Below are 144,179 nucleotides of genomic sequence, written 5' to 3' on the forward strand. Positions count from 1 at the left end.
TCTTGAATGTTCTTATTGTTCTGAGAAGCTATAAAAGCCTGGTCTACAAGAGTGTGTGTGCACATGCTCACACAGACAACTATAGATGCCCCTTCTCAAGTTTTTCTCAGGGTCTTTCCCAGTCCCCAGGTGCCCTGTAAATCAGGACAGGCCAACAATGCATGCCTTCACTATGCTCTCTGCATCCTCACCTTCTCCCTCAAGCCCACCCAGTCTTTGAAAAGAGTCTAAGTTTCCACCCTGGGGATCTCCACAGGGCTCAGTTTCCCTAGAGCGGCTGTGTGTACCCAGCTTCCTTTATGAGGGGTCACCCCTTCATCTCCTATCTCCTGCACTTCACTAAATTTACCCACTGTCAGGTCAGTAAAATAAGAGCTAAGTGCTTGATTGGCTTTCAGCCTCATTTGGAAGACAAGAGGTTGTTGAAACCAGATCTGAGCATTTTGATTATCAGTCTCCATCACCTGTACACATTTACAGCCAATGGAGGTTTTTCTGTGGATCTGTTTACACGGGGGAGTTGCGTGTGGATTTATGGGGCAAGTGACTCTTGGGTCATTTCAAGTCTTCAGCAACTGGAGCTTTGTGGATGCTTTTAACTGCAGTTGTTGAGAAGGAAAAAAGAAAAAGAAAAAGAAAAGACACTCCTAGTTATGTGTCCAGGTGAGCTGCAGTGGCTCCAATATACATCTATTCTAAGTGACCTTTGCATTCTGAAGGGAAGACAACAAAAGACCTTTTAGCCATAGACATCTGAATGCACACAGCAGCACCACAGTCATGGAAACCTCAACTGGGCCAACAAGACCATGAGAGGGCCTGCTACTCCAGACCAGTCGAGGAAGATGGTGTTACAGGACCAAGTGTTCCCTCAGTCGAGAGGCCTGATTTGCTTCCTGCCAAACAAGCATCCCTCACAGCTCAATGTCAACCTCTCACCCTCTCTCCTTCTCCCAGAATGGTGCTGTTTATTTAGCCTTGGGTTTGTGGATCTCTGTGGCAACCCTATTTGGAAGAACAATGGCATATTGCTTACATGGCACTCCAGGGATGAAATGGTATCAGGAGGGCTGCATTAGACATACACAAGGGCTGTCAGCTACCTTCAAAGCACCTTAAAAACATTTGCTTGGCCAGAAACATGTTTAGTGGTGTTCACCACACCCCTCATCTCCCCCCCCCCCTTTTTAATGTGTATGTGTGTGGCCTGCACATATATGTATACCATATGAGTGTTGATGCCCATGGAGACCAGAAGAGGGCATCTGGTCCCCCAGATCTGGAGTTATAGACAGCTGTGAACCACATGATGTGAGTGCTGGGAACCAAACCAGGGTTTTCTGCCAAAGCAGCAAGTGCTCTCATCCACTGAGCATCTCTTCAGCCCCAGCAGTCTCTCCTTCAATTGGATGCCATTCTTGAAGCATCATCTAGTTTCAATAAATGGCTTCCTCAAAAGTCCTTGCCTACAGGCCACCTTTAGAGGCCCAGCATACCACTAGCATATCCTATCTAAAGCAGGGTCCATTGGAGTATTCTTCACAAACAACAGTGGGTGGGTGGCAAACATTGTCAGTCTCAGCAGGTCACCACTGTTCGACCATTCCATTCGGCCATCATCCACCAAAGCTGCCCTAGACATTATGTAAGTGAAAGGGTATGGCTGGGTCCCAATAATGTAGCTATGAACACTGAAACTGGAATTTTGTTTTGTTTTGTTTTGTTTTGTTTTGTTTTGTTTTGTTTTGTTTTGTTTTACAAGACAAGGTTTCTCTGCAGCTTTGGAGCCTGTCCTGGACTAGCTCTGTAAACCAGGCTGGCCTCGAACTCACAGAGATCCACCCGCCTCTGCCTCCCAAGTGCTGGCATTACAGGTGTGTGCCACCACCACCCGGCCAAAACCTGGAATTTTATATAATTTTATGTATCCCCAAATGTGTCTTTTCATTCATTTTAAAATTGTTTCTTAGCTTACAGGAAAGACAAAAGCAGGCAGGAGTTCCAATTAGGTCCAAAGACCTTATTTTCTCACTCTCTGATCTAAGCATGACCAAACAAGCTCTCCCGCTACCACATTCCCAGCCTAGTGATTTGCTGTGGGTTATATGGGTCACTGTTTTGAATTTGCCTTTCTTACTTGCAAATCTGGCTGCTCGTGGGTGATGGCAGCAATACATAAAATGTCTTCTGCATTTTGGGGTCACCCTAAAGGCAACAAGAGGCCACCAAAGGGCTGGGCTCCTGGGGAGAAGAGATCATGCCAGGAAAGAGGTTTCCTATTCCCTTCTCTACAGTGATAAAGTATGCAGGGAAACAACCTTCCCTGTAAGAAGCAGCAAGGCAAGTCATAGTGCCACATGAAGGGGCTGCCCTGAGTCTGCATGAGCCTCTAGCCCAGCTGGCCAGAAGGCTGGGGATGGTGACAGAATGCTTGTCTAGCATACAGGGACCCCTGTTTATGTGGTCCAGTTCCCAGCACCATATAAACCAGGTGTAGAATTGCACACCTGTAATGCCAGCCCTCAGGAGATAGAGGCAGAAAGATCAGAAGTTCAAAGTTACTCTTGGCTACACAGGGGTGCAGGGGCAGCCTGCGATATATGAGGCCCTGTATTTAAAAAGAAAAGAAACAAACAAATAAAAACAAGATACTCCACTTTTAGCCAGGACCCAGAAGACTTCCCTATAGAGAGGACAGCTTATGCCAGCCTCTCCAAGCCCCGCCTCACATAAGGCAGTCTATCTGCATAGCCGAGTCAACATCTGACTTGAAGAGTGTCGGGCTGCTTGATTCTTCAATGTAGAGTTTCTCTTTGTCTTAGGTTCCCCTTTGGGTTTGCAGATCACAACACAACCCCTGGAACTAGTCTTGCCCTGGAGAAACCACCAAAAGATGCAATTCCCATCTGGTCTAGCTTTTGTACCATAGTACAAAATCCATTCACCAGCTTGGTCTGTTCCATCCTCAAAATGGATAATGGGCCTTTAAAAACCTGATAGAGCTGTAGAGTTAATGCTTGTTTAAATGGTGAGCACAGCAGGTTGACTGCTGTGTAAACATCATGATTGCTTGAGATTTTGATAATTATTTTCAATGACTTAAACACAGTGACTGTTTTTGTTTGTTTCAGAAGAACCCACCTGGTAGCTCACTGGGTAAAGGCCCCAAGCCTGATGATTGAGTGTGACTCCGTAGTCTATGTAAAGATGGAAAACCAGAATTATCTCTACAAAGTTGTCCTTTGACTTTCACAAGTGTGTCATGGCATGTGCATGCCCATACAACACTAAAAAGTAATAAATACATTTTTAAAAAGAGGCATGGGAGAGAGCATCATCCTGGGCACATTCACAACCAACTAGCAGTGTGTGTGTGTGTGTGTGTGTGTGTGTGTGTGTGTGTGTGTGTGTGTATGTGTGTGTGCTTATTTTATCTTTATATTTATCTCAATACCTGCAAAGAGAAAGAGAGAACAGCTAATATTTGAGTGCCATATAACAGGGACAGTTTGGTTCATCCCACATAAAAATCTCATTTAATCTGAATTTCATTTGACATAGAGATCACTTATACCCCATTTAGAGATCAAGAAAACATTAACATTCCTTTTTATTTGGCTTGGTATTTTTAACTTTTTATTACGTGTGTGTGTGTGTGTGTGTGTGTGTGTGTGTGTGTGTGTGTACAAGTGCTACACTTGTGGAGAGGACAACTTGAAGATCAGCTTTCTCCTTTCACCATTCGGGTCCTGGGGACTGAACTTAGGTTGTCAGGCTTGGTGGCAAGGGCCTTTACCTACTAAACCATCTTGCCAACCTTTAGTTTGTTTTGTTTTGTTTTGTAGATACAGTCTCTTTCTACGTGGGGTAGGCTGGCTTCAAACTTGATATAGTCCTACCTCAGCCTCCTCCATGCTGGATCACAGCACTACACCACCATTCTAAGCTCCTCCTTTATTCTTGGTTTATCAGATGATGTGTTCTGTCTTTTTCCAAGTACATCGTGCTACAGACTGACTTGCAATGGATATAGGCAAATTTCACTAACCCCCAAGAAAGGAATTACAAGAGGACCCAGAGCCTGAACAGCCATGCCCAAAAAGTTGCTTGTCTACATAGATATTTTAAAATAAATTTCATCTCTGAACTACTCCATGGCCTGAGGCTCCACCTTGGAAATGTGTGACACTGGCTGAGTCAGAAGTGCAAAGCAGTTTTGAGGCTCCCATTCAAAACTGGCCCCAAAGCTCCAGGAAAATGGAAGCCCAAGGGGCCTATTCAGAATGACATGTGAGAAGCAGAAGGCTTCCTGTCCCTGCCCAGAACAGACTGCCAATTCCCTTGAAGGCTTCCTAGGATGAAATGTGACAGGTGATAAGCTCTGCTTTCATCTCTCAAAAACCATCCATAAATAAGTAAACAAATAACATGAAAACATGGGCTGGAGGACTCCAGTGTGCATGCAGAAGCAATGGCACATTTATCAGTCCACACAGGCTGCTCAAGGTTGCCAGGCTGTGTTTGGAAGAAAACTGGAGATTTGAGGTAGAGATGAACCAGAAAATCTCCACCCATCATCAAGTACAGGCTTCTTCCTTCATCTCTCAGCCAAGAGGGGAAGGATGGAATTGTTGACATCTTAATGTCATGTGACTTTTGCTGGGAAGACATAATCAAATGTCTACTCATCCCAGATAGGACACACCAACAGCAGACCACCAAACTGGCTCAATTAACCACAAGCTATTAGGCTTATAGGAGCATGGGTGAAGGGTTACTTACAGGAGTGTGGGTGACCCCCAAACAGCTACATCACTGAAGTCCCCCAGCATGGACAATGACTTCCCATATCTGCACAGAGTATTCCCTTCAGTTAACCTTCTATACTCTATAAGCTCCAGCATCTCCCAAGGCCATGTGCATCTGGGGCAGAACTACATACAGCGGGGAAAGAGCACAGGAAGGAGGGAGATAGGGGCTGGAAACTCAAGTGAGTGTCTCTGGGGAAGGCAAGTAGCCAAAACCACTCTGGTTAAGGTGGTAATGGCTGCTACATTCAGAGGACAAAATCAGCAACACTCAACCGTTCCATTGCATGAGAACCCACAAGACCTCCCAATTGTTGAAGCTGCTTTGTAAGTATGGAAGGAAGGCCAATTCATTTGGAAGGCAGTGCCTTTTTCTGAAAAGCCCAGGAAGGTACTATATGCTTTTGACCCATGATCTGAGTAGTACCCACCTTCTCAGCTATGAAGTCCATAGGGCACTTCATACCTGTGAGTATGAGATAATAAAAATATAGGCAACAGCAAGTGTTAACAAGGATGTGAAGAAAGTGTTAGTGGGAACACAAAAAGGGTAACTGCTTAGGAAATGAGATAACAATCCCTTAAAAGTTCAGACACTGCGTTATCCTGGGACCCAGCAATTCTGCTCCTAGGTATATACCCAAGAGAAATAAAAACACATGACCCCATTTCCACCCCACCCCACCCCCATCATTGATATGAAGAGACACCATGACCACTCATCTCTTACAGAGTAAAACATTTAATTGAGGTGATGGCTTACAGTCAGAGATTCAGTCCATTATCATCATGGCAGGAAGGATGGCAGCATGCAGACAGATGTGGTGCTGGAGGAATAGCTGAGAGTCCTATACCTTGCAGGCAATAGGAAGTCGACTGAGACACTGGGCAGTATCCTGAGCACAGGAAATCTCAAAGCCCATCCAACAATGACACGCTTTCTCTAACAAGACCATACCCACTCCAACAAAGCCACACCTCCTAATAGTGCCACTCTCTATGAGATTATGGGGGCCAATCACATTTAAACTACCCCCCCAAAAACAACCCCTATAGATAGATGCTAAAAAGTAGTGCTATTCATAAAGTCCATCAATAGATGAACAAATATATCGTGTATGCAATATACCCTCACAACACAATATAATTTGGAAATAAAGATGACATACTGATACACTGCAATAAGGATGAACCTTATGTTAAATAAATGAAACCAGACATGGAAAGCAACCTGCTGTAGGACCCAATGTATGTGAATCATCTCCTCAGAGAACAGATGAGAATTGCCAGGAAGGGAGTTGGGAGTGACTGATCATGGGTACTGGGCTTCTTTTTTGGAAACTTGGAATTAAATTTGGAGACATTCTGGTACTGAAGGTTGAATGGTATTGTGAATATACTTTACAAAAATTGCTAGTATGCATAAAGAATTCCCATGAAGAGGGGACTGTCTGCCAGAGCTAAAACTCTACAGTAATCCTTATGGTAAGACCTGTGATGAATGTCCATATAGAACCTGGGACTTGGCCAACACCACCAAGCTATACAAAACATGGAGGTCGATTCATCCCAGCTCACCTGCCAGGTCTTTTTTTCTTTCTTTTTTTTTCTTTTAATTCTGAAGAGGTTGTCAGATCTTGTTACAGATAGTTGTGAGCCACCATGTGGTTGCTGGGAATTGAACTCAGGACCTCTGGTAGAGCAGTCAGCGTTCTTAACCACTGAGCCATCTCTCCAGCCCCTGCCAGGTCTTTCTATGGCATCAGACAGGCCACAGGCTTAGTTGTTTAGGCTCTTTGGGTGACTCTTAGAGACCTGCAGCTCAGTTTCAAGTTTCTATTTACACTAGCGAAGCCCTCTGGAATGTTCTAGAAACCTTCATTAGCCAGGACAAGCTGGCAGCCCAAACCGCTGTGCTCAGAATGGGAGTTGGGTCCTTGAACCATAGCTGTGCACAGGTCTGATACTATGAAATTGTTCTCATTTTCTGAGTGTGAGAATCAAGACGATCCCCCAACATCAGATGGTGAGAAGTTCCCAGGGGAAGAGACTGAGCAGTGGATGAGACCTTTGTGCCCAGGAAATCCACAGAACTCTCCCAGAGGAGCTATCTTTGTTGCCCAACTTCCATCCTCCCCGTCCTTTAATACGTCACAATTAGCTGGACTTCGAGGTAGCCTTCTGAATGTGCCCCTCCTACCTGGTAACAACTGGGTCCATGACACACCCAAAACACCTACCATCTTTTGGTTCTTCACAGATGAACTCATTTCCTGGTTCATTGACAACCATCTACTTCTCAAAGCTTTCCTTCAGTCTGGGGTGGGGTGGAGGGTGGAGTATGTGGGTGTGGCCCTGAACTCCAGGATTCTCATCAAGCTCTGCATATATTTCTTTAGGGTGAGTTGTTTTTTAATTTCCTATCTTTTTCAGGGATTTCCTGTTTTCTTTCCCTCCATGACAAATCTCTCAAAAATAATTCTAAAACTAAAATCCTCAATAGCTGCTTTAGGATTCCTGTTGACCCAGCTCCCTAAAACAGACAAGCCTGGCAGTTCTTTCACTGGAATTGACATGGTCGAAGCCACAGTGTCCTATGAGATGTGTAAGGCTGATCTACACAGAGACGAATGAACAATAGATCCTATGCCTGGGTTTAAATACACCAGAAACAGCAGCAGGTCCATTCTGCCTGGATCAAGGGCATCCAAAAGATGGGGATGGCCAGTTAGTAGCATACCCACCCTGCACCCAGGTGACTCTTCTCACATCTTTACTTTCTCAGTGCTCTGCTGGAGATGAAACCCAGTGTGGAAAATTTGTAAAGCAAACACCCTGCCACCGAGCTACAACCCCAGCCCACACCCACATGCTTTTTTTTTTTTTTTTTTTTACTCACATTCTTTTGGTGGGGTCATTACCTTGCTCTACTAATAAGAAACTGAAGTATAGACCAAGACCAGATGCCACCTTCCTGGTGCCTAGTGAAACCCTGGCTTCAACCACAACCCAAGCCAAACAGGGACAGCAGGACATCACTGTTGAGTGACACTCAACCCCACACTACAATTCCAGTGAAGAAGCTGCTCCTAAGCAATTCCAATGGAACCTTAGAGGTCCTAGATCCACATGTGCAGACAAGTGACACTCTCTTCAGAGGTTTAGTGGCAGGAAGTAAATTCTCTCTCCATGCACCACAAGAAGGGCAGCCTACACGGTTCTAAAAATATTGTCACTGACATCTCATCTTTAAGTCACTTTTAAGGTCTCTCCAATGCTGCTTCGCTGGGAAGTATAAGGGACCCAGGAAGGAACAATGTCTCTCTCTGTTGAGGTAAGTAACCTAGCCAGGGTTGAACCAACTTCTGATTTTCCACTGATCAATTCACTGCTGTTCCCAGGCAACCCTGGTAAGTCACCTCAGTGTGTGGCCTTCCGGCTCTGCCTCTTGCGCATCCACACCACCAAGCACTCTGTCAACACCTCCGAGCACAGGAAACCATTGGGTAAGACACAGGTATTAAAAAAATAAGCTGCATGACATTTATTTTGTCTTGTTAACATTAATATCTGTAGAAACATTTTTATTGTCAGTATAAAAATTAACAGGTTTTATTAAATACTTTCTCCAATTTCAAAACACATAAAATCAGTGTAATCTGCATTCATGTCGCACAACTGTAGCAAAGTGAGTGGGTGTATCCAAAGCCAAACACAATCCTCGAATACGGAAATCAACAATAACCACTATCTTGTTGGATGTAGCTATTAAGCCAGATCTTTCAGTGAGGTCTTGTCAGAAGCAAACCCTTAAGAAGACAGAAGGAGCTCCCAAACTCTCAGCAGAGTAGCACTGGGCTTGTGATATTCTGAGAGCCGCACAGGGGATTCTGACGCTGAAGAACCCAAAAGTGTTATTAAAACTCACGGAGGAGAAGCGAGGCTAGTGTGATGGATGTGTAACTTCAGGCAGAAGGCCAGCTGCCAGACAGAACCCACCCTGCTATCACTCCAGTGGAAGTCTGTCCTCAGAGAGTGGATAAGGCATCTTGGGAGGGACGCTGGTACCATTTGTCTTGGGAAGTCTGTTACATGTTACACTGGGTGACAGAGTTTAACAGGTTTCTTGTAAGTGGGCATTGAGGTGTCTAAACATAATCATCGGACAGCAGAGTTGAAACACAGATAAATCAAACACATCATTTCCCCCCAAATTAGTCATATATCGTAAATATTTCTCTTCTCAAAGGATCCAATAACCAGTTAAGTCCACGCATAGATTAACTAGTCATCTGTGCTGCCTGCATAGAAATGCCACTTAAATTACAAAACAAAAAAACACCCTATAAATGATTAATCGTTTCGTATATTACCAATTGGTTAATAAATTAATGTGACACCATTTTCCCTGAAAGCAAAAGTATTTTCCCACCTCTGCTCGGTGAAAATTAAGAAATTCTAAGAACAGCATTTAGCAAATATCTATTTAAAAAAAGAGACCAATTTTCTAGGTGCATCAGGACATCCATTTAAAATCAATACAAAAAAATAATTCCTTGTAAATATATAATATATATTTATACATAATTTGAATATATTTACATACATCCAGCACCTATATACTGCATTTGTGCTCTGTAAGTGTGTGCTGACATATATTTTCTCCAATTATTACAAAATTAACAAGGGAAGGCAGAACATGTGTCTGCCTTGAGTCCTACTGGGGCGCAATCCAGAACACACGGCGGAGGAGAGGATGGTGTGGTGGCTTGCGGCTGTCCACTTATCAGGAAACACTCGTCCTCTCCTGGGAAGGTGACATGTTTCCAACTGTATAAATCTTTACACATGTGCCAAATATGCTTCCCATTATTTACTCCTTCTCTGATCCATATGTACAAGTGGAGGTATGTCGCCCACTCCAGAGACATAGCCTCTCTGCTCAGTGTCAGTAGGTTCCTGGTGCTGTCCCATGTGGGGACAGGAAGACACGTTCACTCATGTTTTAACACTGCCGTTTATGTGTGGATACTGAGGCAGGCAGGGTTCATAAGGCATGGGGTCTGGAGAAAACACAGAATCGTCCCCTGAAGAACAAGAACTCCTGGTGTCGGGATAACTAGGAGAATACTGTTCGAGAGGCTGAGTGAGGTCCAAGTATTCCTGCAAGAAGGGAAGAGAGACGTTTTTATTTCATCTTGGGTCAGGATAACAAGGTGAATACGGTTCGAGAGGCTGAGTGAGGTCCAAGTATTCCTGCAAGAAGGGAAGAGAAGAATCTCATTTCAAACAGAAGTTCCCGAGACATCTCTATCAGACTTGGGAAAGGACAGGGAACCCACAACCCGCTCCCCAGGCCCAGTTCACCCCCACTTCACACAGACCTCCCTGAGACCTCAACCTCATCCACCCCAGGCTGCCCCGAACTTTCTTTTATAACACGACACCAACACACCACCAGCAGGTAGAAGACAATAAAAACGCAGTGAACTGCTGGTACTGGGCAGTCAGCTCTGCTCACAGGACCCGGGTACCTACGACAGCCCTCCTCACCAGAGCTCATGGTTGGAGTTTAAGGCCCAGTGAAGTAGAAACACCACAGGACCCCTTTAAATAGCCAGGCCATGAATATGTATTTTCTGAATCACGGTCTACAGTTGTTGTTTCTAGGATCATTTAAGGGAAAGGCTTCTCCATTTGTTGCATAATTTAACAGATGTAATTCATTACTCTCAGAAGCTCTCCGAGTTAACAACATAAACAGGTTAGGGAAAAGCCTGGATACCCTCATGAATGCTAAATCCATAATGGGCTGTTAAAGGAAAATCTAGAAAAAGGGGGGTTTAGTCTTGAAAATGTGAAGTTCATAAAGTTTCTCCACTCCTCAAAGCATCCCTGGCTACTGCCAAGGTCTCTCTGGCTCAGAATTCCTCTTCCTTTAGCTCTGGGCAGGGAGAGAGCCCTGGTATATTTCTGTTTGACCCATGAACAAGGCTGCTTCTCAACATTTGTACATGGGCAGTTGAAAAATCAAATTAAGAGTCATATCTTCTGGCAACCAATGATGTGAAATGATATAAATTCATATGAAATTATATAAATTTCCCAATTTCAGAGTCCATAAAGTTTTAGTGGAAGACAGGCACTCATTTAGTTACATACAGTGGGGCTGCTTTCATGCTAGGACGGCTGAGTTTCGACAGAGACCATATGGCCTTGAAGCTGAAAATGTTTACTCTCTGGCCCTTACAGAAAGTACTGGCCAACCCTGGTTGGGAATTAGGAAAAGATTTCTCTCTGTGTCTCTGTCTGTCTCTCAATGATGTGTATCTCTCTGTCTCTCAGTGTGTGTGTGTGTGTGTGTGTGTGTGTGTGTGTGTGTGTGTGTGTGGTCTGTCTCCTTTCTTTTTTCTTTCCTTTCTTCCTCTCTGTTTTGAGACAGTCTCAGGGATGGCAGGCTGGCCACCAACCTGCTATGCAGCTGCAGATGCCCTTGAACTTCTAATCCTCCTGCATCTACCTCCCCAAACGCTGGGACCACAGGTGTACACAATCATGCTCAGTTTATGGAGTGCTGGGGGATGAACCCAGGGCTGTGTGCACACTAAGCAAATACTCTTATCAACTGAGTTACATCCCCAGCCCTGAAAGGATTTCTAAACAGGGGCCTTCCGAGTCTCACTGCCTAACAACTCTGGCACAATACGGTGGCTCTGCTCACATGCCCAGAAGCCTGCAACTCCTCTTTGACGTGGGGTTTTGCTGAGAGGGGGCAAAAGTGCAGACTACAGCACAAAATGCCCCAGCGTTATCAGCACAGAGTCCACGGAATGTTGGCGACCGTACGGTTTAAAAGACAAAAACCACTATAATTCATCACCAGGGTTGGCAAGAGAAAAAGTCGCCATCCAAGAAGGGGGATGTGTCGGTTCCAACAACATCAGCATTAACCGCACAACTAGAAACGAACACGCCCACCACATCAAAAGAGGACTTTTTGCTTACAATGATAAAAATGAAATTTTGTCCTAAACGGAACCATTTTTCTTGAGCATGTGGTAATGATTTTAAGAAGGAAAGAAACTTTGATTTTTATATCCGTTAGACAATAAGGCATTCTGCTCTCTTATTTTAGGATCTGCATATAAAGTTCAGTAGAAATGGGTCCCTCTTTAAACATAAATATATCAATACTTAACATTGAGTACAGACCTGGGACCATTATATGAAAACCTTAGTGCCCTTCCCAGTTTCTAAATGAAGTTGTAACTTTCAGATCTGATAGAGGGGGCAAAAAAAAAGAGTATCACTGGATTCCAAGCCTAGGGTTAAAGGAACTTAGGCTAGAAACAACAATTTTGGCAAGAGAAGAAAGTTGGCTTCCCCCCTCCCTGCTTAAACTGTTCCTTTCCTTTTAACTTCTGAAGGTCAGCTGTGTTCATTTAAATGCAGGCTCCCTCTTCATCCAGCCCAACCCTCAGCCAAGAGCACAAGATAAAGTTGCCACATTAAGGCTTTACATCTCTACATTCAACTGTTTTTCTTTTTTATCACTCTATTTTTTTTTAAAATCAGAAATTAACTGTAATCTTCTTCTTTTAAGTATTTGGGAGATTTTAAAACTTTTTATTGGTGTATAGACTACATCAACCTTTTTTTTTCATGAGGGAATATTGCTTGGCACATTCAGGGAATATCTCAAAATTTGTTAACAATTTCTAGCAGAGGGTTTCCCTGGACTGTGTGGGTCTATCAGCTTCTCTGCTTGTAGAATATTCTTTCTAAAACCCTAACAGTCACTCGGTATGTGTTGAAGTCAGAGACATGGCTGAATTTAAGCAGAGTAACAAAAAATGCTATCTTTGGTAGGCATAAATTGTAAGTACAAAAACTAAAACATTCTGTGTGTATTCGCATGTGTGTGAGCGTACACGCATATGGAGGCCTTGTTTTATGAGACAGTGTCTCTTGCTAGAACTTGAAGCTTGCCCAAGAGGTTAGATTAGCTGGCCATGGAGTCCCAGGGATTCACCTGTCTCTACCTCCCCAGTGCTTAAAAATCCTGTAAGTCACTCATAACAGAATTATATAACTCATACATGGTATGTGTGACACATATGTCACACAGAAAGATCCAAGCCACATGTCTTTCCAGACAGGCTCATATAGGGCAGTACCACATGGAAACATAGGATCTCACTGCCTTTTACCAAGCTGGTCAGCCCTGAGCACAAGCAGCATTCACACGAACTACCAGGACACAGAATCCAGGGCTCACGTTACATGCCAGTACCTTCCCATGCACACCAAAATACTACCACAAAACATTTCCACCTCTTCCTCTCTCTCTCTACACACACCACCACCACCAGCAGCACCACCACCAATTGCCATGAAGACAACTCAGCCGCCAGCCTCTGAGTCAGAATTCTCAAAACTCAGTTCTGAGAGAAAAAAAAAAAAAACAAAAAAAACAACCAACTATAAAGGAACACACAGTTTAACTCTGTCTGACCCCTACACACACCTACACACACACACACACACACACACACACACACACACACACACACACACACAAAAGGAAAAGAAAAAGGAAGAAAAAAAGCCACTGCTGACTCCAACAGGGGAGCTTGCATTTAACAAACAGGCATCTCCTGAGCCAAGCAGAGTCTCCAGGCTTCTTGAAGGAGGCTTTTACCTCATTGGTTGTGAGAGTTAGGATCCGATCCAAGTCTTCCACCAACTGCTTGAATGTGGGTCTCTGTGAGGGTACAGCATGCCAACAGTCCCTCATCATCATATACCTAGGAAAAAGGATTTCTCTTGTGAACTGATGTCATTAAGCACTTGATACACAGATGTGGACAGTTTTAACAGGTGGCATGGAGACATGCCCTAAATAATGAACTATAACTACATAAGCACTAACATTACAGAAACTTCTCTGCAACCAGAATGCTTTAGGGGGCGACTCTGCATCCAAAAGGGACATCTATGTGTTTTGCTACTACCTCTGCGACAGTGTGACCTACCATGATGTTGTCACACTTTTCAGCCATCTCTAGAGAATGGAAGGAGACGTGTCTGCACTCTCCTCTCCCACCTGAACTACACTTCAGAGTTTCCTTCTTTTTTTTTTTTTAAAGTCTGTTGACAAAAGTTCCTCAGTTTAAAAAATATATATATATGTATTCAGAAACCACAATTAGAAGGTTTATGCAAACTAATCTGCCACCATGGAGCTTTGAGCTAACTTCCTGATTAACTCTTGGATAGTCCAAGCTTCCCTCCTTATCTTGATTATGAGTTTCAACAGACCCTCTATGTTAGAAAAAGCAACAAGAACACAAGGCACACAATAAATGCCTTTATATAATATGCTATAAAAAGTGGCCATTCATCAGCTCTCCACTGCACACCCGAGAGTGCTCCTTGGGATTACTGCTCTGAAATCCCCATGAAGGAGCACACAATAGAAGGCAGTCTCTGGGACAATCACTTTCTTAGTTTGCCCAGAGGAGGGGGGCACCTCACTGCACAAGGCACGCGTCATTAACACAACACAATTTCACCTACAGTGTGAGGAAGGCGTTCCTAGAAACCAGCTCACATTTTCATAAGCAGAAACAGGACCCTCATGATGGCACCAGGATAAATTCTGGGTTCTCTGCTTTAAAATACGGGTAGCCAAACACACTAGTCCATTCAATCAGAGTTAGTGTGGTTAACGTAATAGCAACTTCCTTTTCCTGTGTGTGTGTGTGTGTGTGTGTGTGTGTGTGTGTGTGTGTGTGTGTGTGTGTGTGTGTATGCATGCATGTGTGCACATTTGGAGGTCAACTCTGGGTATTATTCTTCAGAAACCATCCACTTATTCTTTGAGATAGGGTTCCTCATGAGACCTGAAGTTTGCTGTTTTAGGCTAGGCTGGCTGCCTGGCAAGCCCCATGGATCTTCCTATCTCCACCTCTGCAGTCTGTGGGATTACAAGTGCACAAACCACTGTGCCCAGACTTTTGCGTGGGTGTTGGGAACGAACTCAGGTCCTCATGCTTGTGTGGTAAGCGCTTTCCCAAAGGACTAATTCCCTGTCCCCATCACTTTTTTTAAAAAAAATAACTTATTTTCATTTCATTTTATCAAGAAAGGGTCTCATTCTGTAGCCCAGGCTGGCCTCAAACTTGTGGGAAGCTTCCTGCTCCAGCTCCAGAGTCCTGGGATTACAGGTGTGAACCCACCATGTCTAGTTGTCACAACAACGATCAGTGATGAATGGAAAGAGCCCATTTCCTACTTGGCATTGTTGGCACTGTGAACAACCTTATACATTCCACGGGAGCAACCCTGTGGCATTCCTGCTTGGTATCTGACCTACAGGTGTTCATGTCACTGTGTGGCACAGCACACTCCTTCCCACGGGTATCCAGACTGAAGGCCCACGCCATACACTTTGGCAAGATGCCTTTCCTTTGCATAAGCCACAGTTGTCTGTGTATCTTTCTACCTCAGGACCGGGAGTGAGCCCAGACAGCCTCAACAATTCTTCTTAGAACATGTTTAGAAACTGGGGGCCTGAGGAACCCAAGACATGTCTGGAGAAACAGGACAGATGTGGTGAGCCTACAACATTGTCAGCAGGGGCGGCCACAGCCCTTACAGCTCATTGGTGCAGTTGGCAGGCTTGTCCATCCTGTGTCCCTCCTTGAGCAGCTTAAAAAGTTCCTCCACGGGAATCCCTGGGTAGGGCGAGCCCCCTAAAGTGAAGATCTCCCACATTAACACCCCAAACGACCAGCTGCAAAGAAAAAACACAGCATTAGGAATGTGCCCAGATCGCAGAAACCTAAACATGTCAGTTAAAAAAATAAACACCCACTCACTTCTAACATCCATAGATAAATGAGCCCTCCCGCAATCCACCCTACATGCCCTTTCCTGACCCCTCAGGAGCCTCCCTAAATGAGGACGACATGCGGATGGTCTGATGGAATTTTCCATTAATTGACAAAGAGCCATACCACTGTCTCATGAAGTTCTTTGTCTTTTATGTGGTGCTAACGAATGTGGGAGGTCTAGACTCGACTTCAGGCTTCTTCTGTCTAAACCACCCATCTCCCTGGTGGCTGACACAGACCTGGATCTACAGATGACAGAATAAGGCCAGAAAGCTGACTCTGTGAGGGGATGCCTGCCCTAGATGGCTGGTGGAGCTCCCGCGGGGCAAAGATTCTGTGATGCGGAGGGTGCCAGCTCAGGGCTGGGATTAGTGTGGAAGAATTTCATGCCCCAGAAGAAGAGGCTCACCCAGCAGAAAGCGAGAAGACCTTACAGGGTGCTGTTTATACTCAACTTCTCAGAGGGTACATTTGGATTTCCCCAACCTAGTTTGGTGGACTCAAGGCTAAGAGACGATTAAGCAGAGAATTGTAGGTTACTTGTGTCCTGCCATTCTGGACACTCATGCATACTGAAACTGTCCCTGGTCTCCTACTAAGCATAAGCAGGGGCCACAATATAGGCAAAACCAATTCAGAGCCTCAGTATATTCATGTACAAGTAAAAACTGTGACTCCCTCCTTCTAGGAAGGCTGACGGGACCCAACATGCTGGGGCACAATCAATATCCACACCAGAAACCTTCCCCCAAACAAATGAAAAAACTCTCCCAAATTAAAAACAAAACAATACAAAACCTTTAGAATAACTACAGACCCATAGGAACTTGCAAGCATCTTTTATCCACTTTTTTCTAGAAATATCTTTTAGCTAAATTTCCCAATCTACAATATCAGTTGGAACCTAGCTCTAACAGTAGTTTAAATGAGTCATCAGAGAAATATTATGTAATTTCTACTGTATTTCTGGAACATTATCAGAGGCTAAGACAAGACTTAAAAATTTACAACCATAGCAAGCAGATGTGGTGATCATCTAAACTGACCACGCCTCATTCAGCACTGACCTTTAAGGACAAGCCCGGGCCAGAGAACAATCCCAGACACCAAACTAGGAAGGATTTCAGGGTCTTCTCTCTTTTCTAATTTTTATAAAGATAGGTTCACACTACATATCCCTGGCTGGCCTTGAATTTGCTACATGTAGTGCAGGTTGGTCTTGAACTTGTGATCCTTCTGAGGGCTAGGACGAACATGTACACTTCCAGGCCCAGCTAAGAGTGTTTCTTTATGGGAGTGCAGAGCACGCCACCCACTTGACAAATGAGACCAAGCGTGGTAAGTGAGCATCTGCCATCTGTGATGGGTGCAGGGTGCTGCCACTGTGGCAGGAGGATGGCGTCCCCACCTCCCCAAGGTAGGCAGATCAGTAACCAAACATTGGGTACCAATCTACCACAAACTTATGATGCCAACTGAGACCCCTGACTGCTAAGCCCTCTACAAACACATAGAACCTAAGCAGTTCTACAACTCAACCCATATCGAAGCCAAGGACAGATGTTACTTACACATCACTCTGATGGGTATAAACTCTATCAAAAAGAGCTTCAGGAGCCATCCACTTGACTGGAAGTCGCCCCTGTAAGAAAATGCAGAAACCCCTAGGTTTTCCAAGAGCACTACAGAAGGCCCAACAGGGCCACATGCTATGCCAGAATACTGATTCATTTTTGCAGCCCAGGCAGGCCCACAACTTACAATTAACCCAGGGTAGGCTCAAACTCTTGGCAGTCCTCCTGCCTCAGCTTTTGAGCTCCCACACCTGGCTTTCTAATGCTGTCAAAATTTAAAATAAATGACTTAAGAACTACACTGATTGGTTAGGTCTTGCAGCACCTTCCTGCATGTGTGGAGGGAGACAAGTCTGTGCAATTGCTGGTATGTAGAGGAAATTACTGTGGTGACATGCACAGGACCTCTGCTTGTCTACACACACACACACACACACACAAAAGTTCCAGATCAAGTCAGGACTTTTTGCTGGTTCCAAGAACCAGGTCTGAAAAGTAGATTTAGGTCCCAATCTTTATTCATTTCCCCACTCCAATCTGTCTTGACTTTGGGCTCCAAACCTGAGCACCCATCTAGCACCCAGTGGTAGGCAGCCCATGCTCCCCTAATACACCACTCCCAGGTATCTACCTTACCCTCTGAGTGAAGAGATGGCTTTCTGATGGGTTTCATCAGTTTACCACTATGGGTAGAAATAAGCTCCAACTAGCTCTGTAAATAATGGCTATGATCCATAGTGTCAAAGTGCCATTTCTTTATATTCTCATTATCATCTATCTCCCTAGCACACAGCTATACTCTGATAGCTTCTTAGTCAAGATCAAAGCCAGCAAACTTCCAAGCTCTAGTCCTTGCTTTAAGAGCTGAGCTATCTCACCATCCCCCAATTATGAAGGTTCCTAAGAGAGCCATTACAAAGCCTCGGAAGCTATTGATTGTTATTCTGTATAAAAGAGAGCTCCCTATATACTAAACCTATCTCAGATGTTGCCTAAATTGGGTGATTGAGAGTTAAGCAAAAACAACCGGATGAAGTATGGAGAGAAGCCCCAACGGCTCTCCTGCTGATAAATTTGTGTCATTCTGTAACCTTCCCGGCCCCACCCCCAGTGTGACGTCACACTCACATTTGTGGTCTTTTTGTAATAGTCTATGTTGTTGATATCCCTGGCCAGGCCAAAGTCTGCTATCTTCATCACATTGTTCTCTGTGACCAGCACGTTTCTGGCTGCCAAATCTCGATGGATACACTGCAATCAAGGAAGAAGAGAGAGAAATAATCCCTATGTGTTTTAGGAATCAAAAGAAAAATAGACTCTTTAAAAAAATGCAAGACAGAAAACACATCCCAAGTCAAAAACTGGGTGCAGAATACTTTAAGAGCCACACTGTGCTGTAAAGTCAACAGGCTGACTAGTCAAGAGCCCCGAAGTGATGTGATAATCACTCACCCTAATTTAAATAAACAAACAAAGGCCCTGGTCATCTTAGTCAGGAAAGGCTGATTACATCACCGTATTCTCTTTTATCTGCAAGTGCCTCACAACCCCAGTGTGTCTCTTACAGTTTCACACAAACTTGACATCAGGCACCATCCGAAAATCTTGGAATTCAACACTTGCTCTCTCCAGTCGGCAAAAGCCCAACTTTCAGATGACTGGGTTCAACCCCAACTGTCTTCTTCATCCCTGTCACTTCTCTAAGAATGTGACCTCATGTCCTGCAAACACTCGGTCTCCTCAAGGTCTAGTTCTGTCATTTCCGTCTTTCCTTTCCCCGAGTGGTGTCTGTCTTTCCCACCCTTGCCTCTAGGCTGCATGAGGACGGCCCTCACAGTTAGACCCAACTGGTCTCTTCTAAGACCCGCATATTTTCTTTCTGGAAATGGTGCCTTTACTGATCCCCCCCCCCCCCCCCCCCCCCCCCGCTTCCCTTGCTTCTCACTCTCACAGACTCTTGGGCTGACTCTCCTCTTCCCCGTCCCTCCAAATCAAAGAACCGGCTACAAGCTGTTTGTGTTTCTTCTACCCTTGGGGTACCAATTCTGAGATACACAAAGCAGTTACCAACCTCTACCTCCATCCTGCCTCTGCTGAGACTGGAGGATTCATTGTCATGGCATTCTGGGACATTTCCACAGACAGTAATGCCCTCTTGACATCTCAAAGTCAATATTTCTATTTCCCTGACTCCTATCATCCTGTTTGGTCCTTACACAGAAAGGTCCATATTCTACACTCAAGTCCTAATCATTCCAGCTCCATGATGTCTCCAAAGTCTTACTTCCACTGCTCATCCCTTTAGGCCAGGCACGGTCACTACCCTTCCCCTATCCCCGTGGACTGCTACGCTAACTACCCAAAGGCTCTCTGGAGTCCCCTTATATGCCGCATACACCATGTGCTTCAGACACAGTCCAGCATGTCCTTTCCTGGCTCACTGCCCAGCCAATGTCCATCTATCCATATTCTCAGTGCAGTCTGTTACAATGGCCAGCCTGTGCAGGGGCTAACCTGTGTCTGCGCATACATCAGGACCTGGTACATCTCTGCTTGTTATGATACATCTGATGGGAGGGCGCACTGTCTCAACAGTAACCAGTCTCAGGAAGGTTAGGTCACTATTATTTACGAAGGCCAGGCCATCCACAGCTATTGTGTTTCAGCCGTACTTTAACAGTCTCTGATTTCATTAACACACACAGTAAATAGGACCCCATCACCCACCTCTATTTTTAGAAGAGATGTGGTACAAAGAAGCAAGCACCGCCCTCAAACGCCTTGATATAGGTTACGAATCAAGGTTAATGATCACCCGAGGCAGAGAGACTTCATCCACTGGCTGAGTGAACTGGGAATGACCTATTGTAAGCGCTCCTCGAAATGACCACATAAAAATGAAACTAGCCTGACTGCTTCTGAAACACGAATCAGGAATTTTAGCTTTGCCCTCACCCACGCCCGAGCACCCCCTGTGTTCACTTGCATGTGTGGGTGGGCCAAGATCAGAGATGAGGTAGCAGCAAGCCACCCAAGTCTGCATGTCCCCGGCCAGACTAGAAGTGGGAAATGTGAGAGCTCCCAGGGCTGCCTGGGCTGGAGCACATTGCTGGTTTGGAGGCCTCTTCAAATTCAACTTCCAAGTACTCCTGGTGGTGTGTGTGCTCCTGCTGACATGTGTTCTCTGTGTTTGGCAAGCTGAGTGGTCAGAAGAATGTGGCTTCCCCTGCAGGGGGCTCCGACCACACATGGAGGCTCAATGGGGACAGAGAGGCTGCCACAGGCTACTGCTTCCATCTTTCTCATTCTGTATCCCAGGGCACTGGGAAATACCAAGGGCTAAACAGAAGACTGGGAACCAGTGCTCAAGAAGAAACAGCTAAACGCAAGCCAAATCCTACCATACACAGAGGTCTGAGTTGTTCTCCGGCCTAGAGTACTAACTGTCTACAGAATGTAGGCCCTAGGGAAGTTTCCCCACAGGTTCTTAAGGAAAGGAAGCCCAATACCCCTGTGATGAAGACAGGGTGCTGGTCCACATGTCATCTTAGCTAATTCTCATGGTGACCTATGAGATGGGTGTCCTAGGTAGGGATGTGGAGCTTGCTTTTAAATAAAATTAATACCCTTGAACTGGAAGTAGCAAGGATTTTTATAAACACTTTAAGGCAAAAATACCCCCATTGCTATCTAGTTTACTTTATGTGCCATACTGTGTCTTTCTGTGGCGGCAGCTCCTCCTCACACAGAAATGTCAGTGGCCTGAGGTCAGGCACAGTGCCTCATCTGAATACTCCCAGACCTGTCTTCTGGGTTGTTTTCAGAGTTCTGGGACACCAGCAGTTCTTTGTCACCTTCTGCAAACTGCATCTCTGAGGCACACCACTCCTCCACTTCCTCATCTTTCACGTTCTAGAACTTGCTCTTCATTTCTAGAAGTGATGCCTCCTGAGGGAAGCATTCTTAAGATCTTCATCCAGCACCCTTGCATACCTCTGCAGAGCCTTCACTGTAGATGGACATAAGCTAGAGATGGTAGGACAACACAGCTAACTGGAAACGCACTTAGAATCTTTTACCCGGGGCTCTTCTGAAAACTGATGGAGATAGCCACATAGTGTGACCAACCACAGCTGGGGGCAGGGACTCTATTAATCTGCCTGGATCTGGAGAGAATCAGGAAAGCCCTGAGGTCAGAGTGTGGCTGGGCAGAGGCCCAGGGGACCCAGGTCTGGAACCAGTCCTTTCCCCCTCCAACCCCATGAACATATAGGTATTACCACAGAAGAGAAGACAGTGATTCTGTCTACCTGGGTACAAAGCATCCCTACCATGCCCTAGCTATCCCTGGCACTCTCCTCCATAAAGGGATCCTAGCCTATTATGGTAGATGACCTTAAGTACCCATGATGCACTTGGTGTCAGATGCTTGCCGCGTTGTGTCTGGTAACATGGGCTCTCAAGAGGTAGTGGGCAATTAGGAATAAGAATAACTATAATGGTCACCATATTATTTGTGAGGACAATCCTATTCCCCACTGCTTCTGCAACCCCCAAATGTACTCATCCCCTATGCAGTTCATGTGACAGCCCTTGTTCCACTGTACCTAGCGGCTGCCAACCAAGAAACCTCAAATCCACAATACTGGGGTAGCGCAGAACTACCACTAATTCTGTGACCACAAGAAACAGCATGCTCCTCCAACTCTGAGCAGGGATACACAGCTGACCTCAACTTCAGCCCAGAAACCCTTTTTGTGGTACCCAAGAGTGGCATCCTGGCCTCTTAGCCTTCCTCATCTCAGTTCCCCCGACCCCTTTCACCACCATAATCCAAGTCACACCCTTTGGCCTCCTAATGATGTGCGGGCCTCAGGGCTGAGCTCCAGCCTATGGCTTGCTGGCTGACACCTTCCCTTAACCAGCTCTCCAATGTGAGCTCTGAATTTTCTACTGACTTCCTGCCCCACTTCCTGGCACCCAGGTCTTCTTCATGTTGGGAAGCTACACCACTATTCAGTCTCTCAAGCTAGACATCAGGGAGTTGTCTTTGATCACCCTGCTTCCCCTCACCTAATCATCCCACTACATGACAGTAAAATGTGCCCAAATTCCAACTACCAACTTCTTTCAGTGTCTTAGGACCCGAAAAAAGTTTGGCCCAAAGAGGAACTCGGTATTTCCAATGCACCATACAAGGCCAAACTGTAAAGCACACACCTGGCCCTAATACTCACCCTTGATAGCTCTGCACAGCCCCAAAGGCCAAGCCCAGGGGCCCTGCCTGGCACTGTAAGGCCCTGAATGAGCAGGGCTTTATCACAATGTTTCTAGTTGTTTATGTACTTATTTTTATTTCACATTTACTGGCATTTTTTCCTACTGTTACTCATAACTCTTGTTTCAAGAAATCAAGAATGATATCTGTTCTGGCCACCACACTGGACATCCCCCGATGACTGTTCTCTGTGTTGGGAACCCTGGGGACTGAAGAAAATGAAGAGGTGGTTCTCCTATCACTTCTGCATCAGCTGCAAGCCATACTGCATACAAACACTGGCCCCATCTCCCACCAAGGAGGGCTTCCAGCAGTGACCAAGTCTACAGAAGTTAGCAAGCTGCCTATGGCTGACTGCCTAGTCCAGGCTTCCATGTGAAATAAGTCAAACATTTCACGGTGACATAGTGCCATGGCTGTCCATGTTGGCCAGATTTGTTCATGTTGTTCATTCAGTTACTCTGTGTGCAGCCTACACACAGCAAAAACATACACACATACACACGCATACAGGCATATACATACACCTGTAGACACATACATGCATGCACATATATACACACACAAATGCACACATGTACAAATCCATAGACACACACACACCCATACATAAGCATACAATCTGCTTGTTTTCACTGCTGATCCCTTTAGAAGTGAGCTGCAAGCATCACAGTTACTTCACATCTTGGCTCCTCAACATTTCCTAATCCAAAAATCCAAGCCATCACAATGTTGATGGGATGCCATGAGTGGAAAATTCCAGACCACAAAACTTTGTTTTATGTTCAAAATCATTAAAAAATACTATGTAAAGGTACCCCCTGGCTATGTGAATATAGTTCATAGAAAACAGTTGATTTTAACAGACTTGGGGTCCATTTAGGTCATGTCTCGTTATGTACAAGCAACCATTATAAAAATTCACCCTAAAACTCTAACTCTGGTGTTTTTAAGAATTTAGGGTAAGAGATATCCCAACTATGCACCCCCCATCTTAACACAATGCTATGGTTATCCCAGTCCAAACCCAACTTGAACATAGTAGTGCTACATAAGATATGGTCCATGTTCAAGTATCAGTCACTAACAGTAAGATCTGGCCTTCACCTCCCCTCCCAAGATCCAGTCTAGGCTTGTCACACCTCTGCATTGGGTTGTTTTGTCTCTTTAATCAAATCTATCTCTCTGTCTCTGCCTGTGTGTCTGTCTCTGTCTCTCTATTTCATGTCATCCAGGCTGGCTTCAAACCCAATACTTAGTTGAAGATGACCCTGAATTTCTATTCTTCTGAGTGCTGGGACTATGGGTCTGTAGCACTATGCATGGTTTATGTAATGCTGGGGATGGAACCCGGGGCTTCATGCATGCTAGGCAGTAGGCTCCCCAGCATTTTTTAAACAGACGTGACACAGATAATCTAAAGTGGTATCTTGTCAAACGTCTCAGATTTTATATCTGTCTGTCTGTTTCTTGATGCCAAAGATTTTCTCGAGGGCAACCTCCTCCCCACCATGTGCACATACATATGTACAAAATCAGAACACTCGAAACTGCTCAAATTTGGCTTCTTGAAACCTGTATGTTAGGAGGTTTCATAGTTGCTACAAGAAAGAAAGAAAGAAAGAAAGAAAGAAAGAAAGAAAGAAAGAAAGAAAGAAAGAAAGAAAGAAAAATTATAAGCTGTAAACTCTAAAGAAAATAGAAAAAAGTAATAAAATAAAGCAATGCAAAACTCAGAGCACATGGTAACTCTAAGCCATTGTTCCAAGGTGATGGAGAGCAGGGCTCAGGAACAGCTATCCCTAGAGTGCCTGCCACCTGCACCTTCCAACACAGGTCACCTCATTCACTTTTGACACTAGCAAGGCCCCTGGAGGAATTCAGATTTATGACCCTTCAGGTAGCCCATGCTCCAAATGATAGAGGAGCACCCAGCCAGGGGATCATTCTTTTTGTCTTTGGCAACCTGAGGAGTTAAGGATGATGGAAATGCAGCAAGCTCCATTCCAGGCAGGAGCCAGCCCATCTCCACCTACCCAGCACCCTCGTGCCCCGTGTGGGATTGAGGAAGGGTTCCTAGGTCCTCAGAAATACCCATGAAAACTCTGAGCACCTGCCTAACACCTTCCAGAATAACTGAAATGCTTTGAGTTCCATTGTGAGTGGCTTGCTTGGAATGCCAACCATTCACCTCAGGGGACCTGGCCAACTTCTGACCACAGAATCACCAAACGAGACAAAATAAACAGAAATCCCAGACTCTGAATGTCAAAACTACTCCTGTGCTCAATCTCCATTCTCAGATCATTTAATTTCACATCAAGCTGATCATTCTAAATTTAACTCCCAAGTCTATGCCCCAAGCTCACTCTGAATGGAGCCCATCAGCCCAGGAGCATCCCACCTGCCCTGCCTCTGAGCAGAGCCCACTCTCCTGAAGTTGTTATGCATTTGTTCTGGCCGTTCAACAGGAATATGAACAACACCACAAATATTTTCCAGGTTGTAAAAGACATGCAAGGACTTGATCAAGCAAATGAACATGTCTGAACTGCCCAGTTTCTTCAAAGTCTTAACTGGCTTTTGCGTTCAACCAAACAGAATGGGAAGGACTCACTTTTTGGGAAGCCAAGTACTCCATGCCTCTAGCCAGCTGGTAGGTGCAGGACACTAAGTCCTTGAAGGTCATCTGCTCCTCAGGAACTCGGTTAATGTCATAGGAGTATTCCATGCCAGGAGGTCTCCGAGCTCGGAGGTATTCCCGGAGATTGCCTTTCGAGGCATATTCAACTATGACATAGAGTGGCCCTGTGACAGAGAAAAGAAGCTCCCTAAGGAAGCGAAGGCAGGCACAACCCTTGGGTGACTCAGCAAAGTTTTCAGTCATTTTCAACCCACTACGGTTTTGTAGTGCTTGAAGATTGAAACCAGAACCCTGAACACACTTGGTAAGTGCTGGATAGGTAGTCTGTCACTTGGCAATAGCCCTAACTTTCTTTGCTGTTGTTTTATCATGCAGAAAGGCATGGATAAAAAGAGACCTCCATTTCCAATCTTTCCAAAACGATGATGATCAACATGACAACTTCCAAAGGTTTAAAGAAATAAGACAGAGCTGTAGTAGCTTTCTGGCCACCCCTCAGTGCTTCTCAACCTTCTTGATGCCGCAACCCTTTAAATTCTGTTCCTCATGGTGTGGTGACACCCAACCACAAAAGCATTTTCGTAATTACTTCATAACTGTGATTTTGCTACTGCTATGAATTGTAATGCAAATATCTGATATGCAGGCTATCTGATATGTGACCCCTATGAAAGGGTCATTTGACTCCCAAAGGGGTTGCAACCCACAGGTTCAGAACCACTGCTCTATGTCTTCCTGGGAAAGCAACAACTATCAGAAGCCTTGAGTCACTCTGCGTGCGTGCGTGCGTGCATATGTGTGTGTGTGTGTGTGTGTATGCATACATATATATTGTAACAATAAATAAATATTAAGTTTGTAGGATGAAATAAAAGATGAGAATTTAGATGGTTTCAAACAGCCAGAGCATGCTGTCGACTCCAGGGCTGGAAAGAATGGTCCCCAGGCCACATTCTGCCCATATATTTATAATTAAAATATTGTCATCATATTTTATTGTCCCACAGCTGTGTCCATTCATATCTGTATCATAAAGGCTGTTTCTCCAATATGATGGTAGTGATGAGTATTTGTAACGAAGACCACAGGTCCACAGAAGTCTAAAATATCTACAGTTGCCCTTTGGAGAAGAAGGTTCCAATCCCTGCACACCTAAAGGAGCCGCACAAGCACTTTAAAAGTCTCCCAATTACTGTCAGGTTGATTTCTAAAGCGCCAGTAGGCACTCCTGAGAGCACCCAGGGAATTGTTCCCCCTGAGGGACATTGCTCTTTCCTTCCACTTTCTCTCCGTGAAGCTATTCTTGAGAGCTTAGCCATCTGCTGCCTACAGCAAGACAGGATTCCTCAGACCCCATTGCAAGGGAAGAACTTCTCAAGCAAAACATACTGGTCTTATTTTAAGAAATCTCTCTTGGCCCCTCACACAACAAAAGCATCAGAAGAAAGCCTTTTCCAAAACAGCCCCCATGCCCAACTTCCCATGACCCCCAGGGGCAGCCACAGACCTGCTGTGCATCTGTGGCTTGTAACATTTTCCCAAGGGTAGACTAAAAGTGACTTTAAAAAAAATGTGTATATGTATCTGTGCATGCGTTTGTCTGTACGTGGGTACACAAGCAGGTACGTGTGCTTATCTGTGGCAGCCAGAGGACAGCCTTGTGTTTTAGACAGGGTCTCTCACTGACCAGAAACTCACTGAGAAGGCTAAGCTAGAGGGCCAGTAAGTCCTGGGATCCACCTTTCTCCACCTCCCCAGTGCTAGGATCACAAAAACTCAACTTAAATATGGATGTGACAGATCCTCACACTTGCAAGGCCAGCCCCTCTACTGACTGAGCTATCTCTCCAGCCTCTGTTTTTCTGTACTTTTGAGACAGTCTTATTATGTACCCCAGGCTGGTGTCAATTTGTGATCCCCCTGTTTCAGCCTCTTGGGTGCTGGGATAGTTTTGCACTACATGTCTGATGGGAATATATAGCCTTGAGAAGCCCTAAGAGCAGAAACCCGTCAAACACCATTGTTGCTACATGAAGTCTGCTGGCCAGCAGTGCAGTGTGTGAACAGAAAACACACCCTCCTCCTACTCACCATCCTGGGTGCAGGCACCCAAAAGGTTGATGATGTTCTTATGTTTGCCAATCATCTTCATCATCTCCATCTCTGACACCAGATCAGAAAGGTCCTTCTCTGTGGCATCATCTAGGAACATAAATCAGTTGGTTTCTCTCAACTCCCAGGCTGTCACTGTTAACCATCAAACTCTTAGAACACCATGGAATTGAATTTTAGAACCGGAAACATTTTCCCATCTAATCAGCGAAGAGATAAAAGCTGAGGCAGGGAAGTGCCATGCTCTATCAAAGAGGTCACATGGTCAGAGTTGGGACCAAATCTAGGCCCCCAACACTAAGGCCAAGTCTTTTACAGCAAAGTTCTTGATTATGAACTAACCCCATCCTGTGATGTATCTAAGATACCTTCCAGAATACACCAAACTTCCTGATGTCCCCAACAACTCCAACAGTGATAGGGAGGAAACCATAGGAGGAACATTGGGAATCACTATAAAATTTGGTTTTATGGAGCAAAAAATTCTGAACACAACCTTTAGCTTATCATAAGTTAGGCCCAGGAAGTAGGCCAGAAGTGCATCTGTAAATGTAGATGCATACAGAAATAGTCTGAGTGAGCAAAACGCCTTCTCAAAAGCTCCTAATTACCACCCTAAAAGAGAAATACAAGTCAGACCTCACATGCATGGCAAAGGCCCAATGCACACGGGCTCACAGGGAGCTTCTGATAAGAGGTAAGACCCTTTCCAGTGTGCCCTCCTTGACGTTAATTCCTCAGCTGTCATTTTGTTCTGTGTAGTGCTAGGGCTCAAACCCAGTGCCATGTGCATGCCACTCAGGCAGTCTACCACTGAACTAATTCAATACAGAAAAAAAAAAATCTAGACTAAAAGAAAAGATAAGGGCTGAATCCAGCTTAAAAATGAACTAGGGGCATGGATCTATCTTCACCTATGTGGAGAAGAGGAGAGGGAGGTGGGAAGAGAGCACTCAGTAGACACATAGTTCAGCATGCTGCCTTCCTTAGTCCTTAGCCATACTCTGGTTGTCACAAAGAATCTGAGAAGGCTCTGGGGGCAATGTCCTCCCACCATGATGAAAAGGATGGTGGACAATCGTGCTTAAAGAGGAAGGCCAACTCCTAAACCTTCCTTTTTACAACAGCCCCAGGGATCTCAAAACCAGGAGTCCTACAGAAAATGGTATGATGCCTGGCCCTCCCTACCCCACAGTTCCCAGCAGGTACCAGGGGCTGCCTCTGCCCTGCTACCCAGATACTTGCTATCTTCTCTCTGGTATCAACCTCCATAGCAAGGACCATTTGAGTTCCCCGGGAATCTCAGGTCAATAGCTAAAAAGACAAAATGAATGAATGGTGTTGTGGCCCTTTCTTGTCTTCATGTTCTCAGCAGGAGGGATGTGGTAAGCATTCTACTAAAGAAAAAATGGCCCAACTCCTGAGCATGTGCAACATCCTACACTTACAGGACAGACCTCTCTGCCGACAAGCTGGGGAAACACTGAGATTCCCACAACAGGATTTATAATGTGACTTTTCCCTTTACCTGTTCATATAAAAGAATACCATGCAAGAAGAAGTTAACAGTAAAAAGTAATTTAAGTTCCTTGGGCATCAAGCTGGGTTGGAAAGGTTGTGTGCAAACATTCAGGCTCCCACCAAAAAACAAAACAAAACGAAAAGGACATTTATATATCCTGGGGTTATTGCTTACATATCCCTGAGATTCTGCATCAACCCCAATTCTTCCTTTTTGGCTTCTAAGTGACTCTCGAGATCCACATTTTGGCAGACAGAATGTGGCTTTCTGTTTCCTGGCCCTCCTTCTTCCCACTCCAATAGCTACCTCTCCTTATTTGTATGTTAAAGTTTGGGTCCCACATTTACCATATCAAACCATATCAATTCCCACCCAAACCCCTGAACCTTCTAAGCCCATGAATACACAGGAGAGGAGAATCAATCAGGACCTCTTATTAAGAGTCAGTCAGAGAGTAACTGGGCCCAGCAAGCTACCACACTTGCTCCTAAACTGGCTTTTCTTTTCTAAGAACACAGGACTCAAGGTAAATCCTCTGTCTCAGATGCTCATTTATCCTGAAACCCCCTCAACCTCGAGGTCAAGTATGTGCTCTTTGACCCCACATAATTGCAGAGTTCACATGTCACAAAAGGAACGCTCTCGATAAGGCCCTCCCTGCCCTCCCATCCACCCACTCACCTTTCAACATCTTCACTGCTACGGTGACGGCCTCCTTGGGTTTGTCTTTATCGATTCCCACCGCTTCAGCCATGACTACTTGCCCGAAGCAACCTTCCCCCAGGGGCTTGCCCAGCGTCAGCCTAAATGTGTAAATAGGGGATTAGCGCAGAGCGTCTGGCTGAGGGGCACAGGGGAGGGAAATTCCAGAACTAAATATAAAAATCTTCCAGCGGCATGCATATGGAACCAATGAGCCTTTGATGCACACACAGGGTATTTTCTTAGTGACGTTTTTCCAGAACGTCAATTACTGTTGGAGCAGCTATTAAATTTCACGTTTGTGCTCTCCACTTATTTTCTTTTGCTTTATGGAAGGTGTCCTTGCTAGCGAGGTGGTCAACTGTGTGCCAACTGTGAGGAGCTTTTGGTCTTGAGCCAATTAAATATTTGTGATTTAAAATGGTGCAAAGGAGAAAAAAATGCGAAAGGCTGCTCTTATTTTTTGTCCCCGTAAAGTGGCAGCTTTCAAATCACTGTTACGTAATACCAGTCGATTTTATGGTTATACTGCTTGCCAAGTTACAGGATAGGACTCTTCAGCACATTGCAAAGAATCTGTAGTTTCTCATTGAAAGCAACTTCTAGAAAATGGGCAGGATGGGTTTTTTTTTTGACATAAGTTTAGAAATCCTTATCACTACAAGGAAAAAAAATAGAAAGAAAAATGCACAAATTACATTTTTAAGCATAAAAGTTCTCTGCATGTCAGATAAACAGCCTGCCACTGTTTCAGGTATTCATGGGGAAGTCTTTGGAATACTTTTGCATGGTTTTTATTTTTAGGGTTTTTTTTTATATATTTATTTTTAATTGTGTGTGTGTGTGTGTGTGTGTGTGTGTGTTTCTGGGGAGGGGGTATGAACATGGGAGTTCAGGTGCCCATGGAGCCCATATACATCAGATCCCCCAGGTCTAGAGTTATAGGTAGGGGAGGTTTCTCATCATGGGTGCTGCAGACTAAACTCTGCTCCTTTACAAGACCAGTAACTTAACCATGGAGATTGCTCTCTAGCTTGAGTGAGTGTGTGTGTGTGTGTGTGTGTGTGTGTGTGTGTGTGTGTTTAACATAAGCACAGTACAGACAAGTATTGAGCTGTCCTCAGTATATATAGCATTTACAGTAAGTACACAATGTTTTCAGAAGCTCAAAAAAAAAAAAAGAAAGAAAGAAAGAAAATGAAGGGTAGTACATGCTATGCTGAAGGCATCCCCTTTCAGTCCAGAAATAAAATTAAATTGAACATCTTGGCAGAAAATAAACATTTGCATTGGAAAATGGTTAATTTATGTCCTATTGCCCCGTTACAAGCATAACAAGCCCCTCTTTGTGTAATTTCTGCCTCCAATCTAATAAACCGCTCCTCAATAGCCTTCATTCATTGGAAATCTGCTCCACCTCCATGTGTGCTAAACACCGCTTGGAAATGCACAGTGCTCAGATTTTCCACACTTAGGTACCCCTGAGTGGAAGCCACTGGGCAACATAGACTCGCACTGTTGACTGGTGTCACAGGTGGCCAAAAATACAGACTCAACTGAACACTGCAACTTATGAGCACAACTCCCCAATTCAGTCTTGTATACATAGGAATGTGCACATGGACCCAGCTATTTATACAATCACACACAGCGAGGAGGCTGGCAGGGGTCAAGAGAAACACCTCTTCCTCTCTCAAAAGTCTGCAGGTAAAGAAACCATTCTTTGTGCTTTCTCTGGTACCTCACCGGTAAAATGTCCAATAAACATTCCCTGAATGGATGAAGGAATGCATGGATGGATGCTCTTTTCACCACAGTACACAAATAAGCTGGAAATTATTTCCATTGACATAAACTGTAGGCTACATAGACAGTAACTCAGCCCTGGATTAGGATGTATGTGAGAATCTCTAAATTAGGAACCAAAGTGCCTGGAATTGTATGACTCAAAGACCCAAGTGAGGCCCAAGCCTCCTTCCCCTTCCAATTAGAATTGGCCATCCAGTCTAGGGAAATCTTATCTTTGTGTTCCTGAATCTCTGTGTATACACACACACACACACACACACACACACACACACACACACACACAGTGTGTGTGTTAAACAAAGCACTAACAGAATCTTAGGAACACAGGCAAATGTCAAGATAGGTGGGCTGGCTGTTTTCAAGCAAGCTAGGAGCTTACTCCTGTGTATCTGATGCAGAAAGAGCCAATATTTCTACCTTCTGCTGCTCTCAAGCTGTTTAGACTCTAAACCTACAATAAGGAAGCCGACAGCCCTCCAGGGAGCTTCACTCCTTGGAGCTACGGTTGCTCTCTACCGGGAGGGGAGAGGCTGGTGGCCTACCATCTGCACCACCAGCTCTGTTAAATACACCATCTTACTCAAGTTTGCAGTTCAAAGGTCTCTGATTACCAAGACACAAGTGAAAATGAGAGTCTGACCACCAAGAGTTGTGCTCAGTCCCAGGAGGTGCAGACCATGACCCTCATTTTATAGGCAAGACATTCAGAAGAACTGAGTGAATCCCTCAGGTCTGCCCAGCCATTGACTGGCAGAACTGGAATTCAAATCCAGCCCAGGCCCAGGCCAAATTACATGGAGTTATTCAGGCTGGGCCAAGAGACAAACAGCTCCTAGGATTGATTGCCCCGTCCAAGCCTGCATGGGAACCTTGTGCCTCAGCACATAACTAGATACCTCCCTATCAACCAATAAGCAAAAGTATTGTAGGCCATAGAACTCGGGTATCAGGTGCCAGATTTGAAAATTTTCATGTTAATAAATTATCATGTTAATAACTATTAAAAACAAAACCGGGCGGTGGTGGCACATGCCTTTAATCCTAGCACTGGGAAGGCAGAGCCAGGCAGATCTCTGCGAGTTCGAGGCCAGCCTGGGCTACAGAGATGCAGGACAAGCACCAAAACTACACAGAGAAACCCTGTCTCGAAAAACCAAAAAATAAAAAATAAAAACAAAACCAACAATAGCAACAACAAAAAACCCAGATCCTTAAAGCAATGTCTAGTAACCAGAAGTTGGAATGTCAGCTCTGTTTTAAAGACTGCATAACTCCATTTTTGTTCCACATAACTAGGTCTGAATTGTCTAGAAACTTAAACAGTGATAACCACATGCCATCTTGCTTGGTTACTAGGCAGAGCTTTGTTAAAAAAAAAAATACAATTTTAAATTCTTCTTTCCAGGAGTTGGTTATTCAGAAACACAATCTCACTCCTGTTGACGATGTCAGAGTAAGACCGTTGTAGCTAAAGGCCATGAAAAGAAAATGTCAATCCGATATTCCCATTTATAACTAAGCATTCACTGGGGCCATGCACAGATGAAGTACTCACTTATCTCTGGGGAACTCCCATTTCGGATCCTCTGGCAACTCATACTCGGAGACCCCTGCTAGCATTGGGGTATCTGCTGTTGAGGACAGCCGAGTCGTTATCCTCACCAGTGGAGTGTTGGAGTTCATGGAGGAGCTAGACTCAGCCGAAACCTGGATACAAAATGCAAAGAGGCAGATGTAATCCTGGCTCTACCTGAGAAGCCTAGAAGTGAGCTGGGACCCAGCCAGAGCATCAGCATCAGTTCTTATAAAGAAAGGGGAAGGAACCAGGCAAAAAAAAAAAAAAAAAAGTGGACCAAAAAGAAATGTCACAGGAAAGATCAGGTTTCACCATAAAAATATTTATAGAAGTTTAATTATGGTATTTCTTCTTTTTATCTTAATTTTTAGAGACAGTCACTTAAGAATGTGCAGACAGACCCCACAGGCTTCATTACCATCTGTTTGCCTTTCCTTATTCAGAGCCCTGGATGAAGAAGCTCTCCTTAGTCCTGCTCAGGCCACAGACTGATGCTGTGTTCCTACAATTCACTAACATGCAGGCTGGGCTCAAGCACAGGGTGCTGGCCAGGCACCGGCAAGGTCCTAAGTTCCATTTCCAGCACCAGAAAATAAAAACAAATCCCAAACCCGATCAGCAGTAGGGATTCACAAACACCTAACAGATGAGTTCTCCCACTGTCTTTGCCTCCAAAAAGCAAAATGGGGGATCTCAAGAGTGGTAGGGTATGCCTGGGAAGGGCATTCCGGTCACTCAAAGGTCTTTCATTCAAGGAAACTCAAGGCCCGAGTATTGGAAGGTCATTCTTCATCTCCAGTCCTTCTGAAACTTGATGATGTCCAGCCCATTTGGTGAAAATGGCTCTTGTCACTTTAGCTCCAGTAAGCAGGGCAGCGAACACTTGAGACCAAGAGTTGAAGGAAAGACACCGTCACTCAGAACCACACGGGAAGGACCCTCTCCCACCTGGCAGCACACAGGCTTCATTCACCAAGTTATTTTCTCATGTCCCTTGATTTGTATCAGCCTATGTCAGACACAGTGTTTATCTCTTAAACACACGGTCTCTCCTTGGCTGATGCCTGAGAAAGAAAATTTCCTCAGAGCCCACGTGAAGGCTGTGCCTGGGTATGACCACACAGCCTTGGTCTGACTGGGGGCTGCTGGGTACTGCTTTATTCTGGACCACGACTGAGGCTTTGGCTGAAGATACATGGAATGTTAAGGTTAGACAGTAACCATCCAGGTATCATTCCAAGCCATCCTGGCTTCCATCCCCTGCATGGCTGATGATCCCCAGCTGAGCAGACAAACATCTCCTCAATCCAACTGGCAAAAATAAACACAAAGGAACTTTCCCGGGTGGATCCTAGACTCTTGTCAGAGGAACCCAGGATTTATGTTCTTCCCAGGACTGTCATTTGGTACACCTTTCTGCTCTTTGTAAACCCTAAACACCCTTAATGGAAGTGAGAAAAGGTGCCTGAGGTATGAAAGTCAATGATGTTCAAGGTTATCCTTAGTCACATAGGATCTCTGGGTTTGAACTCACTATTTAAAAAAAAAAAAGAAAAAAGAAAAAAAGAAATATTAAAATCAAGGAGTGAGTTTTGATGTGAAATCCTATTATCATTTAAAATGTACATGGAAACATTTCTGAACCTTCTGAAGTTGTCTTTGGGAAAGAGGAAAGATGATTTTTTTTTTAATGAAAAAATTCATTTATGTGTGTTTGAATGCCTATCTGTGTGGAGGTAGGAGGATAATTTCTGAGAGTCAGTTCTTTCTTTCTACCACATAAGTTCCAGGACTCGAACTCAGATCATCAGGCTTGGCAGCAAGCACCTTGGCCTGTTGAGGCATCTCACCAACTCCTAAGGAGAAGCTATCCCTAAATCTTACTCATCTGGGCACAACAAAAGTTGATTTTCTTTTTTTAAAAGAAGGAACCAAAGGACTGATAATTTTATAATAGAGAGCCACACCCTCCAGGGTCCTGATCTCAGAGGCAAATGCAGAAGCAGGCAGGAAAAGACAGCCAGGAAACATGCGGGTTCCTCTAGAATCCACCCCCTTGCTCCCTACTAACACCACCAGAGTAGGAGCCACTAAGAGCCCCATCCAGAGCAAAACAGGGGATGACTCCGAAGCCCCTTCCACACTCAGCGTGGCGTCCAGCCTGCGGTGGTGAGCTGTCCTCACCTGCAGGCTGCGCCTGACACCAGGAGCTTTCTGACAACATCACGATGTCCACTTCCCACCGGCCACAAAAATACATGAGCTCCATCCACAGGAAAGGAACTCAGAAGATTCTGGAATGGGGTTGGCCCACAGGGCTTCCCTGGAACCACCTACCTGACTAATTCTGAATCAGGGCCATAGGTTATGCTTGCAAAAAGTGTATGATCATTCATTCATTCATTCATTTGTAAGATCTTTCTGGTAGTCCTTCCACACAAACAGGCAAAAAAATCATCACTTACTGTAGTAGAAATTCTCGCCAGAGGATCGGAGGCAAGAAGTCACAGCCAAATTAGCTTGGTAATGAGACAGGCCCCAGAGAGCAAAGAATCAGCAGAGGCTGCATGTAGCCGGGACACTCTTTACAGGGCCATCAGATCAGCTTGGCCCTGCATTACCGGACCCTAAAGTTGCAAACTAAACTGTCAGGAACCACGGTGTGCTAGGACCAGTGAGGAGGGGACACTAATTGGGAAATCTCAGGAGACCACGGTGCTGGATGATGCTCGTGTTCAGCAGCCAGGGGCACATCGCAGCTTCTGTAGCTTGTCCCTGAGGGTCAGTGCTCACCCAGGGGAGGCTTGCAGGATGGGATGTGACCACAGGCATTTTCTGGAAGGTTATCTAAGGCTAGCAGTGGTCACCTTTGGGGAGAAAGATCAAGAATTGGGAGCAGAGTAGGAAACAGGTCTTATTCCAGAACTTTCTATATCATATAGATTTTATTACCATGGTCTCATGTTTCTGCCGTGTTTTAGTAGAAGTTCCTTAACTAAAATACCATTTCGAATAAAACAAGCATGAACCAAGAGAAAAAGGAAGGCACAGGTTTGACATACACAGGTTTCAGGCAGAAAACAACAAGATCCTTATCTTCCCCCTCTCTTGTGCCACCAGGCTGTTGTATATGTTTCCACATAGTTCAATGTGTGTACCCAGGGATCATCCAAGGCCAAGCTACTCTGGGTCTGGTGGGCTACATCCTGGTCAAGGGCACTGTGTGCTCAAGGTCAGACTCCCGGGTCTATAATCCACACTACCTGGGAGTCTCAGGAGGTCTCAGTCCCATCTCACAGGGCTAGCAGAGCAGAATGAAAACAGAAAAAGCCATAGCTCATCAGAGTGCTTTGTTGTGTGGGGTTGTTCTGATGTTAGACAGGATACATTTTAATTGCAGGTCTGACTTGCAAGATGGGCTCCTCAGCTGCCAGCCAGGATGGCCTGGGACTCCAGTAAGCAAGACATCTAAAACAATGTAGGAGTTAGGGGACAGTCCTAGGGAGGAAAGAAAGCTTAGGGTAACAAAAGCCTGCTGGTGAATATGACTTAGGGGCTACCTCAAATCAGAGAGATGTCCTGTCGGGTCTGTGGAGAACCTCTGACCCCACAGGAAAGAGTGCCACAGCCCTGCGGCACAAGTTTCCCTACACACCCTGCAACAATGCATCTGCACAAGGGTTTAATGTGGACCTTTTTCAAAATGGAAAACAGGAAAAGACAAACAAACTGAGAATAACATGGAGAAAAAAAAAAACCTTGACAGTCTTTGCTGTAGCCACTGCTATTAAAATATAAAACTATGTTTACTTGTGGGAATTGTGTTCAATATGAAGTGCAGATTCAGATTACAAGTCTGGGAAATACCTTTGTAAAAAAAACACACCAAGAGAGAAAGGGTAAGAAAATACCCAAAGTATCTGAACATACAGAATCTGCTCTCCCTGTCTACAGAGGGATATCTTAACTTTTCCTCCATGTATTTTACTATACTTTTAAGATCCCCTCTGGGACTGTAAAGCATGGCTGGCTTTCTCTTCGCTCCCCTTTCCTCAGAAACTCAACCTGTCTGGAGGGCTTGGCAGCATCTCTAGCAGGGGTTCCCCGAGGAACCCTGTGTTTCAGGGCTCCTTCCTCTGAATCATGGCCCCACCGCCCACCTTGGAAGACATTCATTTCCTCAGAACCAACACATTACTGATTTTATTTCTTTTCTTTCTTCTTTAATTATAACTTCCCTCCTCAGATAGTCTTCAATCCTTAATCTAGAAACTTCAGTTTTGGAGTTTCCCTTTCAACACACTTAAAACCTCTCCCACTGCTAGAGTCACTCACAAACAAGAAATACTCACACTCTAGTAAACCATTTCCCCACCCACCCAAATCTTGGCAGGCGGCGTTTTAAAAGCCATGTACTCTTCACAGTCTCCAATTCGGCTGCCTTACGTGGTGGGATCTCCTTACCACGTGCCATAAATCAAGCTTTTAACTAAATGTGCTTTTCATATATTTCCACAGTACATATGGGAGATTAAGGGAGGAAGTGGCTTTCTCCCCATTTCTTTTTAAAGGGCCACCAAGAAATAGTGGTGTCTCTTTATTCTGGATTAAGTTGAACATCCAGAGGAGACCTCACAGAAGCCAGAGCAGGCAGAACCGAAGATGCAGTGATGAGTCATGCTTGTCTTTATTCCTTAAGATGGACACATACCCTTGGACCACAGCAAACTTGAGACACCCTCCAACTTCCAGGCAGTGGATGGAGCCTTCTACATCAGAACAGAAGCCCAGGGTGTATGTACCTCTGCCACAAGTCTAGCTTTACACATCTCTATGGCCAAGCAGAAAGCAAGCCCCACACCAAGCTTCAGGGGACCTTTAGGGGTGGATGTTTTTCTCCTTCCATAACAAGAGCTGGGTTATTACTTCAGCTCCCCCTTAAACAGTCCCTACCACCAGCAAATGCTTGAATAGCCTGTCACAAAAATAAAAGCACCTAGCCCAGGAATTCTGATTAGACTTAGACCTCATCAGCAAAAGACCAGGGTAGATCAGTGTCAAAGAAGCATGTCTTTCAGAGGCTGAGAGAAAAGACAGGCTGAACCGAGGGACAAGGAAGGTGAGAGGTCCCTACAAAAGGGCAGGCTCCACGTGGGCCATCTACAACTACCCAGGTGCACAAATGTTTTCTAGAAACAGTATACTGCAACACTGGATTTACTCCATCATGAAGGAGATTCCAGATCATGGTGTTGAGCTGTTAAGCAGTGATCAAGTCAGAACTTACTTTCACTGAGTTTGGTATGCTCCAAGACTATGAATACATCACCTTGAGAACAGCTCTGGAATCAACCGTCCCCCCCCCCCACCCCTAATAACCATATGCCACAAAGACATTATGAAATTGTTCTCTGGTTTTCTCAGCTACCCATGTCAGTGGTTGAGGCTGGACAGTTGAGAGTCTACTGTCCCTTGTGAGACTGGGACATGGGTAGGTTATGGATTCTTCTGGACATGGCCAATCAACAGATAGCCGAATCTCCATCTTGCCCTATGCAAGCTTCCAGCTTCAGAGGAAGAGCTGACACCCTAGGAAACAGAGCACCACCTTGAGCCAGGCTTCCTCTGACCCTCTTTGCACCCATGCTCTCCCTGACAGGGATTTGTGGAAATAACAAGGCAAATCATTCCCCTTGGACTCAGGGGTACACAAAGACCATTTCTCATTGGCCACTGATGGTCCAATTGACTCACAGGTGCTTCTCTGGATTGGCTAATACCATTTAGCACACTAAGTTGTGGTGAAATTGTGTCCCCCACTATATTGTGCACCCTAATAAACTTATCTGGGGTCCGAGAACAGAACAGCCACTAGATAGACAAAGAGACCAGAAAATGGCACACACACACCTTTAATCCTATCACTTGGGAGGCGGAGATCCAACCAGATCTCTATGAGTTCAGGGCCACACTGGAAACAGCCAGGCATGGTGACACACACCTTTAATCCCAGGAAGTGATGGCAGGAAGCAGAAAGAGATATAAGGCATGAGGACCAGGAACTAGAGGTTTTTTAAGCTTTTAGGCCTTTATCAGCAGTTCAGCTGAGATCCATTTGGATGAGGACTCAGAGACTTCCAGTCTGAGGAAACAGGATCAGCTGAGGAATTGGTGAGGTGAGGTGGCTGTGGCTTGTTCTGCCTCTCTGATCTTCCAGCATTTAACCCAATACCTGGCTCCTGAGTTTCTTGTTTTGTTTTGTTTTGGGTGTTTTTTTTTGTTGTTTTTTTTATTAATAAGACTGTTTAAGATCCGTGTTACACTAAGTACCAAGGAGTAGAGGTGATGAGTAGGTGCCTCCTACAAAGTGTCCAGTCCTGGCCTTGGAAGGGAAGGATGAATCCTCATTAACAGGCAGAGCCCACAGGCTACTAGCTTGTAAACTTGCTTTTCTTTCTCCAAGCATCAAAGTATATAAAAGTCTCCCAAAATTAATGTTTACTAGAAAAAGGCTATAAAGACTTTGATACTGAAAACAAATTAAAAACTACCTTTTTGCTTCAGAAAAATAACATAAAATGAATTATCTGTTTTGAACAAGGTCAGGGCAGGGAAGTACACATCAAGAAGAAGGAAGAAGGGCTGAGAAGGAGATGGTTCAGTGGGTAAAAAGCCTTCCTTGACCTGAGAGCAATCTCCAGAACCTACATTACAAAAAACAAAATAAATAAAAAACAAAACAAAGAAAAACACCACACACCAAAAAAGCCAGGCACGGTAGCTGACACTTGGAATCCCAACACAGAGGAGGGAGGGCTAGCCCCCAGGGATCACAGGCCAGACAGTCTAGCCTACTTGGCTAGTTCCAGGTCAGTGAGTGAGAAACTTTGCATGTAGAAAACCAAAAGGGGGTGGGAGCATGGACCGCACCTGAGGAACAACACCTGCAGTTACCACTTTGCCTCAGCACGCATCTGTACACACTTGCACACCTGCCTGCACAAATGCGGAAGAAACAACATGAATAATGAAATGAGTGGAGGGAGGCTGTGAGCCTCCAGGCTGTGAAGGTCACAAATCAGGGCCAGGAGGATCAAACCCAGTGGACTCTTTAGCTGCATCGTATAGGAGCTCAGGCCAACAGGAACCAAAGCCTAGCCTCTGAATGCCTGGGAGCAGCTGTCCTCCAGACATCTGATTATAGGCTCATCTGTCGCCAGGTAAAGGCATGCTTGGCATCCCTGTGGAATTCACTCTGTCATTAGCCTATCTTCGGGCCTTTGTGGGACTTTTCCCTCCAGCCACAGCCCAATACCCTCTTTATCCAGGTACAAGATAAGCATCTCCTCCTCCACTCAGTGGGCTGTGCTTTGGGAAGTCCTTTGGGAAGAGCAGTACCACACTCTAGGAAACGCTGGGGTACATCAACCCCTCTTCAATCCATTTATCTCTCAGAGACTTATCCAGAGGGCCTGGTATTCACACACTTTCCTTATACAATGTGACCCTGCTGAAACATTTCAAAAGGACATCGAAGTCAATGGCCAATTGGCAGACTTTATCTGACATGAATTGGGTTCAATTTATTTCCTTTTGGTGATGCTGGGCATGCTAGGCAAACACTCTACCCCTGAGCTACATCCCCAGCCCAAGAATCCTGATTTAGGCCCATGCACTAAAATAAGTACCTGGTTTAAGCTGTGCATTTACTAACTGCCAATGAATAAAAGAAAAGGGGAGGGAAATGAGAAGAAACCCAAATTTTCCCCGTGGTTACACAGGGAATGTGAGAAACACTGAGAGCTTAGGTGGAGATGAAGAAAGTCAGCCGGCCAGAGAGAGAGGAGAACATGATAAACCCGTGTGTCAAAGGGAACTCAAGAGGATCTGCCTTCTTCATGTGAAGCAAAAGGAAGAACATGGCAGCAGATGTGACATTTTTTCTGTAAGAGATGATGGAGCCAACAAGTTGGTAAGAGTGCTCAACACCAAGAGCCCTACCTCTTTGATTCCTTGGAACTCATGATGGAGGAAGACCCTGGCTTCCATGGAAGTTGTCCTCTGGCTACCATAGACATGCTCTGCCATATGCCTGCCCCCATGCAAACACACACGTGCGCGCGCGTGCGCGCGCACACACACACACACACACACACACACACACACACACACACACCATAAACAAAACAATGTGAGAAGAGTTTTCTTTGAAAGTGATGAGGGCTGGAGGGATAGCTCAGTGATTAAGAGCACTTGCTGCTCTTGCAGAGGACCCAAGTTCCCAGCACCCACAGCAGACAACTTACAACTACCTGTAACTCCAGCTGCTAGGGATACAATGCCCTCGTCTGGCTTCCCAAGAGGTCGTGCACACATGTGTAAATATACATACACATAAATAAAGGTGGATTTTTTTTCAAAAGGTGAAATAATTTTGGACCAATGGCCTAGCTACATCAAGTTACAGAGTTCACTTATTTCCCCTATGATAAAAACAAATAATAGAGATGGGGACATCACTCCCTTTACTTAAATTCCCTATGCCAGAGTTCTAGTGTGGAAGATGAATGGTCCACGGGTAAGAGATAAGGAGAGGCTACAAAAGGGTGGTATTCAGCCTAAAGCCTTAGCAGTACCTGGCCAGGCAATAATATCTTATGTTTGGACTCTCCTAGCAACTCACTGGGCAATGAATTAACTTCAGCCCCATCTTGCTTCTCTAGTCCCACAATGACAGTGGTGTCACTCAAAGCTGAATAGCATTCTCAGGGGCCAGAAGGAACCCACCGGGCCTCTTTGATCCCCACACTCAACACAGTTGGTCCTTGGCTATATCTGACATATGCTCCAGATTCTATCCCAAGCCTCTGCAAGAAACACCTGGGAGAACAAGGCCCCAAGGACCTACTCAGCCTGTAGTGTGAAGCAGGGGTGAGAACAGCCAGGCCTATGCCCAAGCCACCACTGGCCAGCTGCTTCCCTGTCCCTCCTAGAACCTGTCCACAGAAAGGACCTTGCTAGCCGAAGGCCTAGGAAAGGCAGAGTTGGGTCAAACGCAGAGACTCTTAAGGTGTCACATAGCATCACCTGAAGAAGAGCTTAAAATGCAGGCTTCCAGATCCATTCAATATCTACTGAATAGGAATCTCTGAGGCTGAGATGAATGAATGTACAATTTTAACACATACCTCCAGGTTCTACTAAGATGCACAGTGGACCTCAGCCAGTGCTGGACATTTCAGTTTCTACTTAAAAACTAATGGCAGTCTTATCAAAATCGAGTTCCAAACCCTTTCATAAAGACTTGCATCCACACATCCCTGGAGACATCAAAGACGAAGCTCCAGGTTAAACGTAACCTTCTCCCTGTCTCATATAACAATCATCTTATCTGGGGGCTGAAGAAGTGACTCAGTAGTTAATGAGTGCTTGCTGCTCTTCTAGAGGACCGGAGTTCAACTCCCACCACCCATGTCAAGAAGCTTCCAACTGCCCATAACTCTAGCACTAGGAGATCTGACACCTCCATTTGGCCTCCACAAGCACCTGAATACATGTGCTTATAACACACGCATGCACGCACACACGCACTTGTGCACACACATACATAAAATCATCTTATCACTGAATCCCTATCCACACCTATAACCTATAGGCAATAATATAAGCATACAATGACTAGGCAGATTCAGCCAAAACCCAGTTTAGAAGAAATTGCAAACCATTCTCATGCAAGCAGTAATTCAGTTGTACCTCCAGATTGTATGTTTCTTTCTGATCTCTACTTAAAACAAAAAAGCAAACTAGAGTCTCTTTCCGATTCAAGGTGAAAACTCCATCTGAATTTCCAAGCCTGTCTCATATAGGAGCAAGGTATCCCAGACACAAATACCTATTCTTCCAACAGACCACCAACCCAAAGGGCACTGTGTCCAGAGTAACTGCCCATCCCACTAAGGAGTTCTGATTTGCACAACTGCTCTCCTTCCTTCCTTTAAAATTAGACCCTATCCACCAACCTCCACCAACCCCCAACAGCACAGTGGCTCGAGACTCTAAGTTCCAAACGCTGATTGCTCTGCTGCACAGTGGCAGGTTATACCTGCACATGAAGCTCACTGAAGTTAGAGGGGGACATCAAGGCAGAGGGAAAGATCTAAGAGCTGGCTGGGTGATAAAGGGGAATAAGTTTCTTCAAACTCTTTATCTACTTTCTGTTACCTGTCTCCGCAGGGGGATGCGCTTGGTCAGCTTATGCACAGCTGGCTGGCTGCTGAAGTCTGGCTTCTTGGTCGTGGTCTTCATTCGGCACAAGATGACTGTCACCACCATGCAGGCAATTAAGAAGACCCCTATGCAGTAAATAGCTATTTCCAGGTAATCTGGGGAAGCTGTGATCTCCTTTTCTCTAACAGGTGCTAGATTGCAGATCATAGGAGAGGAACAAATAAGCAGGCCACAGAGTTAGGATACCAGAAGGATGTATCACAGTGTACATATCTCAAGGAATCACTCCAGAAGGCAACAAGGGCTTCCCCATCGATAAGTCAATGCAGAAGGATACTCAGATGCAGAACAGCTATGTGCTTCCTGCCTGGGCCCATCCAATAGCCAAGGGTTCCTCAGTTTATCACTGCAGCCCAGGCAACCACTTTCTCTAGCCTCAAAGGGCATCTGCCACCAGTGTGTAGCTGATACTAAATTGTAATGGGAGACTACAAAGCCACATTCCACTAGGCCCCTGGACAGACCAGGACACCCAGTACACCCACCACAGGAAAGTGTGGTGATGATGTCGCTAAACATAAATCTAACTGAGAATTGTTAAAAAGGGAGCATGGCCACCACTTTTGCTTCTAAGGAAACAGGGACAATGCTTTACTGTTACTAAGGGAGGTACTTCAAGGGAAGGCTCAACAGAGCCCTAGAGGACCACAGCTCCACATGGAGTTCACAACCATTTAGTAGGCTGTCTCAAAAATTTTTTGTGAGTACCTTCATACAATCCAGAATGTTATTCGGTTAAACAAATGTATCAACCATGAAGATAGGTATTTTATATATATTATATGTGACTAACAACCACTAAAATGTTTGTATAACCAGTTATATTAACGTGTTACTGAGTCTTTAAAAAAGATGGTACTGCATGTGAATAGAGATGGGCTTGATTTAGTACGTTCTTCTGTCAACTATATTGGTCCTTCCTTGGTTCTGAAACATTCACTCTACAAGCAGTGCATTCCCAAACATTATTATCCTCAAGCTGCATTTCCTTAAGGGGGTAGTGTTGTCAGGCAAATTGGTTAGGAAGCGCCAGTTGGGCACTTACAGAGCACAGCCTTGCAAGTACAAGCAAGCTCAACAGGAGAGGCATCTCTGTTTCAAGAATAAATACTCACAGAGCACATTCATAACCAAAGGGGAAGATGGATGCAATGGTTATTCTTTTAAAGCTTATACATTTTAATCAGAAAAAAACAAATATTTGCAAAGACAATCAGAATTCTCAGCAGCACAGCACAAAAATGAAACGATCAATGTATTTTCACGAGCTATAAAACAAGCATGCAGCAGGCATGGTACTCTAGAAACAAGGCATTAATAACTGGAGTAGACGAGCATCATGAGCTGCAGTACACAGTCTATGCAGTTTTGCAAAGGAAATGCGAGGCAATGTATGAGAGAAGGCAGCATTTATCGAGAAAGTTGGACCAGAACAGAGGCATTGGTTAAAGACTTAGACAGCAGTGGGCTTTGCTGATGTGTATTTCTCTAGAAGGCAGAAATAACATCAAGCCCAAGATGGCATACACATGCTCTGCAGTAAAAGCGAACTGAAGTCCACCCTAGGAAGGCATGCAGCAAGCCACCCAATTCCCAAGGTAACACACTGCTTCTGCACACCTACATTCAGAGGTGCTTCTCAGGCACCCCAAGAGAAATCTCTGTACTCAACTGAGATATAAGCAAGATGGACTGAGAGGCATCGAACCATACAAGGGATTTTACCAAAGTGGAATTTGCCATGGGAAAAAAAAATAATTTGAATTTTACCAAATAATTTTGACTTCCTTCTTAGGAGCAGAGGGGTGGGCTCATTGAGTCATTGGCTCAATGATTCCCTAAAATTTCAAGATCCCTTTGGGTTTTATAGGTGAAATTTTACTCGACATACAAGCATGGGATCTTCTTTAATGTGAATATCTAAGGCAGTTTCTTCTCCCCCCCCGGGGGGGGGGCATTTTGAACATTTATTTTCTTTGCACCTTTATGCAATGTATAAAAGGGGCTATTTCTAAGAACAGAAGCTGTGTTAATTTTATAGCAATCAACCAAGAGAAGAGAAAAACCCACGGAGAGGAAGAGCAGTATGTACCTGGCAGAACTGTCAGCCATGCAGAGTGAAAGGATATCCCAATAGAGTTACCCGCCAAGCACGTGTACTCCCCAGCATCCTCAAGAGTTACATTCCGAATATAGAGAACCTCAATCTCTTTGTCCGTGGTGTTAACACCGGCGGCCTAGAAAACAAAGGAAGCAAGAAAAGGGCTAGACAGAAGAATGATTGTGGAGAGGGCCTTGGAACCAAGAGGCCTCGTACCAGCGGCTCCAGGGGGTGCCGGCCGTCAGGAGATTCCGACTGCAGCCCATCCACAAAGCCCACAACCGAGAGACATTGAGAGACACTGGCTGGCTCACCTCTGCAGGCCCGTCACCACACCGGCGTCACCACCTAGACATGCATGCAGTTCAACACATGGAGAAATGAGCCCACAGAGTTCTCTTTGACTTTGTTTTCATTTTGATTTGGGGGTGGGTTTTCAAAAAGTTTGTTGCCCAGAGGACTAATTGGGGTTCTGGTCCTGTTGGATGCAAACTCCCATTGTGAGAAAAGGGGAGGTTCTTCTGTGTGATGGAACAAAACATGGAAGATGAAGCTGTGAGGTAGTCGGCTCACATATCCATTGGGCTCCATGGGAACCAAGGAAGTTATTATTATTTTCATTTTTTTATTTTTATTTTTTTGGTTTTTCAAGGCAGGGTTTCCCTGTGTAGCTTTGCGCCTTTCCTGGATATCGCTCTGTAGACCAGGCTGGCCTCACACTCACAGAGATCCACCTGCCTCTGCCTCCAGAGTGCTGGGATTAAAGGCGTGCACCACCACTGCCCATCCTTTTGTGTGTGGGGTGGTGGTGGTGGTGGTGGTGGTTATCTTGGTTACCAGATTTTGGTTAATTTCTCTCAGGCTAAAAATCATCTTGTCTTACAGAAAAACTGGATTTTTTTGGTTTACTTTCTTAATAGGAATGTCTGAATGTGACTAATGATAAGTGAAAACTCAACCTTCTGCCTTCAATATCATCTAGTCACACATTCACTAGAAGATAACCAGCCTCTGGTTTCAGATAGGCTTGGGATCAAAACAAACAAACAAACAAACAAGTTTCTGTTTGTTCGGCAAATCCTATCACATTAGCGTTTCTCTCCACAACCAGGATAAAAAGCAACGTGAGCCCTACCTAATAATCAGATACTGCAGACTCAACAGGCGTGCAAACTCGAGGTTCACATGGTACTCAGACTCAGTGAGCACAGGAAGTATGCAGTCCAAACACGACAGAACAGAAAGAAGGGCTTGAAACCAGGGCGGGAGACGGGGGAATGGATAATCTTTAAGCACTTTGAACATTGTGGGCATTTTTCCATGGCTGCTGGCATGATGCCAGCTGCACCACCAAAGAAAGATCATTATAAATATACCAAGGCCATAAGAGTTATTCTAGAAGCTGCCTGCTGCCTCCCAAAGCACCGAGTCTTTTCAACTTCTATATCCAGTTTTCTTTAAAAAATAAAAATAAAAACAAAACAAAACAAAACCACAAACACAAAAACATTGTTACCTTGCTGTTTGGGCAGGACAGTGAGCCAGGCAGACTGGTTGGCCTGCCCTATATAATTGGAGACCTTACATATATATTCCCCAGCATCCATCTCCGTCACATTGAACAGAGCCAGCACTTCTGCATTGGAGCTATTTATCCCCGAGTGCTAGAACAGACATAGGAAAACAATATAACGGCCAACCAGGAAGGACTCGGTGCTGCCTACGGTCCCACCACCAACACACCACAAGAAAACAATCTCCATTAATCACTTCTAAAGGGCTGTGGGAAGAGGGGGAACAAAAGTCGTGAGTGGTGGAGAACAGGGTGATCCCATAGAGGAGGTAGAGAAGGGTGAACGGTTGGTGGGATGGGTGCAGCTCTCCAGGCTGGTCGGCTTTCTCCAGCAATTTGGATCCTGAGTATTGCTGGCTAGAGAGGAGACTTTATTGGCTGAGATTCTTCGTTAGCCTCCTGCCACTCCCGTAGATGCACAGGAAGACCGTTCTTTATAAGCACACTCCCTGCGAGCATGGTAGACAGGCAGTCATGGCTCAGAATTGACAATAGAGACCTAGTGGAAGCTAGACCTGAAAACTAAAGAGGTTGAAGCCACAAAAATGGGAACTTGAGGGAAGGAAGAAAAAAAAGCTCTCTGGACCACACAAAAGTCAAAAAAAGGTGAGAGAGAAATTTTTTGAAAAAGCAAAGTACTGTATCTAAAAGGTGGCTATGAAAATTTGATTCTAAGAAGTATGACAACACATATCAAAAAAAAATAAAATATCAGAAAGAACACGAGGACAGTGTCTAGAGCTTTGCAGGTATTTCCACCTACTCCATCCCATTTACTCTGCACACTGCCTTGTAAGCAGGTACCCTGACCCCAGCTTTAAAGAGGTGCTAACCTGCACCAGAGTCTCCTGTCAGACCTCGGGGCTGATAAACAGCTGGATTCTCCGACTCCAAGTGTAGGAGCACTTCACCTACGCCACAGCTCCCTTCAGAAATCTTACCAGCAGGCCTAGTGGCTACCAGTTCCTGCATACACTCTACTGACTAGTCCATAAAGAGATCCATCTTTGTAAGTCCAAGAGGAAATCAAAGATCTGGCCAAATCCCCAAGGGAGCCCCTCACTGTGGGCCCCTGGGGACCCAGAAAGTCCTCACCTTCAGGACCTTGAGGTAGGGCAGCCCATCGGGCCCGTATTTACTGCCATTTTTTTCTACATGCTTGATCCACTGGATGTGGGGCTGGGCGTCACTGTACACCTTGCAGACAAACTCCACGTCCCCTCCGACCACCACAGAGGCATTTGCAGGCAGTCCAGCTTGGAGGATGGGCCGGTGTGGTGATCGCTCTGATGGAGAGACACAGTGGGAGGGGGAGAGAGAGAGCAATAAATGAGTTGTGTTGTCCAGAAGGCTGTCCGGGAACTCAAGCCAAAAAGGCCTCCCGTCTGCTGGCTGACTCCTTTGGAATAACACGGGGGGCCCCATGCACAACACACAGGACTTCAAAGCAGATCACTGGAGCACAACCCTTGTAAAGGACACTTATTTAGAGAATCCAGAAAAGAACGCATTACATCGCAAGTTACAGACTTCCTAGTGAACGCGGGGAAATTATTTCAACCATCCAAGAGACAGATGGAGCCGGTGGGAGGACACTTATTCACTTACTTGGCTTGAGATAATGCCTGGATTCACTTTAAACACAAGCTAGACAGTAGGGGCAAGTGACATGGCTAACTCTTAAGGTCACCCAGAAAAATCAAGAGAGGTTCTTCTATGCGTGATCTCTCCAAATTCATTGCTAAGATGCTCTGGGAAGTCTTGTATCCCCCGCTTTAAAAAGCAAATTGCAAACTAATGTTCCAAGTGAGGATGAAAGCAAACCAACTGGGTCCCTCTCTCTATCATGACACGACTCTATTCAGTGGTCTTTTCTTTAGTTAGCCATTCATTTTGAAAGTAACAAGTGTCACTATGTGCCAAGCACAGATGTAGATATGTAGATATTCCTTAGCTTTATCAGATGGACTAAAAAAACACAGGGACGGACGCCCGTTTCCAGGTTAAGTTTCACAGTCTCAGAGGAGGCCCCACAGGAGGGATGCTTGGTCACTCTTTTCTAGCCTCAGAGAAGAATCTCAACAAAGCACACTCCTCCTTGTCTTATACCAGAAGGTTCCTTTCCAGGTGAGAGGTGTTCTCAGCAGAAATCCATAGAGGGACTGGGTCAGGCATGCTGACAACTACACGTGAGGTCCCTCAAGAACTAAGTAATAGCCAATTAAAAACAGACTAAGAGCTTTCTCCAAAGACATCCCCATGGCTAACAAGCAGCTGGAATGATTCTTAGCATCTGTAATCATTAGGGAAATGCAAATAAAAATTATCATTAAAAACATAGTAAGACCAGTACCATTGAGGGCCTGGAGAGTGAACCCCTGTACCACTTCCTGTACTAAGGTAAATACAGGAAGTCTGGAGCAAAAAAAAAAAAAAAAACCAAAAACAAAAACCAAAGCACCAAAGCAATTTATCTGATCCAGCAATCCTCATTTCATTGAGGATCTGAGACACGTCTATCACAGGGTTATTCACAACAACCAAGATTTTAATTTAATCAATACCTTCAATGCCCATCAACAGAAGAAGAATGGATAAAATAAAGACTCTTGTCTCAAAAAAAAAAAAAAAAAGGTTGGGTGGTGGTGGCACACACCTTTAATCCCAACACTCAGGAGGCAGAGCCAGGCATATCTCTGTGAATTTGAGGCCAGCTGGTCTACAGAGCAAGATCCAGGACAGGCACCAAAACTACACAGAGAAACCCTGTCTCAAAACAAAACAAAACAAAACAAAACAAAACAAAACAAAAAAACACACCTCTGGTCTCTATATACAATGGAAAAACTACCTATCTTTAAAAAGAAGAAAATCATGCAATCTGATGCCAAGTGACAGCAGGAGTGGACCTGGAAGACATCATGCTAGGCAATACATCAGTTACAGGACAAATACTGTGTGACCCCACTTCCAGGAGGGATGGAAAACTCTTACGTTCATCTATCATAAAAACAGAATAGTGGTAGCCAGAGATGGAGAAGAAGAGAAATGGAGTGACTAATCACAGAATATAAACTTTCAGTCATGTAAGATGAATACATTCTAGAGATCTGGTCTACCTATGACTGAAGATAAGGTACTAAACACTTAAAGCTACATTGGGAGTACATCATACGTTACTGCTCTTACAACAGTAAAATGAATGAATGAGTAAACAAGAAAGAATTAACAGACTGGGCTGCTGTTTGATCTCAAATACAAAATCAGTATAATTACAAATTTACTGGAACCTTCCACACAGCAGCTCTATCAAAAGCCATTTGCACCCCAGTTACCAACCCATTATACACTCCAACACTTGCCCTTTCCTCTGTCTCCAACCATGAGTTCCACTGTACCAGCTTAACAAATGCAGTTCAGACAGAGCTGGGCATGATGGCATAGATCTTTCATCACAGCACTTGGGATCTCTGTGAGTTTGAGGCCAGCCTGGTCTATACAGTGAATTCCACAGCCAAGGCTACAATAGTAAGACCTTGTGTCATTACAACAACAAATAGTTAATAAAATCAAGGAGAACCCCTACATACCATCACTACCAAACCAGCCCAACAATGGCCCCATGTTTGAGATTCTCTGTGTACTGGGCTGGAAGCAGCAAATTAGAATGATAAATCTCTAAGTCTTTCTGTGATAGGGCCTTTCCGATCCTGTGGAATTTGCTGAACCAAAGCCAGACCATATACAAATTGACTCTACTCCATAAGCCTGTTGCTGGCCCTTAAGGAACCTTTTAAAAAGAAAGAAAAAGTTTGAACACATTTCATTCTGGAATCTTCCATCACTTCATAGACACCTACATTCCCATATAATAAAGATAAAAACTTCAGAGCCCCCCAAAGAGTCATTCATCTGCTCCTTTATCACCCATGTAGGTTGAGCAAAGAACAGAGGAGTTGGACATTCATTTTTGTGACTGGAAAACAAAAATCTCAGAGCTCCATTTCTTCATACATCACAGGAAACCCTCTATTCTATGGGACGATGTGCTGCTTCTGGGACGGGTCAGAGTGACTTGTGCGCCATAGGGAATAACCAAGGTCTGTTTTACTCCCAGAGGGGCCCAGTAATATGGGAAGTACAGAATTAAGTCCCCTCATCCATGTCTCCTGTTTTCACCAGGCCTATGTCCCAGGAGCCCTACCAGCAGGGATGGAAGCTCTCCGCTGGGCTGGCTGTTGCCAGCCAAACTCACAAAGTATGTTCATTTCTACCTGTCAGATATCAAGAAGGTCAATTCCTTCTGATAAAAGAAGGAATTGTCAGGCTGAGGACATGGATCTGTCAACCAAGCACCTTCTATACAAGCTTGAGAGTCTGAGTGCAAGCCTCTAGAGGACGTGTTTAAAAAGCCAGGTATGACGGCACACATCTGAGAAAAACTGGAGAAGTAGAGAGAGGAAGGTCCTTGGAAACCAATGGCCAACCTGGACAAATCTGTGAGTTTCAGGTTCAATGGGAGCTCCTGTCTAAAACAAATAATAAAGTGTGTATGTGGGGGGACTAAGGAACATAAGCCTTTAGCCTCCACAAATGTATACACACACACACACAGATAGAAAGTGACTGTGTGTGTGTGTGTGTGTGTGTGTGTGAGAATTCAGGTGTCTTAGAGGCCAGAGGAGGGCACTGGATCCCCTGCAGCTGGAATTACAGGCAGTTGTGAGCCCCCACCCCCCATCATGAGTTCTAGGAACCGAACTTTGGAGTCCTCTGCAAAAACAGCACAGGCTCTTAGCCACCAAGCTTCCTCTCTCTCTCTATCTCTCTCTCCTGCCCTAAGGAAGGAATCTTAGGTATCAGTTCATTCCTTGCCTCAGTTTTCCAATTTTGCACTCACAAATATGCTTAGTGCATGTATGCATCCGTGTGCATGAGCAGTCTAACCATTGACAGTCTTTCTTTAGAAACAAAAAGACAACAAAATCTCTAAGGGTTTGAGCCAGACCTACTGAATTTCATGGCAAGCCTGTTTTCCTTAGCCATACTTGTTTCTGATAAACGGTCTCACATGCAAACACTACACATGTAATACAGGGCCTGTGAACAAGGAGTGCTTTCTCCTCTTGCGCCAGCCTTGGGGAGGGAATCTGTCACTGGGGCAACACTGGCAGGGCCCAGTCCCCAGCTCGCAGGCTTGTTTTACTTTGTGGTCAAAGGGCTGCTGAGCTCTGGTTATTAAGTTATTCCAAGCTATCCGGACTATTTTCACCCAAAGGGAAAAAAGAGACCTCTGCAATGGTTCAATGTTATTGCATTTGCAAATTACAGCGTACCGAATGCTACAGCTCGCAGTCTTGAATTTATCTTTCCAAATTTTCTCACCTTATACGAAATGACCTCCTAACTACTCCCTCTCCCCTCTCGGCTCTTTCTCACTTTGGGCAGATAAACTGCAAGTTCGGTTGCTGTGTAATAGAAACCTTACACCGTCTCCCCAAACTTCTTACAGCTGCGCTCAGTATAAAATGAAACCTCGGAGAATGTTATTTAAAATGTTTTTTAAAAGTCAGTAGGCCTCATGTTTCATTTCTCCACACCAGGCTTTGATTTCCTTTGCAACCTTAGTCTCTGCCCTTAAACAAGTCGGAGAATGAAGCCTGAAACGTCTTGGAAAAGGTCCCAGGATGCCAACAGCTGCCAAGTACCCTACTCCTCTTCTTGTCCCTTCTCAGCCGTGGATCTTCCACTGGTGTCAATAGGCCCTTAAGAACAGCTATGGGCCTGCCAGGGTGGAGGGTGCACACCTGTGATCCCAGCACTCAGAAGCCCAAGACGGGGCACACAAGTCCAAGGCCAACATGGGCCACGTTTTTTTTTTTTTTTTTTTTTTTAAAGGACAAACAGCAACAAAAAGCAGCCACCAGGAAATTGGTGAAAGTGCATGGGAAAACTTCTGGAAAGTTGGGGTGCAGGCCAGTCAGATGGAGGATGAGGAAGCTTGGCAAAGCAGGTAGCCTTCCCAGGGGGCATAGAAGAAGGTGGGGGGCCCAGAATGACCGTCCTCCAAACAGCTCCCCTGAACCTCAGCTAGCCCCCAAGCCAATCAAAGCCCACAGGTTTGCAGCTTTCCACAGCACACTGAAATAAAAGGATTAGTCCGTGAATTATTTCTGGATGAGAGACTGAAGCCCAGTGCTGGCTCAGCTCCTCTACGTGACAACAAAAATCACATCTCCTCCAGCAGGCAGGATTTACAGTGTGAGGCAAGCTTCTCCTATAGCATGTTCAACTCTCAGATATTATAGAAAACACATTTTTCTTTTTCCAGGGGAGTGAAATAAATACGCGGAAGGCAGATAGGCTGACGGGCAGCTTACCTCTATTTCCTGACTGCAATTTAAAATAGTTACAATTTGGACTTGCAGGTTGTAGATACATGGATCCAAAACGGGGGGAGGGGAGGAGAGGGGAGGAGGGGGGTTTCCAAATAGCCATTTGAGGCCCCTGTGTGAATTTCAAATTAAGACACCATGGAAATGCAGTCCAAAGGGTGTGGCTGTGGCCGATGGGACAGTTGGCTGCAGCTCTGGAATTAGGTTCCTCTAAATAAATGCTTAGTAAATACAGACTGAAGTGCTTAAAAAAAAAAAAAAAAAAAAAAGCCCTCCGTTGGTCTCTCCCTCACGCTTGCTCTGGCCTCCTTGCTTCAAGTGCCCACTTCACTGCTGCAGAAAGTCCAGCTGCTCAGAGACTGAATAGACACATTAACTCTCTTAAGCCTTGCTCTGTAGCTGGGAGCCAAGACCCAACCAAAGAGGGGAGACGCACAACCGCTCACTTCATTCCAAGGTAATTATGGAGCTGGGGGAAGGGGAGAAATATCTGAGTGACGAAGAATAAATCTTTGTTATTTGACCACTGAAACTTTATAACATGTCACGACTCCTCTGGACATGATGATATGTCAACCTATAAGAGACCGACAACTTCTGCTGTGACAGAACAGGGGTCTCCTGTCTTCAGACACAGTAAACAACTAGCTCAGGGATCAGAGAACTGGGCTCTTAAATCACACCTATAAATTAGTCAAGCCCAGCATCCCTGGTTTCCCGGCATACCCCAGTGTCCTGAGTTTTTCTCCTCAAAAGTTAAGCAGCACTTATCACAAAAAGGAGGAGGAGGAGGAGGAGGAGGAGGAGGAGGAGGAGGAGGAAGAGGAGAAGGAGGAAAGAGAAGAGAAGAGAAGAGAAAGAGAAAGAGAAAGAGAAAAAGAGAAAAGGGAAGGGAAGGGAAGGGAAGGGAAGGGAAGGAAAGGGAAGGGAAGGGAAGGAAAGGGAAGGAAAGGGAAGGGAAGGATAGAAAAGAAAAAAGAAAAAGTTGAAAGTTACTTTCTCTGGCAGCACCACTGAAGCCGTGCCAAGTTGCCAGGAAGGTCCTGGAAACAGCCAGTGCCCTCTTGGACATCCCATTCACTGAAGGAGCATGGATAACTTCACCAGCTCTACCTTTACATCGAAATCAAATTTTAGCTGCCCTTCTTCCAAATGGCAGTTTCTCAGCAACTGCAAAGGGCTGAATAGAGAAGGGACATTCTGCGACCTGGAGGATGGGTGAAGACAAGAGAGAGTTCTTTTTCTGAAGCCAGCCCGGCTTTTCTCTCAGCAATAGGCGGTAGCTGATTTTGCTGCATGAGAACGCACTAAACCAGTTTGTGAGGCATGGCTATTAGGAGAGGCTGCCATCAAAGCTGCTGCTCACTGATGTTCAGGGCCCAATAACCTGCTAAAGGCCTCATGCTCATTATAATTAGCAGAATGAGTTCACTGCCCTGTCAGGCCTCTGCTGACATAGTCACACCCGACAAGCTCAATCCGGTTGGATTCTGAGTTTTGTTTTTTTATCCCTAACTTTTCCCAGCCTCCAGAGATCAGCACAAAAGATGGCCAGAACTAAAAATGATAGACAGACAAAGGTAGTGCAGAGTTGGGATTAAGGGAGCACTGCACTTTCAGAATGAATGCTAGTGTCCAGGGCAGGATAGTAGTGCATAGTCCTCCCTCTCTCTCTCTCTCAACCCTGTCCCCTCCCCAATAATTCCAGTTGTCCTGGAACTCTCTATGTAGACTAGGCTGGCCTTGAATGCACAGAGATCTGGCAGTCTCTGTCTCCTGAATTATTATTATTTTTTAAGTGCAGAGTCTTGCTCTGTAGCCTGAGCTAGGCTTGAACTCATGATCTTCCTCCCTTGGCTTCTCAAGTGTTGGGTTACAGGCATGCACCACTAGGCCCAGGGCTCTTTATTGCTTTCTCTTTCTTCTCATCTCTTTTCTTGTGTGCGCACACACACCCCCGTGTGTGCAGGTGCACACCTCCATGTGGAGGCCAGAGGTCAATACTGGGTGTGTCTCTCAGCTACTCTCTCCCTTGGTTTTCACTTTATTATTGTGTAGGATGGATGTAGGAGTACCTGCCCCAGCACTGCTTCTCTCCTTGCATATTCCGTGGATTCCAAGGATCACACTCAGGTCATCAGGATTGTATGGCAAGCACCATAACCACAGGGCCACCTCAGCAGCCCCTCCCCTATAGTGTCAGAACTAAACAGACCAGGACGGCTCATCGACTGACGCGGTTGGCTGGCCAGCAAACCAAAGAGGTCCTCCTGTCTCCCCGCTTTTTTGCATGGATGCTGGGGATTGAAACTCCTGTCCTCATGTTTATACAATGAGCAACTTTACCCACTGAACCCTCTGTCTAGCCCTCCCTACTCCTGCATTACTTTAAAAAAAAGATTTATTTTTATTATTATTAATAATGTGAGTGTCGGGAAGGTGTGAAGTATGTGTACTTAGGAGCTCAAAGGATCTTCCAGAGCCCAGTGGTTGTGAGCCACCTGGTGTGGGTGCCAAGAACTAAACTGGGTCCTCTGCAAGAGCAGTATGCACTCTTAACCACTGAGCCCCTCTCCAGCCCTCTGCACCACTTTCAAAAGAACAGAGCTGGCACTGCAGAAGGTGCCTGACTTTCTGTCTTTCTTCTGATCTTTGCTGCTGTGCCAGCAGGTAACCACCCCTCTGCCTATGCAAAGTCCTGCAGAACTGGGCTGGTGCTCTGGCTGCCTCCAACCAACCCCACCCCAGACCCTCGCCCACACCTCTGCAGAGACAACAGAATCTGGGGAACAAGGTTGTTTAGGAAGAGGTAAAGTGCCTCCCCTCCAGTGAATGCTGAAGTCACATGAGTTCTTACAAAGGGTGCACCACACAAAATCAAAGAAGCAAAACACCACTGATTCCTCTGTGCTCGCTCACTGGCAAGGACAGGCAGAGTGAAGGGCTGGCTGGCTGGGCTCAGGGCTAGGAAGACCAAGCAAGTACAAGCAAAGACCTTCCCTAAAGAATGTCACAGATGGAGAGGGTGCCTGAACTCCTCTTCTCCTGTAATCAGGTTAGTGACTACCCTAACTGTCATGGTAGGACCTTCATCCAGTAACTGATGGAAGCAGATGCAGAGATCCACAGCCAAGCACCAGACCAAGCTCCTGGAGTCCAGTTGAAGAGGGAGGAGGGAGTATAGGAGCAAGGGGGAGTCAAGATCATGATGGGGAAAACCACAGAGACAGCTGACCCAAGCTTGTGGGAGCTCACAGACTCTAAACTGACTGCTAGGGAGCCTGCATGGGACCAACCAGGCCCTTTGTGTGTGGGTGACAGTTGTGTAGCTTGGTCTGTTTGTGGAGCCCCTAGCAATGGGACCAGGGCCTGTCCTTGGCTAATGACCTGGGGTTTTAGAACCTATTCTCTATGGTGGGATGCTTTGCTCAGCCTTGATGAAGCAGGGAGGAGCTTGGTCCTGCCTCAACTTGATATGCCATGCTTTGTTGACTCCATGGAGAGGGAGGAGGAGTGGATGAGGGGAGTTTAGAAGGGAGGTGGGGAGAAGGAATGGGAGGAGAAACTGTGGTTGGTATGTAAAATAAATTAAAAATTTTGATTAAAAAAAAAAATGTCACAGACAATGACCCGGCTTGGAATTGAGCACTTTCTACCTGCTGGATTGTCAATTTAGATCATCTTAGGCAAATTACAGGAATGGGACTTGGTGTTACTTGTACCCCCAAATATTTAAGACACCCTTGAGCCTCAGAGGCCTGCCAGCACTGACGGGGCTCACACCATGTTTAGATTTGAAGGTGCCTCTGCTTTTCTTTAAAGGGGACTTGGCTTTGGGAGATAAACAAGTTCAGGAAACCAGACAAGGGTGATGTTTTGAGTGTTAAATATCACTAAACCATACCTTTCGAAAAACAGTTTAAAATGGTCAGTTTTGTGCAATACATGTAGCACAGGTATTGATGACAATGACCTTAAACTTCTGATCCTTCTGCCTCCACCTGGGATTATAGGTGTCCACCACCACACCCGGTTTCTGTGGCACTGGAAATGGAACCTGGGGCTTTGTGAACGTTAGATAAGCATTCAACAACTAAGCTTTCTAAAAAGAAGACACAGCAAATATCATGGGTATCGTGACAATATGGTGGAATCAGTAAGGTTTACTCCTAGGGTTGTGGCAAACCCACACTCTAGGTAGAAAACCTTGCTCATTTTACTAAATGACAGTTGTTCATGCAACACTAAGTCTCCACAAGTTTCCCCCTCCACTGGGCTTCGGTGTGCAGGCTGATGTCAACTCAGACGTCAGACATCCACAGGCTCCCTCCTAAGGAGCAGAGGTAAACACAGCTGAGAGCCACCCCACTGGGCAGGACACCATAAAGCCCTGCACCCTACTTGCCTAGGGGGAGCAACACAATTCAGGAATGTGTGATTTTAGCTGGTGTGTGCAGAGCTGGGCTGCCCTCACCGGAAAAGCGTGCTGGACAAGGTTTTGTTCTTTGGAAATTGCTCAGGCATTAAATACACCCTCTTATTAGAAAGGCTGAACTTAGAATCAGACTCTATCTTCTCTCAAATGATTTGCAAAGAAACAAAATGGGAATCACTCAAAAACCCCCAAAGTCAAAATGCTATGCCTTGGGTTTCCAATATTATGCAAATATCTACCTGAAAGGATCAAGTTAGCCTATTTTTAGAACTATGTCTGTGAAAAATATTCACACAAGCGCCCAATTAATAGATGTGTACGGAGTTTGTGTGGTCATGTTTTAATGAGAATAAGGCTATGCACAAGCTAAGTATGATTACATATGATGGCTATGACAGCAGCATATGGGTCACAAGGAGGAACTGAAGAGTCTGGCATGTGTAGGCACAGGATATCTAGAAGACTTGGCGCCTCTCATCAACTTTCACCATTTAAAGAGCCTCTCTTAGAGGAAGTGCAGAAAGCTCCATGCTAATCCCTCAGATGCCTTGTTTTGCTCCTGGGGTGGATCAAGCAGAAGGAAAAGCCTTCAGCCCATCTGAGCAAACAAGAAATGCCTCCCTCAGGTGCAGACAACATGAGAGGCTGAACCATCAACTGCTTGTTTCCTTGGAGCTCATACAAGGATGCTGAAAACTACTTGTGGGTCAGGAAGCACTAAAGTAGTGGAAAGACTCGAAGTCATCACCCAGATCCCAAACACTGCACTGCCAACATGGAGGATTCACCATCACAATACGATACAGACAATCTTCTAATGTCCTCCTCCAAACCTTGACAGTGACAGCCTCTCTTCACAGGAGAAACAGAACACCATACCCACGGCAACATCAGTGTCTTTGGCCACCTCCTCCCCACAGCCTCCTGCCCTGGACCTGCTATGTAAAAACTACATCAGTAAGAAGCAACAGACACCCATCAAAACCTACATTAATCGCCGGGCAACGGTGGCTCACGCCTTTAGTCCTAGCACTCGAGAAGCAGAGCCAGGAGGATCTCTGTGAGTTCGAGGCCAGGCTGGTCCATAGAGCGAGATCCAGGACAGGCACCAAAACTACACAGAGAAACCTTGTCTCGAGGGAAAAAAAAGAAAAAGAAAAGAAACCTATGTTAACTATCTTAGCAGCACATCCCAGCCACATCCCCCTTCTCCATGGACATAAACCAAATGGGAAGATGATAATAAACACAACAGCAGGGTGTTCTCTGGGAAAAGGAGTCCATGAGAACAAACCTGGATGCATCACTTACAAGGAGAAGAACATGGCGTCAGGGCCATACTCACTCCAAAGGAGAGCTGGGCTAAGACTCAACAGCATGGCCCTTTAGCTCATAGTGCTGACTAAGCTGTGTGAATACATGTATTAAAGACTCTGTAGCTTTTCTGTTTCAGAATTTGAAATACATTAGGACCCCCCCAAACTCCAACTAGAAGTTACTCATGAAATAGTTTCTCTGTTACAGGGTAAATGTGTCTTATCTATGATGCTTGGGGCCAGAAGTGCTTCAGATTAGAGGATTTCTCAGATGTCAGGATATGTGTGCATCTGCCTCACTGGTTAAACATCCATAATCCTAAAACTCTGAATCTGAACTTCTCCAAAATCTGAAACTGGCAAACCATGAGAAAATTAAGACGTCTTGGAGACTGACTTGGCAGATTAGGAATGTTCAACCTGAGGGGCCCATTGTCATACACTGTCACTGATGTCCACGGAACACATTCTCAAACTATACCTGCACCCAGAGGTCGTTAAGTAGCTTCCTATCTGCCTGCCTCCACCTCCATTCCTGTCACCAGCCCCGGGAAGGGTCATCTTCACACACAGAACTGTAAGACATTAACCCAACTGCAACACTTCTATATCCTCCTACCACAGATGCCCTGCCAAAGATCAGACAGCCAACCAAATATTAGCCTCTGTGTCGGTCACCTCTACCAGCACTCTTGCCAGAACTGAGAGGAATCAATAATCTTCCTTCCTCAACTGTGAGTCAAAGGGCATCTGAAGGTTTGCAGGAACAGAGCAAAAGCAGACTAGTATCAGTCACCGACAGGTCCCTACCAGGTTAGTGCCCATGAGCCAACATCTGCTCCTAGAGCTTGCGAAGGAGTAACCTCTTCCAGGAAAACACTCATTTGCCAGTCAATGCCTCTGAAGCAGCTGACCGCTGACCAGACTTTGCCCCTGGAAGCCCTGTGGTAAGGCAGGAATGCAGAGCACTCTGGAGGAAAGGAATCTCATTAACCGGCTTTGACCCCAGGGAGTTTGGAAATCCCCATCCCGAAGAAAATACTAAGCTTTACCATTCCTTTAATGAGAAATAGACTGAGTGTGTGTCTCCTCCGCCTGGAGACAGGTGAGGAGGCATAGGATTGCCTAATAAGAGTGCCCAGTGGTCACCTGTGCCATGATTTAGAACACTGTTCTCATGGCAACTCTTTCTTTGGTGGGTGCTACAAAGAAAGCAGGTTCTCACCCATTGTAGTTTGAATCAGAAATGGCTTCCACGGGCTCAGGTTTTGAGTGCTCAATTCCCAATTGGTGGCACTATCTTGAGTGCTCTGTGGCTTTTAGCAGGTGAGACCTGGCTGGCAGGCATGGGTGGGCCTTTGAAAAGCAGACTTGGCTACGCTCTCCCCGATTTCTCTGCCTTTCCTCCAGCGATGGACTGAAATACCTCGGAATCTGTGAGGTGAAATAAACATGTCTTCCCCAAAGTGGTAGAGGGTATATGACCAGCAACATAAATGAACAGTTAAGGAATCAACACACAGAAGGACTAGGGCTTCCCAAGGTCACAGAAGGCAAAACTGGGATTTAAATGCTTATACCCTGCATAATTCCCACAATTTGGCAAGGAGACTCTCACATCCTAACTGTGGCAGCCATGGTTTGGGGAGGTAAAAATGGCTGTGGGAGCCACAGAGCAACAGGGATGAGTTTCCCGACAGCTGCTACTCTGGGGCTGTGATTCTGTGTTATTCACAAAGGCCCTAACTATGACCTATCACTTGCCTGCAACCTTAACCCTTAGCCCATTCACAGTGAGGCTCGCTGCCTCACTCCAGCTAGACTTCCTAAGGCCAGAGCTGGCAGAGAAAGCCAGCTCTAGGATGAGACAGGTGTCAAGCTATAGCAAGAAATGGGACAGTGTCAGTTGGCAGCGAGATCATAAATATGGACAAACGTAGGCAAGGCCTGGGAGGCCAGGGAAGTACCGCAGGGCCCCTCGGGGCCCAGTGCTGAAACCTGGTGCTGTAGGAACATAGGCCTTCCAACCAAGAACGGAGGGAAAATCAGCATTCAGAGCCTTGGAAACTCCAGATCTTGGTTGGGGTCATTCCAGTGCTCCAGCTAAGACCCTCCCGGTCACATCAAACTCTAAGAAGCCACTGTCAGATGGAAACCAAGACTCACATAAGGTCTTCCTCGGCAGAAATCAAAGAGATCCTACTAGAGGCAGTTTCTGTAATGAACTCAATGGCTACTTGACTCACTATTGAACTTGCTACTGCCGTTTCTTTATTTTCATGTTTGATACAGGATCACATATAGCCCAGGCTGGCCTCAAACTCACTTTGTAGCAAAGATGACCATGGGTTTCTAATCCTCTCAAGTGCTAAGATTACAGATATGCCACACCACACCTGGTTTTACACAGGGCAGGGGATTGGACACAGGACTTCACCCTGTATGCCAGCAAGCTCTCTACCAACAGAGTCACACCCCAGCCTGAACCCCTACTAACAATTTTCATCAGTGACTTGACACTACTCCAGAGCCACAGCAGGTCCCAAATTGGATAATCAGCTATGGTTTTAGGAATTCTGACTTCTCCAATCCTTTCCTCGCTGCTCTGAGATCACACTGAAGCCTGTTATCCCGGCCTTCAAGTAGCAAACCAATACTTTGTGCAATAGCTCCCTCTCCCACTAGAGACTGCCAGAGGCTCCAGGCCAGGGGGTGGCCACACAGCAGGGTTTAACAGTCTACCTGGAGAAGCAAGACCACATTCCTCTTGAAAATACACCTGAGGTGCTCAGCACACACTGCCAGGCTGTGTCCCATCACGTCTAGAGCTGAGCTGCGGAGGATGTGTGTCAATAGCTAGCCAACAGTATCATTCCCGCCTGCCAGTGACAGGTCAGGACTGGTGGTAACGGCTGAGCCACCCTCACCCAGGCAGAAGTGAAAGACAGCATATGACAGACCAACCACCCAACATCTGGGGTGGGAGATGAGATTCCAGAGAATTAAACTAAGAAGGGATCTGAGGTATTATGCATACCTCCACTGCACTCTGCTCCCCACATAGCAGACATCAGGAGAAAAGGGTCACCAATAAATACCCAATAGTCTCTGGGAACACAGAGCTATAACGGTTAGCAAGATCATAATTCAAAAGCCAAAGGGAGTACATGGGTGAAGAAAGATACTAATCTCCCACTTCTTCATATGTGTGCATGTACGCATGTTTGCATGTGTGTGTGGGTCCAAGCATGTATGTAGCTGTGGAAGTCTGAGGTACATATCAGGATTTCTTTGATCACTTCTACTTTATTCTTCGTGGCCTGGTCTCTTAAACATGGAGCTCCCTGACACAGTTAATCTCACGAGCCAGCTTGCTCGGGGGATCCTGTCTCCACCCTCCAAAGCTGGAGATGCCACGCTCACCCAGCATTCATTGGGGTTTTAAGAATCCAAACTCTAGCCCTCAAGCCCATTTGCTTGGTAACTGCTTTAGCTACTGAGAAATCTCTCCCTTGCCTGAAATGAGTCTTTTGAGTCAGAGCCACAGAGACCAGGTCTTCTGAAGTCAGAGCCACAGAGACCAGGTCTTCTGAAGTTAGAGCCTGCTCTGGTGTCTTCTCCAAGTCCTCGAAAACATCACTGACCCCTGCTAGGCCCAGGTTTCCTCAGCTCTGAGATGGGGGTGAGGGATGGAAGGAGTAGAAAGAAGGTTCTGTGATCCTCTGTCATCCCAACAGCCAAACCAGTCTAAGATGGCCTGGATGATGTCATTAACCAAAGATGCAAAGTCAGCAGGAAACAGAAGTTCACCTACTGGTCCCCAAGGGCCACTTGGTTTGCCTAGTTAAGATTTGGGGGGGCTCAGGGGATGGCTCAGTTAGTACAACAACTGTCTTCCAAGTATGAGAACCTGGTTTGATCCCCAAAACCCTTGAAAAAAAGCAAGGCATGATAACGTATACTTGCAAACCCAGTGCTGGGAGGACACATATGAGCTAACTAGCCAGACTAGTTAGCCTAAGGTCACAGTGACAGACCTAGTGAAGAGGAGGAGGTGGGGGGAGGGGAGTGAATGGCTCCTAAGGAGCACAGAAGTTGTCCTCCAGCACCCACACCCCACTAGACACATTCTCTCTGTGTCTCTCTGTGTGTCTCTCTCTTCTAGTTGAGTCTAAGAAAAATTATTAGCGAGCAACCCCTTGGGGACATTTGTTAGAGCAGTTTTGGGACACTAATGCACACAAGTGAGGTAAACATCTTCTTCCTGATTTTACTGATTAGAAAGCAGATTCAGAAGAGCTTAGTAGCTCTTCTGGTGCCCATGATGTTTCTGCCATTGGGCTGGCTACTCTTATCAGGATACTAAGCTGTATTTGTTCCTAACATGCCAGGGCCTCAGTTCTTGGGTAAGACCCAGTGAAAAGAGTTCATGACTTCTAGGTGCCACTTGGTGGTGGCGGGGCATCCATCAGATCAAGGACGTCAGCATCCCTCACTGAGGAATCCTGGTGAAGACTCACCACCCTATCCATTTACTCGGCAGGCTGTTTTATTATTGACACTACCACTGAGACATGGAGCTTCGTGCTAATTTCCCTTCACTGTAAATGGCTGAAAAGTAATGGTGTCAATTTTAATAAGGATCAAGCAAGGCTCCTAAAAGGACCTTGTAAATGAAGAGCAATCTCCTCACACACAACAACGGCCTGCTGTTTTATTCCAGAACACAAGAGTATCACTTAAACGTCACGGCAGGCATTGACCCAGATGTGCGGATGTGGAGCCTGTATATCTCCATGCTTCCTAACACCGAACCGAACCGTAGATGGGGATGGAGCAGAAATGCTCCAGCACGAGCGAGCCGAGCTGCCTGTCACTGGAAACAGCTGCTGGTTTTCTGTGAAATAAAGAGGTAACTGAGACCCTGTTACCACACAGCAAAGTACTGCATTTGGGCACCAGGGCCACCAGGACTTTGTTGCCTAAGACTGAATCCTTTCTGTTCCCACTTGCCAAGGTGTTCAGAACCCTGTAAGTCTTTCTGAGGCTCCTCGCTGACTCAATTCTCATTTTATTAGTGCTCCTCAAACGACTGCTTGGGGTTTTCAGGGGGAAAAAAAAGTATTTCACACCTCCATCTTTAGTGAAAATGTCTTCTAGTCCACTGACTTTTGACTTCTATTTATAAAGAAGGTTCAAGGCTTAGAGAAAAAAAAAATCACTGGAGCTGTGCTTTAATGGATATTCCCAACCAGCATTGTGTCATTATTGGCCCGGGTTGAGCTGGGCGATCTCCCAAACTTGTGACATAATCAGGCCTCTCTCTGCATTACTCCATACACTCCATGCTCCCTCCACATCACACCACTGAATCATACGCTCTTTTCAGCAAGACTGATTGCCAGGGGATTAACATTAGACAGGCCAATTCCATTATTCAGCAGCCCCATTCAAATCCCAGCCCTAAACTCTAAGAGAGATTTCAGAGCTTTCACAGGGATGAGCTGCCAGGGAGCTCAAAGGGGGAGGTGGGGCGAGGGGCTTTTGAATGTTTAACACAACAACTCAAGCTAAAACCTGCTGTAAGCAAGACCCTGGGGCTACAGCGGCCCTGCCTTGACTCTTCGGTTCTTGGAATGGCCCCAATCATGAATAATTTGTAGACCTGCGCTAGGTTAAAATCCCAAAGGACTCCTACAGAACAATTTTTTTCCTCCATAATAAATTACTTAATTTTAAACTTAAGTATTCAGAACTTTTAGCTCCAAATCTAACTTTCTTTTCTTAATGCAAACACTTCGTGTCAGATTCAGTCCACACAGCCTGAGGTCAATCCCAAATCATGTGCTCCTTGATGAATGGATTTAGAGCCATTTGTGACAGAAGAAATCCTCTCACACGTCACTCCTCTGTGTGTGTGTGTTTACTAAAATATCTGAGCCTAGCATACCACAGATGTCTCTATAAGAAACAGGACCAGAGGCAGGCCTGATGATGCAGGTCACAAGATGAGCCACTCAGGATGCTGAGGTGGAAGATCAAAAGTTTGACCTGCCTGGGTAACACAGCAAGGCCAAGGCCAGCCTGGGCAACTTAATGAGATCTCATCTCAATATTTAATAGACATATTTTTAGAGTGTCTGGAAACAGCTGGACAATGGTGGTACACACCTTCAATCCCAGTACTCAAGAGGCAGAGGCAGGCGGATCTCTCTGAGTTTGAGGCCAGCCTGGTCTACAGAGAGTTTTCTAGGACAGCCAGGGCTATTACACGGGGAAACCCTGTCTCAAAACAAAACAAAACAAAACAAAAACAGAAAGTCTGGAATATCACTCAATGATAGAACACTTGCCTAAGGCATGGCAGGCCCTGATTTCAGTCCTGAGTGTTTGGGGATGGGAAAGTGGGAAAGACAAGCCATGTGTGGGGGTTAGCCCCTATAGTCTCCACACTAGGGAGGTGGAGACAGGAGGAACAGGAGAGTTCAAGGTCATCCTCAACTATACAGCAAGTTCAAGCCTAGCCTGGACTACATGAGACCATCTCAAAAAACACAGAAGTAAATAAAAATTAAGACATAAAGGAAGGCTCTGACACTCTTTTATGGATAGTCAGTGGGGAAGTATTCCACAATGGCCTATCAAATTTCACGTTAGGCCTCTCTTGTCACTCAAATGCTTAGACTCAAATGGAAGTTAAAGACTGTATAAACTATGCTTGGTAAGGCAAGGGTTCCGTGACTGCAACCTCACTTAACCAGATCGAAAAACCAAATATGACCTTTTGTTTAACGTTTAGTTAACCCAAATCTTCAACTAAACAAAACTATGCAATTTGGTTAATCCTACCTTGAGGAAGGTTTTTAATGGTTCTTGAGCAGCTCAAGAATCTGCAGAATCCTCCTTTAAATAGTTTATATTTTATAAAAGGACAGAAATTCTCATAAGTCAGATAACATCCAGGTCCATTCATAGGAAATGATGTAGGAGAGTCCCGTGTTTACAGAGTAAAGTGGGTGGCCACATTTGTGGAGTCACCAAAGGCAGTGAGAAATCAAAACGGATCCCTGGGAACTCTTGAGGTGAGTCCTCAAGTCTGCACATGGAAGAGTAACCCAAAGAAATGACCAAGGACAGGAAAGGAGCCAACTGTTACCTGTGTGACAAGTCAGAGCACAGACAGCTTCTACAGGGAAGAGCTCTGAACCCACCATCCCTGCAACATAGAGAGGCAGGCAGCCTAGCCACAGACTCCAGTCGGGGTCTGTGAGCAAACACTGACTACCAACAAAGCGTTGGCAGGACTTGGAATCACCTAGGAGACAAAGCTCTGGGCAAGTTTATGCAGGAGTTTCTAGATTAAGTTAATAAAGATGGGAAGAGTCACCCTACAAGTGGGTACCCCACTACATGGACTGCACAAAAAGAGGAGCGAGATGCCTTGTTCCTGACTCCACGCCATCGCCACCAGACAGACTCAAGCTGTGAGCCCAAATGAAAGGCTCCTTCCGCAAGCTGCTTTTGTTGAGTCTTTTGTGCAACAAGAAAGTAGCTAATGTAGCAACCAATCAAATCTCTTCATTAGTCACAAAACCTCATGATAACCAGTAAGACTTGGGAGGAAATGTTTCCTTTGGGGAACTACAGGCTGTGTAACCTTAAGATGGGTGACAAAAATGATGTACTTATCTATGACAAGAACATATTTGTGAACTCTCAAACATAGGTGGTTCCCTTTGCTCAGAGAAATGTCTTCCAGGAATAGATACTGAACTATTTAATGACCATCTCTGACACTGGCTTTTTCTTCCAGCCAGGCACAGTTATATTAACTTTTGCTTTACTCTTTAGCCAATGGTAAGTTGTCCTTTTTAAAACAATGTTGCCTCTCTTTTAAAAACAAAAATTTCCAGGGCTGGACAGGCGGCTCAGCAGTTAAGAGCACATACTGCTCTTCCAGAGGATCTGGGCTCCATCCTCAGTATCCACACTGGATGGTACACAGCTGTCTATGACCTAGCTCCAGGAGATCCAAGGCCCTCTTCTGGCCTCTACAGGCACCTGCACTCACATGCACATAGCCACACACAGACACACACTTATATACATAATTAAAAGTTTCCCTTGCACACACTAAGATTATTCAAAGTAATCTTAGCTTCTAGAATGAGATGTTTTATACCATAGCGCATTTATACTAATTACTTTATACTTTCATACTGATGAAAGAAGATCCCCCTGAAGCCCATAAAACCTGGCTACCCAGAAAGTAGAACACAGTCATATGACAGACGCAACCTTCTCAGATGATATCGCAGGGATACAAAAAAGAGACAAGCCGATTCTCCCTAAGTGTGAGGAGAAAATACCCTCACTGTGTGGTTTTCATTGAGTAGCTAGGATAGGTTGGGGGTGGCCTACTGCCCCAGAGGCAAACTCACCAACAACATCCAGGTGGTATGTGTGGTTGATGGACCCGTACTCATTCTCCACGAGGCAGGTGTAATTGCCTTTGTCCGACGGGACCACACTCTCCATAATAAGGCTCCAGTGCTGGTTTCGTACCTGAAAAAGCCAAAGGAAAGGTGGTCATTTATAACAAACCTAGTACCAGATACTGTCTGTCTTGACTTAAAATGAAGTTGGTTGGGGCTAAGAGTGGACACAACATATTCAGCACCCACATGGCCTGGGTTCAATTCCCCGGAAGTGGGTAGAAGTAGAGAATGTGGAGAAATTGTAACCTGCCCTCACAATTAATATTCAGAATGGTGATGAATGAGAAGAGGATTCCCTAGAACAGGGCAGGTAGTGGCATACTCTGAACACAGGACTATCCAGGAGGACATAAAGGTGTGCCCCACCCCCACCTCCCGTCTTGGATTTGAGGTTCCATTAGGAGAACCCACATGGTCAAGAGGTCCAAATCACTAAGCCACACAATGTCATATCTCACTGGCAGGCAAACTACTAAGGCCACCCTTCCAATGGAAGCCTGCAGTCCCTAGAGCACCATGGAACCAACCACCTGGAGCCAACACTGGTGATCACCAGCTGTATGCCACACCTTCTGCCTTAGCTAACTTAATGACCCAAGAAGTCCTTGGGTCAGATCTTTGCTTGTTCTGAGAGCCTCTTATTTCTTTCTCTGCGCCCCTGGTCTGTGGAAGTTTCAGTAAGTTCCAACTGGAACCATGGGTCTGCCCTTTTCCCTTCCTGCTCGGAGACAAATAAAAGGCACGTGTTCCTGGTATATTCCCAGAATTCCAGGGATGGGAGCAAGGACTCCAAATTACTTATCTGTTTGTAAGTGCCTTGAGACTTTCCAAAGATAAGAAGTGCATATAAAACGGGCCTATTGTGTGAGTCCCACCCAGAGCCTGTCAGCTCACACTAGGTTCTAATGTTCTCATCTTACGAGAACATAAACTAGAGAGTAAGGAGAGTCACCTCATAGCCACTCCCTTCTAAGAACAGAGGGCAGGGCAGTGGTCCCATGATGCACCTTTGAACAGGGGTAAGAGTATTCCATGACTGTTACTGCAGAGGGGGGCTACGTACTGCTGCTGAGCTCAACACCAAGATCAGCGTTCCCACCAGGGTGTCACATGGTGCCACTGAGGTAAGGGGCTGGATCCCTCTTAAGAGCACAAACAAAGGGTTGGGAATGAGGCTAAGCATCACCTTGCTTAGATGCCACTGACCCCAACCCCTGCACAGGTGTGGAGTTGCCTCAGAGTCCAGCACAGGAAGGTGGCAAAGGAAAACCAACTCACAAGCCAGGTAGGTGGGGAGAGGGAATGAATCTGGGGGCTTTAGACTGATAACAGAGAAAGTCTGTGCTCTTCACAAGACTCGTCAGTCTCCTTGCAGGACCTGCAAGACAGCCTGAGAGGAAGAGAGGTGGCTTCCTCACAGGGAGAAGTTCCCTATCCCACACAGTATCACTGTCCTTATGGGGGAAACACACGCGAAATTCCACGGTCTTACAGGAACCAATCTAATTCCTGTCCCAGGGTGCTACCTGAAGCTGACAACTCTGGAAGACGGGGAGGAAGTAACCAGAACTCAAGGCAGACCCTCTGCATCCCAGGATCTCAGGAATATCAGAAATGGCTCTATCCTTGCAAGCCACATGGAGGGTAATTCAGGGATGCAGCCACAGGCTCCAGAGTCACCAAGCCTCATAATCCAGCCTTGAGCCCTGCTGTAAATATCCAGTTCTTTGAGCCCCCGCTCAAATGTCATGCCTGTAAGCCTTTAATCATGGCAGCGCCTCACTCTGGACCCCATCCAAACTGTCAATGTCTTTCTTGTGCCTGGATTCAGACTCTGGCACATGGCATATTCCAAATGGATTTGCCCCTGAACTGTTAAGGGAGGTGACGTTGGCTGTCCAAGACATCAGATCTTGGCTCGGGGCAGCACAGCCTGGCGGCTGCCTTTCTGGATACCACCACTACCCCACCTCTCTTGCAAAGCACATGGTCTGTTAGGTGTTTCCTTGGGTCTTTGGCATTCTAAGAGCCCTGAATATTCATTTCTTGGAGACATACTACAAATATCAATAAGTTAGCATGCTATTACAGTAAGAAGCACATAGACCAAAGTAGGTATCTCCACCCTCCTAGAACCTTGTTACTCAATCAATAGTCCCCCATGTGCAGTGCTGTTCATATTTTCTTTCTGACACCACTGCTTCCAACTGAATTCCTTGACACACCATCAAACCCAAATTTTAAAGCTGTGGCGTTTTTCAAACAGATGCTCTTAGAAACCTCCAACAGTGGGAGGTAGATGCTTCTGTTATAGAGGAGAGCCTCCTGTTAGTTAGTGGTTGCTTAACAGCAAGCCAAACAACCCCAACAGCAATTCTGTAAGAAATGACACACCGAGATCAGAAACGTATTAAATCAGTGTTTGCACACCAAGCATCTACGTGACCTGAAGAGGGTACCCTTGCAGCGAGCATGTGAACAGCACCTTGCCCTTCAGTGTGCTCTTCTCAGCATCTCAGATGTGCAGGGCCACAAGTATTTTGTCATTTGGGTCAAATGCATATACATTGTTTTTGCTTTCAGAGAACAGGGAATATAAATACCTCCCCCCACCCCCAAAATCTGAAAAACTGTTCAACCTCATTAGCAATCAAGGGAATGCAAATTAAAACAATAATGAGACACTTGTTCACCAGCTGATTAACAAAAATTAGGAAGATCAGTGTCACTCTCGAACTTGGTGAGTGAATATAAGGGAATACAGAGACAAATGGGAAACTGAAACATAAAGCCAGAGGAACCAGTCTGAGGAATAATTTGGTGGCACCCATTAAAATTAATGACATTTTTTTGTTGTTGTTTAACCCTGTTAATGCTACATCTGGGTATCCTGTCTGCACAAAATAACCAGTCTAGCCAATCAGCAAGTTCAAGGTTCTCACAAAATAAGAGAAAGTGACTAAGGAAGGCACTTGATGGCCAACTCCAGCCTCCAAACACGTGTGTGCACACACAGGAGCACACACACACACACACACACACACACACACACACACACACACACACACAAACTGAAAGAGAAGGGCTCCTCAGCCTTCTGCTGGGTCCTAGATCCTGCTCTGGAGAATGTCCCCATCTGGATCTCCCTAGCTGACCGAGAACAGAAGGCCAGGGACAGGAGGAGCCCTGCATCAGGCAGCATTCCTGGAACTTTATTTTCATTCCTGCCCAAAGCCAAATTTGTGTGGAATTCATCCTTATTTTCCAGCTGCCAAGAAACAGAACTGGCGAGCAGAGCTCTAAAACTATGTTCACCAAGGTCTTTCTTGAAATAACATTTCAGTATTGAAACAAAGCAGACTGACGCTAAGCCCCTGAGCAGTTAACGTGGAGCATGAAAACAGACTGCACAAGCGGTCCACACCCCACCAATGTGAAGAGAGACGGTGGTGCAGACAGTTGGCTTGGTTTGGTTTGTTTTCCCAGACTCTTCCTGCTATCGCCAACCTCTCTAAGTGCCTGTGAAGGCTTCAGCTGTGTCCAGGTGGTATAGGGGGTGAAGACTTACTTAACATCAATGCAGAATCAAACATATCACCAGGGTCAAAGGTCAAAGGCCCCAACTGTCACCTGGATGTTTGGCTTCCTCATTGCAAAACAAAATATTCAAAGATTTCCAAATACCCAGGTGTTCACTAACAAGTGGAATAAACATCCAAAAGCTGTACCCTGTGCCAGCTCGGAAGAGGTGTCCATGTGACAACAGATGCCCCTGTGACTTCCCAGAAAACAGCAATCACTAAAGCCTGGGCTTCAGAAAGGTGGTCTACAAATACACCCACTACTGTTAAGATGTGTGGAATCTCACTATTCCAACTCAAGTACATTCCCAGAAGGCTCTTAGGGATGTCAAGCCGTTCCTTCTTAATGTAATTGTGCACAGGGCTCATATATGTGGAGGGAATGGTACTCGGGGCTGCTTGTCATCACCCAGAAATGAAGGCAAACACTCGTTAATGCTTAAACCGGCATTGATGGGTAGCGGTTTGCTTTGCAGGGGGCTGTCCAGAAAGCAGGACTGCACCATCAGCCCTGTACCACACCACTAGTGGAAACAGAATCTCTTCACTCTACCCAGCCAACAACCCCTGAATCTCTGCAGAGGACGTGTGACGTACACTGCAAAATGCAAGGGTGCCCAACTCCACAGCCTGTTACCTGACAGCGCTAACAAAGTGGGCGGCCACGGGGCCATCTAACACCTTGTGAACTCAGCTCTTTAACAATGCTGACCTTCAAAAGCTAAACAAAGAACTGTCCAGCGAGTCCACTAAGTATCCACCCCAGAGAGATGAAAGCAAGGACTCAGGCAGATGCACTGAAATGATCACAAAAGGTGGTAGGTACATCCATTTGATGCAAGAGGAATCAACCATAAACATGAATTACGTTTTGACTCATACTATAACATAGATGAATCCTGAACATATTATATCATGTAAAATAAGCTGGGCATAAAAGGCAAACACCCTGTGATTCCATTTACATGAGGTTCTAAGAATAGGCAAATTCATAGACAAAAAAAAAAAAATTAAAATAGACTTGAGGATCTCAAGTACCGGGGGAGGGTGATTTCTTAATGAGTGCAGAGATTTTATCTGGAGTAACAAAAAAGTTTTGGAGATAATAAAAATGGTTAAGCAATATGGTATTATAGATATTCTTTTAAGTCTCATAATCCAGAGAGGTGGCAGAGTTGGAAGAATACAGAGAGAGACAGAGAGACAGAGAGAGAGACAGAGAGAGAGACAGAGAGACAGAGAGAGACAGAGAGAGACAGAGAAAATGAATGAACACGAACCATGCTTCTGGCCAAGCTTAACTTCAGTACCAACTGCCCATACTAAAAAACATAGAGATGCACGTGGCGGTGCATGCCTATTCCCTAGCACTAGGAGGTAGAGGCAGGAAGATGAGTTCAGCGACAGCCTGGATTACGCAGAAAGTTTGACACCAGTCTCGGCTATCCAGTAAGTCTCTAATTAAATGGTAAGACTAAGTGCAGAATGCCAAATATTTCTACACTGAAATTAGTCTTGGTCCTTTTTGGGGGGTTGGGGTTGATTTTTGTTTTTGTTTTTCCCTTCAAGACAAGGTTTCTTTCTCTGTGTAGCTTTAGCTGTCCTTGGCTGTCCTGGAACTCACTCTGTAAACCAGGCTGGCCTCGAACTCACAGAGATCCATCTGCCTCCCCTTTTTAAAAGTACTTAATAATTTTTTATTTTAATCAATGTGTATTATGTGGGAAAGACATGTGCATGTAAGTGTTGGTGCCCTCAGAGGCCAAAGGCACACCAGACCTTTGGGTGCCAGGCATTGAATCCGGATTCTTGGGAAGAGCAGCACATGGTCTTAGCCACAGAACCATCCCTCCAGCCCACAGTTCCCAAGTGATTTTTTGTTTTTCCTTCTCCCTAGGATGGCCCCATACACAAGTCATTCCAAGGCATTCTGGGGTGTGGTGGCCAAGGGCCATGAAGCCATAAACAAGTAAGAAGAGTTTGCAGGACTGGCCTTCAAAGCCAAGGTGGGCTCCAGAATGACAGGTTTATGAAGAAACAAGAAAAGTTGCGCAAATAACCAATGTTCCTTTACGGAAACTTCCAGGTCTCTGGCTTTCTGGAAAAACACACTGTGGAAAACTTGACACCTTGCTTCATTAAGAGGCAAACAGGCAGGATTCAGAGGAGTTAGGGGTTGGGACGCGGCAAGCCCTCTTTGTGGGGTTTGAGGTAGGTAGGTCTCGTCAATTACGTATATCTTGAATGATGACAGGATTCAATGGGTAAAGGCCATCACCTCCAAGACTGATGGCTTAAGTGTGATTCCCTAGGACCCATCTGGTGGAAGAAAAGAACCAACTCCCTCCCACAGGTTGTCCTCTGACCTCCACATGATACACCTATACACACACAAAAATGAATAAACTTTTTTTGTTGTTGTTTGTAAGTAGGTCTCTCCTTTCAGTTCTGAGGGACGCAAAGCCACAGCTTGTTTCCACACAGCACCTCAGGGCAAATGTGGTAGGTGCATTTGCTTAGAAGTCCACACAGCAATGAAGGAAATACCAGAAGGAGAGGCCTGCACAGGGACCCAGAGACCCAAGACTGTCCCATGAAGGCCCAGGTGAAGTCGTCTCAAGTGGACAGGTGTCAGGCAGGTGGATACACCAGAAAGGGGACCAGCCCCAGGAGAAGGACCATCCTTGCTTCTCTGGGCAGGTTTACTGCATTTTCAGTAAGAATTATGCTTTAGGGAACCATGTTTGCCAAGCTAAAAGCTGTGACTTTTCCTCAGTCCCAGAAGCCCCTGGGGCTCCACAGAATTTCTAAATTCCCAGTGTCACCAAATAAACATCCTATGGGTGTCAACCTTAATTGCCCTGTTGTGAAAATCTCTATTGCACCATCATTTACATTGGATGGGTCACCTCAGGGGCCACCAGGCCACAGCCTCCTTCTGCATGCACAGAGAGATTAGGTGAGCGATGGGGCAGGACCACACATTCCAAAGGCCAGCTTTCTCTTTCCCCTTTCCACCCCCTTTCCTTTATCTTTTGGCCGGGGCGGCATGCATAAGTATATGTTTATGTACAAATGTGTACGGATTCCAGAGGTCAAATTTCCTCCCCACCTTATTTTTTCTGAGACAAGATCTCTCACCAAACCTGGGGCTCACTGATTTGACCAGGGTAGCTGCTGACCAGTGAACGCCTGTCCTGGGAGCACAAGGACACACTAGCATATCTGGCTTTTGTCATGGGTTCAGGGATGGAACTTGGGTCCTCCTGCTTTCAAACATTTTACCAACTGAGCCATCTCCCCAGCCCTCAAAAAAAATGTTTTTTTTAACATCAAAATGTTCTTTGGATTTAAGAGATTTGTCCCTAGTCATTCAAATTCCTTTCTCTTTGCCTCCAGAAACAGCTCAAACACTAATTAACGAAAACCCTCAGGGTGGGGTGGAAGGGTTGGAGAAATGGCCCAGTGGTTGAGAGCATTTGCTGCTCTTGCAGAGGACCCAGCACCCACAAGGCAGCTCACAACTACAATTAGTTCCCAGGATCTGATGCCTTCTTCTGAACTGAGGGCACCGGGCAGGCATGTGTGCACAAATATACACACAGGCAATACCCATACACATAAAATAAATTAGATAAATCTGAAAAAAAAAAAAAAAAGGGTCCACAGGCTACAGCCATTCTTCGGTGTCCTCCTGGGTGTTCTTATTCAGCTCGACTTTGTCATGGGTAATTAAAATTACCTGCACCTGTTAAAAATCAAGGGCATCCCCTCATTAAGCCCCTGTGCCTAACAGCTCCATAATCGTAATCACTCATTCACATTTGCAAAATGTTCCTTATCCATAATAATGATAATGATGTACAGCCCATTTATTTTAAGACCAAGAGTCTCTGGAGACTCACAGGCTCGCTTTGTACCTGCTTAGAGGCTGTCTTTCTGAGTAGAATTAGGATTCTGACCACCATTCTGACAGTAAAACTGCATTTAAATAGCTCAAACTCCATCAATTCAATGAGTTTCTGCAAGCCAGAATAGTAAGCCAATGGGGGGGGGGGCGGGGGCGCAGAGTTTAAGTGATGTGACCCTCCCTTTCAAAAAATGTATTTAATGTGGATTGGTTTGAAGTTATGTGATCCCTTAGAACTGGAGTTACAAACAGTTGTGAGCTGTCATGTGGGTGTGGGGAATTGAATCCGGATCCTCTAGAGGAGCAGCTAGTGCTCTTAACCATGGAGCCATCTCTCCAGCCCCCGCCCTCACCCCCCCTCCTTTTCTAAGCAGCAGCAATGACTAGTAAAACCTTTGTCTAGTTGTTATTTATTTTAGGGTCTAAACTAAGAAGGAAAGGACAAGTCAACTTCACGACCCCTGCTTCTCCTAACAAGTAGAAGTCACGGTTGACAAATGAAGAGTTTCCACGTCTGAGGCCCAGCAGACCTACCAAATGGCAACAATTTTTACAGAAGCAAATAAGCCTTTGAAGATGAAAGCCTGCCTGCTCAGCCAGCCCCAGCTCTGTGACAATGGGAAGGAAGCCCACATACGCTCAGCAGGGTGGCATGGGGGCTGGGTACCACATGTAACCTGGGTACCAGGTCACACACAGGGGGAGACCAGTCTGTTCTTCCACATACATTCCAATGCTGCCTCCACAAACGCCTCCTTTTAAGAACTGGGCATTGGCGCCTTCTCTTTACCCATGCTGGAAGTTTCTTAGATGCATCTCAGTGATATCTGCACTCTTGGCACTCATGCCCCTGGCTCATCTCCTCCCTGGGGACCCATTCAATAAAAGGGACGGGTGGCGGTGGCGCACGCCTTTAATCCCAGCACTTGGGAGGCAGAGCCAGGTGGTCTACAAAGTTAGTTCCAGGACAGGCTCCAAAGCTACAAAGAAATGCTGTCTCAATAAAAGGGAGAAGCAAAAGGGCTGAGATGTTGCTTCCATGAGGAGGTGACAGAAGGCGGACATCTTGGGTCTTCCACTCTGGCTCCTTTGTCTGCTTACCCTGAAGATGACCACTCTCGTGTTGTCACCTGCTTTGTGTTGGCGCATGTGGCAAGGAGCAGTGAATCCTAATGGCAACTGAACACTTCCTTCCCTGGCATAGCCTTTGAGGGAAAACCCAGCCTTAACTAAAACCTTGCACAGTCCTGGGAGAGACCTAGAGAAAAGACCCCACCAGGCTACCCTCGGATTTGCAGTAAGACTGTAAAGCCACAACCAGGAGCAACTTGTTACATGGCAACTGATAACCCATACACCCTCACCTCTTCATGCAAATGCACAGCAGGCTTTCATAATAAGGTTTCTTTAAATCCTCTTCACATGCAAAATTCTTAAAATTCTATCCATGCTGAGTAATTTGAAAATTCCATCCCTCTCATTCAAATAAAAAAACCTCTCGAACTAATCCTCAAACTTTTCTCTGTTCCTCTTTGTTTGTTTGTTTGTTTGTTTGGTGGTGGTTGTTGTAAGTAGCCCTGGCTATCCTAGAGCTCACTGTGTAGAGCAGGCTAGCTTTAAACTCAAAGTGATCTGCCTGCCTCTGCCTCCTGAGTCCTCTGATTAAAGGCGTGTGCTGCCTGGCTGCCTGGCGCTCCCTCTTCTCCAGTTGTACTAATACCACATTTCCTCTCATGCCCACCCGATGCAACACACACTTGATTGAGACTTCATCTTTACCAGCAGCCTCCAAACGCCAGCTCTGAAGTTGGCCTCCCCGCCAAACCAGGGCCCCTCCGACTTGCGGCCATGTCCAGCCCTGCTTCCTTTAGCTTCCCCAGTGCCTAGACAGTATCCTACATAAGGACACTCAATCAATGATGCTGAATGGATGAGCAAACTATACTTAGCATCCCAAAAAGCCCTCTCGGGGATGTCACAGATATCCTGTTGCCCAACTCCCCAGTGCCTGTTGAGACTAAAATTTTTAGGTCATTTTCTGATGGGCCATTGAGCATCTCTGGTGAGGGAGAAGTGGGGGAGGAGAGGACGATGACTCCTTCTGTCATTGTCTAACGTCCCCCCATTAACAAATACTAGTTCTTACTCCCTCCTCTCATCCAAGCTATTCACTCTTAAGACAACCCCACCCTCACAGGGCAGCTGCGCCAGTTCAAGTTTTACAGACCATAAAGCATATAGAAAACAGACCCTCAACTGTTGACCCCCTGGTTATTAAACTTTCCTCATGTAAAGAAGAGTGTAAATGGAGCCTGGCTTTAAAATGACAAGGGCGTCCAGGGTAATCTTTTAAACGTATCAAATGGTGACGTGACCGATTACAATAATTACGTCTTCTTAAAAATGCATATTCCTTCTGGTCCTGCCAACTTCAGAGGACTTTGAAAAATAAACATTTCAGAAATACAGAGCTTTCGAAGCTCAGTCCTACCTTATAGCCTCCGATGCGGTGTTCCTGCTTAAACTCCTTCCCATTTTTCAGCCACCTCATTGTGGGTGTTGGATTTCCCCCAGCAGGGCAGCGGAACTTTACAGTGTTGGCGGCAGGGACAGCATGCAGCCGCTTCTCCATCTTCTCTGTGTTGGTCCAGTATGGTGCTCCTGAATCGGAAGACAATGACATGCAGGAAGATGAAGGGATAGCCTCATCAACCCCAGCAAGGTAAAGCTGCTTTGTGGTACTAGAAAGGATCCGATTTTCTTTTGACTCTTTGAATAATATTTATGTTAGGAAACTATTTTCAGAAGTCTGGTCCAGCTGGCCTAGCAGAAGGTCCCCAGAGAGGCTGCTTATTGGGTTATGACTATTAACGGGGAGGGGGGGGGGAGAGCATCTGAAGCACCTTCTCTCTTGTTCCTGTCTGGTGCCAAAAAATAATTTCATGTCAAATCATGCTTTAAAATGCTACTTTATATTCACAGAAACAGCCCATGTAATAGCAAGGGCTCAGTCCTCCAAAAACACATCATTTTGGATCACCACGCCTATTAAATGGTCATATATACACACTGTAAAAATAAACTGTCCTCGGGGACCACATAAACTTGCCCATCAGAACTTTCTTTCTGTGTGGGCATGAATATAAAGGGTGTTCATGTGTGTATGGGCACATGTGCATGTGTGTGAGGCCAGAGGTCAACCTCAGGTGCCCTTCCTCAAGTGCTAAAAGCCAAGTGCCTTGTTTTTTGAGACAAGGTCTCTCAGTGGCAGGTTAGGCTGGCCCGTCATTGAGACCCCAGGGATCTGTGTGTCCTATTTCCCCAGGACTGGGATTGCACGCATGCGCCATCATGCCAGGCTTTTTCTAACATGGGTTGTGGGGATCTAACTCAGGTCCTCATACTTAACAGAGCAAGTCCTTCACCCACTGATCTAACATTCTAGCCAGCCCTGAGCAATCTTGTAAATGGTGATCAAATAGCATAAATTATCTTAGCATGATAAAATGATCCTGGGAGCCATCATAAATTTCCTAGCACCTTATTCGATAAATCAAAATACTGTGTTGCTAAGGATAGCTTAATATTTTAAATGAAAGATCTTTTTTTTTTTTTTCTTTCCAGTGGTGCTTCTAAACACTATAATCCCAATGCCGTGGCTAAGCTTAACAGGAGGCAACTAATCAAATGCTAAATAAGTCATGGCCCCTAAATGGCCCTCAGTCACAGGTACAAGTGATTTTTTTTTTTTAAGCTCAGAAAAAGAGGTAGATCTTTCAATGACCAAGTAACAAGAAAAGTACATTTTATCAACAGGTGCTGCACCATCAATCCAGAATGCTACTATCAATCAATTCTTTAGGCCTGTACTAATGGCTCGAAGCTCCTCATGACCCAATATTTGTTTACCAAGCACTGTTCCAAGAGCTTGTACATGCCGGGCATGTGAATCCTCACAACTCAGTGGGGAGCTATTATCATCCCTGCTGCAGGTCAAGGAAACTGAGGCCCTGAGACCTTGCCTGCAAATAGTCAAAGCACTGCAAGTCAGACACCTGAGATTTGACCAAGATCAGTCTGATACCCCGTTGCCAGCCCCTGTCTCCTTGCTAACACTGTCCCCAAGAAGTCAGTCATGCCTTCTAGACACTGAACATCAGATCTGACACAGTCCATGAGGGCAAACACTCCAACCTTCAGTGTTGTCCAGAACTTCCAGGCAACAATTATACTTTCCCCATGGTGAGGGGCAACAGGAGCAGCCCACCCACTCCACAAGCCACAGGCAAAATGGTCCCAGCCAAGGAGTCTATTTGGTAGTCTCCCCTCCGACATCTGCTGGGAGACATTCCACCTGCACAACTAGGCTCTCTCTCCTGTTACACTCACTCTCTGGAATAACTGCCCCTGCCCCCCCCTCCCCCGGCTATCTTGTCCTTGCTTTTAACACCTGCTATGAGAGGCAGGGCTGGGATGTCTTATCAAGAGGGCACTGTATCTTCTTCATGCTAATGCATTCCCAAGTGTCAAAGTGGTGGGATGAAGGTGGCAACCTCAGGACACTAAGACTGCAAAACCACAGCTGCTCACCCATTCGGAGCAGAGGGAAAATGGAGAGGGAAGGGGAGGGGAGAGGGGAGGGGATTGCAGGGGACAGGAGAGGGAAGGAGGCCAAGCCAGAAGAAAAGAGGCTGCACTATTTCCTTTCAGTTCAGTTGCATTTGTGATATGCGTCTTGAGGACCTTGTAGCTTGGGCACTGGATACTTGTAAACACATCTATTCTTCTGAGAGTTCACCAGGGGAACCACTGGACTCCTACTTATCACAAGACCCCAAGGACCTGGCATACCCTGAAACAATCATCTTTCATTTTAAAAGCTTCTACTTAGAAAAAAAATCCATGCAAAGCCACTGAAAGCAGTCATTGAGATCCCAAAATAAATAATGAGCTTTGTCCCTATACAAAGACTTTAACAAATCTGACCTAAATGGAAAGCATACCTCATGCTGTCAGGTGTCTGGACTCATGTCATTTGTTTAAGTAAACACAATGGCCTATTCACATGAATTAGCTAAATATTAATGCAGTCACTCTTTCAGATAGCATCAATTACTGCTGGGCTGAGCTCTGGAATGTCCTTTTTAAAAAAAAAAACATAAAAGAAATCAACAAATAGGTGCTTACAAACCATTAGGCATGATTTTCATGTTCTCTGAGATCAAAAAGTAGGAGTTGGCCCCAGGAACTAGGAATGCTCTTTTCCACTCTAAGCCTGAGACGGCACCACTGCAGGGGACTGCTCCCCAGCCACGTGCAATGCACTGTCCTGGCTTGTGCCAGCAGCACACTGGCAGCCCGAGCCTTTGTCTTGGTAGCCAAAGGAATGACTTAAGGAATAGGATAAAAGAATGTTGCTGGGATTTCTAGCAGGTAACTGCTCCCCTCGAGTGAAACTGTAGCTAGGAAATATGCTCTCACAACACAGGCGCTGGCCACACACCACAGTCTGGACACTGCTTCTTACCTCAGCCTCAGAGACCCAAGGTGGGCGGGGGCACCATGAAATCCAATCACTATGAGGCTGTAGCTGGAACTGAATTTCACAACAAGCCTTGGGGAGCTGAAAGGTCACTGAGCTAAGTTGTTCAAGGTGTCTGTGTGCCAGGGAAGGGACGTCCCCATGCTCTACTGTGCTGCTGATTTTCTGGCCACTGGCACTCTGCTGAGCGCTACCTCAGGACAACCCATCTTTGCAACTGAGCCTTCTTTAAGATGGGAGTGTGCATATTTAAAAATTAAATTAATAATTAAATTAAAAATTAAATAAATAAACATGATGCTTGGAGAAAGAAGAGATAAAAACTATTATTTATAACAATAACATGGCCTTTCCCGATATAAACGTCATAATCTAGAAAAATAACATTCCGATACAACCATCATACTGTGTTTTCTTCTGCAGCAGCCTCCTGGCCTTTGAGACAGTCGTGTTATGTAGCCCAGGCTAGCATCAAACTCAAGGTCCTGCCTCCTCCTCCCTGGTGCTGGAACCGCAGGTCCAACACACCAGACTCCACAGACTCTTCACTCTTCCCTGACATTTCCACAAAGTAACTACTACAACCATCCAGGCACCAAAGAGGTAGACCATACAATCAGAGAAACAAGGGCCAAGCATCTTGGAGAAGCCAAGCCAGCCTTTTCCCTACCAAAGCTTGGGAGCATGTCCACAACTCCACATGGAGCAGGAAGTGTTGTGACAGAGTCAAAGCCTGCAGATGCACAGATGATTCTGGTCCCTAGCAGATGGCCACACACTTACTGGAAACAACCTTCCTGGAAAAGAATTGGCAAGATAGCACACAAGGTTGCCTGAAATCAGGACCGTGAGCAGCTGCTTTCTCTACCTCCCTTGGTATTACCTTAGAGATTCACAGCACACACTCAAAGGCACCAATTTTAAGAGGGGATTGTGGTTTAGACCTCCAAAGGCTGAAAACGGGAAGCACACTTGTGAAGTAAATGAATGGACTTTCCTTTGGCTCTGACATTCACAGATCTCCTCCTGGAGATCACAGCAAAAAGAAAAACAGCTTGCTAGTCACAAGGAAATCAAACCAACAGTCAGATGCAGCATCACAAAGAAGTAAAATCAGAAAGTTGACCTACTGAGAGCCAAGAGCAGCCATCCTCCTTCATACCAGTGCTTATCACCTCTGGGTGATCATGCTAAGTAGAATTTCACTCTGCTAAAATGCATCTGAGTTCAGAGAGGCCCTGACTCCACTCACAGTCCTTCCAAGGACCCTACGGCCATCCTTAGCCATTCTGTCCCACCACGGAGGTCCGGGCCTCCGCCGCTGTAATGGTTGCTTCCTCATCACTGATGCCAGCTTCCACGCTCAGGGTGTCCATCCTGGAAAGTACACCTGCTGGTGACTGCCAGCTAGCAGGCACAGAACAAAATAGGCCACAGCTTGAGTTGCAGACAGGGTAGGAGGATGGGTGGCTGGGAGAAGCTTTACTATAAACCAAGGAAGCTGTTCTGATAAGGTTCTAATATCCTTCCCAGGCATCTGTGTGCTACACAGGTATTGATTTTGTCAACAAATGGTAGGACTACAGGGGGTTTTGACCCTGCAATTTAAACTTAATGATAAAACATAAGCTGCTGGGCCTGCCCCATAAAAGCCCTTACACGGCCAAGTATTGACATCTAAGGTTTACAAGCTGTTCTCTGTCCAGAACCAAAAGCAAGCACAGCCCCATGTTTTAAAGGAAAAACAGAGAGTCATATTACAATGTTCCTCCATCTGGCCTGATGGCTGACAGGATCAATGTCACCCAGAAAGGTTAAGTGATTTGATCAAGGTCACGAAGCCAGAGGCCAGGCCAAGGCTAGCCCCAAGCCTCCAGCTCCCTTAGCAATGCTCCTCAACCACAGCAGGCTGCCCTGTGAACTCTCCCACAGTAATTAAGTCAAAAGTTCAAGATTTATGTGAGCCGGGGACGCTGATGACTGCCAACTTTATTTTTATTGATGCAGAAATTTTAAAATGCACGAGCGTTTCAGCTCTTAGATCAAGTCTCCCCAGCTCCCTAAAGCCTCACTAAGGCCCCTGCCTTAAGTCTATAATTAGGGCTTTTAAAAATATCACTAATCAGGACATCTGAATGCTACGCCCCCTGATGTCTTTGGGTTTTGTTTGGTTTTTGTTTTTATAATGTCACTATCCTTGCAATAGACTGTCATTCATCTGCTTTTGGTTTGATACAAACTGAGAGAAATCAAATCTAGCAGAATTGGGGGGGGTGGGGCGGGACTTAGAAAAGAGTGGTGTCGTTATTCTAATGCTGTGAAAAGATACCATGACCAAGGCAACCCTTATGAGAGAATGCATCTAGCTGGGGCTGGCTACAGTCTCAGAGGTTTAGTCCATCATCATCATGGAGGGGAGCAGGCACGGCGCTGGAGAAGCAGCTAGAGAACTCTACATCCTGGTCCAGAGGCAGAGAGAAAGAGACAGAGATTGGTGTGGGCTTTTGAAATCTCAAAGCCCATCCCCAGTGACACACTTTCTCCAGCAAGTCCACACCTCCTAATCCTTCTCAAATAGAGCCACTCCCCTGGTGACGAAGCATTCAAATATATGAACCTTTGGGGGGCATTCTTATTCAAACTACCACAGGTACAGTCTGGCTTCTAGAAATCTTTATCAAACAGCCCACTGAACAGTGATGTGTTTTATCCAAAACACATGGTGTGTGGGGGGAGGGCGGGGGTCAGTCACTCACAAGACAAATGACTGGAGTCCCCTAGGAGACTCCATGGAATTCACAGGATCTGCTGCAAGACAAAGCTTCCCAACCACCAACAGAGCAGCTAGCCAGGGGCAGGCTCACCATCAGCACCAGCTACCAGGAGGCACCTGAACCCACCTACTGATGAGGTTTCCATTAGGAAGAATTTCCAGAACATTCAACAGCCTACACACTTTGTCCTTTTCACTCCTCTCAATTCCTACACTCACCAACTTGGATGCCACCTCTACCGAGTTTTAAAACACAAAACATCGGGACCATGTTGACTCAGGACTGTTAGCAGCAACAGGGTAACCCATGAGTCTCGGGTCTCAGACCACGGACTTTGGTTTTCCCTAGTTCCTCCAACCCTCCTGCCACCCCCCCCCCCCCCCCCCCCCCCAACCCTGGAAAAAGAAGAAACTAAGACCGCTGCCTTTCTCTCTCAGGTAGGGTAAGTGACATTTGCCAGTCTCAACAAAGATGAAACCAAAATGGAAAAATCCCTTGTCACTAGAAAGGTCAACTCCAACATCGGGAATCTGGATGCTGCTGTCCTGCTGTGGAACCCCTCCAGTTAAGCAATGGAGCCAAACTTTTAGCCAAACATGATCTACCCTAGAACTGACTCTCAGAATCTTCAGAAACAATCACTTTAAACACAACAATTTTTTTAACCTCCATAAATCTGCTGCCAGATAATCTACAAAGACACTTAAGTTCCCAGAAAAGGCAAGAACTAGGTAAGTTACCTTTCCTGTGCTGATGCATAAATGGGGAACCTTCTGCACCCTCAACCTGGCTGAATTTCAAAAATCAGCATTTGAATTGGTAACATTTGGTCCAGAGAAAACAAGTTGAGCCTATACTTACAATGAGATCACAGAATTGCTCAGGAAAGTGAGTGAGTGCTGGCAAGGTGTGAGGACATCAGCTAGTCAGCCGCTAAAATATGGCTTAGGGACGCTGTCCTTCACACCTCCTTCGATAGAAAGATTTGACTTAAAAGGGGATAGGGAGCCTTATCCATCCTGTCAGCCAATGCAGGGGTGCATAGTGCGTGCATGCGTGTGTGTGTGTGTGTGTGTGTGTGTGTGTGTGTGTGTGTGTGTATGTGTATCACAGGATACTAGGAGATGGTAAATTTTAAAGGGGTCTTATGGTTGCTAGGTTTGAGAACTCCTGGGAAAGAACATCAAACATGTTTTACTAGAGGACCCCTCAGAGCATAAATGGTGCTGTTGGACACCCTCTCTAAGCAAGGGTCACAGCATGAGGTGTTTCTTAAACTTATTACAAGAATCAAGTCACTTTCAGCAGGACTTCTTCGGAACTAGGGTTCTAGAGAATATCCTTTGAGAAACAGTGGCTTGTTTTCTTCACATATGGATCAGATCTGAACAGGACTCTGTTTTAAGTGAGACCCATAAAAGATGTTTGGGAAGTCTTTAAGGCCAAAAAATATTCATTCTACACTAGGCTGGTCCTTGCTCTCAAGAAAGCAATGAGTTACTGAAAAAGGCAGGTCTGCCATGCCCGGTCAGATGGTAGACAATGTCACAAGGTAGAACAGGTGAGTTCCCAAAGTTTATATGACAAGATGGGCTCCACTCACTGAGCAAGAGCGGCAACAGGAGAGTTAGAAGTTAGAAGCACCCCAAGTGCTCGAGAGTATCCACCCAAAAATCGAACCGTACTTTCTAAGGCCACCAGCTTCTTAACCAAAACTGCCCTGTTCTGCTTCATTCCATTTGTGTTCCTTTATTTTCTGCTGCATTGGTGATGGTCAATCCCATGACAGCCTCTTAATCCTTTTCCTTAAACATGAGTGTGTGGGGGTGGGTGGGGGGTGGGTGTGCATGTGTGCACATGCATGCTGACTGTGCTGGAAAGTTCTATGTCAATTTGACACAACCTAGAGTCATCTGAGAGGAGAGAACCTCAATTCAGAAAATGCCTCCATAAGATCCCCTTGTAGGTGAGCCTGTAGGGCCTCAACATAAATCCAGTTACTCTGAACCTGATAGAAGAGAAAGTAGGAAGTACTCTTGAACGAATTGGCACCGGAGATCACTTTCTAAATATAACACCAGTAGCACAGACACTGAGAGAAACAATCAATCAATGGGGCCTGTTGAAACTGAGAAGCTTTTGTAGAGCAAAGGACACGGTCAACAAGACAAAGTAACAGCCTACAGAATGGGAAAAGGTCTTCACCAGCCCCACATCTGACAGAGGGCTGATATCCAGAATATATAAAGAACTCAAAAAATTAGACATCAAAATGCCCAACAGTCCAATTAAGAAATGGGCTATAGAACTAAACAGAGAATTCTCAACAGAGGAAGTTCAAATGGCTGAAAGACATTTAAGGAATTGCTCAATATCCCTAATTATCCAGTAAATGCAAATCAAAACAACTCTGAGATACCACCTTACACCTGTCAGAGTGGCTAAGATCAAAAACACAGAAGACAGTTTATGCTGGAGAGGATGTGGAGCAAGGGGAACCCTCCTCCACTGCTGGTGGGAATGCAAGCTTGTACAGCCATTTTGGAAATCAATATGGCGTTTCCTTAGAAAAATAGGGCATTTTCTTAATTAGCAATTGATCAGGAGGGGCACAGCCCATTTTGGGTGGCCCCACCTCTGGGCTAGTGGTTCTGTATTCTATAAGAAAGCAGGTTGAGCAAGCCATAGAGAACAAGCCAGTAAGCAGTACCCCTCCATGGCCTCTGCATCAGCTCCTGCCTGCCTCCAGATTCCTGCCCCGTATGAGTTCCTGTTCTCATGGCTTTTGATGATGAGCTATTATATGGAACTGTGAGTGAAATGAACCCTTTCTTCCCCAGCTTGCTTTTGGTCATGGCGTTTTATCACAGTCGGAGTAACTCGAACTAACACATTGACTGTGGGAGTCTGATCTCGCTTTCCATCAAATGGGTTCCGAGAACTAATCCAGGTCATCAGGCTTGGTGGCAAGCACCCTTCTTTCTACCCACTGGACCATCTCCCAGCCCTCTTCTTAGTTCTTGGTGGTTGTTCTTGAGCTCAGACTTGGCAACCATGCTTTCTGCACCCTGCACAGAACTGAAGACCTCTGTTGGTCGGGGAAACTTGCCTTCCTACAATGAGCCAACAAAACCAGAAAAATGACAGTCTAGCAGTCTGGCAGAAGAAATCACTTGGACACTTTTCAAGCTGAATAACACAAACTTAAAATATGCAACATCCAGAGCCAGGTGTTGGTGGCGTCAGCGCACGTCTTTGATCCCAGCACTCGGGAGGCAGAGCCCGGCAGATCTCTGCAAATTCGAGGCCAGCCTGGTCTACAGAGCAAGTTCCAGAACAGGCACCAAAACTACACAGAGAAACCCTGTCTCAAAAAAAAAAAAAAAAAAAAAAGCAACATCCCAAAGGGAAGTGGGAAAATGGAGCTCACGAAACCCAAGACCACAGTCGGCATGGTCACGAGAGCACCACTGACTAACTTTACTCAAGTCAAATATTCAAGTACATGCCAGTGGCATCTCCAGACAACAGAGGCACCAGAGAAACCAACGTGGACACAAGGATGTTTCCAGGTGTCTGAAAATGCAAAGAATTCAGACCTTCTGCATTTTCCCTAGTAATCAGGTCAGGTATTTGACACTTGAGGTGGAAAAAAAAAGTTTCAACAGTAACATCCCCTTTCCCTCCTTGCCAAGTATCCTCGTCCCAGCCTTCTTTGGTCCCTACACACAGGCCACAGCTGCTTAATCTCAGCTGCCCCAGGCTGCACCTGTGAATCAGACCAGGCTAATCACACTAACAGATGGCAGAGGCCAAGTAGCCAGCTAAGAACTGCTATCACTTTAAATAGCATCTAATGTTTCACAGGCCCCTCCCTGCAGCAGTATCTCCCTGGTACAGCTAACACCAGCCCTTAATCACCACCACACAGCACCCATCCCAGGCACAGAGTGGGTGTCATTTGAGAGCTAATTACCAAAAGCCCCATTGCAAGGTGAAAGTGTGGCAACCCCTCTGTGGGGTGGCACCATTATACACCATGCTTTGTCACCTGGCCCTTCTACAGAGATGCTAGGCAGTTAGGCAGGTAGTCACAGCAATGTCCCCAGAGGTCCCCAACAGGCAAACTCCAAAACACTAGGAGATTCCAATCACTCGGCCTCGGCTGTTATATAACCTATACCTGCTGTTACACGTCATGACATCACGTGTGTTCCTAGTGATGTCAGGCAGCAGACCTGACCCGGCACAGAACCGTTCCCGGTTGTGCCAGCAAAACCACGTGGGTGGAACCTGACGTCTCCATCAACCACGGAGGCACCCACATGTGGTACCACTTAAGAGCTATAAACAACTGTGCAAATGTATCATCTCACACACACCCCAAACCCGTGGGGACCTGGGATGCCCACAGGTACCAGGCTTTCGAGTGGCTGGACACTTCCCTTGGCTCCCTAAGACTATTTTCTGGTCACTCTAAGACTTGCTGCTTTCTGCATCAAGGGTTACTGGAGGCAGAACCTGAGCCAACAGCCAACACCAGTGCCCTCCAGAGCCGGTTTGGGAGGGTTCCGCCTCCTGCTTCGGGGAGAGCCAAAGAACAGCAACTATGAACAGCATATTCTACTGGGTCCATGTTGTTACCAGAGGATAGTGAGAAAGGTAACAAGCCTTTGCAAGGCTGTCACAACTCACAGTAGCAGCACACACTTTCACTTGCCTTCTTGGTTTTTATGAACATGGCTGGTAGTTTGTGCCTGTTTGGGGCAAGTGTGTGTGTGTGTGTGTGTGTGTGTGTGTGTGTGTGTGTTCGAGAGCCCACAAGGCAGCAGTTCTTACACCTTAATGTGAAATGAAACACACACACACACACACACACACACACACACACACACACACACGAACACACACCCCACGTCTCTAACTAGGTAGGTCTTAAGACAAACTTAAGGAGCGGGTATCTCTAGAGAGTTCACACATGATGCTAACACTGCTGGTCCAGGCACACTTTGAAAACCACTTTCCTAAGTGTTCACTCTCCCTAGAGCAAAAATTATATTAACCAAATTATTTCTCCTTATGCCCAAACTATTGAGACTTAAGAACAAAGCCAAACATTCACTGGAGTGACAATATTTATCCCTGGGCCTAACAGCATTCTCTCTGTTAGCTAACTAACCCAGGCTAAGCGATGGTGTTTTCAATAAACGGTACAGGAATAACTGTGAACAACATCCAGAGGAAATAGACCTACACACAGACCTTGCAAACAGATCACAACTGGAATATAAACGTAGAGCACGAAACTATAACACCCCCAAGGAGTGAGAGGACTGCCCTTGAGTTTTCTCCTGATTTCTTAGAGACAACACCAACAGCATGAGGGGACCCACGAGAGAGCTGATAAGCACGACTTTAAAATGCTTACTCTGGGAGACACTGTTGAACAAAGAGATTCTCACCCTAGGAGAGAGGATTTGAATGAAGGAGTAGAGGACTACTATCCAAAAATACACAAACTCTTGAAACTCAACAATAAGGAAACAAACAACTTGATTAAAGAAGCCACCCTTTAACAGACAGACACTCACCAAAGAGCACATGTAAAGATGCTTCCCAGCTGGGCGGTGGTGGCACACGCCTGTAATCCCAGCACTCGGGAGGCAGAGGCAGGTGAATCTCTGTGAGTTCGAGGCCAGCCTGGTCTACAGAGTGAGTTCCAGGACAGGCTCCAAAGCTACAGAGAGAAACCCTGTCTTGAAAAACAAAACAAACAAACAAACAAACAAAAAAAATGCTTCCCATTCTCGTCATGAGGAAACGCATTCTACAGTGGCAGAAATCCATAGCACCAGCATCACCATATACTGGCAAGGATGCAAGGATGCAGAGTGAGGGGAGCTCACCTTCATGGATGGTGGCAACGTGAAATGTTGTGGTTGCTTTGGAAAGTGGTTTGGCAAGCTTCCAACGAATCTGAACTTACCACAGCATCTAACAGTGATGTTCCAAGGAGAAGGAAATGTATAGCTAAAAAACCCACCCCTGGTCTATGGCATCTCTACTTGTGACTGCCAAACTCAGGCAACAACCAAGATGTCCTTCAATGGAGAGATGTATAATCCGTGTACATACTGTTCAGTACTAAGAAAAAATTAGCTGAATTCATTGTAGAATTCAGGGGGAAAAAAATGTAATGCATATCACTAGGGGGAAGATGCCAATCTGAAAAGCCTACAGAGTGTATGAATCTAACATAGGATATTTCTGAACAGGCAAAGTGGAAAGATTGGTGGTGGCTAAGGGCTGGGCAGGTGTGTGTGTGTGTGTATGTGTGAATAAGTAATGCTCAGCAATGTTTAGGACAATAAAATTTGTGTGATAGCGCAATGACAGAAACATAGTGTTATTCATTTGCATAAGCCCCAGGGCCTACAGTGAACCCTGAGGATCACAGACCTTGGGCTCAGGTGTTGAGTCCATGGGGGCTCTTCAGAGGTCTCAAAGCTGTTGACAATGGAAGACGCTACCCTTGGGGCAGGGGGAAGTCTGTGGGTAATCTTTGGATTTTGCTGTGAGCTATTCAAATTGTACCCTTTTGCTTTCTGACCCTCCTGCCTCCGCCTCCGGAGCTGAGATTGTGGGCATGTGTCACTGTGCTCAGTCACATAGTGATGGGAGTTGAGAGCAGGGCTTTGCCCATGCTGGGTAAGCACTTTGCCAATCAAGGTACATCACCAGCCCTAAAAACATATTTTTGAGGCCACAGGTTCATTTTAGTAACTAATTGTTATTATTTATGACTCATTTAATTCAATTGTGAAAAAAAAATTCCTTTCACAATAACACAGGCATAGGGTGTGGGGAGCAAAACAAACAGATAGAACCACCATCTCTTTGGAACAGTCCAGCCCTACCTGGAGAATGTAACTGATTCTGTGTTTTACGTCTTTGCAGAACAAATGTTCACAAGCACAGAGTCTTCGAAGCACACCTCTCCTGTAATCTAACTTCTCAGAAGACATGGCTGCCATTCCCACCTGAGGCACGGATAGCAACTGAGCAACCGAGAAGCAGTGAATCATTACTGGATCTCTGGCTGCCCAGCTCCAAGAAGCTGGCCATGTTATTGTTACTGAGCAAGTCAGAGACCTCAAGAGTGAGTGCCCAGTGCCTACTGCCTGAAGACATGCCAGCATTCACCACTTTTCTCATTGCCATCCTCAAAGTAGGACATGCTTGTTCCCCTTAGTAAGAGGCAATGTCGCAAAGGCTAGGGTCTCTCAGCCTCAGAACATTGTACTCTGGGTCAGATAATTCTTGTTCAGCTATACGCTATGTATGTATAAGGAACATCTCTGACCTCCAACCACAAGCCACCACCAGGCCCCATGGAGGACTTTCCAAAATAGATCATTCAGGCAAGGTGGCTCACACCTGTGGGCCCCAGTACTCGAGAGGCTCGTTGAAGGATCTCACAAGCCCAGGAGTTCAAGTCCAGCCTGAGCAACCAACTTGAGACCTTGTCTCCATAAATGAATAGATCAGCAATAACAGTGAAATACTCCAGGAGGGAGGAGAGGCCATCACCCCTAAGTCAGGAAAGGCATGATGGGGGTTATGAAGAAGACCAAGATGGCCGCAAGCCCTACTAGTGGTCTGTCTATGAGCACCGAGAGACCAAAGAAGAAAGTAGAACCACAGACAGAAACAGTGTTTGGAAGAGAGAGCTCTTTACACACAAAGAAAGGACAAGTGGCAAGAGGGTAGACAGCAGCACAGTTTATTCTCAAGTTGGAAAATAGGGACAGCAGACATGGGGGGTCGGGGGAGACAGTGAGGGCCAAGGACACAGCACGGCGGTTCGGAGGAGTCGACAGAAGGCAGGTGAGGAGTCGACAGAAGACAGGACTTCCCTCTTCACCCCTCTCGGGGACCTTCAGAGGCAGGTTACTTACTCTGGTTGTTCCTGTTCTCACTGACAAAGTCTTCGGAGCTATCTGTGTCGTCCTCATCATCTCCAGATGAGATGGCATCTGCATTCAAAAGAACATATCCATGGATGCGTTTGCAAAGGAAAAGTCACCACCACCTGCGGCCAAGCTCTCCTCAGGGAGAACTTAACCACCCAAGAGCCCAGGAGCAATGTCAGAGACCCTGTGGTGTCCAGATGGTTTCAGTGGCTTAAAGTGACTCTGTGAAGAGTGGATCACCTGGAAACCCTGTGGTGACTCTCAGGATTTCCTCCCATCTAAAACTGGGATGGATTTTGAGCTTCAAAGAATATTAAAATCCCCAACAATTTTTTAAAAATATTAATGAGTTTATTTTTATTTTATGTATATTGGTGTTTTGCTCGCATATATTTCTGTGTTGAGGGTGTTGGATCCCTTGAAACTGTAGTTATAGACAGTTGTGATCTGCCATGTGCATGCTGGGAATTGAACCTGGGGCCTCTGGAAGAGCAGCCAGTACTCTCAACTGCTGAGTCATCTCTCTAGTCCCACCCCACCCCCAACAAATTTTGACTCTATAATAGCCAAACATTGGTTTTATTTCCCCTTTTCAACATTTGAGGTTCTCTTCAAGATAGAAATGACTCCCTAACAAAACTCAGTTTCCCAAGTGGGCCTTCTGACCGATAACCATATTCTGAAGGGAGAATTCCCAGCTGGCCACAAAGGAGGCCCGCTGCTACCCATTCCCTTCACTATACAGAAGGAAATAAAAAGGAGAGAAATTTAGGGTTTAACAAAGGAACCCAAATCTAGATTCTCATATTTCAACTGTATACTGTAAATGCCAAGAATGTGGGCGTGTGGGGGGTGAAGAAGCCTGTGTACTCTGCTTTGGAATATCTCTATCACTGGAGAAATCTGTGGTATACTGAGTCCCAGTGAGGAATGTCAGAAGTAGATCAGCCAGGCACAGGAGTCTATGCCTGTGGTCCCAGCTTGTGTGTATGTTTGTTGGGGGGGGGGGGGGGGGGAATGGTAGGAGACTGATGTGAGCCTAGGAGTTAAGTCCAGCCTGGGCAACAAAAGAAGACCTTGTCTCGAATGAATAGCAAACTGACACTGTCTGTGCCTGGCAGTCAATGAGTACAGTAAGCTGTGATTTCACTTGGCCGAAAATAATGATTTTTCAGTCAGGAAACAACTACAGAAGAGACAGAGCATCACGCTTGCAAGCCAACTCACCTGTGACATTCACCATGAAGTACCAAGTGTCACTGTCTACCGTGCTAGCTGCAGTACAAGCATAGAGGCCGGAGTCTCTAGGCGTGGCGCCTTTTATCTGCAAGTACTCCCCAATAAGCACTGTCCTATTGCTGGGCCCCAAGTGCACCCCATCCTTAGTCCAACTGATCACCGCGGCATCTTTCAACATGCAGTGCAACTCTAGCGACTCCCCGGGGGCGACCACGTACGATTCTGGTTGGGAGATTTGGTATTTGGCTGGTGGCTCTGCAGAACAGGTGGGAGAGAGAAGACAGAGGCAGATGGGGAGGAGGGAGAGAGGAGAAAAGGTCCGACAAAGGTCAGTGGAGGCCGTTCTTTCCCAGGAGACACTGTTCTTGTTTTACAGATGGCCTCGGGAGGTGCCCACCTCTCACCACACCCCAGAAGCCAGGAAGCAGACTTGATTGACAGTCCTGGAAACAATGGCCACAGATGCAGCCAGCAGAAGTTGTCCTGTGTTGGTTTGCTTCCACAGACTGTAAATAGGGCTTTAAAAACCAGCCACGCCCCAGAGTAGAAGGAAAATCCAGAAGAAATGCTTAAAGGTGATTGCCAAGCTAGCCATTCAACATGACGGTGTGTGTGATACATGCACACACATACACACACTCTCAGACTGACTTAACTACTTATTTGTTTCACTTAGCTTGTTACCACAAAACCAAGCTTTTCAATGCGAAAAAAAATGTCTCAAATTCAAAGGCAAATGAACCCATCCACAAAACTCTTGGCCATTTGAGAAGCAGCAGCTATTGGCTTACTCTTTTTTTTCTAGCTCTCAGGGTCCCATCAGTACTGAGCTGGTTCTGTACTGGGTGAGCTGGGAGATGCTGTCTTCCTCAAAATGATAGAAGCCTGGATGCCTTTAACATCAAAAGAAAGAAAAGGAGGGGTCCCTAACAATGGCCCTATACTGTAAACCAACTTTTGGATAAGGATGCTGTCTACACTCTCCACCCCTCGTGCTACTAGCAAAGCCAGATCCATTCTGCCCCAGTCCCCAGTCTCCTCAACACCATTCTCTTTAAAGAACACAACACCCTCCCTCTCACTCCTGCTTAGCTCAGCTCCTTCTCTGATTCCAGATTACTCATGGCCCTCCATGACCTACCACCCCATATCAGTCACCTGGCTGGAAATAAAAGAGGTCTCTCCCACTCTAAAATCCATCTGCCTGTCCCTCAAAACTACTGAAATAGATACATTGCCTGTGAGTACACTGACTTCCTGAGGAAACCCCCAAGTCCTGGTTGGAAAGCCCAATTCTGATCGGTCTTTATGCCCTACTCCCCATCTCCACCCTGGAGAACCTTTGACATACACAGAGAAGGCAGACATACTGAATACCATCACAGTCCTCAAAGAGGCAGGGCAGGATGAGACCACTGGCCTTCCTCAGGGCCACGGTGACCCTGAGGGCCCATGAAGTAAGCTTTCATGCCCATAGTGAGAGCTGTGGATGGTACCCAGAGTCCCAAGCCTAGAAAACACAATGCCTTCCATCCAATCTGGGACAATTCCAGATCTGGGCAGCAACATCACAAGGCAATTATTCTGCCCAGAGCTCACTCAAAAGAACAAATCTCCCACATGACTAAAATACAGTCCATTCATGCTTTAGTCCCACTATTTAATAAACATCTGGTCCAAGAAATACCAGCACAGCAGCAGCCAACACAAGGGGCCGGAGGCTTTTCACAGGGGATCCCCTCCAAATGCACACAAGCCAAGAGGGGCACAGACGTTAAACAGTTCGGGAACACAAAGAGGGAAACCCACATAAGGAGGAAAATGGGAGTTGATGAAACACAGAAACACACACACACACACACACACACACACACAGAAACACACACACACACACACACACACACGACAGAAAGCAAGCCCCAACTGATAGGCAGGTAAAGTTTCAAAGGCTTGTTTCTCTCACTTGCTCACTGTTTGTCGAACACCTACCACAGGCCAAGCTTTGTTCTGTATGCTCAGGAAGCAACAGGAGACAAGGTGGAGTCCCAGCCCTGGTGGACCTTCCACTGTAGTGGGGCAAACGAGAGTAAATAGAAAATTCACAGAAAATGAAAAGCGTGTGAAGTAGTCTTAGGGGGAGGGAGGCACCTAGGTAGCGGTCCACATGGAGATGGTGGGCGAAGGCCATTGGGGCTGCAGGAGCCAGCAAAGCATGGCCCCAGGGCCAGGCCGGCCACTTGCTTTTGTAGACAAAGACTTCTTGGAGCAGGGCCATACCCCTTCAGGTATGTATCATCTGGGGGCTGCTTTTGAATTACTAGGGCACACCGGAGTCATTGCAAAGGAGGCCTCATGCATGGCCTGCAAGCCCCAGACATGGATAGCGTTGCCCTCCCAAAGGGTGCTTTGACTTCTGTTGCAGGAGGGGATGGGAGGAGGCTTCCACAAGGAGTAGCAGCCACCTTGGGCTGACAGGCAAACACAAAGCCAAGTTTGAAAGATGTCTCGAGTGTTCAGTTGGAAGGTTCTCCGATCAGGTCTCCCAGGCCCGTTTAAACCAAAGGCAGCTGAACTGAGCAGCTAACAGAATGATGGAGAGGCAGGTCTGGCAAGATGGGCTGAGGATGAAGGCATTGCTTGCCCACAGCCAAGACTGGTCCCTGAAACCCATGAAAAGGTGGAAAGAGAGGAGAAAACTGACTCAGCACTCTGCACTCTGACCTCCACATACACAACATGGCACGTGTGTCCATACATCATACACACACTCAATAACGATAATAATAAACAACAATAATAACAAGTAAAATAAAGGGTTTATTTTTTAAGGGCAAGGAAGAGAAATATGGAGAGGCAGGGGGATTCAATTTGACCCCAAATCAGATACCACCTGCCACTCGAGTCCCAGCATCTCTGAATGAACGATTCATACAATGTTAGAAAATGATAGGGCCTAACCACTGAGAAGCCCTTCCTCCACATGATAGCAACAAAGGATCCAGACGCGCTGAATTGGGGCGGCACTGCTAGTCCCCGCTGGACCAGTTCAACTGCACTACACCACCATTTCTAGTTTGGCCATGAGAAACACGGGATGAAGAGGGGCTCTCGGGTAGCGCAGGACACAGGATGTTTGGTAAAAAGGGCACTCACTGCCCTGGGTACAGGAGGACACCTGAGTGCATTCCCTCTCTGTCCTGCATAACCTTGCAGCCACAAGGTCTCCAAGATACAGCACTATCCAGGCATTATATGTGAGGCACCTAGGAGCCACCCACTGTGAACTTGATCTTGCAGCCACAACCAACCCGGTTGATGTCAATCATCCCAACTGTTGTTCTCTAGTTTCCCAGGAAGATGACTGGCTTCTGAGACAGTAAAGTACCATCTGCAAACATGTAAGGAAGATAAGTATCTGCAATCAAGCCATTCTCGAGTCAAGGCAGAAAGCACAACTCCTCCTGCCTCCCCAAAGGCCATTTCACAAGAGGACCCACGGAGGGGGCAGCAGCATCGGTAGTAAGCCATGCTACCTCCTCCTAGGGTATCCTAGGAAGGAGGGAAAACCGGTGAATGAAAGCAAAAGAGAGGCAGGGAAGAAGGAGGGAGAGGGTCAAACCCTGCAGAGTCAGGGAGGAGATAATAAAGAAGGACACTGAGGGATGGATGGGCAGAACAACAAGGAGGGAGAAAAGCCAAACCGATGGCATCCCAGGCCATCCAGTGTCCCCACTGATCTAGCTGGTAGGTCCCTGCAAATGGAACACGCATGACCTACATCATGGACCAGGGTACTAAGAACATGGGACCCAAGAGGCATGCTGGGAAGAAGCCACCCTGTTCCTGCCTGGCCCTGGAGACTTGCTTCAGAGCTGAAGTCTCCTCTCCTGTGACCAGATCCTTCAGGAAACTTCTGGGCTGGCTACTCACAAACATTGTCTGCTCCTAGAGTCCTGTGGCATCACAACTCTCCGTTATAGTCACCTCATAGTGTCCTATAAGGGACCAAGGCACCAAAGGCACCGTGCTTACCACACCTCACCTCTCTCTCAAGCAGCCTTCGACACAGGCCACTCCTTGCCCAGCTCCACCAAGCTGCTCTGGGTAGCACGTGACTATTGGCATAGGGCAAGGAACTCCCTGGGAAATCCAAACAGTCCCTTTTATAGCAATATCAACATTTCCTGGATTTAGCATTTCTGATGCCTCGGCTGGCCGGTCTTCTCCTCAGAACACTCACTCCCTTTCAAGCTCCCTCCCTCGGCACTCTCCGCAGCGCAATGGGGAGAGAGAGTTCCAGAAGCTGCTTTTCTCGACACCAAATGTTCTTCCAGAAGTTTCCATAGACGGAACGCATGTTCTCACACATTTTTCATAATTAAATGGAAACTTGGAAAGAAGCGAGGGAGCAAGGCCATACATTGTCATTGTTACCTAAACTCTCTGAACAAACAAGGTGACATGTTTACTTTCTGGGAGGGATCCACTCAGCTGTTTCTACCTGCCACAAACAAAACACTGGCTGGAGGCTCTCCCGTGTGGAGGCTTAGCTGTGTTTCTACCCACAGGTTCTAATCCCTTGAGACATGCCAGCAGTTTTCCTGTGTGGTAGGTATATTTTCAGTGAGTTGACTACTCTGATATTCTGGAAGGAGTGGTGGTGGTGGTGGGGGAGGGGGTGTTCCTTCACAGCATCAAAAGTCAATAATGAAAATATCAACCGTGTTGGGGCATGGTGGTACTCGGTGGGCATTTAACAGGCTGGGTTAGGAGGGTTATAAGTTCAAAGCCCACATGGGCTACAGAGAGGGTTTAAGGCCTACCTAAGCTACAGAGTGCATTCAAATCCATGAAAAAAGTATATCTATGGCTCTCACCCTGCCATGAGCCTCCTTTCTCTGCAAGACGTCCCTTGAGTCACTATTCCTTGGAAGGTACTAGGGATTTAGAAATGAGGGATTTCTGACCTAGGTGAAAGGCAGAATCTTCCTGACACGCCCCCTCCCCAAGTCCTTCTGCAGATCTAGGTAGGCCACAGCCTCTGGGTGGGACCCACCTGGATGTCACCAGTGACAACCAGTGTTTACCCTCCTGTAAGTGAGCAGAGTGGGGAGACTTGCTGTGTGTGAGTCACCCTAGGGATCCCGCAGGAGCAGATGAGGCTGGTTATGAGAAACCTCACAGTGCATAGAGGGATTTCTTCCTTAGCACCACCAGGATGGCAGTCTTGAGGCTCCCAAACAGCTCCAGCGGCGAGAGATGGGAAGCCGCTTCAGGTGTTGCTTTATGTTGCCAAGCCAGCAAGAGCGGCACTTCAGACTGTCACTTTTTATAATGTTTGCCTATAAACTGTTCCCGTGTGGTTTCTGAAATGGCGCCCAAGAGCAAACAGGGAACAGATGGACGCCCCAGTCCTGCGCTGGCCAATCACCTCCTGCAGCATGCACCGCAGATTCCCACCGCTCAGGGAGAAGGAGCCTCCTCTGCAGACCGCCTCTGGGCCAACTAACCACACCACATTTCACACATCAAACCACTTCAGGGTGTCCCCAGGATGACTCCACTTCCAGCGACTACAGGATCTGAGTTACGGATGCGGTGGGGTGGCCCCAAGCAACCTCACTTTAGGGAGTCTCCCCCACAAGGGTATCTGATCCCAAAACACATTCCTCTAGAAGGGAAAGAAAGGGAGATCAGAATAGATTCACCCAGAAGAGGGAAGTATGGGGAGGAAAGGGGGAGATAGGGAGAAAAGAGGAGAGGGGACGCAGGGGAGAAAACCAAAGAGAAGCAGGGAGGAGGAAGGTGGAGAAGAGGAGGCATTCTCAGCAGGCATGTCCTGTCAGGGGACTGGGCTGCCCAACTCAACTGTCCCCACCTTCCGGCACACCTCTAGACCATGAGGACTGCGTCAAGAACACTGCGGCAACACAATAACATGGCCTGGTGCTCTCCCAGACAGTGCCAGCTAGTACAAGACAAACACCACAGCCACAGGGCAGCCAGCAGTCTTGAGAGAATGGGGATCAAGCTGCCAAACATCACTGCAAAGTCACAGGACACCAGGAGCATGACAGGTGAGTGGCAGTGGGTAGCCCACTCTGCCCTCCGGGCCACAAAGATACCCCATAGTGGCCACTCCACAGTCCTAGTGGGCTGTGTTCACTGGCCACAGAACAGTGTTCGGAACTTGAGATACTCTTTGTAACTGCAAATCAAAGGCGACCAGAGAGGATGGCAGATGACACCTGGCATGCCCTCCTAGGCTATTAGAAACCGGTGACATTTGGCATCACTGGGACCTTGGAAGAGCCCTGTCTGTTATTTTTTGCATGCCATGGTTGGCGTGGAGCTGGCACCAGAGCTCAGCATAAACATACTAAGGGCAATGGGGTCCTTTGGTGGAGTCAAGAAGAACCACCTCTGGTGGGCAGCCTGTCCTCAGACACAAAGGCAACACCCCAGAGCTGGCTGCCACAGCTCCTGCTCATCCAGAGCGTCCCCTTTACAAGAACCAACTTGCAAATCCTGATATCAAACTCAGGCCTTAGAAGGCCTTGGTACAATTCATTCTTAAAGAGGGGAGGAGTCAACACCCACACAGGACAAAGATGGAAGTTCTCAACCTCAAAAAATATTGGGGCATAAAAAAAATGGGGGAGTGGGGGAGAAAGATGCAAAGGCAGGGGAGAGGAGATTGGTGAGCAGGCTGCCAAGGCTATCTGTTTACAACCAATAGCTGGAGCGTCTATTCCGACACATGTCGGGACTACAAACACCTTGTGTGCAGTCAGCATCAACCCTGCTAATAGCTACCTCAGTCGCAGTAGCCTGACAGGCCCAGAAACTCGGGGCTGGCTCAAGCTGCCCCATCAGAAAGAACCAGTAAGTAGTAAATGTTTCCAATATGGGAACCATTACACATTACGTATTTAGGCACACCCCTCATAATTTAGGTTTGGCTTTGAGAAACGGGGTGAACAGCCCTCTGTGTTTGAAAGAAATTATGCTGAGCCCAGGAGAAAATCAAAGTGTAAAAAGGGCAAAAGGACCTAAGAATGCCCTCGCTGGAAAAATGAGTCATTGTATCAGCCAATACTTGGGCTCCAAGTGGCAGTTTTGCTCCTTACCCGTCTGCATTCCCCTCTCCCACCCAATCCTAGCACATGATGATAATGTCCAAGTGACAAAAAGGCGATCTTCACTCCTGGTCACAACATATGCACCCAATTCAGATAGACACAAGAGTGAAATTCTCACAGGGCCATGAGGAGAAATCAAACTGTGCAGTCCACACAAATCCCCTAGCTACTGATGCTTTTGCTTGAGCAAGAACTGCAAAATGGAGCCTTTTGTTCAGAGTGTATCTATCCCAAAGAGCTCAGCCATTGGATTCCACAGCACCCAGGAAGTAGAAACTGGCCTTACAAGTTATGTCAAAGCACCTAGTGCTGGTGCCTCAGAGGCACAAAGAAGAGTCTGTATCCACAGTCTGGCCAGCCAGACCCAGGTCTCCCACGTCCTGGAGGCGCACTTGCCGAGAAAGCACGTGCTTCCTACGGTCCGCAGGACTCCTTGGGATGCGCTGTTCTGGAAACCTTGCCATCTGGGGCTGGCTCCACAGACAGACAAACGCCACTGGGAGCCTGGTGAATCTCAGCTGTGGGGCCAGGTTTGCGCTCCCTGGAGGAATGGGGTGAGGAGGTCTCCTTAGGTGAAGGCCTGAATGGAAGGGATCCAACCTACAGTGTTACAATCTTAAGGTATACTCAAGTGTCTCTCTGGAAAACTAATTTACAACACTGCCCAGGTCCCAGATTCCTCCCTCCTTCTCCCCCCACCCCCCAATTCATTCATTTGGTGGCTTGCCTAGCCAGAGGTATATTGTCCCATCTCCAAACCACTATTCCACTGGAAAGGCTCCTATGCAGCTTTCAAAAGCAAACCCAAGTGTGTCCCCTATGAGATTTCCTGATTCCTGTTGCGACAAATGCCACCATCCCTGTCCCCACGACGTCACAGCCTTGTTTTATCCATGTAGTATATACAACAGGCAGACACACTCACCCTCACCCACCACCAATCTCATGAAGAGATTCTGAGGAGGTGGGAGAAGGGAAAAGCAATGATTTTGGTTTATCTTGCCTAAGGACCACCTTCTGGTGTCAACCTCCTCGGACATGGGCTGGGTTCTCAGGGCTCTCAGATGAGGATGGTGCTGCCAGTTCAGAACCCTTTGTCCCAGACCAGGGCTTAATTAAGGTTTACTGCTGTCAAATGGTGGCACAGATAGAACCCAAGGCTTTCTGGGAAGTCCCTCGAGTACCCCGATGTGAGGAGCACATGGAGAGAACGCGCTCTGTGCATAGTAGGACAAGAGCTCTATCTGCAGCCCTGCACTGGCCAGGGGCCACCTGGGGCTTGAGTTTATGGGTCACAACCTGATTGTAACAGGTCAGCCGATGGGTCAGCAGAGGATTTATGCAGCCCCGTGAGAATGTCCACTTGTATTCCTGACTCCAAACCAGGGTTTTCTTTCAAATGAACAGATCTGTCACATCTTATATACGCTGCTTCTCTAGGTGGGGATTCCTGCAAGCTTCCCAAGTGGAACTAAACCTCTGAAGGTCTTGGGAGGCTGCTCCTCATCTAGGCCAGGTCTAATACCTGCTTCAAGAAGCCAGTGAGCCAAGGGACACAGAGCCTTCGGGGACTGGGGAGATGATAGCTCGGTCAGTAAAGTGCTAATCTTGCAAGCGTGACTTTGATTCCTCAGAACCCACATTTAAAAAAAAAAAAAAAAAAAAAAGCTAGTTGTGGTGGGATCCATCCCTAGGGCCTGCTGCTGGCCAGCCACCTTAGCCTATATAGTGAGTTCCAGATCAGCGAGAGACCCTCTCACTAAAACCAAGGTGGCCAATGCCTGAGGATAAACTGAAGTCACCCTCTAGCTGCCACACATATGTGCTTACACACACTTACACACACACACACACACACACACACACACACACACAGCACACCTGCTATTCATCCATTCAATGAAGACATAGACAAGGTTACAATCTGTAGGAAGTCCCTACAGTTAAAAATGCCAGCAGGCTGTTATCACAACCCCTAGATGATGGGGATAAGGCCTCTAACACCAAACAACAGGCAACAGGCCCAGGAATCATGGTGCCTAAAGCAGCTACAGCTTGAGGGCCTGTGTGCAATGAACTAGGGTAATTGGCAGGTGTTCCTGAGGCCGAACTACATTCCAGAGGCAAGCCAGCTTGGACTTCTTGTTGCCTGTGGCTCTTCAGAAGCTGCATCTGGAACAAGCTTGCCTCTCTGCCACTGAGATAAATATTCAATAAACGGCATACACTCAAGTGGAGATATTTGCCCTCTAATTCCCTTAAGGGGCAGATCGATGCCCAAATCATATGTGACATTTTCCTTGTTCAGAGCAGGCCCTCCCTCCTCTGTTTGGTAAGTACCTTCTGAATAAAAGGATAGTTTTAAAGTGGCCTGGCTACAAAAGGCAAGGTTAAGAGTTAGCCCTAGAGGGCAGGCTGCCTCAAGGCTTCTCTGACTCCAGACCTTTTGGGGGTGGGTGGGTATTGTTCAGCTAGTTTATTTAAAGGGCTTGGCCTTTCTTTTCCCAGCAGGACCCTAGTTACAACACCATTCAGAGGCTGCAGATGTGTCCCCAGGACCAGTCCCCTCTGCAGCATCCCAGCCAATTGCAAATGAAGGGCCAGCAGCTGGAGACTGAGAAACAGATGGCCTTCCTTCTTGGGATGGGTTTGATCCTGTTGCTGGAGCTCAGCTAACTCAGGCCTGCGTGGAAGCCAGAGGAAACTCTCTGGCTAGAGGAGTGGTCAGTAAGCAGCTGGACAGCAATGACCTCACCGAAAGTTACTTTCAGGAGAGGACAGGGGTCATCCTGGAGTTGGGGGAGACACCATTCCAGCTGGGTTAATACTGCAGGGCCGAGAAAGGCCAGAGCAGTAAGGATCACTTTCCCGCAGTGTTTTGCAGGGAAAAGCAAGGCTCTGGGGATGCTACTCAGGAGGCCTGAAACCCACATTTGCCTGGAAGTTCCTATTTAAGATGGCCCCACTATGGTTAAACTTTCCCTCCTGCCTTACAGACCTCAGATTTGCCTGGAGGGGAGGCTTTCAGAAAGCAAACAAATCTGAAGAGTGGCTACCTTCAGACTTCACCACTGAGTCTAGAAGATCTGGGCAAGGTGCCCAAACATTGTGGCTTCCTGAGGACAAGGTGTGTCACTGTGCCAGACAAGGAAGGAGCCGTCACTACTCTGCCCATGACCAGCAGGCCTTTCCTGGCCTCTCAGCTCTTGCCATTTCCTGACCTCCATGATGATTGGGCAAGAAACCAGAGAGATGAAGTGTCAGGAAAGAGACACCAAGGAGCAGAGCAAAACAACCCAGCCGCAGCATGGCGCAGCCTCATCAGACTGGCCACCCCTTCAAGGGTGAACACCTTTCTACAACAAAGATGAGGTGGGAAGTGGGCATACTGGTATGCCCTGTAGTCCCAGCATTCAGGAGGTGGAGACAGGAGCATCAGAAGTTCAAGGGCAGTCTCAGCTACATAGCTCAAGGCCAGCCGGGGCTACATGAGACCCTGGCTCAACCAATTGACCGATAAGTTGGGAAACTGACTCCAAGGTTATTAATTATCCCGAGACAGGAAAAGCATACCTAGAGCATCTTCTCTCTGCTGGCTTGGGAAGTGGTCATTGTCCCCAAGGACTGTAGTTCTAAGGGAAAGTTGCCTTGCTTCCTTCTTGTAACCATGGCCATGCCTCACTTCATGCCTGCAGCCTCTGGGCATCTCCACTCACTGTACAAAACACTCACCTCCACACCTGGCTAGGACCAGAGTGCACTTTTTTTGTTTAAAGCCACCAAAGTGAACTTTGCTGGTTTTAAAAACAGGCTTCATTTCCTGCCTTCTTCTGTCCCTAGGAACACCCTTCTCGGGCCAAAGTTGGAGGAGGAGTGGGTGTCTTGGCTTTCAGCCTTTAGTTCTTGGAATTGTTTTTCTTTTCTTCCTTGGGGAGAGGGGAGGAGACAGAAGGTGGGCAGAAGGGTGGGGAGTCCCTAATCTCTGGGGAGGAGTGACATTGAAAGGGCCTCCACACCTATCATTTCCATAGCCACAGGCTGAAGGACTCCTGGGTAGTCCTGTACAGGGGGCCTTTGATTGCCCACCTGATTGCAAGGCAGAAATACCAGAAGAAAAGCCAGAAATGCTATCCGGGTGGCAACCCAATCAAGCGAGGGTTTTGGCAGGATCTGAGGCAGCCCACCAGGGTGTAAGGGGCAAAGAAGATCTGGGGTGACCTAGGAACAAATGGGCAAGACCAGGACAGTCCTTCCTGTCCTGAGCGCCTGTCCAGTGACTCAGCATAAGTCACCATCCAGGAATCTGTGCAGTGTCCCACAGCCCCCGCCCCAGGAGAGGGTAGACTTCTTACCAATTCCCTACATATCACCAGAGGCCATTATAAAAAAAAAAATCATAGGTAGAAAAATTTATTGCCTGAAACTCTTCTTTAAATGACGTAAGGAAGGGGTGTGGGTCCTTGAGGAAAATCAGCCAGCCTGTCCTTTGAAGTTTAACATTCAAATTAGGGGGTAAAGAAAAGGCAAGAGGGGTACTCAGCACTCCATCCAAATATCCTCTTGCTGGGGAAGGAGGACTCAGCTGTGAAATCCATCTTCCACCAATAAATTTACCTAGAGGCTAGGTGTATGCTGTGAAGTTGTCCAGAGATCCCAGCATCTCCAAGAACTGCTGGGATTTTATTCAAGAACTGGAATCCCCGGGGTCTGCTTGTTTAGTGGAAAGGGACAAGATGTCAACGTACCTAGTACATCTGAGACACCACAGGCACTTAATCAATGCCTGCTGCTCCCATCATCGCCACCTGCACCATCATTATCACAAAGAACCGTGAGAAGAGCACGGCCTCCTCCACCCTCATGGTAGCCATCACCATCCCAAGAAGGGAGCTGAAGGACATGATCTCACCTCGAACCTGCACTCTCATGAACCCCTCCTGGAGGAGCCATGCAAACGAACACTCAACTCTACCTCCATTCTGGACTCCATCACACTTTCTGAAGTTCTCTTCCATGCAGACTGGAAGCCCAGTACCAAGCAACCCTAGCGCGCTGATGGAGGAAGACAGTACAAGAGAAAATGACAAGTAGCCATCTCCACATGCTCTGGGGACAGGTCCCTCAAGGGCCTGGACAGAGCAGAGCACACTACAGCACATCCAACCAAGCCCACAACAACCTGTCCACCATCCTTCACTGGGCCTACACTGATCCTTAAGAAACCTCAGACAGAAGACTCTCTTGCCAAAATACAGCATACCTCATGACGTATGTCCTCACTATGTGCTGTGAGGCTATAATTGACTTTCTTAAAGAAAAGGAAATGCCGACCTCAAACACTTGGATTGGAAGCAGAAGGGTCACATGTCTAAACTCCGGAGGGGGAGGGGCTTGCAAAAGTCCACCGGGGCAAAGGGAGTGGAAGAAAGGTCTGATGTTCCTTTCTATTTAAATGTCTGTACATTCACCATTTATCATTATAGATTATAAGGCGAGCATAGTATCAGGTCTTTGAAATATGGTTTTATTTGCTTTGATGAGGGTGTGGGATGGGAAGAAATCAGCATTTGCCAAGCACCTGCGCTGAGCCAGGAACTCCAGTCCAGTTTGTATTCAATCTGCACAATTTAGAGCAATATTATCTTGGTGTTTCAGAAGGGTTATCTCACTTGGCTGAGGTCAAGTAGATAGTAGAGACATTCAAACTCAGCTCCCAAGGGCAATTTCCTCTGAGATTATACCTCCAGAAAGCACATCGTACACTATTCAAACCAACTCCACTTGCTTCTATTTATAAGTTTAAGAGTCAAATGTTGACTTGGTCTTTCATCCAAACATTTCTCCATATAGGTTATATATTCAGCAGTGTGCCTGTTACAATTGGCTAAACAGCAACCTTAGTGGAAATCCAAAGGGTTGGGGCGAAAAGCAGGAAAGAGGTGCCTTGAAGCAAGCCACATGACTTTAGGGCTAGCCAACTGTCAATGCTCAATGTGAAGTTGAAGGATGTCCAAAGAGAATAAATTTGAGGAAAATCTCCAGTTTCAAAGTTCTCTAGTTTCGATCGGTAACAAACACACCAAGTTAGCCATTTCCAGTGTCTGGATACCTTTAAAACTTGGACACATATGGAGAAAAAAAAAGTATTTGTAAACTATCAGGTGTAACAACACCCTACTGTATAATAAAAGAGAAATTCCAGGGTTAGGAAACAACCATGGAATTTATGAGTTTATTTAGCTAGCGCTCAGGATTGAGATGTTTCGGGAAAGGTGCTATATAAATAACAGAAATAAACATGTCTGCCTGGTTCTCACTCCTGAATCTATCAGCATTCTCCTTATGAGCTACTTTTAACATCCTCATAAAACATGCTCACCACAATCTAAAATTCTCTGTGTACGCATTCTGTCCAGAAATGACTTGGGATTCATTATTCTTTAGCTGGACGAGACATTAAAGGAGAAGGTATGTTGGGGCTGGAAAGATGGCCCAGCGGTTGGGAGCACTGGCTGCTCTTTCAGAGGACCTGGGTTCAATTCCCAGCACCCACATGGCAGCTCACACCTGTCCATAACTTGTTTCACACCAATGCATATAAAATAAAGTTAAATATTAAAAAAAAAAAAAGAGAGAGAGAGAGAGAAAGGGTATGTGACAGTTTAGCTCCCTGACTTGGCCCAGTCAAATGCAAGCAGTGGATTTTCTTTTATTCCCATGATGTAAAAAAGCCCACAAAGAGCACCTTTACTTAGGGCAGCCTCAAGCAAATGAACAGCACATTCCACATTTAATCACAGGGCTGGAGACTTGGCTCAGTGGTGAAGACCACTGGCTCTATTTTCAGGACCCACATGGCATCTCATAACCATCTGTAACTCTAGTTCCAGGGGACTGGCAGCCCTCTTCTGGCCTCTACAGGCACCAGGTACATACATGATGCATATTTATATATTTAGATAAAACACTTATACACATAAAAAGAAATATAAAATTCAAAAAAAAGAATAGTGCAAGTTTTCCAAAATTATTGAAAACAGAGACAGGCTCTTCAAGGATGACAGACAGCTGGGTATGGAAGTTGAGGCAGGAGGATTGATAGTTCTAGGCCAACGTGGGCTACAGAGCAAAGTGAGCAAATTCCAGGTCAGTCTGAGTTACATAGTGAGACCCTCTTTCAAAAACAAACCACCAGCACAAAAGAACTCTCATAGTTTATCCCAATGGTTAAATACATTTTTGCAAAAATACAGCTTCAAGTTGTGTGTGTGTGTGTGTGTGTGTGTGTGTGTGTCCTGGAACACACTCTGTAAACTAGGCTGGCCTCAGAACTCAGAGATCTGCCTGCCTCTGCCTCCCAAGTGAGTTAAAGGCCACCACCATCCAGCTCACCGATTGTATATTAGGACAAGACTACCACTAAACACCATTGGTCACCACTCATGACACTACCGTCTTGGATTTTTCAATCATTCTCTACAAAGCAACCATGACAGTAGGGCAAGGGAAACACTCGTAAAAAGGGCCTGTGCAGGCAGCAGTATGTCAGAGGCATCTGCTCTCCCTGGAGCTGGAGATAAAGACAATTATAAGCAGTTCCCTGTGGGTGTTGGGGACCCAACACCGGTCCTCAGCAAAAGCAGAAAGTACTCTTAATCACAGAGCCATCGTCCCAGCCCCTACAGGGACATTTCTGCACAGGAAACCCATAATTATCTGTAAAATAGCCTGCAGTACCCCCCCTCCCCAAAATAATTCCTGGGCTGCTGAGCAAACCAAGACACTTTGCTGGATCAAACTTCCCAGGGATTCAATCAGAAATAGAAAAGGAAGGCAGACCCTGATGAAAGGGACTTGGCTGTCCTTTAACAACCACCCTGACTGTGTAAGTAGCTAAACAGTGTACAAGTGTGAGGGCTACTGCATGCACTCCACAGAGAATGTGAACATTAAACATCCCCTTCCTGTTTAAACACTGCCCCCAGTATTTCATAACCATGTAATTATTCATTAAATCTGTTATTGGAAACATTTCATATTGGAATGCTTGGTTATTTGAATTCTCACCGTCAACAGAAAAAACAAACAAACAAACAAAACCAAGTTTGAAAGACCTTGGAGCAGAAAAGATGGCTCAGTGGTTATGAGCATAGGCTACTCTTGCCGAGGACTCCCATTCACTTCCAGACCCAACTCCAGGGCATCCAAAGCCTCCAGCCTCCATGGGCACCTGCACTCATGCACACTTACCCACACAGAAATACACATACCTACACCCAATTCAAAATAATTCAACTTAAAAACAACAACAATGAAAGGTCTTTAGTGCTGGCTGGAAGGAGGGGGGCTTTATTTTTTTAAGTAAGCAATCAATCTTTTAACTGACTAAAATAAATAGGCAATACAGACACACACACACACACACACACACACACACACACACACACACACACACACGGGAGGGGGGCCGGGGAACGTGAGCGCCTGGCTCTATTTGGATCAGCGGAAGCCAGCAAGAAAAAGTTAGCCAAATGCCAATTTTCTGGGCTTGCCAGATTTTTGCTCTAGAAGTTATATTAAACACAGTTCTTTGTCCATGAATTGTGAAATACTTATATTCTAATGAAGAATGTGTATTCCATTGTATGTTTAACAGCATGTGCCTGCATTTGGTTTAATTGACCAAGAATAAGCCCTTGTTCCTCAGCGAAATATCAGGTTACAGTCAACTGTTAAATATTCACACTCAAACTGAGGAACAAAAATGCAGATAATAGGAAACACAAGACTTATTTTAAATCATCCACTTGCACCATGCAGATAGCTCTTTTCTCTTCTTTGAACGGGCAATTAAATGTGGAGGACGGAGACCGCAGCATGTGGGCTACTCTCTGGCAAAGGACTTAAACTACCCTGGGAAAGTCTGGCTTCAGGTGGTCTCCACGCGGATCTCACACTCAAAGTCTCTGCTCACCTGAATCCAGGGCAGCATGGCCCTCGCCCTTACACCCTAAAAGACTGCCCAAAAACTAGTGGTTTCTTGTAAAGGCATGCAAATTACTTTCCCCAAGTTGTCGCTTTGCAGAAGTTGGGAAAGTAATTAAGGGTTTGGGGTTGGAAAAGCCCTTTTATTTTAACTCCTGCTGGGCTGGGGTAAACAGATTCCCCTAATGTCAACAATTACTTAATTACCCAGAGCAGGTGACAATGTCAGGAGAAGCTGAAGGTAAGAACGCGGACTAGCCAGCCATCATCAAGCTTGACTCCAGTGGGACCATTCAAATATGAATCAACGGAACAGTTCTTAGCCTCAGGACCACCCCTCCCCAGTCAGCAACTGTTGACACTGCTGTCCTTTGTCACAATGAGAGACCAGTTGGATACAACCATTTCTATTCTGAAACTGAGTAAAATCATATAGAGATTACTTTCTTCTTAGGTCAACTGACTTTGACCCAACCCTGCTGCTTCCACTTGAGAAAGTGTCCAGAGACACACAGGACAGGACAGGACAGGATGGGGGACAATGACATACATTGTGTGGTTAAATATACTACAGAGAACTACATGACTGAACAGAACGCTTCCCTAAAGGGTCAAAAAAGAGGGGCTCCTTAGGAGGGGAGCACAGGCTCTTTCTAGGAACCTCTTGATTACATACCTCTCTGGCCCAATAGCCATGATCTAAACTGAGCTTCCAAATGAGCAAACCAAAGTTTTCCATGGTAAAGCTTCAGACGATCAAAGGCAAGCCTGGTGTTCTAGTCGCACTAAATAAGACAGCTGGAGGGATACACACATGCACATACTTCATTTGGGGTGGGGGACACCAGAGCCTTTAGCATGGAGCATCACCTCTCTCTCTTGATTATCTTCTAATCACCAGGACACCCATGGCAACACTGATCTAACAGACAAGGAGAGAGCTCAGATCATGCAGAATTCCAGCAAAGCTGCCTCCTCCCAGGCAACCTCCATCTCACACAGAGATTGCTCCCTGCTGTGAGAACTGGCACCACCTTGTCCCAGCTTGCTGGCAATGGTCACAGCCACAGCCACCACCAATGCCAGAAGCTATGCTTTCTGCTCTTTCTGTCCAGATCACTGATGAAATATACACCTCCTGAGGTGGGAGCCAGAGGCCTCTGGGAATGTTACTGCTCAATGACTATTGATAAAGAGCTTCTCCAAACGCATCATACTGAACCCTCTGTAGTAGAAGGGGAACCTGAGAGCCTGAGGTTTCTCTGCTTTACCCCAGCCTGTGCTGGTTAAGCTCCACACCTTGAAGCGCTTCTCTCTCTTCTTTTTTTTCTTTTTCTTAGCATCTCCCAACTCTGGATGTGATTCGAAATTCATGCAAACTCTGAATCTAGCGCAGTGTACCCAAGGGCCTTGGCAGCGTGTGACCTACAACTTCTGGGACTTGGTGGCCTTCCTCCCTAACCCTACATGCATCTACAGGTCCCCAGGTGGTGGGATCTGCTTTCAACAATGCTCACATTGTTGGATATCAGTTCTTACACAAAGAGCCATTTGGGGGACTCCATCTCACTGTTCCTCCTTCCTCTCCCCACCTGTCTTCTCCCTGACATACACACATCTTGCAGCCTTCCTTGAGTAATTAGAAGCAGCCCAGGAAACCCTCCAAGACCATTTTAGACTAGACACCGAAATCAACTCACAGCAACACTGCCCCGAGAGTCCAAATGAAAAATGGCAACTCCTTCCTAACTAGGGCTGTTTCTGAAGCCTGCACTGTAGGAAATCCCAGCTCAGCTTCCTGAGTCTGTGCTGAGCCACATACTCCGGGGAAAACCAGCAATTAGGGGAACATCCATTTTAATTATTAGCAAAATTAAAGAAGTACAGACCAGACTTTGAGAAACCCAATCCCTTCCCCTCACATTCAGCCCTTTGAAAACAGGTCACTGTTGCAAATTACCCTCTCCCTGACATCACAGGATAAGTCACAAAGAGGTGGTGGTTCCAAAAATGGGTATGAGGCTGTATGTTGAACAAGCCTCACACCCAAGCTCCAACCATATTTCCTTTCCAAAGACAGGACAGGTGCCACAATGTCTCACCTGGTAATTTGTAACATTTCCAGGCATCTGTGCCGCCCAACTTCCCCAGCCTCATTCACACAAAGCCAGTGATAGTGCCTGGGTGGATCTGACTAGAGACCCATCTCTCCAGCCCACCTCTAGGATGAGTAAGTACATAGTCCCCCTTGTGGACAGACATCCTTGGGGGTTCTGCCCACCCTTCCTCCCTGGAGGAACACACTGCTCCTCAGGACCCGGATTCGGGGTGCATAACCACAAGCAGCTCAGCTGACCTGCCAGCACTCAGGACCGTGACGGACTCCAAAGCCCAGCCGGCACCAGGTGGGCCTCAGCAAACACGTTCATTAAGTGGTGATGAGAGCTGGGATCTGCAGTGTCACGCTCGGATTACCACTCAAAAAATAACTCGCCTACCAATATTCCCTCCCGATGACAGATTTCCATGCTGCACCAAGCAGAGAAGCTTGGCTATCGACTACGTCTCTGAAGGACCTGGGAGAAGGACCAGATCTTTACCCAGCTCATTATTTCGGCATGGTCTCTTCACAACTAGCTTCTCACATTTGCAACCAAGTGTCAAAAGCCAAATCCCAGTGAAATCTGGCGTTTCCTCGGGTGGGGGAAACCCCCTTGGCATAGTCACTTTCGAGTCTTCCTAACCTAAAACCTGCCCCTCTGTGATGCTGGGCTTAAGCACAAAGAGCTTACCACAGCTTAAAAACCATCCAGCAGTGGTGCTCAACTTCAGAACCTTCTTCTCTTAAACAATGCAGAGAAAACATCAGCTTTTGGAGGCTGCCTTTTTCCTTTAGCCAAAAACCAGCAACTCAAGGCTCTCCCTCCCTCCAGAAACCAACTACAGAAGGTCACAGATGACCATCATCTTGCTAAAGCATACCCGTCCAGAGCAGTGCAAGGCACTGGCTGAAAAAGAGCTGCAGGCTGTCTCCCTCAGCCAGCAGAGAACAGAGCAAACTAAACCACCCCACTCCTGCCTGGGAGCCAAGGCTCTCCTTTCTAAGATCTGCTGTGGAAGATGTAGAGAAAGATCACCCTCCTCAGGCACCTGACTTAAAAAAAAAAAAAAAAAACCAAACTTTCCTTTAATGACCACTTCCCCCAGACATGTCCCCAGAACAACTTGGTACCTTAAAAATGGCATGCAAGAACTTACCTTCTGGTTCTAACGTAGTATCCTCAACTAAACTGAAGGAGGGCCGGGCCAGGGACAAGGTTGCCATGGTGACCAAGACCAGGCAGATGAAGTGCCCCCAGCTGACCATGGTCACGGTGCCAATCCCTGGTCCTCTTCCATATCTCCATGTGGACGGCAATCCCATCTGCACACTTCCTCAAGGACCATGGGCTGCCTGCAATGCCTTCAGCCCACGGGGGGCTCAGGAGCCAGAGCGCTGTGGCGTGGCTGTGCTCAGGCGGCTGCTGTTGCTGCTGCTGCTGCTGCTGCTGCTGCTGCTGCTGCTGCCGCCGCCACTGAAAGAGATTCAGCCAGTTAGTGCAGTCTTTTCCCGTGCCAACTCACTTAAACCCAGATGGGATAAAATCGTTTGTCAGCTGTGATCAGACACATTCTTTTTCATTATCGACAAAAGCCTTCCATCCTCACCTTAACGTCCCAGGTGTTTCCAGAATGGTCCACAAGCTGGAGTAGGCTAATCTCTTTTAAAGCTTACTTTTAGGAGACACTAAGATGAACTATAGCTGTAGGACCCAGCCACTGAGCTACAAACACAGAGTGTGTGCCCTTCCATCCACTATCAAAGCTACCAGGTTGCAGAAGCACCCTGACCTTCCTCCCTCTCAAGGGCAACTGAAAAAAAAAAAAAAAGAGTTTAAAACGCTGGGCTTGGCACAAGCAGCCTCATTAACTTTTCTTATTCCAGCTGGCCTTTAAGAGGCTGACAGGAGGAGGGTCTGCTCCGAGAACCACATTTCAACTGGGCTGGAGCTGAGCGGCGTGTTGTACCCGCCCCCCCCCCCAACCCCTTCAGTGTAATTCTCGGGAAGAAAGGAGACCAACAGAATCAAAGAATCCCAGGAAGGCTACAAAAAATTCCCACCAGTTTACACTTGTCAGGATTCATTTTCAAACGCAGGCCTGTATTTCAGTCTTTCGCCAAGCAGCCACTTACAAAGAGTGAGTTTGATCCAAACGGGGGATTCAAAGCCTGAATTCCCTTCCACTTACTACAAGGCAGTGTACAAGCATACTAACTAGATGTCTTCAACCTGTGTCAAGGAGGTTAAGATACAGAGCAGACACAAACCTTGATGAATAATGTAAGAGTTTATTAGTAATGGTGATGATACCTGTAAGTTGTCCTGGTATGTGATTGGCCTGGGGACTTTCAATATGCCAACCTATTGGCTAAACTTCCAAAGTATCAGTTACAAGGGGGCACTCAACTTCCTCTATCCAAAACAGAGAGAATTTCCCAAGAAAGCTTACCACTGAACAAATAACTTTAAATTTGTTCAGTGTCCTCAGTGACTAAGCCTTGAGTCAGAATGCACACGCTTCAGTGACTCTGCTTAAGGACAGTTGCAGGGAACGATTGGACAAACTCTGGGTGCTGGATTCTGGGAAGCACACTTTATGAGACTGGGGTTGGATGAGAGTTCTAATGCAAAAGAAAAAAGTCTAATCCTGCGCTTTTGATGCTTTCAGTTATGACATAGGATTCCAAAGTTGCCAGAACCTCCCTGAAGCCCTATCCTAAAATCTGTTCCTTTTACTCTTCACTGGGAGTTAAAAGGAGTATAGGTAGAAAGAGGAGGGCATCGTCTCCAAGCGGGGAGTAAGAAGCTGTTTTGTTTTTGGTTTTTAAGCACAGGTAAAATGTTATCGCTAACAACAAAAGCCAGAAGTTGTGTGTGTGTGTGTGTGTGTGTGTGTGTGTGTGTGTGTGTGTGTCGGTGCCCAGCGTTTTTTAGATGCCTTGAAGGATTTTTCTCCCCAACTCTTTTTCTTCTTAAAGTCAAGAGTCCCAAAAAATAATTCCCTGTCTATTTCTACATACCTGTCAGAGCAAAGTCCACAAACATTCTCATTGATTTACTAAGAACTTCCAGAATTCAGGGCAATTCTCCACCTCTCAAGCACTTTACAAACAATCTCAGATCCCAGTAGGTCTTGCCGCTTCCCCACAATCCCTACCCAGGAATGTCTCAGCTGGAGGAGGAAGATGGCCAGTGCCCGGGGCTGACTCAACTTGAACGTTGGTTCTTCGCAGGCCCAGGCCCCACAGCAGCCCCCTCCTCAAACCTCTGTAAGGCCAGAAGGAAGGCAGCAGGTCTGCGCAGCTCCTCATCGGAGTGGACAAAAGTGCTCAGCGACCTCCTAGGCAGGATAATTAGGTCCCAAGGCTCGGTGTTGGGAACACAGGCCCAGCATGCTGCTGGCGGCCACAATCCCAGCTTCCTGCCTTCAATACCATAATCCTTCCTGGAGGCTGAGCCCCAGTGAAAGCCCCAGCGTGTTTATTTTTCCCCCTGAAAGGGAACTCTCTTCTCAGCCTACTAGGGAGGAGTCCTCACCCTCGCTCTGACGGATGGCTCTTCACGGCCACCCGCCCCTTAGGGTCACCTCCGCGAAAGTCTGCCTCCAAAGACAGGCAAAGTGACCCGCAGAAAGGGCCTGTCTGGTGAGCTTGCGCAGTGCTACACAACTTTGCACACTCTTCTCCATCCTCAAGAAAGCAGGCTAATTGAGGACCAGCGGGGGCGGGGGAAGAGTGGGGGGGGTGCCTTAAAGGGGTTCTCAGTCCCGGGATGCCTACGCGGGCTGAGCAATTGGCATTTTGTTCCCAAGTGGGTTTCTCAATAGCAGGAGTCAACACTACCAGGCTAATACTAAATGTAGACCTCAGTCCTGGCTCAAGGCTTCCTTAGTTCTTGCCGTGGTTGAACAGGGAAGGGAGCTGTCACGGGCTGGGGGAGGGGAGCCTTAAACACAACGAAGTCCCCAAAATGCAAGCTGCCGAAGGACCACAATCCCCTGCCCTCCTGTTTCATTGGGAACTTTGAGCAGCTTGGGGTGCACATCACCACCCAACTTCATTGTAGCAATTCTTTCATTTGTCAGCCTGAAATATCCAGTTTTGTCCTTCGTCTTGGGGCGCTAAAGAGCTCTGAGAAATCTGCATTTTAATTGACATTCCAACGAGAGGGAGAGGGGCGCCTGATTGCTTTTCTATTCAAACTAAACAGGCTTTTCAGATGCAAATGAGTCGAGGCTGGTGGAAGATTTACAGGGATTTGGGACGCCTGGGACAATAGAGTTTTAAATGTTGATAGCATTTCACACCAAACACATAATGGGTGCCCTGAGTTTTAAAGCAAGTCTGCCTTTAAGGGTAGGTTTTATTGAACTGGGGGGGGGTGAGGAAAGAAGGTCTTGGGAAGTTTGAGAGGAGGCTCCGCGCCTAGGGCCGGCCTCCCGAGCCTGCTCCCTGGCTGCGACGGTGGAAGCCAGCGCCACGCTGGGCCCTCGGCGGATTCCCCCGCGCCGAAAGAATGAGCGCGCAAGTTAGAACTCGCCTGCGCTTTCGACATCTCGGCGCGGCTGCGGTCGGAGCAGCTAGGAGAACTAGGAAAAGTCGGTCCAGTTCGCCCCCTAGCCCCAGGCGCGCGGCGATCCCTCCTGCGCCAACCGCTGTGGCGGGCGAGAGACGCCGGGCACTGGAATCCGGGACCCCAGCCACTGCCTCCCGAAAGGTGCCACCCGGGCATCTCCATCCCTTTAGGGATGTTGCCGGACACACTCCACCAGTTTCTTCCCAGGAAAGAACCTCTCCCAAGGTTTTTAGTACCGGGTTGGAGCTCCCAGAGCCCAGGCACCCCGAAGATGCCCTTCCCGAACCCCCGCCTTTGGGCTGTGCCACTGGCAGGCGGCCCCATGGCGCGCCGGCTCTGAGCTCAGAGGAACGCGCCCAGTCGGCAGGACTGCCCGCCGGAGTCTGACAGGGTGCCGGCTGCAGACACAGATGTCAGCATCTGGATGGAGGTGCTGAAAGAACTCCCCCAAAGCCAGCCGTCCACATGCATCCACTCTCCCATCACCAATCCAGCCAGAGACCGACAGGGCGCGCCCCCAAATCGTTTCCCTGGCGCCCTCCTCCAGGGGATCCTGAGCCCCGGGTCCCCCTACGGCGCCCACTTTCCCGGCTGGCGAAGCTCCCGGAGGCGTTCGGCACGGCGATTACCTTGAATGGCAGCGCTTCTCCGCTCTCGGTGCTGTGCTGGAGCCCGGAGTGGGTCGGGATGGAGCAAACGATGAGCTCGGAGGAAAACTCCAAAAAGAGAAGGATCCCTTGGTTTGCAGCCGGCGCCAAGATTCCGAGGCTTCACGCACGCCCCGGATCGCAGAACAGCGAGGACATGACGCCAGCGCTGCCCTCGGATCTGGGCAGCGAGAAGAAGAAAGGACTGGCGTTGCCTACTCCAAACTTTGCTGGCGAGTAGCGAACACTCGCAGCACGCAGGAACGCTGAGGCCCGGGGGCTCACGCCCGGCCCCCGCCAGCCCGGAGAGCAGTCGCCACGCCGGGCCAGGGACGCGCAGGCAGCCCCGGCGCCGGAGCTCGTGCGGCCGCGCACCCGATCCTCCGTGCGCCCGTTCCGCGCCCGCCGCCGCCGCTCGCCTCTCCCGGCGCTCTCCCCGCGCCGCCCGCGCCGCCGCCGCAGCCTCCTCGGGCGGGTCACGCCCCCCGCTGAAACCCGAGCTGTTTCCTGGACGGCGGCGCCCGCTCTGCCAATCAGCGCCGCGCGTTGGGGCAGTCCCGAGCCCCGCGCAGCTCCCGACGCCTAGCAGCCGCAAAGAGACACCAGCCCGAGAGGCTAGGGGCCCTGCTGCGTTGCCCTTAGGGGTGCGAAGATGATCTCTCTGAACCTGACTAGTGATCGATCAGATCATACGCCCTGGGCCGCCGCTGTCCCCTTCCCTAGCCAGCTTCTTCAGTGTACAGAGTGCATGGTTACGTTGTTTCGTGTCAAGTTAGGAAACAAATAACAGAAGGCTGTGTGCACCTTCAGACATCTGAGAATATGTCTGCAGGGTACTGGGGCTGGACATTTCACGCCACAGAGGCTTTGAGGGTGGAAGCCACTAATATTCCTGGGAGATGTTAGCGTTATCATGTCCTTCTGAACAATAGAAGGGAGGGGGGCGTGTCTTTGGGAAAGTCCTCTTTTAGGAAGGGATTGGTGAATTGTACTTAATTCGCACATTTGCCTGCAGAGCAACAGACCCAGGTTCTGAGAAGGAAACTGGAGATCGGGGAGGTTAACACGGCTGGCTGGCTGTTAATGTGGCTGTCTTCGAAAAAGCCAAAATCTCCAACAGAAAATACCTTGTTTAATAGTATCAATGTAGATTAGCATGAAGAAATCCAAAGGAGATTTGGCTGGAGAGATAGCTTGGCAGTTTAGAATGCTTCCTGCTCTTCCAGAGTACCAGAATCCCATTTCCAGCATTCTCTCGGGCCCTCACAACAGCCCGTAACTCCAGCTACAAGGGTGTCCAAAGCCTCTGGCCTCTTTAGGAAACTGCACTCATGAGCACATACCCCACACAAGGAAATAGACACATTTAAAAAATAAAATAAATCTAAATCTTTAAAGGAAAAAAGAGACTGGAGAGAGAGCTCAGTGGTTAAGAGCACTCACAGCCTGTTTGTTCTTCAAAAGACTCACTCTAGTTCAATTCCCAGCACCCACAGGCTGGCTGACAACCTCTAACTCCAGTTCCAGGGGTCGGAAGCCCTCTTCTGGCCTCTGTGGGTACTGCATGAGTGTGTGCAGACAGACATGCAGGTTACATCCATACCCATCAAATAAAATGAAAATAAATAAATTAGATAGATAGATAGATAGATAGATAGATAGATAGATAGATAGATAGATGTGTGTATGTGTGTGTGTGTGTGTGTGTGTGTGTGTGAGAGAGAGAGAGAGAGAGAGAGAGAGAGAGAGAGGAAATCCAAGAGTCTAGAGGGTTTGGAGAGGTTGAAGCATGGTAAATCACTTGTCGAGTATGTACAAGGACACGTATTTGATCTCCAAAAAGAAAAAGAGAGAAAGAAACTTATATACTCAATTCTATCAAAAAGAGTCGTCTGAACTTGTGCAAATTGGATTCTTCTCTCTGAATCTGAATCTATGTTATTCAGTTGCAAAGCAGGATTCCTTTACTAAATGTCAGGCCAGGCTGTAAATGATTGGCATCTCCCATTTGTCTCTTCCCCTAGACTATCTTGGGATCATTTGTCTTTCAATATATCCTCTCACTCATCCAACCCTTGAGCAACTGTGCTTAAATTCAAGACCACATAAATTGTAATCCTAGCACTCAGAAGTGTGAAGCAGGAGGATTGCCATGAGTTTGGGGCCAACTTGGTCCACATAGTAAGTTTGAAGCCAGTCTGGTCTACTTAGCTACATTTTGTCTAAATAAATAACTTAAAGTCATAATTATTGAGCCAAATATAGTACCACATGACTGTGTTCCCAGAACTCACCAGATAAAGAAAACTTGAGGAGTTCGAAGCCAGTCTCGGGTATGTGTTGAGTTTATGTCCAGCCTGGGCTACTTGAGATCCTAACTCAAAAAGGTCACTAAGTTCAAAAGGACTCCTTCTTGTGCCTGAACACAGACAGAGCCAGATAGTAATGCCCACCTGTGCCAGCAGGTTTGGAAGGGAGTGATACCTAACACTTGGACTTTATACCATTTACACACATGGATTCCTTGGGCTCTGCTTGATTAGAAGATCATTTTTATTCACAGAACAGCCTGGGAAACACTGAAAAGCTAGGAGTAACAAATCCATTTTCTATGCCCCAGGCAAATAGCTATGAAATTATAGTTTGGAAATTCAACAAAAATAACAACCCGATCCCCAAACAAAATGACCTGTCCATATGTTTCGTGGGGAGGGATGTGTTTTGGATGAGTCCTCTGGCCTGGATCAGAACACCTCAGCCAGGTGACCCTGGACCATTCACCAGCAGTGCCAATGTGTGTTCTTTCTCTGACCTGGAATCACAAACTCGAGGAGGCCATGGTCCTGCTCCAAGCTGGTACTTCTATCTCCATGTCCCCTACTGATGGGAAACTCCGTGTCTCAGGGCACAGAGAGCCTTTCCCATACTGCAGCGGGTCCACCAGCCATTGAAAATGAGGTTAGCACATTCTCACATAAATTAATGGCCCAGGAAGCCGCTGTCCCTGTCCCCATTCATCCATAGCTTTATGGATGCTGAATGGGAGGGAAGCCTTCCACTGAAAACAAAAACACCTTCTTTAACGTCAGAGGCAGTGTGCAGAATTTCTTCTTTACGGAGATGAAAAGGTAGCCATCCATCCAAAGTCCCTGATTACCAAAGAACACTCTTTTTTTTTTTTTTTTAAGTGAGCAAAGCCCACAAATCCACAGTAGGAAATTCTTAAGTTAAAAAAAAAAAAATTAAGTATGCTTGGAATTTTTTGGAAGAAATCAATTTTGCATCATATTTAGACTTCAAGTGACCTCAAGGGTCCAGGGAAGCTTTTGCCCCAGCCAGGCTTCTGAATGAGAAAATAATCTCTTTGCAGGTTTTCTCCTCTCTCCCTTCTTCAAGTGGCTGGAACCCCTTTTGTCAATGGCCTCCCGTGAATGCTGTTACTAATAAGCCTATTAATGAGTTTCCACGGCTGAGTGTGAATAGGTAAATAAGCCCCAATCTGTTGAGGTTCTGGGGGCGAGGGCAGAAAAGGCAGCAAGAACTGGAGGTGACAGTTTGAACTGAAGGCGGCTGGGCGGCAGGTTTCGGCTGAAAGAAACCCCAGACAAGGCCACATTCTCCACCCTCCACCCCCTGCGGGGCCTCCTTTCTTCCCAATTTTCCCCTTTTACAAAATGTCTTGAGTAGTCACCCTTTTCTTTCCCCAAAAAAGGCCTCAGGACGGCCCCTCCCCCGCTCCTCTAGTAATGATCTATCAATGGGATGGAGGAGAAACAGGGATACCAGAACTCAGCTATCCTATACGTTTCAAGAAACAAATTGTGCGGTTAGCCCCGTCGCTGTGAGAGGAGAAAAGGAAAGGCAGAAGGCTCGGCCTCTCTCTGTTGAGATTCTGATGTTGCCTTTGAATAACGTGTATTTTAATGGGTTGTATTTCCTTCGCCCTATGGAAAAGTTGGGTGAACAAAGGCTGTGTGACATTGAGGGGCTCTCCAGCTCTGCCAGTGTGGGCCAGGCTACGTGCAAAATGATGGGTTTTAGTCTTTAAGTGACATCTCTATAAAGTCCAAAGCATGGCTAGAGTTCAAGCTCATGGTCCAGGACTACAGCCAGTCAGCTTACTCCAGGATGCGAAGAGTCCACTCTCTCTGCTCCGCCCATCAGTTTGTGACATTTCACTAAAGCCAAAGACATTGATCCCATACTGAAAGTCATCCAGGATTCTAAACTGGATGGACCTGCTTCCCTGGGCATATGGAGTCCTTCTGGAAGCCAGACATGGTGATGGACACCTGTAATCCCAGTACCAGGGAGGTAGAGACAGAGAACCAGCAATTCAAAGACAGTCTCGGGTAGTGAGTTAGGGGCCATCCTGGGCTACATGAGACAATGGCTAAAGAAGAATGTCCTTCTAGAAGGACTTTCTCACTTTGATGCCAAGGGAGTTTGCTCTTTGAGGGTGGGAGGCCTTGTGGCATCCTCCCTCTCCATTGTTAGCTCCCAGAACTCTGTGAACCTGAGCCGGTCACTCCAGTTCTCGGAGTCATCTGTTTTCTCTGTCCCAAAGGAGAGAAGTAGTGGCTCTTAGGTTGCCGCTGCCTCATGGATTCCAAAGAACATCGATGGATGAGGATGGGACAAACACCAGGGTACTTCCAGGGGGTTCCAAAAACGTCGGCACATGGGAGAGGCCATGTGTATTCTATGATAATCACCAACCACCCCACAGGTTACTATTTCCACTGCTCAGGACTATCAGGGGATTGAGCCTGCTGTGGCTATCCTGTCATTGTTGTGCTATTACTAATAATTAGTAAGGACCTCCATTAATGCATTCTGGAGCCATCACGGCTGGTAGGCCCTCCCACCCCAGCAGAACAGCCCAATGAGAACCACCTGAGAGGTCAGCCTTGGCATGGTGGTATCCTTGGTTGCAGGGTGCAGGGACGAGAGTGAGGCACCTCAGTGCTGGTCAATACCTGCTGCTCCTGTGCAGTAGTTACTGGGAGGTGTTGAAAGGACTCTACGGAGCTGGGTGGACTGTACACTAGAGGATACAGTTGGCCCTGAGGGCCACCCTGCAAGGAAAAACGGCATAAACACACAGCTCCAGCAAACCTGATATCATGTACCTCTTCTCTCTGGAGTCCACACAATGGGTGTTGTGCACACTTCCGCCTTTGCTGGATATTTGAATAATTTCATGATAAAAAAAAAAAAACACACGTAGAGGAAACTCCACTCCACAGGTGGATCGTGTGGGCTTTCATCTCAACTCTGCCCCCTTCTGCCCTGTGCCCAGTGGACAGGGATGAGTCCCTGCCAATCAAGCAGCCACATGGTCGGCTATGATGCCATCAGTCTCTTGGTGGTCGGCAAGCAGCATGGAGAGCATGAGGCCCAGGCACCCCAGATTTGGTTTTCATCCCATGGCTGTCCAAAGGGCTGACTGTGATTCCTGTAGCACTGTGCTCACCACTATTAGCAGAGGAGCCGCCGGCACCGCCGCCCCACTGCGTGCGGGCCTCCCGCCTAACCTAAAGAGAAGCTCTCTGATGATCCCCAGTGGGTCTCCCGGCCTACACCTTGAGGTCCAAAGAAGCTGCGAGGTTGTTATTTACCTGTCACTGAAGGACGTGCTGGATCGCAGGAACTCAGCATCTCCGTGGAAGAACTGACAGCTGTCTGCGGCACTGCTGATGACCCTGCCTACTCACTTTACCGGAAAACTCGCCTAATCCTGGCCCATTGCTATTTAAGAGCAGTGAATGGCATGTCATTTCTTGGCTGCAAGCCTTGGGGCCCTTCCATCATCATCCCCACCCGCAGCACACAGGGACCACCTCTACTACAACACTCCACCCCACACCCCTTTGGCAGACTGCAGAGAAGTTTTGTATATGGTTGCACCATAGTGCTGAACAAATAGAAAGAGATTCACTATTACATTCAGTTCTACCTTTAGTTCCTGCCTGCCACACATCCCCACCTGGAGCCCTATGCTCCAATATGGTAGCACTAGCCACATTCTGAGGGTCCCAAAGCCATGCCATGGTGAACAAAAGATGTGAGAAGCTATTGCTCCCATGATACTGTGCTGGACTGTGTGGGCTGAGCCTTTGCTTACATTCTCCTCCTCCTCCTCCTCCTCCTCCTCCTCCTCCCCCTCCTCCTCCTTCCCCTCCTCCTCCTCTTCCATGCCTTCAGGAGTTGTTCCTTCCAACCCAAGCCCGTCTAGCCTGCTCCCATGGCCTGGATAGGAGCATCTGGCATTGCCAGTAGGACTCAGGACAGTGGTTCTCAACCTTCCTAACACTGCGACCCTTTAATACGGCTCCTCATGTCATGGTGACCCCCCAACCATAAGATTAGTTCATCTACTTCATAACTGATTTTGCTACTGTTATGAATCATAATGTAAAGATCTGTGTTTTCCAATGGTCTTAGATGACCCCTGCAAAAGGGTTGTTCTACCTCTAAGGGGGTCGCAGCCCATGGGTTGAGAACCATTCTACTGCTTAGCAAGGCAACAACACAGGAGAAACACTGGGGAGGTTTCATTCAGCAAATACAGTGTTTCCTGTTGACCCCATGAACCTGTGTCCTGCATTACCTCCCCACCCCTGAGACCCCCTTGAGTCAGCTCTGGCCTCCAGCTCCCCACACTGAGGTTCACTAGTCCCTCCAATCCTTGGAAATCCACAGCTGTGAGCACCAATGAGAAGGGCTTGCTGAACCAAGATAGCCATGGTCCTGGGGCAAGCCCAGCAGGTCCTGGAGAAAGGAGCTAGGTGGGCAGTCAGTGCTAGACCATCACATCTGGAAAGGGACAGACAGCCTCTGCCCCTCTGGATTCACAGGGCCTGGCCTGTCTGGCGTGCTAGAGTTTGGTGAGCTGCGCTTGTAGCTAACATGCCTGTAAATAGATTCTCACTGATTGATGGGGACGGAAACATAGCCTCTTCCCGTCTCTTCATGGGCATATTTCAATGAGATTTTACACACAGTGAGCTCCACCTGGAAATTAGGGAGAAAAAGCCATTTTAGGGCAAGACTGAGTGAGCTATGTGTCATCCCCGCCTTGTTTGCAGTGACCCAGTTTCCACGGTGCGTGCCTCCTTTTCTGCCGATTTCTGCAGTTTCGTTATTCTATTTCTCGAGGGTGTGTGTCTATTTCGTCCAACTGTGTAAAGAAGTTGCCTTAATAAACCAAAAGGGAGGAAAATGCTGCTGCCAGGGCCCTGCTAAACTCAGAGAAGGAGGCAGGGAATGCAGAGCAGGATGGCGTGTAAAACCACAAACCCTGTAACCCTTTTAGGGTCCCAGAGTGCTTGTATTTTGTCCACAGGTTGGGGAGAAAGGCCCCCAAGGAGGGGAGATTTCTTTCACAGATTTCTAAGAACAGCGCTGAGCAAAAGTCGACTTCTTCTCCAAGCTGATGCTCTGGGACCCAGAGGGCGGGTAGTCCCAGGTAAAGGGACACTTCGGACCTCAGGCTTGAGTCTGGGGGCTCTTTGTTCCTCAGTCTCCGCCCAGGGAGGTAGATGAGCTGCGGACGCTAGCGCCCCCGTGTGGCCGTGGGCGTACCTGCGGGCAGAAGAAGGAAGGGCACCAGGAGGCCTGCACTCTGGCTCTGGGTGACCTGACTGGGTGCAAGAGAAGGGTTTTCCAGGATAGCAGGAGCATGGTCATGCCCGCACTGCACCCGGCTTCCAGTGGTCCCTGCTGTGCAGCTGATGCAGTGACTGGCGAGGAGGCGAGTCTGCAGGATGAATCCAGGTGTTTGCCCAATCCCAGCTGAGATGGACTGTCTTAGCGTCTGGGGCTGGCATCCCGCCTGAAAGGCAAGCATCAGTAGTCCCGGGCTTCTTCTCTGTCCATAGGGTGGCTTAACCCCCAGGAGACTGTTCCGCATGGCCTGCTTGTGACCCCATCTCTCCACCTGGACGAGCAAGGTTTCGAACAACCTCTGTAGCTTTGCCTTAAGCTAGAGTCTGCTTTCTGCCCTTAGCATATCTGGCTGGGGTCCATCCGCACAGCAGCCTCCAGGCCTGAGGTCCCCAGCTCCCTGCCACCGAGGCCAGTCAGTGCCCTGCTCAGGGCTGTGCTCTTGTGAAAGCAAACCGGACGGAGACAAACGGTATCGCCTATCTCCTTGCTGTGATCAATTACCTGAGAAAAGCAACTTAAGGAAAGGTTTCCTTCGGCTCCATCCTGTCAGGAGTGTCTTGGCGGTGGGGGGCTGGAGATAGCTGGTCGGTTTGCTCCAGTCAGGAAGAAGAGAGCTTGATTTCTCTTTTGTGCTGAGTCCAGGATCCCCGTCCATAGAATGGTGATACTCACTTGTATCCTCAATTAATCCAATCTAGATATTCCCTCACAACTATGCACAAATGCTTGTTTCCATGGTGATTCCAAACCTCACCAAATTAGTAGTCAAGACTGACCATTCCAATTCTGCCTTCTCTCCATCCGTCACCCTGCCCAGAAATGGGGACCATTACCTTCATTGTCCAAGAGGTCACTCTGAGTTTTGGTGGGTCCCCATTTGCAGGATCATGACTGGGGCTCTTACATGGGAAGGAGCTTTCTGGCAGACATTCACTGGGTGCTTACTGTCCAAGCAACTCTGTGGTCTTTTAGGAGTTAGCCGCTTTCAAACACAAGAACAGCCTGTGAGTATCTCTAGGTGATCCCTGGTAACAAGACATGCTTTGGTGTTAGAAGCTCAGCCAAAGACACTGTCATGGGGAAGGGGCTGGCTTTAGAGATGCTGCCGGTGGCTCAGGGGCTGCATCTTTGGCTGACTATAGTGGGTATGAACCTAGGATTTGGAATCTAGCTATAGTGGACTCTGTGTCTGGCTATTCTTCCCATAGACCCATGTGTAAAGTGAGGTACAAACTGCTCTGCAGCTCTCTAGGTCCTCTGTCCATGGGTTCAAGCACTTTTTTTAAAGAGACAGGGTTTTTCTGTGTAGTCCTGGCTGTCCTGGAACTCACTCTGCAGACCAGGCTGGCCTTGAACTCACAGAGATACTCCTGCATCTGCCTCCCAGGGTGCTGGGATTAAAGGTGTACCCTATCACCACCTGGCTCTGTGTCCATAGATTCAACTGGCTGACAGAGATATTTGGCAAAAAAATTATACTTGCAGTTAATATGTACATGTTTTGTGTGCTGGGTAATCTTCCCCAAACCATGCAGTAGAGTGACTCTTTATATCATCTCAGGTATCACAAGTAATTTAGAGGCTATTTACAGTTTACTGGAAGATGTGCAGTTTATATGCAAACATGATACCATTACATGGAAAGGACTTGAGAAGGTGCAGATTTGAGTATCTGTAGGTGGCCATGGAGCCAGCCCCTCACAGACAGAAAAGGACATAGAACACTGACATCTACTTAACAGTCTGTAGAGACTGAAGGCGCTGAGAAAGTCCCTTGTTCACCTGAACGACTGATTCCTTCACATCGTTTCTATACCAGAGCCTCTAGGCCCACCCTCACTGGAGCCCAGTTCTAACCCTGGCCTCACTACCTGCTGCTACTCTCTGCTGGCTGACATTAGGCAAATGATGTGGCCCTCCTGAGCCCCCTGCATCCCTGTTTGTGAACGCTGACTCTCAGACATAACTGACTTCGAAGCTATCAGTAGGCATTGGTTTACACTGTCTAGGGCAGAATGCTCCCTCCCTTTATTTCCACTACAGACCCTCGGCATTGCCCAGAAAGCCGCCCTATTTGTTAGCTTCTCTGACAGCTGGAAGAGTCATCTTTATCACTTATATTCCATTTGTGCCATTCTGTAAATGGGAGGAAAGAGCCATTTTTTTCTTTATAAAAATCCTCAGTATGCCAAAAGGGGTTTAGAAACCATTGTCAACCTCATTTCCTCCAAATGAGATGCCACTTCAGAACTCTAAGGAACCTGTTTGCCAAATCATATATGCGCGCGCGCGCGCGTGTGTGTGTGTGTGTGTGTGTGTGTGTGTGTGTGTGTGTGTGTATGATTCCTTGTTATATCTGAATTTGAGGTAAACAGTAAACTCATTGTTTTTACTGTGTTTGCCCATACAGCATCATATGAACAAATATCACATGGGATATACATACATCAAAGCATTACTCGTCACTTATTTGAAATTCTGATTTACCTGAATATCTGGTATTGAATATGGCCTCCCTGTGCTGGATAGGAGCCAGTCTTATTGGTGTTCTGCTCTGCTTTTCTGTTGCCATGGTAAAACACTGACCAGAAGCAACTTGGGGGAAGGAAAGGCTTATTCCACCTTTTATGTGATATAGAGTTCATCATGAAGGAACATTAAGGCAGGTGCTCAGAGAAGGAACCTGGAGGCAGGGACCATGGAGAACGCTGCTCACTGCCTTGTTCCCAGGCTCTCGTTCAGCTACGAGGATGGTACCACCCACAGTGGTCAGGGCCCTCCTGCATCAGTTGGCGATTAAGAGGTGCCCCATACGCATGCCCACAGGCTGATCTGATGATGTAGCAATTCCCTGGTTGAGGTTCCATCTTCCCATGTGACTTTAGTTTGTGCCAAGTAGACAATAAAACCAAGCAGGACACATGGTAGGTAGGTGGGAGGGAGATAGGAAACGAAAAGCCTTACATTCTGGATTTACACAAGAAATGCCTTGTAAGAACGGGAGGGTGGGCCTGAAGAAAACTCTGTAATGTCTTCCTTGGGCTTGGTTTCTGGCTACTGCAACAGCCTGGCCTTGCTTCATAGTGACTGACGTGTGTGTTGATAGAGCTGTTTGTACCTTTGGTGGTGGCTGCAATCATATCTTTTAAACCCAAGCTTCCCGTTGAATGAGCTGCCACCCTGGGGTTGGACTTGAACCATTGGAAATGTTGTGATGGTTGGTTGTCAACTGTGTATACACAATGTCCATCAGATTTTGCCACCATGATGGTCATTCTGAAACCCCAACCTTAGGACACCAGTTCCTCCAGGAGTCACAACAGACTCTGTATGACTCTCATGAGGAAGCCTGGCCACTCTCCATTCCTCAACATTCAGGGACCATATGCCCCAAGAATGATATACCGTTGGTTCCCTGGGGTTTCTGCTAGGTTAACTGGAGACCTAGGAGGGATGGGTACCAGCCTATTACAGCACCCCTCTCAGCCTCTGTGGCTCTTGCACCCCATCATGGCAATGCTACAAGGAGCTCAGGCACAAACAGAGCCTTTGTCCTCAAAGGAGCCAGCAGAACTCCCGCTCCAAACACGTCCTGCCTCTAGCTCCTTTATATCTCAGACCTCGCCCCTGCTACTGGCTCTGCTTCTCAGAACATGCTTTCTGTTGGACCATGTTCACTGTCGTCAGCAATCTCTGGTGACACCGCCAGTGTTGGCCCCACCCCTGGCTCATCCTTTTTACCTCTCTGACAACTGTCTTATCCCCAGACCCACTCTATCTGCTCTCAGTTTGCCTGATGCTCACCTCCACCACACATTCCTTAGCTCCAGACGGCTAACTCTGTCTAGGTCTTGGCTTTTGGTTTGACTTGGGTTCCATGGCAGCTAGGTCATCTAGCCTCCCTACGTTGTGTACCAGTTGTAACATCTGTTCTGTAACTGTCTTACAGCCCCCTATTTTGGTGTAAGCAGTTACCATGAGCATACAGACTAAAACCATACAAAGGGAGCCAGATGGTGGTGCGTGCCTTGGGAGGCAGAGGCAAGCAGATCTCTGTGAGTTCAAGGCCAGTCTGGCCTACAAAGTGAGTTCCAGGGCAGCCGGGCTACAAAGAGAAACCCTGTTTTGAAAAACCAAATAGGTAAGATAGACAGGTAGACAGGCAGACAGACAGGCAGACAGGTAGATAGTAAATAGGTAGGTAGGTAGACAGATGATAGATAGATAGATAGATAGATAGATAGATAGATAGATAGAACACCACATAAAGGTGCTCTCACAGGCTCGTGGACCAGAAGCCTGGGTGGGCTCTGCTGCTCACAGATGATATGGGCAAGAATTTGCCTCTACATTCGCACAGGGTGTTGGCTGGATTTTGCTCTGGCACTCTGGATCTCAGGGCAGGTCCCTCACACATTCATCAGGAAGCATGTCCTAGCTCCTCCCTCCGTTTTCAAAGTCAGCACAACATCTAAGTGCCTCTTGGTGCCATGTAGAGCTGACCTCACATGCTGTCACATATCTCTGCTCCAGCTGGAAAAGGTGTCCCTTGTATTCACCTGCTTGAAGAGAAGCCCCATCAAAATAACTTCATAGTGTAAGGAACCTCTAATTCTCTCCTATCTAAAAAGTGGATTTGGGGTGTCAAAGCAAGGACATCCTGAGGGGAACAGAGATTACACCTTGCTACAGAGAGACAGAGATATTCTTCTCCTGGGGCTTCTGTAACAAAAACCAAGTGGCTGGAACATGGGCTAACTGTCTCATGGGTTCTGGAGGCTAGAAGACCCTAGTAAGGATGTCTGTGGGGCTGTGCTCTCTCCAAAGCCCATGGAAGATTCATTCCTTTCCTTTTCTAGCTCCTAGAGGTTGCCTGCCATTGTGGACCACCCCAAGCATCCTTAGCGTCCATGGCTTATGCCTGTCACTTTACCTGGCATTCCTTCTGTGTGTCCTTAGTTAACTTGCCTCTTCTTAGAAGGACATCTGTCCTATTGAACAAGAGCTGATCTTAAGGAACACATCTTAACTTGGGGACACATTTAACTTGATGACATCTGTGAGACCCCACTGTCAAACAGGAATGTATTCCTAGGTGCCCAAAGATGATTCTAGGAGAGCATTCCACCCAGGACTGACCTCTAGCTGGGCATGGTCAACAGTAGCAGTCCCATGCCCAAGGTCCCCTCTAGGTCACTGTGAGTGCCAACCAGAATGGCAAGTGAGAGTCTGTCCCAAGTCATCCCTCCCTTTAGCCTTCCAGACTATCTGACCCCTGTCCATCTTAAAGTCAACTTTTCCACTGCTCTTTACTGGGCCTGGCTCCTGTCTAGAAGTGACCTTTCACATCTTCTGGGCCCTCCAGGTCCATATCTCAAGCACTCTTCAGATCTCACTATTCCAGGAAGCTGTTGACTTCTCATCCTCAGCCCTACCCCAGGGTACAGCGCTGTCTTGCAGGGCAGGCTGCGTAAGGAGCTGGCCAGAGAAAGAGCCAGGCTTTTGGAAACTCAGAGTGAAGATGCCACTCACCAGGGGATAAAGACACAGGATGTTTCTGCTCTGGGGGCCGCATTTTACATTGTTGAGGCAAGAGATAACCAGTCTGCCTATCCTGTGCCCACAATAATCCATCGTACAATTGTGACCTTCTCTTCATAGAAAGGAAAACAATGTTCAAGTCCTTGGGCCAGGGTAGCCTGCTCTTCTTTTTCTGAGACAGGCTCACATAACCTAGGCCAGCCTCAAGCTCCGTATGTACTCAGAGGATGACCAAGAATTCCTGCCTCTCCTCCCAAGTGCTAGGTTCCAAAGCCCACACTACCATGCCTGCTTTATGCCATACAGGGGATGGTACCAGGACCCCATGCTTGCTAGGCAAGCACTTGACCAAATGAGTTACACCTGTAAGTCCCTTATCCCTTTCTTTTTTTATTACGCTTACTCCCAGTACCCACCCTTCCCACCTGACTCACTGTGGCACATTAAGGATTCAGAATTGGGGTGAAAGGAACCCTAACTCTCTGCGTTCTGAGCGGCAGACATGATGCTGGTACTGAATGACATGATGCTCATGCCTGTTCATTACTGACCTTACATTGGCCTGCCTTGAGCTGTCGAGGGGGAGAAGTTGATACATCCCTTCAGCCATCCAGGGATCTCACACCGTACTTTCAAGACATCCACATTTAATAAATCAAAACACATGTAGACACAGAGCAGTCCCCAGCCACAGTAGAGTTTTGTGGAGAGCAAAGAATGACTTCCAAACACTTCGGCAATCTGACCTTCCTCATTTCCGGAAGTGTCTTTAAGCTCACTCCCCAGGCACACGTGGGAACAGAGCTGGAGGAAGATGAGGGACAGCTGTCCCAGCTGGAGGAACAGAAAAGTCAGGCAGAGCCTCTCAGGCCATTGTTCCTCTTTGGAAGGGAGGCTTTCCCAAGGACTGGTCTAACCATCTTCGTGTTACCGGAGTCTGGTAGTGCCCAGGAAGGAACAACTATGTTTTTTTTTTTTTTAATGGACAAATCAATAAAATTATTGTATGCTGCCAGAGAAGGTTCTAGAACACCTCTAATACCTCACCCCAACCCCTGACACACCCTGAAAGTAGAAGCTTGGATTTAAACCCATGCAGTGCCAGCAGCAGGCTAGCCTCCTCTTACAGCCCACCTGAGGCCTGGCTGAGGGCAGTGTGGTCAAGAGAAAGGGACCACCGTGGGTCAGAGCTGCGAGCCATGGCCGCATGGGAGGCAAAGCCCTTTGCAGTTGTTTATGTGATGTGTATCTGATGGATAAATAAACTTCATTTTCCAGGGCTGCCAACCCCTAAACATGTAGAAATATACATTCGCTCAGAAACTTTAAAAAAATAAACAACTACAGTATGTTTGACTGCATCATCTTAGCACCCCAGCTACTCGCCTTCCAGCTGCTTAATAAACTCCGTTTATGGATCCCTCCTACGGGCCTGTGCAGAGCAGTTCCGCTCTGAGGAAATGTTCCCTGTTAGGCTGGAGGCGGGAGAGAGAAGGAGAATCAAGCGGAAAACCTTCCTGTCACAGCACTGGATCCTTCTGGGCAGGTGACATTCATGGGGCCTAAGCAGTGGCCCAGGAGTTGCAGCTGCCTGCTTTGGCTCAGCCTGAGGTGGCAAGCTGACACTACCTCAAGGCACCTTAGATGGGCACCTGCTGTTCACATCCTTTTGTCCCCTGTGGGACACACAGACCAGGGCAAGGGAAGAAGGGGTTGGTTAGGTTTCCCTTTTCTCCATGTATGGCCGGAATCAGGTACCACGAATCCTTTCCCCTTCTTCTCTTGACCCAAGCTAGCATGAGGGGGTGTACACCACTCACCCAGTGGGCCTACCCACATGAGGTCATTCATTCATTCATTCATTCATTCATTCATTCAAGGAGCGTCCATATGGAAGTAGGCCCTGGTTTTTGCTCCCATTGGCCACATTGTGATTAGTAGCACAGTCCAGGGGCACAGGATCCAATATCAGGAGATGGAGGCCCAGACATGTCTTAGGAGTTTAGCCAAGGATCTAGACGACAATAGAAGGAGCCCCAGAACCTGGAGACTATTTCTCCACAGAGAATCTTTCTAACTGCCCTCATTCTTCTTCCTAACAAAGATTAGAGGAAAACCGGGTGCCTCTCAGCTGTGCAAACCAAGACTGAACCTTACAAAGCATACAGATGTTGCGGACAAGCTGAATGTGGGGATGGGAAGATGTGCGGACAACATGCACTCTGTAAGACATTTTTCCCCTGAGGTGTTAGGGACTGAACCAAGTGTCTTAAACTTGTGTGTGTGTGTGTGTGTGTGTGTGTGTGTGTGTGTGTGTGTGTGTAGGTTTTTGCATTTGAGTACAGGTACTGTCAGGGACCAAAATAGGGCATCAGATCCCCTGGAGCTGGAGTTAAAAGTGGTTGTGAGCCACTCAATGCGGATGTTGGAAACCAAACTTGGGTCCTCAGGAAGTACAGTAAGCACTCTTAACTAATAAACTATTTCCCCATCCTGAGCCAAGATTCTTTCACATGTTAGATAAGAATTCTTCACTGAGCTACACACCAGCCCTGCAACCCAGATTGTAAAAATAATTTGAGACGATCCCCCAGGAAAAGATCAATTCCCTCATGCCAGGGTGAAGACAGGGATGCCCAAATGATCCTGGGACACGTAGGGTAGTCTGCCTGTGAAATGGAAGATGAATGGGGTGTGGGCAAGGACTCCTTTGCCTCTGGTGATAAAGAAGGTAGATACCAGGCCCAACGGGCATTGTAAATTCACATCCTGGCCATCCATAACATTTCATAAGAAATGAGGAAGATGTGTTGTTAACACTCAGAAATCTTATTAGCAAACCCATTTCTGGGTTTCTCAGTATGTTAAATAATACAAAATTCAAACACCTTTGACTGTCACATAGTTCTGCTGTTGACTGGGCTCAGAAGGGTGGTTCTGCTTTAATATGGTGGTTCCAAGAGCTGCTCTTATCCTGAAACTCACGTGGCTGGTGGTCCAATGCTGGCTGTCAACAGAAATACCTCAGTTTCCCTTCCTGCACTTCTCCACAGGACTGGGCTTCTCTGTGTGATGGTGGGTTCCAAGCAGGAGCATCCCCAGCAAATGCAAGGCTACAAATCTCTACCAGCAGCTAGGGAGTTGCAGAGCAACATTTTTCACATTTCATTGAACAAAGCGAGTCAGAAGCTGCCCTCACCCCTGATGGGAGGCGTGACAAAGAGTTGGAAGTCTTCACACCACCACAGGTCACTTTGGGGAGACAGTGAACATGCTTGAGAGCATCCTTACAATTCTGAAGACCTCACTCGTGGGTTGGATTGTAAGGGAAAAGACAGAAGGATGGTCAGTTACAACCAGGGTGGAGATCCACTGCACAGAGGTGCAAAGTCCTGGAAACAGAAACATCTGCACCTTCTCAGCTACGTATGAGATGGGGTAGGGATTTGGTGCTGAAGTGCCACTGACCAGGTCTAACATGGCTTCTTTCTGCTGGAGTTTGCAGGTTCTAGATGCAAACTGGAAATCTTTGTTGATCACAAACACCCACTTCAGGTCCATGGGAGACATCAGACCAGGAAAGCCATTTCCCCTCTGCACCCAGACTCCAAACGCTTTTCACCAGTGGCAATACTGTGGGCTAGATAGAATGGTTATGAATCCTGGAGCTTCATTCATGTGTGGAAAGTCAGTGCTCTGCAGATACAGCACATACGGGACAGAAAGTCCCCCCCCACACACCCCCACACACACACCTGTGTTTTAGCTCATTTCCCTAACCCTGCCTGACACACATATACAGACCACAGATGTTACATCCTCAGCCCAGCTGGGCCCTCAGGACCCCCTGCATATCCAGAAGGCCAGTTCTATTCATTCCTGGGGAAGGGGTGTCAGAAATCACTTTAAATCACCTTAAATGCCTCTCCAGAGAGTAACACAGAAAGCATAGCAGATTTCCAGAATCTCTCACCCCCAAGGCAATTCCAGAGCACAGAAAGGGCACACCATCCCCTGTAGCTCAGCAGCCTGCACAGAGCTGGCCACTGACCCCAGACATCTCTGTCCCCTACTGCCCTAAACAGCATGTAGCTTATTAGCAGTTGCCATGTATTTGTCATTTTTTAAAAATTGCATTTATCCTCTCCCCCTACCGCTTGTGTGTGCACGTATATGCGCGCGCAAGTGTGTGTATATGTCTGTGTACTGCTGTGCATGTGTGGAGATCAAAATGCAACTCGTGGAAGTTGGTTCTCTCCTTCTACAGTGTACATCCTGGAGATGAAACTTGGGCTATCAAATTTGGTGATCAGTGCCTTTGCCTGCTGAGCCCTCTGGCCAGCCTGCCACATGGCTTTCTACATTCTTTTGGGAGGTTTCCTCAAGACAAATTTAAAATCAAATGCTTGAAACAAACAAGACAGCCAGTCCCCACACCAAAGCATGACCTAAATTTGGATATTTTTTGGGGGGGGAGGGTTGTTTGTTTGTTTGGAGACAGGGTTTCTCTGTGCTGGAACTCTCTCTGTAGATCAGGCTGGCCTCAAACTCAGAGAACAGCCTTCTAAGTGAGTTCTGGGATTAGCTCCATTTGGATTAAAAAAAAAATACTTTTTATAGGGGCTGGAAAACTAGCTCAGGGGTTAAGAGCACTGGCTGTTTTACCAAAGGACCTCATTTCAGTTCCCAGTATCCACATAGCAGTTCACAAGCACCTGTAATTCCAGTTCCAGGAGATTCAATGTCTTCTGGCCTTGCTGTGGGATAATCCTTATGTACACTGTGTAAATATATGTCACTACAATTGGTTTAATAAACAAGCTGTCTGGTCAATAGCTTAACAGGATAAAGTTAGCCAGGAAAGCCAAACTGAAAATGATGGAATGAGGAAGGGTGGGGTCAGGAGAGGATGACAGCCTGTGGCCAAGGAAGCAGGACATGTAGAGAATGAGGAAACAAGCCATAAGCCACATAGCTAAGTTAGATAAGAAATATGAGTTAATTTAAATGTAAAAGTTAATGTAGTAACAAGCCTGAGCTATCGGCCAAGCATTTGTAATTAATACTAAGCCTCTGAGTGATTATTTGAGAGCAGCTGTGGGACAAGAAACTTCTGACTACATGGCCTCCTTGAGTACCTGGCACACACATGGTGCTCAGACAGATATACACCAAAGCAAAACACTCAAACACATAAAAATAGTATGAAAATATACTTTAAAAAATTATATAGACAAACTTGCAATAAATAACCAAGAAATTCTAGACATGTTCCACTAAATCACAGGTTTGTTTACTTATTCATTCAACTAGAACATAACAGCAAGCATGAAGAAGCTGTCCCTGTCGTTGGGAGTGTGCAGGGAGATGGGAGCACTGGTGCTGAGCAGACAATTACAAGTGGGAGCAGACTTGTAGGAAGGGAAGTCACAGCACCCGTGGATAGATGTACATATGGTTATAACAACAGCTAGTTAAGAAAGAGGCCATGAATTTGAAAGAGGGCAAGAGTGTTATATAGAGGGTTTAGAGGGAGGAATGGAAGAGGGAAATGATGTAATTATATTATAATCTCAACAAATAAAAGCAGTAATAAAATAACAAAGGGAACCACCAGCCAGCAAGATGAGTCTGGTGGTGCAGAGGCTGCCACCAAGTCTGACTCTTTCAGTCCCCCATACTCACAGGCAGGAGGAGAGAAGCAACTTGGGTGAAGAAGTCGTGCTTTGTCTCCACACAGGCACTGTGACACACGTGCTCCATCCATGCCCACTGGCACACAAAATAAATAAATCTAGTGTTTTTGTAATTAATAATAGTAACTGTTCTGTATTTTTCAAAGCTGTTAGCTGGAGTCTTATCTGAAAATGTAGCATACTTTGAGCAAATGATTGATGACCTGCACTGCCTGCCCACAGCATGTTGGTTGTCCTCTGCCCCACATTTAGGACAGGGAGTTGGTGACCAAATATCATACAGAGATGTGTCTAAATGTCACACCATTGGAGAGATGTCGGTAAACAGACATGACCTCAGTGGAAAGCAAGCCGCTTCTCCTGGATGGAACTCCAGAACCCATCAGTTAAAACAAACACCAGCCCTTAACTTCTTTTGGGTTTGTTGTTTGTTTGTTTGGGGAGTCAGGCTGGTTCCCAGTCTCTGTTCTAGGCACTCTTTCCCTATGTTTGCATGATAAAAAGTTCAAATTAGGACTGGGGAGATGGCTCACTGGGCAAAGCACTTGCTGCTCAAACATGAGGACCTGAATTCAGAACCCCAGAACTCACATTAAGCCAGGCATGGCAGCCCACATCTATAATAATAATGTGTGCTTGATAAGGTTGCTGATTTCAAACTACTGCCCCCATTACTTGAGGCCTGCCTTGAGAAGGGGCTTGAGTGACCTTGGCCTCAGTTTGATGAGCCAACAAAGCCTGTCCTGAACCTGCAGAAGTAGAGAAGGTGTGTGTGTGTGTGTGTGTGTGTGTGTGTGTGTTCCAAAGACACAAAACAAGGGTCCAAACAAAAGGTACAGGTAAAGGGGTTCTCAGAGCTAGCCCCAGAGTGGCCCCAGAGGAAGAGCCCTCCCTCAGCTGGGCATGTTGGCACCTTTGATCCAGAACTCCAGGGCATTGAACACCTTGGTTACAAATGTCATCTAAGTTGAGTCATTGCATGAGACTCCTGCTAAAATCAGTGTGATAACTGCAGCAGGCAGGAATCAGATTCCTTCCAACAACTTCACACCCAAGTGGGCACATTTCCATGACTATCAACTGTGGGAGGTAAGGTACTAGGAATCCAGCTACTGAATAAGCATTATCTTGTGCCCATGAAGCTTACCTTCCAGGAGAAACAGATCACAAACAAGTAGATAAAAAGTCCATCAAAGCCCAAAACTGTTGTAGAATATTAGTGTAAGATGTGTTACATTTGTTTATGCTGCAGAGTATTTGTTTAATGATGCAAAGATGTGTTGCATTCTTTTATGTTGCATTTGTTTAACTCTGTGAAGCTGTGTCATTTTGTCAGTCTGAAACACCTGATTGGTCTAATAAAGAGCTGAATGGCCAATAGCTGGGCAGAGGAAGGATAGGTGGGGATGGCGAGCAGACAGAATAAATTGGAGGAGAAAGCTAGGCTTGAGTGAAGAGGGAGGAGTGAGAAAAGGAGAAGGCAAGGAGGATGGACACCAGGGGCCAGCCACCGAGTAAGAAGGAAAGAAAAATACATAGACTAAAGAGAGATTAAAAGCCCAGAGGCAAAGCGTAGTTTAGGGGAAATGGGTTAATTTAAGTTAGGAAAGCTGATAGAAAGAAGCCAAGCTAAGGCCGGGCATTCATAAGTAAGAATAAGTCTCTGTGTATTTATTTTGGAGCTGGGTAGTGGGCCCCCAAAGAGGAAAAAAAAAAAAACCCAACTATACAAAACAGTCTGAAGAGAAAGGAAGTTGGTGGAAGTTCACTTTGTCTCGGCCTTAGCTGCTAACTCTCTGTAAGTAGGTAGCATGTCCTAAAGCAAGTGTCTACCTGAAGAGCAATGCATGCAATAGGTATTTGGAAACCTTGTAGGAAGCCACTAAGGGACCATGGACCACACATACTATGGCCACAGAACTGAAGGTTCCTTGCTGAGACCCAGTGGTTTCTTTCTCCATCGAAGGCACCTGAGGGAAGCTAAGGACAAGGCCTGAAGGACTTACAGAAGTCCGGGGATTGTAGAATGTAGCGCAAAAGTAGATGGGTAGAGCTAGCCCACACACCCTGACCCTCATGGGAGCTGCAATAAAATTCCAAGCTAACGGGCCCAGCAGCCAGGGGCTGCTAGGAAACTGTAGCAAGGAAATTTGCCTCCACCATTAAAATAGCTATCTTCCTGTGTGTGTGTGTGTGTGTGTGTGTGTGTGTGTGTGTGTGTGTGTGTGTGGTGTAGCACACACAGAACAGTACTATTCTCTATGGCTACAACCACTCAGAGTAGGAAAGCCATTTTGGACCCATCCCTTCATGCCAAAGACCTTGAAAGCTGCCCCCAACCTGACATCCCCTGAGTGCTATGGGAAATGCACACCTTGGGACTCAATGACACTCAAGCCAAGTTCCTTCTCTAACAAGTTCTCATCCCCCCAGCTTCGGTGTCCCCACTGATCCACAGGGACAACATCACCTGCATCACTCACCTTGCTCCTGGTATACAGCAGAGGATGCAGTTTTAGTTCCCATCTGGAAGCCTGGAGAAGGGCACTCATCCACAAGATAGACAAACCAGGACCCTTAGCCGAAGTCTGAAGAAAGCTGACCGAGAACTGCCATGTCAGAAAGTTCTAGAGACTTGGTGTAAGATAGAGAGAAAAACAGTCAGAAGCCACGGAAAAGGAAATATCTGAAGGAACCACTTAAAATTGCTGTCTAGAGGGCTGGGGGATAGGTCAGTCAGTAAGTTCTTGCCTTGCAGGCATGAGGACCTTCATTTGCTCCCACAGAACTTATATAAAAAAATCTGGGTGTCAGGGCTGCATAGACAGCTCTGGGGTTAAGAGCATGTACTGCTCTTGCAGAGGACCAGAGTTTGGTTCCCAGCACCCAACTCACAATTTCCTAAAACTCCAGCTCCAGGGGGATCTAATGCACTGACCTCCCAGAGCAAGCACCTACACTCATATGTACACATCCACCTTCACACACACACACACACACACACACACACACACACACACACACACACACCTACACATAGCATAAGTAAATATATTTTTAAAATCCAGGTTACCAGGCGGTGGTGGCACACACCTGTAATCCCAGCACTCGGGAGGCAGAGGCAGGTGGATCTCTGAGTTCGAGGCCAGCCTGGTCTACAGAGCTAGTCCAGGACAGGCTCCAAAGCTACAGAGAAACCCTGTCTCAAAAAAATAAATCCAGTTATGGTTGTCTCTATTTGTGAATCCAGCATTGGGCATGCTAAAAGAGGCAAATCTTTTAGATTCTCTGGCCAGCCAATTCTCCACAAACTAGACATATTTCAAGTCAGTGAGAGATCCTACTTCAAGAACAAAGTGAATGTACCTGAGGAATAATACTGAAGACTGACCTGTGGCCTCCATCTGCCTACACATAGCACACACACACACACACACACACACACACACACACACACACACACACACACAAAAGCAGGTACACACACGTGCACACACATAGGGTATCTAGAGCAGTGTGTGGCATTCAAGAGACTCTCCTCAGACAAATGTGAGAAACAGGACACCCATACTTCCCACCTTGCTTTGACCACCTAAGGGCTCTACTTTTTCCTCTGTCTCAGACCCCGATTCAAGCAAACCAGCCACACCTGGAAAAGCAACACTGTCTCTTTAAGGGCCTCTTAGATCTGCCCAGTTTTCTTCGGCATCAGGGCTGGGCATCTCTGGGAATCTGTCCCACATCTGCCCAGGATAAAGAACAATTATCAAGCTGAAACATGCCCCCACCCAGCACACCTACTTAATTGGTGCTTTGCTTAAGCTAATGTTTCAGATGATGTAGGCCTCCCCAGAGTGCCAGGCTGAGGTAAAGCCCACTTGCTGAATGTCTTCTTAGTGCTAATGCCTCCTATGCACACTGACATGCAAGCCTGCCAGCGTGCACGCTGGGAACCAGCCTAATGCTCTTAGCTTATTAGCAGTGATGAAGTTCATATGCCAAGCTTTTAAAACTTGTTTCTAGAAACTTCTCCTGAACCACAAGACTAAAATAGAACAGCAGAGGAAACAGCGATTAAGAGGGGGTGCGATATTAGATTCATGTAACCAGGAGGGCATCTGGCCTAACATCTTCATAGCTGAAACAATGACATGATGTTCTATTTATAACATGTATTTAAACAATGTTATCTAGCCAGGCGGCGGTGATGCACACCTTTAATCCCAGCACTTGGGAGGCAGAGCCAGGCGGATCTCTGTGAGTTCAAGGCCAGCCTGGTCTACAGAGCGAGGTCCAGGACAGGAACCAAAACTACAGATAAATCCTGTCTCAAAAAAAAAAAAAAAAGCCTAGCTAGGAGCTTGGGAAATGGCTCAATGGGTAACAGTGGCCTGCTCTACAAGCTTTGGGACCTGAGTTTGAATCCTCAGAACTTCCATAAAAAGCCAGGTATGATTGGGTGTGCCTGTTACACGGGGTGGAGGTTTTGGGGAGACAGGCTGATACAAAAAAGAGCCCACTCGTCAGTCATCAAGTCTCCAGTTCAGTGAAAGACCCTGTCTCAAGGAAATAAAGTCAAGACTGATAAGGACCCTTAAGTCCTGCCCTCTATGTGTGCATGCATGGGTCCACACGTTCGAGTCCATACACCATACACAAAGCTAAAAAAAAAAAACAACCCAGCAGTGAAAGGTGACATATATACACACTATTGTCCAACAGGGGCATTTTGACAGTGAAAAGGACACTGTGATTGTGCCAGGATAGCAGGTGCCACACAGGACTGTCCCAGTGAAGCTGCCAATATGATCACTCTTGCTTTTCTCTACTACAAGAGAGCCTTAGAAACCACCAGCTCAACCTGCTGATCGGACCCACGAACCTACTGAGTCCAAAACAGGTTTTAAACGGCATGAAGTCACGTTGACGGCTGTTAGCAGAACTTAGGTTGCAGGTCACTCCAGTTTGACCCCAGGGTCAGGCTGACTCTGTGGATATAAAGAAAGCTCCCAGCTGCTGTCTCCACGGACACATCTGAGAAGCTATAAGGTGGTCGCTAGCCTTCATTATAATTATGCAAGGGCCTTATGCACAAAGGATGGCAGTGAGCATCCAAGAGATTAAGAAGCTCCTCCAAGGCCACATCACAGCAACTGGAGTTGCTGGAACTAGAAAGGTAGGACTCCTTCAGGCCTGAGCTCTCCGACACTGAACACAAGGCACAGCGTTTGGTTTATTATAGTCAGTCTCTCTCTCTCTCTCTCTCTCTCTCTCTCTCTCTCTCTCTCTCTCTCTCTCCCCCGTGTGTGTGTGTGTGTGTGTGTGTGTGTGTGTGTGTGTGTGTGTGTGACTACCTGCTTTTTAAATTGCTTCTAGGTTCTGATTCCAGAGAGAGAGAGAGAGAGAGAGAGAGAGAGAGAACACCTGGCCCTATGGGTGGTACCCCATGGCTCACAAATAAACTTTTGCTGAATGGGGATGTTCTGGAAACCTATCATATTGCTGACAATCCTAAAGAACCCACATTTTCCCCCACAAGCCACAGAAACTCTCCACAGGAGCCCAGAACGTGGCTGCTGAGTGGGCTGTCTCCTCCAGTAAGAGGAGAGTGTGGCCGGCTACTTAAGAGCTGATCCTCGTGCCTGCTCCTCCAGGGTTTCCCTCTAAGCTGCCTTCCCATTTCCACCGCCTGTCAGGAGGATGCCTATTTCATGTGTGCTGGAGCCTGTTTCCTCAGGTTCCGGGAACCGATGGAGTCCATTCCTTCTCAAGCAACGTTCAGGAAGTCAGGCGCAGAGCTTCCAACTAGCCCTCATAGAGGGATTCATACCACGGCCCTCAGGAAAATGCTACAAATTAGGGCCCTTTCCGGTCTTTCTTGAGAACCAGTTGTTACACATTCACCGTGGGCTCCACACTTCCTTCCCCTCACCCTGCTGCTTGTGTGTGCTACGATGCTGTTCCTCTGCCTTCCGGGTCTCTTCCACCTCATGCTTTCTCCGCAGAGTCCCACCCCCACTCCCCACGCTTCTCGCATGTTCTGCTTGGCCCCTGCAATTGCAGACCATCAGTATGCCCCATTGTAAGATAAGGGTTACCTACAACAGAACCGTGGTCAACCAAGGCTCTTTCCCCACAAATGAGTCAGTTCTGAACATGGCTTGTAAAAATGTGTTTACAGTGTGTCTCAGATCTCTGCCTCACACATGCCTTTGCTTGCTAAAAGAATTACCCAGTTCTCTTCCACACTCCCCCCCTCCATGTCCCAAACAAAGTGTGATCACCATATTTTTTTAATCTCCAGCACGCCCTGGGTCTTGTCAGGCACCCACATATGGACTGAGTTTCTCCTAAACAGGCTAAAGTTTCTCCTGTCTCCATATAGTCTTTACAGATCTGACTAGGGCGAAAAGCACTCGCCACTTCCAAGCCACGCTGCCAAGAAAAGGCACAGCAAAGGCACCCTGCCTCACCCCCTGCCACCCCACCCCCCAGCCCCCTTGAAAAAAAAAAAAAAAAACAACCCAGGAATGCTGCTTTACAGAGTTAAGTTCCAGCCAGACGGCAAACAAGTGGACAGCCACAGACTGTGGTATCTCAGAGGCCAAGATCCCAGCGGCCCTGTGCTGGACTCCGCGCCAAGCCACTTGCCTGGTGAAACCCACCTTTCCCACTTGCATTCACTACTGCAATCACCACCCATCAGAATTCTTTGAGAGCCAATACCCAAAGGTTAGGGCTTTCCCGTCCACATTTCCTGATGATGGCTTTAACCCTCAAAGCTCTTTAGCAGTTCTCTACATCTCTCTTGCCCTCCTGCCCGTTCTCACTGCCACTCGCCCCCGATTTGCTCCCACACTTGTGGTGTGTTTCCACAAGAAGATGGGAGTCTCGGAGTGTCATGGCATGATCATGCCTGGTTAGTTTAGCTGTAACTCAAATATTTCGGAAACAAAACCAAGAGACGGTGGGGGTGGGGAGGATCATGATGCAGATTAGTCAGTTGCTGAAGAGGAAGAGGTGGTTTTGAGACAGTTGTGGAGCAGTGATGAGCCTAAACTTGTCTCAAGGCTACTGCTCACAGTGCCAGAAGAAAGCAAGCCGGACCTTAGCAGTAGCCCCACCTCCTAAATTTATCCTGTAGGGTGCTGCTTGCTGCTCACTGACAGCACAGTCTGCATAGGATGGAGAGAGACTGGGAAGTGGGGGCCCCCAGGGAAGCTGGTATTTTGGCCACTTGAGTAGGAAACCTTCAAGCAAGTCCCTTTAGTTGGTGGCTCCCCTCAGGGGAAGGAAATCCCACTGCTTACCTGGTCCCCACTGCTGAACCCAGAGCAAAAGCTGTGCTCACTCAAATGTGCCAGCAGGCAGACTGCTTTCCCTCATGCTGTGTGCCTAATGATTAGGGACCCACAGTGCCCACAGTCAATCTGGTTATGAACATCACTGTAGACTGTAACCACTATCTACTTCCAATTCTGGATGATGCAGGCAGCTAGCATGTGTTGAAGTGCTTGCTGTATACCCAGTACAGTTCTTCCAGTGAAATGGACATAGTCTAGACTTCCTCATCCCAGTCACCATGTGTGCGTGTTTCGCCAGCATCTAGTACATCCAGGCTTGTGTCACTGTTGCTGCTATCCAGCTCGAGAACTTCTTCAGCTCCCAAATGGAAACTCTGTACGCATTTGCACTTTCCCAGCTCCCCCGGCCCAGGCACCCTCCTGTATCCTATCTCTATGGATTTGACCACTCTAGGACCATCGCCTAGGTGGAATTGTAGTGTGCTCATCCTTTGGGGTCTACCTTGTTGTACTCAGCATACTGTGATTTCTCATATCATCTTTATATGTCATTAATTTTTTTCATAATTTACCCCCCCCTTACCCACACAGGCTGCATGAAGCTGGTAGTAGCCATTTGGCCCTAGGCTGTACTTTGCCAGCCTACCCCTGTTCAAAAGGTTTTCACATGTGCAAGTCTAGTCAGCTGCCTTTTGAGAAACAGAGACCAAGAGAGTTATCTACTGGCCAGGCGGTGGTGGTGCACGCCTTTAATCCTAGCACTTGGGAGGCAGAGGCAGGCCTGGTTTACAAATCGAGTTCCAGTATGGCCAGGGCTACCCAGAGAAACTCAGGAGAGAGACAGACAGAGAGAGAGAGAGAGAGACAGAGAGAGAGAGAGAGCAGTTATCTACCACAATACAACACAACCACATTATGGCCATAAGCAAACCAGAAACAGGACATAAATGCCCACATTTGTTTATGAACACTGTTCCATGCTGAGTGACACAGCTGGACATTACCATTACCTCTGGCAAACACGCAGAGGGTCTCTCTCGGTCTTCCAGCCTGGAGATGGGAGGTTGGGATGGCTGGAACACTGCTGAGTGACAGGAAAAATGTCAAGTAAGCATTTGCCCTCAGACTACCACTCAAGTCAAACAAACCAGGCCCAGAAGTCACACATATTATTTCTATATACAGAGACTCTCCAGATGCCTGAGAGATGCGTTTTAAAGAGCACCGAACACTGCCCTGTTCCTGAGAGGTGGCCGAGGTATCTTGAGTTTGCAGTCCCAGGCTCTCAGCAAACACCCTGCCACAGTCTATCTTTTCTTTTCCCTGGGAAGTCAGAACTCACACACTTAGGTGTTTCTGCATGTTGGTAGTGAAAGCAGGGACGGGATATTGGACCCAAAGGGGCCTCATCCCGCTGGCTCAGCAATGTGGACCATGATGCTGGCTGATGCTGGGCTTCAGCAGCCAGGATCCTGCACCCACAGATGTTATACGTGTCAAGGACAGGCAGAGATTGTTTTTTTTAACAGCTGTCTTTCAAAAGCAGGAAAGAGAGGGGCTGTGTGTCTTTTACTGGGTCCCCTGGGTGAACTCATCACTTCCTTTTCGCAGGCCCTCCCCCCAGGATCCTGGAAGTCGAATTTCTGAACAGTGAGCCCTGGTTCCAACCTTTTCTGTTGGACAATACACAGCGCACTCATGAAATAGGATATGGCTCCAATGCTTGAGGTAGCCCATGTTCTTCCTACAGGAGCCCATGCAAAATGAAACAATGGTCCAGATTTTAATCATCAGAGAACAAAATTTTGCAAGGCGAGATGGGGGGGTAAAGATGTCTGACAAAGTGAGTCTGGTTCATTGTAATTTCCAGATTGGATGGGCTGCCTGATCAATAAAACCAGTTCCATGGGAATGGATAACAGTGACAGCAATTCAAATATAACGAACAGGAGACATGGGGGAAACATAG

The 144,179-nt window shown here is 46.8% G+C and overlaps 1 protein-coding gene across 8 annotated transcripts; it reads right to left on the reverse strand.

The window, feature by feature from the left end:
• Positions 1-8,326: 8,326 nt before the first annotated feature.
• On the reverse strand, positions 8,327-117,003 carry Fgfr2 (fibroblast growth factor receptor 2). 8 transcript variants are annotated; one of them, XM_036195029.1, is made up of 18 exons: positions 115,981-116,418; positions 111,933-112,249; positions 92,536-92,802; positions 91,294-91,371; positions 77,511-77,680; positions 67,472-67,595; positions 47,980-48,170; positions 45,303-45,447; positions 43,145-43,341; positions 32,903-33,054; positions 29,518-29,639; positions 27,294-27,404; positions 25,176-25,366; positions 18,409-18,531; positions 17,278-17,348; positions 15,469-15,606; positions 13,510-13,615; positions 8,327-9,971 (listed from the first exon to the last, which is right to left on the reverse strand). In XM_036195029.1, exons 2-18 carry the CDS (start codon positions 112,096-112,098, stop codon positions 9,807-9,809), a joined length of 2,517 nt encoding a protein of 838 aa, XP_036050922.1. In that variant the 5' UTR covers positions 112,099-112,249; positions 115,981-116,418; the 3' UTR covers positions 8,327-9,806. The 8 variants fall into 8 exon arrangements, with proteins under 8 accessions (XP_036050922.1, XP_036050898.1, XP_036050908.1 ...); XM_036195005.1 differs by having other exon boundaries at positions 43,139-43,341; XM_036195015.1 differs by lacking the exon at positions 115,981-116,418 and adding an exon at positions 114,314-114,449 and having other exon boundaries at positions 43,139-43,341.
• Between the last annotated feature and the right edge of the window lie 27,176 nt (positions 117,004-144,179).

Source organism: Onychomys torridus, chromosome 1, assembly GCF_903995425.1.
Source record: "Onychomys torridus chromosome 1, mOncTor1.1, whole genome shotgun sequence".
NCBI classification, from domain to species: Eukaryota; Metazoa; Chordata; class Mammalia; order Rodentia; family Cricetidae; genus Onychomys; species Onychomys torridus.

Bases quoted from the DNA above. Each gene is read 5' to 3' on its own strand.
- Fgfr2 (XM_036195005.1), bottom strand. From the start codon at position 112,098: ATGGGATTGCCGTCCACATGGAGATATGGAAGAGGACCAGGGATTGGC. The intron at 48,171-67,471 runs GTGAGTTTGCCT...TCTCTCCATCAG, and splicing joins ATACCACCTGGATGTTGTTG to AGCGATCACCACACCGGCCC. The intron at 13,616-15,468 runs GTAAGGGCTGTG...CCTTTTTCCTAG, and splicing joins GCCAACTGCACCAATGAGCT to GTATATGATGATGAGGGACT.